This window comes from Telmatherina bonti (genome assembly GCF_933228915.1).
Source record: "Telmatherina bonti genome assembly, chromosome: 10".
NCBI lineage: Eukaryota > Metazoa > Chordata > Actinopteri > Atheriniformes > Telmatherinidae > Telmatherina > Telmatherina bonti.
In genome coordinates, this window is record NC_136628.1 from 30,813,389 (window position 1) to 30,957,567 (window position 144,179).

The 144,179-nt window shown below is 40.2% G+C and overlaps 7 protein-coding genes across 7 annotated transcripts in view; 1 reads left to right on the forward strand and 6 right to left on the reverse strand.

Moving 5' to 3' along the window:
- Nucleotides 1-9,776: 9,776 nt before the first annotated feature.
- cxadr (CXADR Ig-like cell adhesion molecule) lies at nt 9,777-51,790 on the reverse strand. Its single transcript, XM_079248279.1, has 7 exons — nt 51,688-51,790; nt 24,914-25,083; nt 18,797-19,001; nt 13,684-13,839; nt 13,473-13,595; nt 11,211-11,349; nt 9,777-10,181 (listed from the first exon to the last, which is right to left on the reverse strand). Exons 1-7 carry the CDS (start codon nt 51,737-51,739, stop codon nt 9,905-9,907), a joined length of 1,122 nt encoding a protein of 373 aa, XP_079104405.1. The 5' UTR covers nt 51,740-51,790; the 3' UTR covers nt 9,777-9,904.
- Nucleotides 51,791-53,542: 1,752 nt separating this feature from the next.
- On the reverse strand, nt 53,543-57,448 carry btg3 (B-cell translocation gene 3). The gene is made up of 5 exons (XM_079247207.1): nt 57,397-57,448; nt 56,280-56,482; nt 56,010-56,147; nt 55,170-55,362; nt 53,543-55,031 (listed from the first exon to the last, which is right to left on the reverse strand). Exons 2-5 carry the CDS (start codon nt 56,450-56,452, stop codon nt 54,828-54,830), a joined length of 708 nt encoding a protein of 235 aa, XP_079103333.1. The 5' UTR covers nt 56,453-56,482; nt 57,397-57,448; the 3' UTR covers nt 53,543-54,827.
- A 2,788-nt stretch (nt 57,449-60,236) lies between these two features.
- On the reverse strand, nt 60,237-80,042 carry cUnh21orf91 (chromosome Un C21orf91 homolog). The gene is made up of 5 exons (XM_079247263.1): nt 79,958-80,042; nt 77,439-77,572; nt 63,672-64,175; nt 62,601-62,663; nt 60,237-60,711 (listed from the first exon to the last, which is right to left on the reverse strand). The coding sequence occupies exons 2-5, from the start codon at nt 77,563-77,565 to the stop codon at nt 60,539-60,541; spliced, it is 867 nt and encodes a 288-aa protein (XP_079103389.1). The 5' UTR covers nt 77,566-77,572; nt 79,958-80,042; the 3' UTR covers nt 60,237-60,538.
- Nucleotides 80,043-84,932: 4,890 nt separating this feature from the next.
- Nucleotides 84,933-92,816, reverse strand: ripk4 (receptor-interacting serine-threonine kinase 4; the record flags this gene model as incomplete). The annotated part of the gene is made up of 8 exons (XM_079248155.1): nt 84,933-86,182; nt 86,271-86,502; nt 87,147-87,265; nt 87,385-87,543; nt 88,386-88,435; nt 88,715-88,863; nt 90,318-90,609; nt 92,629-92,816. 8 exons carry the CDS (start codon nt 92,814-92,816, stop codon nt 84,933-84,935), a joined length of 2,439 nt encoding a protein of 812 aa, XP_079104281.1.
- A 4,643-nt stretch (nt 92,817-97,459) lies between these two features.
- Nucleotides 97,460-119,111, reverse strand: prdm15 (PR domain containing 15; the record flags this gene model as incomplete). Its single annotated transcript, XM_079247461.1, has 24 exons — nt 97,460-97,996; nt 99,531-99,752; nt 100,077-100,157; nt 100,266-100,441; nt 102,601-102,684; nt 102,853-102,984; nt 103,096-103,215; nt 103,366-103,445; nt 105,154-105,317; nt 105,524-105,664; nt 105,895-106,026; nt 106,152-106,246; nt 110,466-110,633; nt 110,715-110,802; nt 110,889-110,983; nt 111,102-111,308; nt 113,510-113,716; nt 113,865-113,948; nt 114,050-114,158; nt 114,242-114,394; nt 116,577-116,730; nt 116,874-116,967; nt 118,380-118,419; nt 119,013-119,111. The coding sequence occupies 24 exons, from the start codon at nt 119,109-119,111 to the stop codon at nt 97,460-97,462; spliced, it is 3,462 nt and encodes a 1,153-aa protein (XP_079103587.1).
- A 958-nt stretch (nt 119,112-120,069) lies between these two features.
- On the reverse strand, nt 120,070-143,728 carry c2cd2 (C2 calcium dependent domain containing 2). Its single transcript, XM_079248204.1, has 13 exons — nt 142,976-143,728; nt 142,310-142,405; nt 140,674-140,775; nt 137,585-137,686; nt 136,845-136,961; nt 134,802-134,910; nt 131,688-131,796; nt 130,887-130,951; nt 130,667-130,782; nt 130,413-130,575; nt 126,296-126,537; nt 125,768-126,035; nt 120,070-122,428 (listed from the first exon to the last, which is right to left on the reverse strand). The coding sequence occupies exons 1-13, from the start codon at nt 143,255-143,257 to the stop codon at nt 122,208-122,210; spliced, it is 1,992 nt and encodes a 663-aa protein (XP_079104330.1). The 5' UTR covers nt 143,258-143,728; the 3' UTR covers nt 120,070-122,207.
- A 372-nt stretch (nt 143,729-144,100) lies between these two features.
- Nucleotides 144,101-144,179, forward strand: part of atg101 (autophagy related 101) — a 1,294-nt gene continuing 1,215 nt past the window's right edge. Inside the window, exon 1 of the mRNA XM_079247147.1 lies at nt 144,101-144,179. This exon is cut by the window's right edge and continues 424 nt beyond it. The gene's annotated coding sequence lies outside the window, so the exon portion shown is untranslated.

Genomic DNA, 144,179 nt, shown 5'->3' on the forward strand with positions numbered 1-144,179 from the left:
TGCAGCACTAAATACGGCCCCCTTTTAGATAAATGACTGAACTGAAATAATATCTACGACAGCAAACAAAACAGGGCTGTAAGCTGAAGAGGGCCGCACATAAAGGGTGGAGGAGAATTCCTAAAGAGCCAGGAAGAAAAGCAAAACAAGAAACCTTGTGTGCACAAAATGCTTTCACGTCTGCACGAGATAAAAATTTGTTCCCACGTTGGATTTGTTTGCAGATTCTGTTTAATTTGGAACAAAAAGATAAGTGGAGTTACACGGAGTCAGTGCAACAGATGAGGATTTTAACCCTGTAGCAACCAGGTGCTTCTCTTAGCCTTTTCATGCCAGACAAACTTTACTCATGAAGAACGAACAACCGCAACTGTAACAAAGTGATGCACAGACAGAACTAAAAACGAGAAGAAACTAACATAAAAACGAGGAGATAAAAAAACATCAGACGTTTGTATAAAACATGGCATTTCAGCAAGTAAAATTCAGCACCAGTTACAACTGATGAGGTCAAATAAAGATAAAGTCTTGCTGAAGGTAAAAACCAAAGAATAAATATAGCTTTTAAGACAAGCTTTAAACAAACTTCCCTCAAATAACACGGATGTTTAACCCTAAAACAACCACTTGGGAGAGATACTCTTTCAGTCACTATAATGATTTTTATTCAAAATTTGTGGAAATAAAAGTGTTGGAGATATTCTAACACTTTGTCTGGGGTGTGTTCTTCCAAAATAATTATCTTATTACTGCTACTACATATAAACTGTGATCTCAACCATTTGTTAAAGACATACTATGCAACTTTCTGTAGTAACTCCACATTTCTGACTTGTTTGATGGCAGAGAGACATCTATGTACATTTCAGGAGGCTGAGAAAGTTCACTATGAAACATTTTTGTAACACGTTAGTCTTTCTGAATCTGCACAAGGGCTTTTCTAGCAAAGAAATATAAGAAGATGTTGTCAAAGGAAGACAGGAATAGAAAGACAAAAGGCAAGTGTTAAAACAGCGCTGACTTTTACTGGCTGGAGAGAGCTCAGAGTAAAGGTAGGATTCAAAACTGATGCCGAATTAGCCGTCGATGAAAGGCACTGAGGAAATCTCCCAAAGTTCCTGGTGCTTCTTTTAAAGAAAAAAAAAACAAAAAAAAAAAACACTGATTCAAACTGATATTATCTAAAAGAAATAAAATTAAACATTTTTCTCTTGCTATTTTCTTCATGTGAACTGTAAAGGGTGAAGGAATCTTAAAAGTTCTGACTATATGTGGTCATTGTAACGCATTTTGGTTTCAGCCTCTCTCCAATCAGCAGTGGCCTTCCACTTCCACAGAGCAGATTCATAAAGCTTATCATAAAAAATGGAGAGCAGAGCGACACAACATGAGCGTTTTACGGCCATATTTTGTAGCATATTTATAACAGATTACATTTTATCGTTAGCTTCTATTTGATCCATTCCTCACACCAAACAGTGGTGGTCATAAACACTTTTTATATCTTCACAGGGAAGGGAAGAACAAATGGTGTCTAGGATTGTAAAATGACTCGATTCAATCTATTCTTGTAGATGTTATTTTCATTTTAAAAAAATTTCATTTTAAGAAAATCATCCAGGATCTTTTGCCCTTGGAGTCCAGATCCATGAAAACTATGAGACGTGAAAGTGTCACATCCTTCTGGTCCATCCTGAGTCTCAGCCTCGCTCAAACCTGTGACAGCTGGAGCGCTGCATGAAGGGAAGACTTCAGCCTGCGACGGTGGCCTGAGGTACGTGTCCAGCATGGAGAAAAGACATTGTTTAATTGCTTAGCTGGAAATAGCCCAAGGTGGGGCGGGTGCTTGCTGGACTGGCGCAGATAGGGGAAAAGGGATTGCCCTCACTCTTTAAATCACCACCCTGACCTTTGCCCCAACTGTGTCCACTCTGGGTGATGCGACGGACACACTCCCCTCAGAGGAATATACGTATGAACACACACAGACAGACACTGAATGGCACACATGCAATACATCACTGGCATGACTGTGGTAATAACACAGATGACCCCAATCACCAGGAGGGAGAAGAAAAGGGAAACTGGGACCCATCACCTCAACCAAGGATACACTTTATTGTCCGGCTGCTTTGTGGCTCTCGTGATGACATGGCATTGAAGGTTGATCAGCTAGAATAGAGTCCAGCAGAGGTTCAGATTAAAAGTACAAATCACATTGTTAAGGGCTGATCTGTGTAACCTCCATTATGTTCTGTGAGGTTTCAGCCACAGCGCTGCCCTTCTTCCAGCTCCACATGAGGAAGATAACAGATAAGAGCACAAAGCTGGGACAGGAGATCAAATGAAGTGTGATGAGCGAGGCTCCGGTGCTCAACTGAGAGAGGATATTAAACCAGGTGTGCTGCCTCCGAACACATGTGGCTGGAGCCCAGGCCTTCCTGCACCCTCCAGTTTCTGCTCCACTCAGCTCTACATGGAAAACACACCGAGGAACAAGTCGGATGGCATCATTTCCCTTCGTAAGGAGCTAAGTACTGCTTTCCTTCACGTAGACCACATGCAACGCTCTTTCTGCCAATGAGTGAAATGTCAGATCTGCACATCATCTCACTGATCCGTGAAATGTGCCGGGATCTTTAAGAGAAAGAAAGAAAAAAAAAAACATGATGTTGTTGGACTGAATATAATCTCAGCGTGAATCTGCTGCTGCTTCTCGTGGCTCCCCGGAGCGCGGAGAGGAAGGTCATTCATCAAAAGTCATGTATTAGTCATCGAAATGTGAGCAGCGTGGGCGCTCACAGGGACCCGAGATGATGTTGAGATGCGACGGACGTAGAGGTCGACCCTTAACAGATGACTGTGTATCAACTTAAATGGGGAGACAGGAGATGGTGTGCCAGTGTGCACCTCCTCCCAGTCTGGGCAGAGAAAGGAAAACTGACAAATGAGCGCACAGCAGCTGGGTCGGCCTCATGAGAAATCTGGGTTGTCTGCAGACAGACACTGTGGTGGGTGGAGGAGTGGTGGTGGGGGGTTGAATTGGCTCAGGTTGGGACTGGACTCCCTCTCAACAAGCAGGCTGTTCAAGGCGACATACGGTTGAGTGCCATGAATGCTTGCATGGTGACACATTGATGTTATGCCTCCTTTTCCTATTCCCTTTCATTTGACATGGCACAGTGACTGTGCATTTAAAGTTCAGACTGTCAGCTTTAATTTGACAGTATTCTCAGACAGACTGTGCTGTTCGGCACTTCTCAGTTTATTTAGTTTCCCCCGGAGATCCCACATGTGATTATACTATCCAGGTTAAAGCATGGAAACCATTCAGGATCAGAAAGCTGCTGCAGCTTCCAGAGTCTAACTTCAGGCATGTCTAGACTTTGGAGTCTTGATTATGCACCTAAATAGACTCATCAAAATACAGCTGAGACCATTAAAAAAAAAAAAAAAAAAAAAAAAAAAAAAAAGAAAACAAGTGGCACTCTGTCCAAAATTGCTCCGGCTCCTCAGTCATTCATCCGATATGGCTGTAAAAGCTCACATTCATGTAGTAATCTCTGCCATTTTACATCCAGAGAGCCGAGCCAAAATGTTAATGTACTGCTGTGCCGATGGAACCTGATGGAGCTCACTCTTCATACATATGCATATTCTACTACCCAGAATTCCCCCTGCAACGTGCTCCCAACCTGACTGAGGTTTCTAAAAACGGCAGAAAGCTTAGCGCCTGTGACAGCAGACGTCACACTGGAGGAGAGCAACTTTGATGAGACCCATGCTTTTAGAGGCCTCTTTTGTTAGCTGGGAGTGAATCACGCTTTACAAGATAAATCATCCCGCTAGCAGCCCGGCTTAGACTGTGTACAACCAGATAAGGTTGCCAAGGAAACCCTCCTGGAGAACCAATGAGCTCTTTATTTTTTATTTTTTATTTTTTTTGCCATACCAGCCTCCTTGATCTCCGCAAACAATTAATACCTTTCCCAGGCAGAGAGGAGGGAGATGGGGAAGTGGGAGGAAGGCACAAATCCCCAGGTGCTTAGCAAACACCACTCTGTCTCTCATATGTGAATGAGGACAGGAGGCATAAAATTGGAGGTAAAAAAAAAAAAAAAAAAAAAAAATCCTGTCACAAATGGATATTGGGCTGGAGGACACAGAGAGATGATTTATGAGTCATTGTACATTAACTCAATGAGAGAACAGCATTTAGTCCATAAATCTAATCTGTACACGTGCAACGGCACACATCACTAATGTCCTTTTAATGAATGTTTTGAATGCACAGCCATAAAAGTGCCATTATGTCCCTCCACATCCATTTGTGCGGTCGCTGCGATGGCGCTGGTATCGCTGCAGCTGCCTAACAGAACCCCTGAAGAGCAGAGCTGCTTTGGAGCCATGAGACTTCGACAAGTCACAGATCAATGCTCTGGGGCCCTATCTATTACTGACATCCAATTATAGCGATGGACGTCCGCATAGCACTGCTGCTAAGTGCTTTAGTCTTTTTATTGACTATATGTCAGCAGGCTACACATAGTGGAGCTGCTGGCTAATAATCAGGCATTGATCTATCCAGATGTCAAGATCACCAGCATGTTAAGTGTGTACACAGTGAGAAGAAGGTGGCGGTGATCAAAATATACACACAATCACATATTCATATGTCCATAAGTCATTTATCAGGCGTTTTCCATCACTCAGCATCGTTAATGAGAAAGCCAATTTTGTACAAGTCTGATTAGTGCTGGCTCGCAATGAAAGTAATTATCCAACACATTAAGCGTGGAAGGAAGGAAAAAGCCAAGCAAACACTGAAACAAAGGGCCAAGAAGCCAGAGGAAGACCGATGAGTCGATGAGCTCAGTTACAAAACTTCTCCACTTTGCTCTGACGCAAAACAGCAGAAACATAGATTTAATCTCAGACACATTTACCTTGTAAAGCCAGAAGTGTCATGTCTGACATGCAGAGGCGCCATATGGGGGGAAAGTTAGGAAGATTCTATTTTATTTTTATTTTTATTTAAGTTTTATTTCACCAGGAAAGTCCCATTGAGGTTAAGAACCTCTTTCTCAAAGGAGTCCCGACCAAGAGGCAGCAAGAGTTACAGGCAATTTACGTTACCACCCAAACGGAACAAATAATTAAGGGCCCCATGACTAGATAGGGGCCCAAAAAGATGTACAAACTATATAAGAAAATCATTAAACCTTCATTAAAAATAATACTTTTTTTCAAAGGTTGTAATAAAATATAGCAGTAATATAAACTGATAAACCGTTTATATTAAAATAACCTAGATAGATGTATGTACTGGGATTTAACCCTTCACAGGGCACTCAATGAAATACCTTCATATTAGACATTTTAACCTAAAATTGTCCTTCTGTTATGAACCAAGACCTCCATTCTGTTGTTACGTTAACAAAAAAAAAGTATAGAAGAGTTAGAATAGTTTTCATGCTGAATATGAATGGAAACAAAGTGATAAAAAAAAAAAAAGTTACTTGCCCCATAAAGGGTTAAACACAGTCCTAGATCTTTATTATTCCCATGAAAAGCGTTTGTTTTTTTTGTTTGTTTTTTATCAGCTTGAAGCCATTGAAGCAAAAAAAAAAAAAATCTATAATTTGCGATCAAGTGGTGGGGTCTATGTCATTGTCTTTCATAGGGCCCACAGTTACTGGTGATGCCCCTGCTGATACGTACAGTTTCTGTGACATTTTACATGACTTCATGGTGGAAACTTTACTTAAAACTCTGTTGTACACCATTTAATACTGGTGGACTCCAGAAAGCAGAAGATTATGCTAAAAAAAAAACTTTGACCTATCACATGGTAATAAATGGCAAAAAGAACAAAAAAAAAAAAAAAAAAGACGTTAAATTTTTTTCAAATTTCATTAAAGGGCTAAATAAAACTTCAGATTGTAAAAAAAAAATTACTTTTATGCCTAATAGGTTGGTCTTTTAAGACACATGCACATAAAGAGATGGGCGGAGCCTCTGTGACGTCACCCGGAGGTTGCTGAAGAGCTGAATTGAGTTCCTACCGTCGCCATCTTGGCAGAGACACATTATGTAACTTCTGACGTTAAAACTTTGCGTTCTGGACTTGTTCGAGGACATAGTTCCATCCATCATGTGCATTTCTGGAGCCGCTGCTCAGAAATGGGCTCCAGATGACGTAACGTTACCGCAGAATTTCCTTCATGGTACAATAAGGAACTGGCTGTTATGAACATACAACTTTCGCTGATTCAGCAAAGAAACACAAGAAGATTAAAAGAGAGAAAGGGACAAAACAAGAGTCATTCTAAGTTTGTCTTTTGCTGGTTGGAGAGAGCTAACAGGTAAGCTAGGATGCAAGATGGAGGCCAAGTCAGCAATCGGTAGGCGGCACGTGGCGGCCAAAATTCTGTAGAGTGTCTTTAACACTTAATAGGGTACTAAATAAAATACCTTGGAACTAGAAAATTTAACTTGTCCTTCTGAAATGTGCCAAGACCTCGATTATGTTGTTACATTAACAAAGAAAAAATAGTTTCATGCTGAATATGAAAGAAAACAAAGTGAGCAAAAAATAGTCACTTGCCCCACAATGGGTTAATGACGTCTTTTACTGAATACTGACATGTTTTTTTTTTTTTTTTTATAAATTACCAAACTAAAATCATGTCTATGAAAATGTGGCAGCACAGCCAGCAGAACTGGATCTAACTGGAAAAGTTTGCATACCAGTTGGAGAGCTGTGAAGGAGGAACATGGGAAGATTTCTTCCCACGTTGGATTTGTTTGCAGATTTAGTTTAATTTGGAACAAAGAGAAAAGTTAATTTACACACAGTCAGCGCAACAGATGGGGTTTTTAACCCTGTGCAGCTTCAATTTACAAAAACATCTCTCGAAGGATAACAGGTTCAATGTTTACAGCCAGTTTTACCATTTGGTATAACATTTTCAGTGACTTATCAAAATGTATGGAAATAAACCAACCTGAGAAATTTCTACCAATAGGTTTATGTACATAACGCCAAAAGCAAGTGTATTTTTTTTTTAAAGATTACAAATTTTAACCCATAATTTAGACTATTTCACTATTGCTACTATGTTAACCGTTATCTTTTTATTAAATAAACATGATTCTTTATTAATATTGTTAAAAGGGGAAAAAATGCAAAAATCTAATCTGTATGCGACACAGATTAGACCAATGTCTACAGCATGGCAGACATTTAAAGATGGCAGGTGGCTACTGCCCCTGCCCCCCCACTCACCCCACCTGTTATTGATTAATTACCGTCATCAAGTGGCTGGAAAGTCACCTCACCTGGCGTAAGGGCTGGAATTCACCAGCTGATTAAAATTAATCACAGTAAAGAAAAAAAAAAAAAAAAAAAAAAAGCAGCAGGAGGCCAAATCCCAGGGGAACGCTGGAGAGGAGAGAAATTGAGTTTTTGTCGCGCTCAAGACAACAGCAATCACGGCTGGTCCGAGTTCATTTCACAGACTTTTATTATTCAAAAATACAGCACAAAAATACACACAGAAAGAAAAATGTTTTTCACACAGTGTGCACCTTGTCGTATAGTATTAGTACGTTCATTTCAAAGCTGTTAATATTGTTAGTAGTAGCCGACGATGTCTCAAGCATGGAGGGACAGCGGCGCCACAGTCTCCCTCACAGCTCTGTACACTTTGCTGCCAGGTGATGATTAACTACATTTCTACAAGGGCCCCCATCCTGATTAAAAACACGATACACCTGCTCTCTCTCTCTCTCTCTCACACACACACCCACACACATTCAGAGTAGAGTTCAAGAAATGATAGATGTGATTTCTCCGTCTAGGCCAGACTGTGTCTCTTTTTTTTTCCCGGTGTTACCAAAAAACTGACATTAAATCTTAATTACAGGATCCAAGACGTTGTTTAGTTCACTTCCTCTTGCATACACACACACACATCCAGAAATTCCCAATCATACCCGCACCGTCTAGCCCCAACTTTTAGATACAGAATAGCTAAATAATGGCACAGCATCACGTTTACATCCATATAATCATCTTACCATTCAGTTTTATCAGACAGCTACTGTAGCAGTTCATTTCTATGCAGAGGCAGAATCGTTTATTGTCTAAAAGAAAGCACAATTACCAAAATTCATTTTCACGGTAGTAGTTTAAAATCAACAAAAATAGAAAAATGAAAAAAGGTTAGCTCAGGTCTAAGAATCTTACAGGAGGTGGGTTTGGGTAATCCAAGAAAAAGACCCGATTGCAGCAAGAGAAAACAATCAATGGCTTCCCGATGCAATGATAATAGTTCTCAGGACAGGGGTGGGCAATGAAGAATGATGCTACTGCACAGAGCAGACTGGCAACGTGGTCGGCACAACTTAACTGGGGCGACAAGGCACAAAATAAGTCATCAGAATCCAGCTGAGAGGAGGTGAACTGAAGGGAGAAGTGTAAGGCTAAAAATAAGGACAATAAGGCATCAGAGCAACAAAAAAAAGAAAAAAAAAGAAAAAAAAACTGCTTGCCATTCACATACTCACTATTTAACTGGTAAAGGATAGGAATGGGCAGGAAACCAGTCTAAATCCCATCACATTTATAGCACTCTGTGGGAACTTTCTTTATGCACCTGTAATTAACATCCTTCATTAAAATCTCCAATTAATGCTACGAAACCCTCAAAAGGATTTATATTGACCACAGAGACAAGGTTATTGAAGATACAGCCTCCTTGTAGAGCAATAACAAACATGGAGGATTACATTTGCTGAACAGAATAACAAATTAAGATTTGGTGCTTTTTCTGTCCTGCTAATTTGGCGTGTTTTGTGTGATTGGGGTGGTCTGTTCGTCATAGTTGTCATTTATGTTGTGTGTGGGGTGGGGTGAGGGTAGGGGGTGGCTCAGTCAAACACAATCAAAGCTGATTTGCTCAATGAACCTTGCTGTCCAGCTGCTTCTGTTACGAGCCAATATGGGAGAGAGGTTGGATGATGGACAATGGACCCTTTAAACGTTTGGTCAAGAGGCAATAATCCACCAATCACTAGATGTGGTGGGAAGAACCACCACCTTGCTATCAGCCAACCAGACCTAGAGTAGGTCTTTCAAATGGCAGAGTAACGCTTCAACAGAAAACAGATGACCTACATGAAAGCTTTTCGGCTTAATCAGGGATTAAATCACATTTTTCTTCTAATGAGCCACCTAGTTTTTTCTTTTTTTCTTTCACAATATCAAAGAATCCCAAAAATTAGTGAGATTGGGTCACTTGACATCTAATCATATTTGTGCACAGATTAAAAGAAAAATAAGTGAACTACACATCTTCCAAACTTCCATCCACATACACACATACTGCTGCTGTTTTATACATCCGTGCATGCATACAGCTGTACACTGTGCCAGATAGGGGCCTGGATCTGATCCAAACATACAGTACATCTACAGCAAGAGTATGTAAAACAAGACAAAAAGAAAAAACAAAAGAGAAATAAAAAGAACATGCATTCATCTATGTACATTAGAATTTGACCGTTCTGCTTTTAATCCACACAAATTCATATTTCCGTGAGAAAGTCCTGGACATAAAATGCATAAAAGGGTTTTTTTTCTGCATTTGATAAAAAGTTAATGTGCTATGTTGTGATTCCAGTACAACACAAATTCTCCTGTAAGCACACAGCAGAGCCAGGTCTTCATGAGAAGAGTTTACTCCCCATTTGTAAATAATGAAGAGGGGGGAAAAAAAAAAAAAAAAAAAAAAGGTTAGGTGAGTCAACCCTTCTGCTCCATCTTCATTGGCTCGTGTCCATTTGCTTCCCTTCATTCCTCCCCTCGAAGCAGAGTCCCTTCTGGAGAACGGGGGACGTGCTAGACGATCGAGCCGTCCCTGTTCTGGGCAGGGATCATCACAGGAATGGCACCCATGCGGTTGAGGTTCGGCCCGGCCATCCTGGCGGCAGAAGAAGGCGGGGGCAGAGGGGCGTGGCTTGGAGGCCTTTCATACTCCTCTGATGACGGTATCTTGTCGTACTGGGTCTTCATGGCGTGCAAGTTGGAAGGTGACATGGATCCCAGAGAAGAGCGCTGGCTGCTCACGAAACTGTGTGCCGTTGAAACACGACTCTTCGGAGGGGGCACATCCTCCCTGGAGGGGGGGGGGGGGGAAGCAGACACAGCAGGATATTTAGACAAAACACGCCACTTAACTTTACCATTAAGCTTATGTGGTGCAAAACAGTGAGAAGAGCAAACACTCAAGAGTCTACTTGAGTCATTTGAAGAGCGAAACACGAGTTGACTTTATAAAGAAGGACAAATTATTCGACTGGGCCCATCTGATTGGTCAAGAGCTGTCTGCACTGCCAAGTCACACTGACTGCATAATAGCCTGTAGAGATTGAGCAGAGCATCCAAATACAGCTATGCCCTCTATTCCCTCTGCTACCACATTAACAACTAATAAGCAGCAATAATCCAGTTAAATGCTCAATCAAACTGAGCCTCAGGGGTTCCAGCTTGTTGAGTCCATAGCTTCATGCGGTGGTGTGTCTGTGTGTGTACGAGACAGGACCAGTGATCTAATCCTCTTTGTCCTACAGTGTGAGCAGTGTCACATTGTGGTCTTAGACAGATTCAGTCCACAGCAGAGTGATAGTAAGCCCAGTGGTTTGCAGAGCCCATGGGCCGGATGAAGAAGTGGACAAGGGGGGGGGGGGGGGGGGGGGGGGGGGGGGTGAACGGATGGATCTACAGCAGGGGTGGGTGGCAGCCAGAGGCAGACATGACACAGGATCCACAGAGCAAACAAAGCTTTCAAACTGATTACCACAGCTGTTTATTTGAGGAGAGAGAGAAAAAAAAATGCTGATGGAGAAAAACCATTTTCATGGTTGTTAAAAGTGTCGGAGACGTGTGTGTGGCACTATGTGTGTGTGTGTGTGTGTGTGTGTGTGTGTGTGTGTGTGTGCCTAACCAAGATAACCACAGGTCATACTGGATGCAAAGCTGGGAGCAATAATCGCATATACTCCCTGGTTTACTTGTAATCCTGCTTTATACAACAGATTCCTCGTTATCCAGGAAACACCAGGCAGTCATACAAAACATCCATCCATCAGAACTGAGCTTTGTGGATCTGTGAAGCCAAATCTCATTGGTGCTTTAGAGAGTGTACCTTATGTCGTTCTGGATTTCCTTCTCGTACTTCTTCCTGTTACGAGCTCGACAAAAGCAGATCAGGATGATGGCAATAATGATGAGGATCAAAAGAACAGCAATTATGGCTCCAGCGACGATCCCTGCAGTGTTGGGGGCTGCACAACAAAGAGAAGAAAAGAGCTTTAGCTTTGGTTGACGTAATTTAGGTAAATAAAGCCATGGAAGCAATGAAAACCTTTAATAGTCATGTGTTTGAGAGCACATCAAACATCAAGACTAACATGGAGAGTTCTTAGTTTCTGCTGTACATGTGTATATAGTGGCACAATGAAAGGCAGAAATGTGGTTTAAAATATATGGGAAGTGTTGAAGTGTAAAAAAGTCAGGGTATACGAATGATGGCTATTCTGCAACATCCTAACATCAAAGCACACACAGCATATAAAACTGAGTTTGATAAACAGCTCTCCCATGCAACAATAACCGGCTCTTGCATACACGATGACAGCGCTGTCACAGCATGCGGTGCAGGAGCTTCTGGTACAAAAGCGGCCGACAGGATGTCTACATCAAACTTAAACAGCTTTTTTATGCAACAGCATCACCGGAGAAGTATAATAAAAAAAATATCTCTGTTTGCACACATGCTTTGCTTTCCAATGTCCATTAACTTTCTGTGTTTATGTCTTTTCAGAAGACTTCCTCATGATGTCTTGAGGAAATATAAACAAGTCACTGACATAAAACTGTGGCGTTTAGACAACATTATTGTGATACTAGTCGGTAGTAATAGAATTTTTCACTGAATGCATGGAGGAGTGATAGCCATAGACTGTATCTAAAGAGATGGGCGGAGCCTCTGTGACGTCACCCGTAGCTTTCTGAAGAGCTGAATTGAGTTCCTACCGTCGCCATCTTGGCAGAGGCATGCGCGTCGTCTCGCTCGGAAAATACGAAAATGGGCAAAGAGGTGGAGCTGAGAGGGGGGCTGTGAGCGTCATGGTGGATGACTGACATCGAGCGAACTCCGAACTGCCTGTAGCTGAGAGCTAACCAGGCTAACCCCGAGATAACAGGAGCTAACCAGCTAACGGAGGTCAGCGGGCTAAAGCTAAGTCACGTTGTTAAGCGGCTAAAAACCGTTGTTGTTCTACGTTCTTCTTACTTGAAGCGGGAGACTGGGTACCTGTCAATCAAAAGGACACGTCCCTAAATATGCAGAATTTCTATTAAATTACTTTTAAACGGGAGAGTTAGAAAAAACTTCACTCCCCCCACAGTTGTCATGAAGGTAAACCTGACCTATTAAACTGAAAATGGATTTTTGAACCAGGCTGTAAACATGTTTTATTTCTGCCGTGAAGTTGGCCTTTTTAACATGGGAGTCTATGGGGATTTGCTCTGTTTTGGAGCCCCTAGTGGATGAAGGGGGGGAACTGCAGTTTTATGCACCTCTGCAGAGGCTTCACTTTTAACCGTCGGAGGCTCAGTCCATCTTTCATATACGGTCTTTACAAGGAGCTGAGTTAAGCTGCACTAAATTAAACACATTGCTACAGTAAAAATGAAATAAATCTAATGATAATATATCAGTAGAGAAGAGGCTTTTTTTTGTTTTGACATTGTATTAAAATTTAAACTTACTGGGAGGAGGTTAAGGGAGTGATGGAAAAGATTATCTCTAAAGAAATTAAAATGGACCCGCATTTAGTTGTTTTAGAGATTTACTAAAACAGGGTAACTTTGTAAAAAAAAACCAAAAAGATGTTAATGGACATGAGTCTGGTCTGTTAAAAACTGACTGCTTTACTCGATAACACTACAGATTCATCTACTGCAAATGTTAGTATTATGTTTTCCTTTAGAGAAACTAACTAATTAGCTGTTAAGGGGCCTTGGAGCCATTTACAACTGAGATGTATGGACCTGTCAGAGGATGAAGAGGTGTGTTGTTCAATAAGAACTCCACTTGGTAGAAATATGGACAATTTATTTGTTCAACCATAAAATTACTGGATGTGAATTAAGGGATCCCATTTATCTGAGATGATATATTTGTTATTTCTGTTCAGTTTTGTAATTTTGCAAAGAAAACATTTTTTTTTTGCAAAGTTTTCTTCTCCAAGAAAATAAAATTTGCTCCACCTGATATAAGTGCACCATATTCCTGGACCAAACCAACCTTTTGACAACAGCAGACCGAGTCAGCAACAGGTCTATTTGTGAAACAGGCTTTATGCAGTTTCACATGTAAACATGAGGGTAACTGGATACTCACGAGGTGTCACATTGAGCTGGAGCATACACTCCTCTGAGCCAACACGGTTGCTGGCAACACAGCGATAAGTACCAGATGCACTGGCAGATGCATTCCTCACATTAATGGTCCCCGCAACAGGATCTGTTTTGAGGGCAAAAAAGGACTTTATCATAAACCAGCTTCATGGGTGAAACTATATGAGTTTCAGATCAGTAAAAAGATGATTTACCCATTACAGCAGAGGCAGGCAGTAGCTTGCCGTCACTGGTCTTCTCCCAGCTGTATTGCAAAGGTTTGCTTCCCTCACTAGTTAAGCACTTCAGTACAATGTCTTTGCCTTCCTCTGTCGCTCCTTCGGCGTAGCATCTGGGCTTGTTGGGCCGAACTGTGGAGGGAAAAGAAACAGTGTGAAAATGGTTAACATATCCAGGTAGTCACATTCGCCCAGAATATAAATAGTCCCGCTTCCCACAGCTCTGTGTTTCCTCAGTTTTGCACGTCGTGTTCACTGTGACTTGTTCACTTGCTCAACCAGCAGTCATCAGCGAACTGAGAGCAGTAATCAGAGTAATTGATACAACTGCTGTCATTACAGGAGCTGTCATTCAGAGAGAACAAGGGAACCGTGTGCCTTTGGATACAAAAACACGTGTATAAAGTATTCAGTATTAAGGAAGGGAAAACAAGGTTTCTGTCTGGAAAGGAGGGCAAAGAAAATGAGTGCAAACACGCCTCAGTCAGTCGGTGTGTAGGCAGGAGATGGTGGGGGGGGGGATTTTAAAACAAACACATCTCCGAAATTAAAAACAGACCAACTCCCTTGAAGCCAAGACATAGTGAGCCAGGCGAGGAGGTAAATGGGAGTTAAGTAAGAGAAAAAAGGGAATCTGATGGCCAGTGTTTAGATGGAGAAAAATCCGAGGCCAAAGTCTGTGTTCGCTGACAGAAAGCTGACATCATGGTGTGGTAATGGGCTCTGGAACAACAACACACAGGAGTGGGCCCTACAGATTTGAACCGGGTGCCAGGCAGGAGGGGGAAGCTTAGCAGACATAAGCATAAGGATTAACCGTACACGGACAGCGCTGAATGCTCTTACTAATCTAATAAAACACACAGGGTAAGGACTTTGGGGGGGCAGAGAGAGAAATTAAACGAGTGCTGATGGACAGATGGTAGAGTGATGGGAGCCGAAGCTAAACGACTCCACTGGCCTGCTTTCTGCTGCTGGTGTGTTGCACCTCCACGCATCGCACAGTCAACGTCAGAGAGCTGTGACATTTTTAAATGCATCTTTTAAAGGTGAAAGCCAACACGTTCTGAGGGGCTATAGCACGCAGCTCCTCATATTAGGACCTCTGTCTGATCAGATTTATATATTTGAGATATGAGGTCAAAGAAGAAGGTCACGGCGACAGAGGGCAGGGCGATACAGGTCTGCTAGATGAACGAGCTGAAATTTATGAGTTGCACAAGGTTATCTCGTCAATGAGATAAATAAAAGAAATGACTGGATTGTGGAATGCATTACTGCTACGATACGCGCCGTTTCAAAGAGTGATGGCTGATTGTTGAATAGTAAAGTGAAATGCGAGTTGCTAATGGGCGCCAGAGCCAAGCAGACAGAATTAATGAGATTGGCTGTTGAGCTCTGAAGTCGGGCACAGCGGAGCGGCTGGGTGTCAAGAGTACAGGTACTCACAAACAGTTGTAAGAGTTGCTGACATGCAAAGCCGAACTGCAGGTGGATACTCTCCTCCTGTTAACTTCAATGTCTTCCTGCAACCGCAGGAGAATACAGAACAAGGCACCCCACCTCCTGTGTAGTACCTGGTCAATGTGTAGACGTCAAGTGTCAGCATGTGTGCGTACACACGCATACAGCAGCATTTGTGACAAGCCACAGCAACAGCCAATGGACGCGAGGTATGTTTATGTTTGTGTGCACTTATGCATGCACGTCTCCTCTGCTCTTAGGGACCATCTACCTTGTGACAAGATCAACCTCAAGGTAAAATGCAGAGCAGGCAAGTTGTCCCCACCTCTCCTTGTCAGTGTTTCTTCGTTCAGCACGCCCCTGCACCTGAGGTCAACAGCCAGCAGCCTGTCAGCTTCTGTAGCCTCCAGGAATCTTTCCTTCTCATGCATGCACACATTTATCCCTCCACATAACAGGTACGTCCCGATCAAAATGTTGTTTTAGTTTCTTTTTATCCCAGATATCGATTTGCGTCTTTATGACTGTGTATATGTCAATAGTCTCAATCCAGTACCTGCATTTTCCTACAACAGACAGATGCAAACTACCGTATTTTCACAACCATAAGGCGCACATAAAAGTCTTAGATTTTCTTCAAAATGCGCGGCACGCCCTATAGTGCAGTGCGCCCTCTGTGTGCATGTTGTTGTTGTTGTTGTTGTTGTAGTAGTAGTAATCGGACGTATAGAGAACACCATGAGAACGTTAAAGGGTGAAGCGTGGGCGTTGATAGCATATAAAAGAACAGGTATGTGCGTTATGCAGAACACCTTTTTCTAACAACCCTGAAAATGGCAAAAAGACACGCTTATGAAGCACAGTTTAAACTGAAGGCCATCCACTACGCCAAGCAACGTGGAAATCGAGCAGCCGAGAGAGAATTTAAGATTAATGAATCGATGGTTCGCAAGTGGAGGAAGATGGAAAACAAGCTCCGACAGGTAAAGAAAACGCAGCTGAGTTTCCGTGGACATAAAAGGCAAGGTGGCCCGAGTTGGAGGAAAGACGCTTGGGCTAACGTGTCTGCTGGGACTGTTGTCCGCGCTTTCGCAAAAGCCGGCATCATTTTCGAGGAGCCGCACGGCACGGAAAGTGACTCTGACAGTGAAGAAAGTGAACCTCGCATGTTTGCTGGAGATTTAGCGCAGCTGTTCAATTCAGAAACAGAGGATGAGGACTTTGATTGGTTTGACTGATGACAATTACTGGTAAAAAAAATGTGAGTACCAAACTCAGTTTTGGTCCCGGTCTATTTTTAAATACACACACTTGTGTGTTTGTTTTATCCGTGTGTTTTACCATGCCCGCACCTATTGATGATTGATTGATGATTAAAAAATGTTTGTACTTTGTAATCAACACTTAAATAAAGCACAACCAAACTCGGTTTTGCTCCCACTCTATTTTTAAAAAGGCATACTTGTATGCTTGTGTGCATTGAGAATGTTAAAGGGGGAAGTGTGGGCGTGGATTGTACCGGTATATAAAACCCGCACCCTATGGTCAGGTGCGCCTTATGTTTGTGTTAAATACAGAAAGGACGCACATAACAGACTGCGCCTTTTAGTACGGTGCGCCTTATGGTCGTGAAAATACGGTACACACTGAGAGGTAGAGCATTCACCAAACCCTGCAAATGTAACCAGGACAAAGTATATAAAAAATGTTTTAACAGTTCAAAAATAATTCTTTTGAACAATATCTGTAAGCTTACATTGTAAGAAAAGTTTGTATTCATGACAACCACAGTGACACACGTGCAGAAGTTAAACTAAGATGTCTAAAGCAGAATTACCTGAATCAAAACCTTGCAATAAAATGTAAGAGAGACTAATATCGCAGCAATAATAAAGGTAGCAATCTTTGCTGCAATGACACTGAACAGCACAGATTAAGTCTAGTTTACACTACAAGATACTAAGCTTGAGTTTTACAACACAAACAAATTGCCCAGATGTGTGGCAAATAAGTGGCCTGAGAAGTGGTCTTAAGTCATGAAGTGTGAACTTTCAAAAGGGCATAAAGACTCCCCATCACAAGATGAAAAGGTCAAGTTCAAAGAACATCACAACAATTCAACAACACTGAGGATCATGTCTTGTGGGCTTGAAACGCGCCTCACTAAAACATCAATTATTGTCTCAGGTTCATTATCCCTTAATTCAAGGATGGCCATTACTGAGATGTCCGGGGCTTTTGGATTCAGGGAATTTTTGATGTTTTGTACTATAATTTTGTTAAATCACCTTTGCAGTTTTGGAAATTACACCAGATCAAAAGATACACCCAGACATCGAACTTGTTACAACATCCTGCCAGTGCAGTTTTAACCTGCAATCAGATGGAAATAATAGACAAATATTTATTCTTCTTGTATAATAATAATAATAATAATAATAATAATAATAATAATAATAATAATAATAATAAACTACTGCTTCATGCAGAAACTGAAAACAGTCACATCTTGTCAATCATAGCATTAATTTAATTAACTTAGTCTGTTAAATACCTATTAATTCATGGATAATTTTTTTTAAAAATTTGCTTTTGTTATTTTTATGTTGTTTCAAACAAGTTTAAAATATAATAAAGCCAGACAACAACAAAAAAAAATCTGCAGCTGATACAGTTCCACTGAGGAAGAAGGAGGAAAAAAAGCACCATATAAAAGATTTAGCTTTAGCTAATTAAAAAAGTACTTTTTAAGGTTTCATCATTTTTAAATCAGTTTTATGTGTGTTAAGTAAAACTTGTAAATAATTACTGAGAGATACTGTGGTGACATTGATACCTTTCAACGAGGAAATATTTAATCCAACAACACAACCACTGACAAACCTGTTTGTCTGCAATTCTGACACTTATGCACACACAACAGTGTTTAATCAGGAAGTGCAGCTTTATTCTTAGCCTCACGCTATTCATTACAAGAGAAAAGCTGTTCTCATAACAGAGAATCCATAACAACATGCAGCTTACGTCACAGCACTGAACAGCGTTTCACATGTCGGCTGTTTTTCCCATATGCAAATGCCAGGCGAGTTTCGAGAGGCGATTCACTTTCGACATCATTTAGCTGGTTGACTGACCAGCGAGGCCACTGTGTGAGTGTGCGTTTGCCTAAGGAGTGAATCATAGGACTTACACAACTTCAATGTGTCACGCATTTGTTTTCTCTGTGCAAAATAAATAGGAAAACAAATTGAGAACATAGACTTAATTTCCTCCTGGCTGATGGAAAATTATGTTCAATATCATGAATTATACTAGACTACCATGTAATGGCAAAAAAAAAAAAAAAAAGTTATCTAAATGATTATTTTAGACACAAATCACACAACACAGAGCGAACACATAAGCGGATCACAAAGGGGACGATGTTTTACAGCTGCTGGGAAGGTTATGCTCTCTTATTTTTGAGGGGATTACATCAAAACAGCCAATGAGGACACAGGTCGTGTGATTTTTTTTGTGCATTTCAACAGTGTTGGAGAATTTACCCTGTGAGCATAAAAAGACTTCAAGCTCAACATTCAAGTATTCAGTGGTCCGAGTTGTTGTAATGTTTGCTTCCACTCACCCATGACGATTAGCAGCATCTTCTTGCTGCGAATACCAGGAGCCTTCTTCACTTTACACTGAAACGTGCCCGAATCCGACGACTTCAGCCCCGTCAGGTTGATGGAGGCATCACCGGTCTTTGGGTCAGGTGAGTTGAAGTGGACTCGACCCTTCATGGGGGCATAGTAGTCCTCATATGCCCTATCACCTGAGTAGAGAATCACCTGTTTATGGAAAAAGAACATAAGGAAATTTATAAGATGTAGGAAATTTTTTTTATTAAGAAACTACCTATTTTCTAGAAGGACTTAAACATTTAATGCATGAATGGATAAAAAACAATGCAACATTTTTTTCAAATACAGTATTTTACCTCTATAGACATGTGCAAGGATACTTTTTAGGGCTGTGACGATATGCTATTGTCCCAATTTGATTCGATTCGGATTTTTTGGGTGCAGATTCAATCTAAATTGTAACTCTCACAATTTGATATTGCTGACTTTTGTGGATTTAAAAAAAAAAAAAAAAAAAAGTACAAAATTTTATTTTTGCTCCTTATTTTTCATGATTTCAGTCAGGAAAAAACAACACAGGAGCCAAACCATGATTCTGCTGCTATAATGCCCAAATGACACAAATTTATAATGGATTTCTTTTTTTTTTCTTTTTTTTTTTTTATTTAGGGGAAAAAATAGTTGGTTTTTTTTAACCAAAAAAATTTATGTTAATTTTGTTAAGCAAAAAATCCTGATATTTGATTTTTTGCTTCACAATTTTCCAAACCCCTAATACTTTTACTAGTGATATTTAAAGTTTATCATGCTTTCTTATTTATTTTAATGTATTCCATAAAATATTTATAAAATAATAAATAATTACAATTATACTATGTAAACCTTATATAAAATAGAGTTGTATCATTTCCTTTTCCTATTTATCACAAAGGCAAACTTGCATAATTACATTATGTTCAATTATATCATATATTTATTTATTCTCCAGTGAGTATTGGTTGACTCTCTAACATCCACTGAAGTGGTTTATTTACAAAAATACCATCCTCATTCAAAAATATGCGAGAAAAAAGCTTGTATATAGGTGTCCACTATATGGCAACTTGGTATGAAAGGGTAAAAACATGCAGGCCATGAAACAAAGCCTTGCTCACTGAACAACCAAAAGTAAATGAAAAAAGAAAAGTACCCACACTTTTATCCCTGAAATGGCCTTCAACCTGGCAGCTTGTGCTATTTTGGCCTTTTGAACACAAGAAAAATGAAGGTGGAACAAACAAAGACACCACTGTGAAGCTAAATCAACACCTGCTGTGTCAACAAAGCACACACAGAGTTTGGATTTTAAAGGAAATGCCTAGAAATAAAGTCCAGGTGGAGCCAACAAGAAGCCTCACCACTAGCACTGGGTTGATGGCGGAGGAAGAAAACATTGCACAATGATGAGAGAGGGGCTGCGAAAGACGTGCAAAAACAATAATGAAAAGAGTTCTCATTCTCTTTTATAGACATGTTCTGTCACATTTCTCCACATTTCTATGGCGACAGTGATCAGTGAGCTTCTGCGCTGCATTCGACACCAGCACAGCAATACCCCTGAGTGAAAAGCAGGAGAGGAAGAAACTTTACATGTCAGGAGCAGAGGAAGAACAATGAAACCATCAGAGGAGGTAGAACACTCTAAGGAAGCAGGCAACGAGGTTCCAGTACGTCTGCAGAGTCGCTGTGCTCCATTTCCAATTGCAGGGCTGGTTTCCAAAGTTCCAAGAGAAGAGAGCACACAAGGGTCTTCGTCTTGTACACATTAGCCATGTAAACAGGTAAATCTGATAAAATTCCACACCGCTCTCAGGGGAGGGAAACCAACCCATGCAACTCCACCGGGGATTGAAATATCAGCAGTAATAACAGTTATGTGAGATGAGACCACAGACAAAAGGAAATTAAAACGCCCCCAGCTCAGACAAACAAGAACTCTCACTTGGGCTTAGTCACTTCACAGGCAAACAGATGGGGTTGTTTACACACATGCACACCTCAATCTAACGGGAAAAAAAATGCACAATAACCTTGAGAATTATGAGCCAATAGATATAAAAAATAAAAAAAAAATCTCATAAAGAGCCTGGGAAAAGAACATGACAAGGGCAAATGACTGGGCAAGCTAGCGGGGGTGGTGACAGAACAAAAGAGCATGACTGTCTGCGTGCTGCATTTCATAACAGGTAGCACGCTCAGTGATAGGACTGCCACCTGGCCTGGCCTTTGTCAGCGAATACATCACACTGCAAAGGCAACAGACCTCCATTGGTCCATCTTAGTTTGATTGGACACGCGTTAGGATGACATCATTGTCATGTGACGCAGCCGCAGCACTGGGAATTAAGAGGAAGAGTTTCTGCTGATTTGAGAGGCAAAGCAGAGCGCTGCATTACCTGTATACTCCAAACAACCTGCAGAGTTTAGCGAGAGCAGCATTGTGGCTCTGCACCCCCACTGAGGCTTTTAACATGAATGACTGCAACAGCTTGCACGAGAACATTTCTGCTTCACAAGGTTAACAATGAATCTTTCGCTAAAAATGGAATTAGGTCCCTTCAATATTAAACGCTAAAAATGAAAAGTAAGTATGAGCAAACAACCAAGCAATTTTCACCAAGCCTTGTCATGGCTTTACATCCAAATCCTCAATCATTTTGGAATTGCACTTTGCTCCTGAAATGTTGTCAATAAACAAAAAGACTCTGCTGCTGCTATGAAGGACAAAAGAGGTGGTTTGAGCGACATAGGATAAAAGTATGCATTCTAAACAAAGTCGTCCTCTTTCCGCGCATTCAGGATTTGGCCTCTAATTGTTTTTTGCCATAGTTCTCACTCTGGTGGTAAACATTCAGGGCACACCCTCCTTTCAGCTAATCTGTAGCCAAGCAATGAGAGCAAAATGCAAATGACTGTCAGTAAAGGCATGCCTGGCATCTCTCATTCAAATCCAACAAAGCAACATGAATTAGCAATGCTTCACCAACCACAAAAAGACACTGATGACACGTGGGATATGTCAGCCGAAAGGGGACATCATTCTCCTGTAGACACTGGACTGAATGGATAATGTGCCACAGCATTATCTATTATAGATAATGCTGAGGCATGACTTCTGACTGCATCAATGCAAATAATGCATCGCTGCAAAACATGGCATCCAAATATTAACAAAATTCTTTAAGCAAGGGTTATTTGTGCATGTCAGAGTTAGCATATAATCCTCCCATGTAAAAAAAAAAAAAAAAGTGATTAAAGTTCACATTTTGTGAGGGTGGATCCAGTGGAGCAGCTACCACTGCATAAATGCATCCAACAACGGCTGTGCCTTAATGTCCGGTCTGGATTTGCTCATCTCAAGCCATGTGAGCAAAGGTTCACCACGGCTTCTGAGCATCTGGGAGCCTCTGGCTATAAAGTTCAGCTTTCATTCTTCTTTCATTGCCTGGGATGTTAGCTTTGGTCCAAGCAAATTGGCCTAATTCTATTGAACCCTGTCACATTTATCAAAAAACAGCCACTTGGAATTAATACGCCACTAATTGCAAAGAATTTACGCCATGCATGACTACATGTTGGTTAAAGGCTACAAGAATGTGAGCAAGTGATTATAGCAAGCAAAATGTGATAGGTCAAGGAGAACAAATGCGTTCAGAGAGATGTCTGGACTGCTAAAATTCCTTCAAATGTTTGGCAACACAGTGTGTGGACACTGGACCACGCACATAAGAAAATAATCTCAAGCTCCAGATGAAATTTGGAAACATTTGATATATTTTTACAGTTGCAGAAATGAAATGAAAAAGGTCCTCCAAGGTAACAAACACAGAAAGTTCCCTTGTAGCATCATTAAGAAAAATAAGAAAACTTTGAAACGCCAGCAAAGCCTAGCTGTGACCCATTTCTGACATCAAAAGTATAAAAAAATATATAAGAATTATAAAAACACAAAAGCCACAGGACAATGGAGAAAGAAGAGGTGTGGGGGAGTAAGGGATGAAAAGGCTTTGTGACAGGTGGGAGGTGGGGAAGCAGAGTGCTAGGGGAGATGACCACACCACTCAGACGATCCATGGCAAGAAACCGTTTCCATGGCTGTTTAGGTCCAGAGGGTGAGTGGAGATCCTGTAGAGTCTTGCAGTCTCCCCGTTTATGGGTGAGGGCTGTGCTACAAAGTAAAACCTATCCTAGTTAAAAGTAGCGCCTGCTGCTCCAAAAGTATAACATGGCTGTGAGAACAAATAGTCCACAGCAGCTCAGATTACAATTGTCTTGCTTATTGTATGCTTATGTAAGAAGACAACGCCTTACACAAAAAAAGATACCACCTGCCACAGAACCTATGTTATATTTCACAAGGTTAAACATATGATGCAACACATAAAGCTGGGGTAGGTAATGTTGGCGAGCAAGCAAGATCTGAAAGTAGCACCCTGTCTTGGCTCCTCCCCCTCTGGTTTTGCTCCTTATGTGATCCAAGCGTAATTGAAAGATGGACTGAGCCTTCGGTGGTTAAAAGTGAAGCCTATGCAGAAGTGCATAAAACTGCAGTTCCCCCTTCATCCACTAGGGGCTCCAAAACAGAGCAAATCCCCATAGACTCCCATGTTAAAAAGACCATCTTCACAGCAGAAATAAACATGTTTACAGCCTGGTTCAAAAATCCATTTTTGGTTTATAGGTCAGGCTTACCTTCATGATAGCTGCGGGAGGGAGTGAATTTTTTTCCTAACTCGCCCGTTTAAAAGTAATTCTCGAAGTTTGGCATATTTAGGGAGGTCCTTTTGATTGACAAGTAGCCGATCTCCCGCTTCATGTAAGAAGAAAGTAGAACAACCGCAGTTTTTAGCTGGTTAACAATGTGGACTTTGCTTTAGCCCGCTTACCTCCATAAGCTGGTTAGCTCCTGTTATCTCCGGGTTAGCTTGGTTAGCCCTTAGCTACAGAAAGCTTGGAGTTTGCTAGATGTGAATCATCCACCATGACGCACAGCGCCCCTCTCAGCTCCACCTCTTTACCCATATTTGGATTTTCCGGGCAAGACGACATGCATGCCTCTGCCAAGATGGTGATGGTAGGAACCGCCCACTGAGCTTCAATTCAGAACTTCAGAAACCTACGGGTGACGTCACAGAGGCTCCGCCCATCTTTTTATATACAGTCTATGGATCCAAGGCTTTTTTCTTACCTCCACCAAGGAGGTTGCGTTTTTACCTGCGTTTATCTGTTTGTGTTCAAGATAATTATAAAAGTCATCAATTTATTCAATTAAATTTTCAGGAGTTGTTGGAAATGTGAAAAGGAAGAAGTAATTAAATGTTGGTGGTGATCCGGATCACAGTTTGGATCCAGGAACTTTTTAAAGACCGTGCTGGAGGTTTGCGCTTTCTGAGTGATTTTCTAGTTCGCAGCTTTTTCCACCAACGATTTTCTCTTTCTCGGCTGTTTAGCAGGAGGAGGCAAATAAACCGAGCCGGGTCGGGGAAATCCTTCCTGCATTTTCTCATCCATGTTTCCCTTCAGAGTTTCTTCTTCACTACTTTGTATTTTCATCCTAACACGCTGTTTTTATGCAGGGTGTGCGATGCGGGAAGGGGAAGAGGGGAGCCGGGAGAAGAAGCTTACAAAATATCAGAAATGAACAACTCCATTTTGGTCTGAATGTTTTGATTGGTCAGAGTTTTTACAGATTTACAGTAAACTGAGGGGTCGAACTATATTTCTTTTTGATCATGATTACAATATGTACAGACTATTATCAGGACGAAGAGTCCCTAGAGTAACAAAAAAAAAAAGTCTCTGAGCAAGATTACCTACCTGAGCTTTAATATACTTCAGATTAACAAAAACTACAAACAGTATACAATTAATAGTCATTTAAAGTCTTAAAATTTATAAATATAAAGCAATGATTACTGGTTTTGACTTAGTGGTGAGACGTTTGTGAAAGAAGCCACAAAGAGGATTAAGTTGGGGGGGGGAGAAATCCTATTAATTACCAACCACAGGAAGCACTGAAGCTTGACTGTGCCAAGTGAGAGCAAATTAAAAATGAGATGTTTGAGAACGTCAACACATACCACTTTGTCCTCTTTCTGGTTGTCGGATGCCAGCAAGCTCCATTCTATATCCAGTGGCCCAGAATCCTCCGGGGCCAAGGTGAACTGGCAATCCAGCTTTACACTCTGACCGCTGGCCTTTTCGATCGGCGACTGTCCAGAAGACGTGATCTCTAGACCCCACGCCAAGCCTATACACAGAGGAGCAAAGACAATACATAGAAGCTGTAATAAGGCTGTAAAACGCAAAATTATAAAGGTGGCGTTACTTTCAATCAAGATATGTAGAAACAAATATGAATTTCTGCACCAAATTATTCAACCCAAACAACACTGAATACATCACGAAGAGGAAGAAGAGTAACTTTGCTGCTGACTGGAATACAATTAGATTTTCATTTCATGCTCATGCTGTCAGCCAAAGGTTGACCTTCCTGGTGCGTGTAAGATCTGACAAGCCGCAGTTATGGATGGAAACATATTATCAATTATTTTCCTTCCTTGTTTAGTTTGTCTGGTGTTTGTTTACTGAATGGGGAAGTTTATTCTGGAAAGTGTATAATCGGTGCTCAGTCTGCGCAGTTATATGCAAACAGTCAGCAGACTGGTGCAAATCAAAACTTACAGGAAAAATCATCAGGGAAGGAGTCTACTTTAGTTGACAGTGGGCAAGAAGTGGGATACATTCTTTGGATCTTAGTTACTCACATTTTCAGTCACTTTAGATTAAGTTATTCACTAAAGTATTTCTAAAAGAAACAATGCAGAGACACCAAAACATAAAAATAAAAAAAATAAAATGAAAAAAAAAAAACATCGGCAAAGGGGGAGATGCAAACTCTTAAGAGAAAGCCTCAGTGAAGTCGCATTTTGAATAAAAATATGCCATAATTTCAAATTTACTAAAATATTCACTTTAACTGAAAATATCAGACATAAATTTTTCCTATTTTGTTTCATCTCGACACAAATCAGATCTTTTTAGAAATGTCTGCTGCTAAGAGTTCAAACCTCTGATTTGATTATTCGGTTATGATGTCATTTAGCCAGCCGTAAAACACTTCAATTCTGTGAATCTCACTAAATAAATACATCTAGCTGTCTAACAAGACACGGATAACGCAAGTGACATGAAAAGAAAACCCAACAAATGCTTGTAGAAGACAGCTTAACTGAAAGATGTGAAAGAAAGACCCACTGTGGCCAATCACAAAACAGTAAGAGACTCCTTCACATTTATTATTAGGACAATAAAACATATATTCTAGTTACATCAACTAGGTCAAGATTTTGTATTCAGTAAGATATTTAAGCTCTGACAGGAATACAGTCCATGGTGAATGGAGTTGTCACACACCGCTTTAATGTGTTAAAATCCTTCTGACAGCTGCCACCTTCCAACCAACAAGCGGGGGCAGAATATCAAACAAATTAAAAAATAAAAATCATTGCTGCTGAAAAACACTTAAAATAGATAAAACCACTGTTTAAATGGCACACAGAGCTTAGTGAAAATTATCTGCCGCCAACAAAAAGACCCCGTTAACCAAGTGAAACATGGTTAACGGGGTCACGGCATTTGCCTTAGCTACATCTGATTTCTTTCAGGTGATTCAACGTCGACAGATGCCGCTGACTTGAATGTGTGGGAATAACTGGGAAACAGAAGCCAAAACACACAACTGTAAATGCTTTTGTTAACAGAAACGTCAGTCTCCTTTGTTTCATTGAGGGTTTTTTTTCCGTGTGCTGATGAGTTTTCTATAAAGAAACAAATTAAAAGAGCACAAAGATCCATGGAAACACCAGGGAGTATAAGCAAATGTGTAATATCTATGCATGGTACTGTGACTGCAGCCAGCCCCTCCTGCTGTTCCACCGAGAGAAATGATACTTGTTTACGTTATTTATACATCCATCTGATATATTTCAATCAATGTGACAACAGAGCAAGATCTAATGCTAAGTTGGTTGTCATGGTTTTGTAAAAATTCTGACATATTGATTTAAATGACTTTACAGATCAAATTTCTAAGCCTGTCCCTTACAGGAGGTTTAAGTTGCAGGTTGAGGTTCCTGTCAATTTCATGTCAGCCTCGAACTCACTCCGCTTCTGAGCTTTGCTAGATAACCAAATGGGATACACCACAGGGGATCATCCACGCGGAGTGTGTGAATCTCAGTCACATCCACTGGTGTTGAAGCTTAAAGCCTGTAAGCATTTAATATTGTAGCAAAGCACAAGCATGGTTTCATTACCAGCCGCTGGTGCAGCAGCTGGTCGTTTGAGCCCACAGATTCTGACAGACGCCCTTGACGGGAGCGATCCATCGCCTTCAGCAGGAGCAGGAGAAACAGGGAGCAAAATGGAGAAAAGAGAGATATGTGCCTATCACTGTCAAAACAGATATTCAGCTTGTCATCTGTATGAGGGAAAGCTGTGTCAATTCATCACGCGTTTAGTGACGCCTGCGCATTATTCACAGTTGCTTTGAAAGGAGAGAAAATTGTATTCCAAGAGGTAAAGAAAGTATCCAGCTGGAACAGCCAGAGTGATATCTTACAGGTAATAAAGGACACTGTCAGATATATCTGTTAAATCAATGACAGACCTCCAAGACTTCTGGCACCATTTGTTTAAATTACAGTGCAGCTTGACGGCTTTTTAACTCAGCGGTACAAAAATAGGAAAAGGTGCTGCTTCAGGATGTCATCCCATCAATGGACAAACTGATATGCTTGCTTATACAGCTGAGAAGCCGAGTACTTATGTGACAGTAGATCCAAAAACATCACGACGTAACAAATAAGCTACACTGGGGCTGCTATCTAAAGTTGAATTTCAATCAAAAGCATCACGCATTTTCACCTCGGTAATGATATGAATTTATTAAATCTGTAAACTGAAGTAGAGGAAATGCATGGTAAATAATACTGCTTAAGTATTAAACAGTGAATTTAGCATTAAACACTAATTTCCTCTAACTTTATGCCACTGGCTCCTATACAAATCTTTGACTCTTTACCCGTCTTGTTAAAATGAAGTAGGCAGTACTAAACTGGAAAAATGTAATGTGATGCATTTCTGTGCACAAGAATTTAGTAACCGATACAAAATGGGGAAGTTTTTGTGTTATTTTTCATAACATTAAAATCCACACAGCCGCAATGACTTTTGTCTTGATAAAAACTATAATTTTTTTTCCTTTAGCTCCCTTAATGACAGATCCAGACAAATTACATAAAATGAAATCTTTTGAATAAAGACACCAGTCCAGTAAAGTAAATCCACAATCCAAGAGCTAGCCCTCGTAGAGGTGGGCAAGTAAGCTCAAGTAGATCAATGCCTGATGTTTTAAGGGTTAAAACATCTTTAAACGACAACACACATTTAAGTTAATACAGGAAATATTCTCATAAACTTTAAAGGGCAACAACCTAGCAAAGAAACTACGTAACCATATCTAACCAGGGAAAGAATACTGACAGCTTTACAGACCTGTAAACTTATCTCTCTCCACTGTTGATAAAAACAAACAACCTCAATGGTATGCTTGAAAGGAAAAAAAAAAAAAAAGAAAGAAACAGCTCACAGTGATAATCAGTAACTCAGAGCAGTCAGCACATACTGTGTGAACTATGGAGGGTGGAACAGAAATGATCTTACTGCAGCAGTGTGAGAGTGCTGCATGTAATCATTTGCTTCTATAGGGTGAGCAGCAGGCTTTATTTAGAATAATGGCACCAGGGCTAAAGTAAACTGGCCTTCTTTCTTGAAATGAATATAATCGACTGATAAGAAGGACCATCATTACAGTTCAAGGAGAACTATAAAAAAATGACAAATGGCGTGCTAGTAAACGCAGCCATGCATGCACACCAGACACACGTTTATTTTCCTGGAGCTTAGAGCTGAATTAAGATGCATGTCTGTGTGTGTGTGTTTTCTCATATTAATGTTTGTATAGTTGAAGCGGAGCAGTGAGTAAAGGGCACATTGGCTAATTAAAAGTCTATGTTAATAACTATTTATAACTGTCTGAGTCTCTGTGAGCCTCTCGTTTCCTTCACTGTGACACAGCAAACCCAGCATGGTTACTGGGAGACTTGGAATGACTTAAAGGAATTCAGGGTGTCAGCGTGCCCCGCCTAACACCCGACTGCCAGCGTCTCATTCACTCAATCACCACCTCCCATGTCCCTTCCTGCCAGTTCCAGCCCTTCTGTCCATTAACACAGTCACGATTGTGGAGTGCAAGCCCCCCCTGGCCTCCAAGTCTCTGCGGTCCTGCTGATTGTAACCCTGCCACCCATCCCCTCCACCTTTGTTGGCATACAATAGGGAGTGAATCCTGTCTCCTGGCAACCAATCCCTCAGAGAAGGTTGCTGCGGTGCTTAAGAGACGGCAAGACAGAGAGAGAAAGAAAGAGGCAGATAGACGGTGATGGAGGTAAAGAGCATGAGAAAGAGGTTAAGTAGGAGGACACAGAGGGAGGATTTGTGAAAAGGGAAGTTAAAAACTTCTAAAGCCTTCTTCAAAGTCAGCAGGCCCTCAAACTATGTGAACAATGTAAACTCCGGCTCGGTTTGATGAGAAATCATTTCACACTTTCGGCATGTTAAGCTGATAAATCCTCAAACCAATCATAAAATTAATGAGTGATACTTTTTAGTGTATAGACATGCTAACCGTTTGAAAATAAATAAATATAGTCAGGCACAATGATTTCATGTGTTCAATTATTTCCTCCAACTCTGAGCAATCTTCCTAGATTTTCAATGTAAATGAAGCAGATTTATTTATTTATGTAGATTAACGTCAGTAATGTTAACTTGAAAACACTCCCAGTGAGGTTGAGTCTCTGTTAATTGACCATTTTTGTTCATAGACTATAAAACACAGATAGATGTAGCCATTGTTACATCATCTACTGTTTCACAGACTAATCACCACCATATCGATCTTCTGAAACAGGAAATTACCACCCTATGATGGATCTGAACTGTGGAAATGCCACACTTCCACTGGGAAGCAGATCATCACTTTTCTTGGCCTTGCTTGAATGCATTCCTCGCTTTATTTTAATTTACTAAAAGTGAGAACAAAATTTAAGAAGGACCTACTTGCCTGTGTGTCCTTAGATGGCAAACTAGAAGAGGAAGCTATACTTATTGAGAAAAAGTTCACTTGGCTTGATGTGGATAAACTTTAATGTTCCAGAAGGCCAATCGGAGACATAAAATCTATTTAATTTTATTAGCTCAACACCATGTACAAATTATTGTTAGGTATGATCAAAAGATGCATGTTTATGTTGATTTCACTGTATTTTTTCCCATGTATGACTTGTTGTGAACCACATTTTCCACTGACAAAGAAAAATTACTGAAGTAGGTTGGGTTAGAAGAGCCAAGGCAAAAACACTTTAATGTCCAAAGTGTTTTAATCGTATAACTAAGTTAATCTTCCTCACGGCACTAAGAAAAACCATGTTTTTGGCTGTATAGATTGATCCACCACTTTTTTCTCTCTTTTTGGTAGTCAGTACCTCTAGAAAAGCTTGTCTGAGAGTAACATGAGACTCAAACGTCCTCTGGCTCTTTCACTTTTACCTTAGTATGGGGAGGTTGCTGATAAGTTTCATACATGTCTTCGTACTTCAACGCATTTTTACAGCTGTGCCGAATCCAGTGACAACTTTGGCTCAGCAGCATTTGCAGTAAATATTTGTTTGGCACACGTCTGTGCTGGGTGTTTATTTCTGCAAAAGTTTTTCTGTGTCATCACGCTCAATTTAAAAGGTCTAATATACATTTACTTTCTGGATCCATTTTCCCAGCTGAAACACCAGGAATAACAGGTTCCCTCTGCTTCATCAGTGTTTAGCTGCATTGAAAAGACTCCTCCTAAAACATTTCACTGTGCCATGTTCAAAATGTTATTTAGGCTTCAATTTATACCAAAAACTAAAAACTCGTTTCTGATATGAACCAGTAAAAGTTAAACATAGGCTGAAAGTGAAATCGATTGGTTGAAATTGTGCAAATGTGTTTCAGTATGAACAGTGTGGACGGAGTCCGCCAAATGCTTTTCCACCATTTCCATCATTGTCTAAGTAACGTTTAGGTTGCAATGAGTAGCACAATGCCCAAAACATGTAGCGTTATCCTGGTTTAACTGGATGACCTCCAACCTAATTTGGATTTTCTGGAGCACAAATTAATTTTCCTTATCAGTGAATGAAACATGCAGATATGGATATTCAGTAAATAAGCGGTAAAATGTTTGGCATGGATGAGTTATCTGTGTAGCCAGGAAAGATTAGTTTCTCAGTGTACACAAAGATTTCAGGGCATGGATACAGTTTCCACTGAAGTGTTTTGTCAGAGGTCTTTTAGACAGATGCTAGGCTAAGCTGTATGTTACAGGGAGTAGCTTCAACAGACAGCAATAAAACCTTGAAACCAAGAGACAGTTTGACAAGCTAACCTCCTTTGACCCAAGCTCAAGACCCTCAGAGTCTTGGCAGGAACCACAGCAGATCATAAGCTTCTTCTGAACCCTGGAACGCCAAGTCCTACCACGAAGAGATAAAGCCGGCAGCTATTTCAGGCTCAGAAGGAAACAACAGTGACAAAAAAAGCTTGGCTAGGTGAAAGAGGCGAATTACGTTTCACTAGGACTTACTCCTATTTACCCTTCTCCAAGGTTTGCATATCTTTAATCCACTTATGCCACACGTTTCGACGAATGCAAGATTCAGCAGCAGTGACAGCTGAGGGTAAGCATTTTATTCAACTTTTACACATTTCAGCCAAACAACTCAAAACAAATAAAGTATGAGAAAGAAAGCAGTAGATTAAACAATAAAACGGGCAGATATGAATTTCCATTTTCTTTTCATTACACTGCAAATGTAATATTCAATCATATGAGTTATTTGAAAACCAAATAAAACAAGGAGTATGAAATGCAGAAGTATTGCAACAGAAGAAAAGAAAAGCACAAACATTGAGCTTATAAAGAGTATGTAATGATTATATTATACATTATAGATTCATTACATTGACTCTAAAGCCTGTTTAATTTGTTAATTCCTGAGCCCGACCAAGACAATCGGCTAACAATACAAAGAGAAGCGAATCACTGCAACCATACAGAGAAACATAAGTTATTTCAGGGATAACAGAGGATACCATCTTAACTTAGCTGTACTCTAAAAGGAGGCTCTGAATACGTGCCCCAGTGCTCTCGTTGGAACTATTTAATTTGAAGCAATGTGGGTGCTCTGAAAATGAGTCTGGCTGTGGTTTATGTACTGTAGCAGAGGGCTGTGACTGTTGAACCGCCCTGATTGTGTTGTAATGCAGCCAGAAAGCTTCCATTTGCCACAGAGAGCTGTCATTAATCCCAGTGCAGATGACCTACAGGCTGTTTTGACATAAATGAATGTTAAACGATGAAAGGGTGATGAATGACAGACACTTTCAACGGCCGTCTGAGCATTTGACAGCTGTTAAAGAAGCCTGTAAGAGATGCGGATCATACAACATCTGTGAATGTCCAAAGCTTAAACTGATGACAAGTCCCGTAACTTTGATTTTATTGCTTCACTCATAAAAACCTGGGATTATCAATTAGCCTGAGATTTAATAAATGCAAACATTTGAATTAAATATTAATAACACTAATGAATTCGCAATCTTATTATGTTGCTTAAATCTTCAGCAAGAGGAAATCAGGAACTGGTAACAAGGATTACGAAGAGAGGGAAGTGCAGGAAGGACAAATTTTCTCCAATTTATTCCATAATGAACGATTAAGTCTTCATCACAGGGATTCTTCAGTGCTGGCCTTGGAATTAGTATGTCTTTGTAAAAGTGATCGAATTAGCATTTTATAAGCTGCGGTACGCTGGATTTAAACAGCTGCTCCTTGTCTTACATCTCTACCACCATGAATTGTTCTGCAGCTCCACTCAACCCAATAAAAGTGACGTTTTCTAATTACACATCCCTTCCTCCCTCTGCCACCTCCATCCCTGGAAAAGCTGAGCTAATTTATCTGAAGCCCCCTGAAGAGTATGATAACAATGCAAAGCATCTATAGTATCTCAGAGACCTGTGGAAGCGCACACACATAAAAAAGGCCTCTGTCCTTGAGAATTTGTTGAAGCCCAGGGACAGACTGAGCTGGTGACAATGTGGGGGCTGGTTATGCCGTAAAGCAGATAGGCAGGACGCCAGTGCAAGAAGCAGCACACAGATAGCTGATAACATCCTCAGGGGAAACAATAGCTAACATACCAATATTGTTAAGTAGAAAAAAGAATTTAAAAAAGTACTGATAACAAATATAAGGTGCTTTATGGGGACAATAAAATAGCTGTTTTTAAAAAAATGCCTATTTGCTGACAAAGATGTCAGACAGAAAGAGTTTTGTTTAATAGTCAAACATGCCAGCGGGGTAATGAGAGAACCGTGTTGCTCTTATTTTGCAAGCAAAAAAACAAAAAACAAAAACAGTCCTCTGCATGTGATTAGTGAACACATGAAAGTATGCTGCATGACTAAATACAAATACAAACATCCCAGAGTCTCATAAAAGCATGAAATGGTTGTGTGGTTCTGCTGCCAAGCTTTTCAGATCAATCGTTAGTCTTTGGTCAATTAACAAAATGTATGTCCGAGTTAGAAAAGATAAACATGATTTAACATCTTGTTGTTTTTCATTAAATACTTAAACGAGGACTGGGTAAGGCCATTAAAAGAAACAATGTCTATTAAATGCAAGTATTTGCCTTCTAAGCTTACAGCAGCTTACTGTGAACCAGAAGAATGAAAACCACATGTCTCAGTGGGGTATAGCCACGGGGCGTCTCCGTCCTGACACAGGAGTTTCTATGAACAACAGGGAGGTAGCCATGCTAATACCTATCCTATCCACCCCAGCCCCCAAAACAAATAAAGTGTCTGATACAAGGCAGGCTCCTATCGGCACCCCAACCTTTGCCTGGGCCTCAGGGTACAATGCCAGCTGGGATCAACTTTGCTGATCAGACATGGAGACACTAGTGCAGCTACTTTATTCAGACTGAGTGGACTGAATGTCCTGTATGAGTTTTATAAATCTCACGAGTGCAAAAAAGTTTTTCTTGGGGCAATCCTTGTGTCGGTAAGGTGAACACTCAAGCAGCAAGCTTAAATCAGCAAAGTGTGAACCATCACAGAACATTTCTCTTGAAAAAGATAAATTCTTCTGGCAATTTCACAAAAACTCAGAGGCTCCGAAAAGAAAGCAACCTCACGATATAAAATTTGTTGAGCTCTGGAAATTCGATCTCCTTGGTCAAAGGGGGGGCTGAATGTTTAAACAATGTTCGTGGGGATTGAAAATAAAGAGTCTGAATTGTTATTCTTTGTGATAAACTACTTTCTCATACTAACTGAAATAAATCTGTAATACTAATAACTTCACTGTGTTGGCCAAGTCGACTGAGGTGTTGCTTTTATTCAGCTTCAAATGTGCTTAGAAAACACAGCTGCATACATAAAATTTATGTTAAGAAAACACCTATGGAGACATAAAGACTCTCATGAATCACTGCCAACTCACTAAAAGGATTAAGGAGTCCATCCACATGCTGGATAGCTCAGAGGTGAGTAAAATATCAAGAATTCAAACACAAATGGTTCCAAGTGAATTCCTGATTTCCTCCCTTGTTGCTTCAGACAGAGCTCAACATATTTTATAACTTAGTCAAACCACTTTTAAAAACAACCTTTAGACTAACCAAAGTCCTCGTTATTTCTTTCTTTTTCCTCAGATAATCAATGAATAAATAAGTAATTTCATCAGGTATGTTTTCTTATAACCTGATTCTGTCTGAAGTCTGACTAAAGGCATATTCGCATCAGCCTTTTTCATTCGAATCCTACTCTGGTTGCTCAGAAAGTCTACTATTCTTGGGGAAATGTAAATGCACCAAATGATTTTGGATCAAAGAAACTAACTCAGTCCTCCTGCAAACGCAGGTCTCGGTCAAACCCTTTCTTCTTCACGCAGGTCTTGTCCTCTCTTTTGCAGCGCCACCTTTGGTGGGAATGGGGATATATTATATTCTAATGGTTTGGCTAGATTACAGGATGTAAAGTCCCAAACACGCGCCAACTTCAGCCGTGAAATAAGTCACAAACAGTTAATTGTGAAACACAAGGCCTCATTGGTTATTTCAACTGGTTGTCCATGTAATCTCTTGTAAAAAAAATTACAAAAGTAGTTAATAATGAACCAAGTGTTGTGTCAGTGCAGCACTACACAAGATTTGTGCAGAGCGTCCACTGACAAGTGCAGCGACTTGCTCCAGAAACGTTGCTTCTCGCAGTTGGTGTGCTGCTGGCTCTGCTAATATGTTGGCAGGTCTGCGGTGGTGCCATATTTCAGCTTCAAACTAAATGAATCCAATTTATCTTGTTCTCAATTATTCTCTGCAAGAACACTGCAAGTTTGGCAAATTATGGCATCCAGGGAAGATGCAGATTGGCCATGTATGCTTGCACCAACATGGTATCTGACTCCAGCATTTTTGTTCTTACATTTTAGGGACAAGTATTTGTCTTAGTATTGTTTTTATCTCTTTTAAACTGTTTTTACTCACGTTAATGATTAAAAACAAACCAAAAGAATGTGAATACCTGGGCTTGACTTTCTGTCGAATGGATAAGGCCACCATCTATATTCATCACCTCTGCCTATGCTTTATTTACATAGTAACCTATTTTCCATGTTGTGGAGAGGCATGTAAGGCTATTGGCCGTACTGGCCAGGAGGCAGTCCATGAGTCTGCTTTGCTCATGCCATTTCCTCTAGGTTCTAGTCTAAAATTAGGCCTCCTGCCCGAAGGACACAGCATGATGGTAGACTTTTGGACATTAGCTGAAAATACAGCTCTGTATTCCAGGGGGCCATCAATAGGAATGGGTCCAACATGGCACATTTCATTGAAAAAATATATTTGATTGCTTCTGAAATCTGCCTGAGGACGCAAACAAAAGTGGGATGTTGACAAAGTACTTTGTAATAACTGCTGAAACGTCAATTCCTTTTAAATGCATTTAAAACATCTCTTGTTTCTAAACCCTGCTCATCCTGTCCAAAGCACTGAGGGCAGGCAGAATGAGGTCTTTGTGGAAGTGTAAAAACACAGACAGTCCCTTCCTGTCCTCTGTGTGACGGAGACACCGCACCAGGACATTGAGATAAGGCTGCTGTTAAAAGATAACAAGATGGATAACCTTTTTTTTTTTTTTACTCTGCACAGGCAGTGAAACAAAGATATTTCAAGGCTGGAGTTTTGTCTTCACTCTGAGGTTCTTGAAGCCAGGTGTAGTAAACGCACCTGAGTGAAGAGCTCTGTAGGAAGCTGTAGGCAAAAACTGTCAGATGTTGTTACAGCTTGACTAAGACTGCTGGGTTTTATTCATGCCTCCAGCTTGCACTCTCAGCCTCAACATGAAGAGAGAGCTCAAAACGACCGGGCTTGTCGACATAAAACGTTAAGTGACAAGACACGAATGGGAAAGTTAAAAATAACTTTGCAGCACTAGTTGAGTTATCCTGCACAAAAGAAGTCCCGTATTTTGCTCATGACATAGTATGATGCCTTTTAATCTCTGTGTTTTGATCTTTAACTGTGCATAAGATGAAGCTAGGCAAAGTCAAAGAGAAGCGGCGAGTCTGGACACCAGAGATAAATGCTGTAAGCCCATTAAAGTCGCAGAGCTTAGATTTGAGGGATTCAAGATACAAGGCGTTAACTTGCAACAACACACAGCTGAACAGTCTTACTTTGACCCTGATGGGCTCATTAGATCCATTTCAACAACCCAAGAAAGAACTTTAAAGATCCAATTGCTATAAATGCCACAAAAGCTCCTTTACTGAACATTACAGACCTTTCATGTCAACATATAAGTTACTCCAACACTATGCTTAACTCTGGACTATGAAATTGACTCAGATTCAAAGAGTAGTAACTGTGCTACTTTGCACCCAGAGGGGTGAAGTTGTCACATAAGATACAATAAGGTGCATAACTGTGTAAGTTATATGTAAATGTGTACGCCTCTGTTATAATTTATTTCAATTTATGATGAAGATGTGTACAAAGGGCAAATCAACAAGATCTATCAGACAAATGCTGCATAATTTACAACATTGTCGTACATATATAATGGTGAGGTATTTCTCAGTATCTGCAAAAAAAAAAAAAAAAAAAAAGGGGGGGGGGGAACAACAAACTCAGAGCTACATGTCTGAAGATTTCTAACCAACTGCTTTAGGTACAAGTATCATTACCATGGCAACAGCAAGTAAGTGTTTAAAACTACAGGAAGCCTTCTAAACATTTGACTTGTCCAAATTAAAAGAGTAACGGCCTGTGCATGTTTACAATGCATCCAAACAAGATTGGTTTGCTGTAAAATATTTACAAAATCCTATAACCATCCTAAAACCTAGAAAGCTTCAAAGCCTAAAGAGACCTTGTTTTTTCATGACAACACATCTTGCTCCTTGTAGTTGCGCCGCATTAAAGCACCCTCTCTGTTTCGCCTTTGATTGTTTTTAATTGGAAGTGGCACCTCAAATGTTGAGTTTGCTTCAGCAGTAACATAAAACAGCACTTAAAGCAACAGAATGATGACTTCAATGTGACATAATTGCACTTGATTATGTTGCTTCAATGTTTTCCTGGAAATCCTTTGTTCTAAAGCAGACATAGGAATTTTAAAGAGCCTGCTACAATCAGTAAACAAAATGTAGAGAAAAGAAATAGCCAAGTGTGGCTGTGGTATGATCAAAATATTCACTGCTACAACAAAAATGTTCCTGTTGCAAACCTGTATTATATTGCCAAGAAAGGAAATGGACATTTTCTCTCTGGACAAACAGTATCTTTTTAATCGAGCCTGAGGTGAGAAAATAATGTCAACAGAAACCTGGCACCTGGTTGCAAAGATTGTGCAAGGTCAAATGGTTGAGTGTGTCGTCCCTGTCGTCAAGTGCTTTTGCCTGAAACCTGCCATACCAGCCAACTCCCTGATGGCTCTAATGACATCTAAAAAGGTCTAGACAGTCAGCCAAACACTGCTTATAGTACATTTTGGATCAGGCTGACAAGCAGATAATCTCACTGAAAGTGATTTAAGCACCATTCAAAGACTTTTCACCCACTAACATTACTAATGGAGCAACAATGAAACTAGTTTCTAGGAACATACACTCACCATTTTCGTCCTAGGGGTTCAAACAATATCAGGTTTTACTTACTTTCAACTGTGAGGCCCCTATGGAAACATTGAGCTTTGAAATACTCCAGGACTCTAAGCCCTCATCCAATACGTAGAAGTCAACAATGCTAACCCATTATCCAACAATCTGAATTATCTCAAGTGGAAAGCAAATAACAGGCTGACTAACACAGTAATTGCATTACACCTCTGCTGTCTGGGTGGTATAAGGTAGAAAAACACCAGGTGACATTGAAGGCAGACAGAGGATCTTCTTATATGCTCACAGGTCATTTATCTACAGCTCAAGAACTGAGGTCTGTTATAGCTCTAGCTATCGCAGATGAATCATCCTTTTTATTTTTTGTCAGAAAAATGTTTTATCTCTGAGTGATTCAATAAAAAGGCAGTGCTGCTGTACACCTTGTGAGGGAAAACAGTTGCTGTATGCGTCTGTGTGGCGGATTTACTCTTCTTCTAATTATTAGCCTCTCAGAGAAAGCCAGTCACCCAAACAGCTCTGTGCGGGCCCATGAATTATACATGGAGTCCATTAAGACACTTAACAGCTGGTTCCTATGAAACTTACCAGGAAAAAGCTACAGCCTTGCTACCCCTGTGTGCCTACTTATTAAAACAGCAGCACTTGTCATTAAGGTTGTGTGGTAATATGCATTCTGACCATCATAAACCAGCAAGTCACAGAGCTATTTTCAGTTCAATCTCATCTCTCTGGAGGGCAACTGGGCCAGCTGCCGATTTCCTCACATGGCGGCGAGATGCACTACAGTAATTAAATGTCTGTTGTGGCGAGCTGACCTTGCTATGGTTTGGGCCCTGTGCCTGCTCTATACCCAACAGTGGCAGATGTGCTGGTCATCACATCTATATACCTAACAGGAGATCCCAGGAGTAAGACCATCAGAGGTGGAGAAAAGATTATGTTATAAAGGATGGGGTGTTGTCAAACAGTCACAGTTTTGAACACCTGTTTGTAAAGTGCTGCATAAAAACTATTTACGTCACAATGCGCAATACTGCTAAATGATTGTTTTAAAATTGAAATTTAAAGACGTATGACAAGCAAATTGCAAAGGCAAATCTCAGTTAAAGTGGACGTTAGACAGCACCTGATCCAGATTTCAAAGCTTCGGCACAAATCCACTCACTTCAGACATATTTCCTGTTGTCTTTCTTGTGGGATAGTAGGGCCCTCTTAGCGTTGGGAGAAAAATGCAAGGCATAACAAGAAGCACCCAGAGAGAGAGAACTCCGCCAAGCCATTGTCCGTTTTTCTTGCTAATTATTAAGGGCATTATTTTTGAGTTAGAAACTCTAATTCCAAAATTATCCCTTTCTCTTTATAAGTAAGAATCCTTTAAAAACAAAAAAAATCTTGATCACCCCAAAATGTAATCACAAAAGTTTTGTAGTGTGGAATTAACTCAGATTAATCTTTAAAAAAGAAAAGAAATAAAAGACTGAATGAAAAACTAAAAAAAAAAAAAAAAAAACATTGACAAGGTAAAGAAGACTGGTGTGCTGATCACCACAATATAACACAAAAACCATGGAAAAAAAGATGCAACTTACCATTTTATTATTATTATTATAGTAAAACTGTTACAACAAAAGCAGGGATTTATCTGGAAGTAATTTTTTTAAATCAGTTTTATTTAATACTACTTTACAGTTCTTAAAAATATTCAAGCTGTGTTTAACATTTCCCCACACAAAACCTTTCATTTAATTCTAAAAACAATACCATGAATATTAATACATTTTTAAGTAGTTCTGAGCATAATTATTTGCATGTAAATATACATTTTTCAAATAAAACCCGTCTTATCTGGACATTACATACATGACTCTCAACCTAACCAGTATCAAACAGACAGATAAAGGCGAATACAAATATATGAAATAAAGGGAAAAACACAAGAAAGAACAAGGAGCTCAGGATGGGAGATTGAGTTGGACTCAACTCAATCTGTTGGTTTCCTTATATAGGCTATTATGAATTGGCCTTCATTATGTTTTCCCCTCTGTCTGTAAAGCGTCTTGAGATGGCATTGCCGTGATTTGACGCTATATAAATAAAGTTGAATTGAATTGAATTGAATTGAATAAATAATAACACTTTCAACACAACTACTGATTTGTCTTTTTCACCATACCAACTATATGTGATGTATTTCAGTGAGATGAGGTGATAAAAATGGCTCCTTCAACAGATGCTTTACCCCACCCCCTTGTCAAAATTCCCCTCACCGTCTGTTTATAATGCTGGAGGACAAAACTTAATCATCTTCAAACAACTTAGGGTGTGTAAGACAATGCCTGAACAGCAGCAGACGATAATCTAATACACTGTAAAATACAGTGTTTAACTCCAAAAGTCATGCATTTAGTGAAAGTTGGAATTCATCATCATGAAGTCTGTTTTACCTGATAAACCTTTTTTTTAACACCTAGATATCATATCCCTAAATCTATATCACCAAGTAACACACAGTTTATCAAAAGTTCAAGCGTTTTCAGAGATGAGGTGATAATTGCCCAGCCTACATGGAACAACCAACACATCAGCAGCTGATGAAGTACTCTGATTACATGCTTACAAAACTGTTTCCATAACAAGTTTTAACATAAATGAAAATTTATTGCACTTGTACATAAAAAAAAAAAAATGTGATAGCATGTTTCATGTAATAAAAAAAACAACAGTTTTGCAAACTAAAAAAAACCCACAAAAATCTTCTCATACTCAAATATATGACTGAACACCCGGCTTTCTGCAAAAAATATTAACCACAATCCCTCATATCTGTCTTGATGCAGCTGTGAAGAAGCAATATCTTGGGAATCTGTCCATAAGACATGTAGGGTGCTGAGCTTCATCCAGACACATTTATGTCTATGAGCTGCTGTGCAACACAAGAACAAACTGGTAATGTGCAGCGCCAGATCAGTGCAGCTCAAGGTCAAGCATGCTGTAGATTTGCTCTGCTATAAAGTTAAAATAGTTGAAACTTGGAGACAGCACTGAGGGATGACTGAAACAACCAATAGGAGAGCAAATGAGAAATCTCTCTCTCTCTCTCCATTACTTCAGTATTTTATGTCACGATGCGTTTTAGCAGCATGCACGCTGCAATACGTAAACAAACATGGAGGAAGACTGTAGCAGATGCGTTTAAGAGCAGAGTATCGTACTAAAAGATGATCAGCCAACCCAAACAGATGAACTTAAGAGGGGAAAAATCTGTCGCATGGATGTGGATTGGATATAAATAGACTGACGTGGAACAGACAACAGACTAGCTCACAGTCCCAACAACGGACTGTGACAAAACTAACTCATTTTATCACCTGCGCAGGAATCAGGACAAAGAATACAGAGGTCAACAAGCAAAAGCCGCAAAAGCGCTCATACTAAGCGCTGCATCAGGCATTTACCCATGAAACACTATATGGCCATAGTTCCCACAGATGGAAGAACATCAATGCTGCCATTGCGAAGAAGATCTGATAAATAACTGATGACTGACACAAAATTACACAAACTATTTCATATCGTTTTGCATATTGTTATGGGGATATAAGATGAGCTATATTGCGATGTGAGATTTTGGTCATATTGCCCAGCTCTAATATTTACATACGATTATGTTTAAGATACATTAATTTACATTAAAAAAAAAACAAACAAACCTAAAAACAAAGACTTCAGAAAAACTAAATCACATTTTGTTAACCTAGAGCTGCTTTTGAACAATCGTGAATTAAGCACAGGTGTAAAGGATTAATGCATGTGCAGGTAAGCTTTGGTTTACTTATGATTTTCCATGCATTCATCGCGTCACAAAGGACACATCTGTTTAAACGTTCCTTTTGCTTCGTATGAATCTCACCCTGATCATTTCCATGACTCTGTAGAATGGGACCTCAGTAAAGGAATAAATGAAGCCTCCTCCCTGAATTAAAATATTCTTCTAATGTCCCTGGAGTGACATTTTAATCTGGCCATAATGCAATAATTGAATACAACATTTAATAACCAGCTAAAAATATTACTGCAATAGGTGCTCATGAACGCTACTGTAGCTACAGCACAGGGTAGTATTTAGAGCTGGGTGATATGGCCTAAAATTAAATCTCTGTCAATAAAGTCTCTTCCACTGTATAAAACAGCTGCATATCTTAGTGATATACAACATGACAGCATCCATAATCTCTTGCTGTATTATCACACAGGATCCACTGCAAAAATAATTCCTCGGATGCTGGACTTTTTTTTTTCTTCACAGGGCTGAAGCCGCGTTTGGCATTTAGTAGAAAGCAGCATTTCTCACAGTTGTCATAGGCGCAGCTAAATTCCAGCTGGGAGTGATGGTTTATTTAACTGTTTATGTATTTGTTACTGGTTTGGGCTCAGTTTTCAAAATCTGGGTGCTTTTTTTTGGCAAACTAGCCTGGTTTATACCAGCTTAACCAGAATGAGGGCTTTACTCCACAGAACAAAACATAAATAGCTTGAAGATTTCTATGTTCTCAATGTACACTCAAAGATTTTGCAGCTGTAAAATAAACATTTGCAAATGATTTCAGAGTTTTTATTAGGGCTGGGCGATATGACCAAATTCTCATATCCCAATATAGCTCATCTTATATCCCCATAACGATGTACATAATGATAAAAATTTGTTTGTGTAATTTTGTGTCAGTCATCAGTTATTTATCAGATGTACTTGGTAATGACAGCAGTGATCTCCTTCCATCTGCGGAAACTATGGTTGTATGACGTCTAACGGGTAAATGCCTGCTGCAGCGTTTGAGTCTGGAGTTTATTATGAGCGCTTTCGCCACCACTTGACTCTGCCTTTGTGGCTTTTACTCGTTGACCCTTTGTATTCTTTGTCTTGATTCTTGCACAGGTGCTAAAATGAGTTATCGATAGTTGTGTCGGAGTCTGTTGTTGGGACTGTGACCTGGCCTGTTGTAGGTTCCATGTTGGTCTTTTTATATCTAATCCACATCCATGCGACAGAAATTTCCCCTCTTTTATCAGCAAGCTCATCGGTTTTGGTTGGCTGGTCATCTTTAAGTGAATTACCCTGCTCTGAAACGCATCTGCTACAGTCTTTCTCCGTGTTTGTTTATGTATGTATGCATGTATGTATGCAGCGTGCATGCCGTAAAGCGCATCTTGACGTAAAAGACTGCAGTGAAGCACCTTATTGTGCCGTTAAATGATAGAGCATTTTCTATCGTCCAAAGGACATATATTGTTATATTGCCTAGCCCTAGTTTATATCTGTAAATCTAAATTGTACATTTTTTTTGTCATCTTTCAAAAAGAATCAAGTTTGTAAATGTGCAGAAAAGGGTCTGTATTGTTGTTAAAAAAAGAAAAAAAAGGTTTACATTTGTGGAAGTTTGTTTTTCAAACATCCTGTCCAGAAATGCAAAGCACTAAACTGCATCAGAGACTATTAAATTGCAGTTGTGCATTTTGTCCTTTTCTTTATGCCTCCATTTGACTGAATGGTGACTTATCAAACTGTCCAATCAGAGAAAAGATGGCTTTCATTCCTGCAAGCTCTTAAAGGGGAGTAGATATGTTTTAGGACAGATAGGGCTGCAACTGTGTCAAGGTAAATATGAAAAACCGAGCCAGAGTATTGAGCAACAAGTGCTGCGGATTTCCTCTGTAAATCACCATTATTGCCTCCACCCGGCCATCATTTGTTGCCACTTGGTTTGTTTGCCTTGGGATTCCTTGGAGAAGAGTGAATGGATGGAGAAGAAAGTGGCCGGTTGCGGAGTCCGAAGCACCTGCTACTCAACGCTCAGACTAAGTTGCCATTTTCACTTTGCAGGTCCAGAATGTGTTGTTTGTTGCACACAAGCACCATCCTTACAAGTTATACCTCAACGTAAAAATAACTCATCAGGGTGTCCAACCATGGATTTGAACTGAACCACATTGTTTTGTTTGATAATTTAACAAACTCCATCACATTCATTTTGACACAGAGGTTGTCTTACCCAGTGCTATTTAATAATCTACTCTGGTCATACAATAACCCATCTTTTAAATGTACTACTCCCCTTTAAGGGTGCATTCACATCAGGATAGTCCGCTAGACTCTGTAGGATTGGGGACTCGGCTCAGTTGTAGGGGGGGCGTCTCTATGAGATCGTGTTCACGCTGCACCCGCGTGAAGAAGAAAATTCTGGCTCCTCCTCTTGCGAGTAAAACATGGAGACGAAACTATCACTGTTTTGGGTTTTTTATTTTGTCTATGGATGCGATATGAACAACAGACGGGACTAAGGACTCTAAACGCCATCGCTTTGTATTTACCCATAATACAATGCTACATCACATCCAGGAAGTGACTTATTTTGGTAGTGTTCTTCCTGTATTTGGTCTGCTTGAAACGGGCCCAGACCTGCGTTTGTAGGTGGACCAAGTCCGCTTCTTTGGTCTGAATCAGAATTTGTTTGGCACATTCACATTTCCCCAAACAAATCGGACTTTCCAAGCAAACAGACACAGATTTTAATCAAAAAGGCTGATGAATGTATCCTAAGAGCCTGCAGAAGCCATCTGCTCTCTGATTGGACAGTTTGATTTGTCATCAAGCAATCAGATAGGAATATAAAAAGCAGTGTTGTGCAAATCCTTTTCTGTACATTTCCCAACTTGGTTTATTCAGGCAGATTGTTTTTTTCAGGATGACAAACCTTCATTTACAAATAAAAACTTTGCTAAACGTTTTATGACTTTATATTGGTTGGTTGAGTCATCATGCTCCATTATAATCTATAGTTTCTCAAAATTAACATATTCAGACAACCAAGAGAACTTAATGTGCATTGGCTCATCTGAACGCAGTCATTTTTCCCCACTAAGAAGCATTTCTATGGAGGTGCCGAAACAAATCAGTTGTTCTCCCATCTATTGTATCAAAAGCCTTTTAATTAATTCCGCAACATGTCATTATTTGTTTAGAGTCTGACGACGCAGAAAACTAAAGCAGCTCCTAATAACTGATAACACTGTTCCTGTTTAGCAATGCCCTCCTCGAGTGTCTCTGGGAGATGGCTGGGATGAGGGCTGAGCCCGCTATCAACAACAGAAGCCCAAGAATAGCATTTGCAGTGCACATTAAAGACAGAAAAAAAAACGCAGTTTTCATCAAAATAAATTTGATGAATGGTATATTTGAATATATTATTGAATTATTTGCTCAGCCCAAGTAGCATTAAATCATCATACTCACACTGAATAGCAGAAATTTTAAAAACGCTTAATGGTTTTCCTAGTTTTACTACTTCAGGTCTCAATCTTTTGACTTGACACAAAGTCCATTTTGTTTGCCAAAATCTCCGTTGCACCTTCTGGTGTAAGTAGTTAATATTTCATCTTTTCTGCAAAAGCAAAAGAAATAAAATCTATGTGGTGATGTCTGAGAGATGACCAACATGAAAGTGCTTATCACCACAGAGTGGAGCTTATGTGTCACAGAGTCTATTATTCCTCATTAGAAGCAGAGGGTGTTGTGGGTGCTGCAGAGTCGGGCGTGAAGTGGCTAAGTGATGAATGTGCTGAAGGGGGGGGGGGTGTTTATCGCCCTCACATTGCGACACAGTGATGATGACCGATGGACTCATGAGAGCGGGGAAGATCAGCACCGCTGTGACCTTGTTTCAACTGATAGACAGTCCCTCTTCTATGCTTGCGACGCATCTTGCAGCGCAATCTCCTTTCTGCTCATATTTAAACAATTTCTGGTGTTTTGCTTCTCACAGGTGTCATATCAGCACTTCCTGTAATTCTTTAATCGACCTATCAAATCTCTAATAGTTGCAAAAATGCAAGGAGATGTTTTAATGTTAAACAGTCCATGAGGATGGTGGTGTTTATTATACGTCACAACGCAAAGAAGTTAGGATCAAAAATACATTTTTTTTAACCTTATTCAGCAAACATTTAGCATCTGCACACACACACAACTCCACAAGTGTGTTGTAGACAGAAACACCCAGTCTGTAACAAACAACTAATTTCTGCAGATCAATCCTATTTAAAAAGTTTCACAATATTTTTATGTTTAACTCTTTCAAATACATCATCACTGCATTTTATTTTATTATAGTTTAAATGCATCCAGCTGGATAACTGGAACCACAAACTGCTTCTTAAGGTAAAACAGATATTAATCATACCTAAATTAACGGATATTTAGACCAACATGCATTTATTTGGCCATTTTTTTTAACTAAATTACTGAAAATTTTGAGAAATGTTGTGATAGTTGCTTCAGTTTAATGTTTAAAGTTTAAATAATGACCTTTGCCAAAATAGTCATTACTGTCAACATGTCCAGAAATTTAAAAAAAAAATAAAATAAAAAAAAAAGCAATGTGTAGAATGCATCAGAAAGGTTATTTTCCTTGTAAAATATCAAGTATCAGAACCAGACATGCTGGTGCAATAATACCATGAATCAACTGAAAAAAAACAGGGAACTTTTACTAGTTTCAGTTTCTTAAAGTACCTTGCTGTTTCTTTTTATGTACCTGCATTATTGTAAAATTAATAGTTCCAGCCACTCAGATAAAATAAACCCGCTAACAGGAAAAGCCTGCACTCTAGCCACTATAAATCACAACTCCAAGATCCATGGCAAAAACTAACCAAGCAAGACAAGAGACACCATCTAAATAAGGATGCAGGCACGTAAACGTGTTTCTAAAAAGTCTTGAAAGGTTAAAGTATTACATTAAGAAAATTATCCGCCACTAATTTCTGTCATATTTTATTTGTCATGGTTTCTGTAAGGTCAGTGCTGTGGCCGGAGTATTATAGGAGTTTGACAGATGAGACACACAAACCTGAGGTATCTGTCAACGTAACATTGACTTTATGACCATGGGGTTAAAGTAGAACCATGCCAATATATCTTTCCATAAAAATGCTTTGGCAGCAGCCCTAAGATGCTCTTTTACTCCATACCTGTGAAAAAGAAATGAGCCCTGAATACAAAGTGGCTGCACAACCATTAACCGGACTCTGATATAAGCTCTGCTATTAATCATTTCACTGCTGCTCTAGAAGGCAGTAATTTGTTCATTCGGTAATTAAGATATGAAATAGAGGGTGGAGGAGAGGGGAAAGGTAAGGTAATGTGGTGAGGTAAAGGTGGGATCTGCATTTCACACTTCCACGTGGGTGAGCAAGATTTGGCACACAGCTTCGACAGGGCTGGCATGTTAAAATATTAATGTCTGGGGATGTGAATATTCATGGGCGGTTGTCCTCATCATGAGATTGTGGAGGACAGAGCAATGTCCCTAGAGTGTAATCTGATTCTACACGTCCCTGTTTCATTCTCAAGGACAAGGTGCTCTGAGTAAAGAGGGTACTTGGCTGGATGGAGGTGAAGCTGTGGCAGCAACATGTTTCAGCCAACAGGAGGCGAGCGGTGGCATTAGACCGCTGGGTCATGACAAGTAAACGTGACCTCCAGTCATTACCGCCTGCGTGAGGCCAATGACAAAGACCTAGGTGGGGTTGTTTGTGCCTCCACCTAACAGCTGTAGGTAAGATCTTTGTGTGCCATAATGCCTTGGCAAAACACTAAAAACTGCAGGAGGATAAGCAGATGTACCTCTTATAGGAGTTACTGCTTAACTCTGCTAGTTTAGTGATATCCAACAACATATACAATAGGGATTGTGCAAAATAAAAAGGGGATTTTTGTTTGCTGTAAAAGATTACCTAATGCATAGTGAAACAACAAGTGGGAGGGTAGCTTGCTCAAGCAAGTGAAGCACACACAAGCACACTCCCCGTACATATGTGTCTGTTTTCAAATGGTATCCAAGCAACCAGTTCCTTTCCAGGGCCTTTGGTTTTAGGCTTATCAGGTAACTGGGTTTTGTGGCTGCTCATGTCTGAGGTCAAAAAGCTTCCCTCTTGATCTAAACATTACTGGAAAACTGAGCAGACATACCACTGGGTTAGTTTAACCGCTTCAACTTAGAACTGAAATGTTGGGGGTTTATTTTCTCACTTGACATGTTGAAAAAAATGGATTAGGAGATGAGTTTATGGAAAAAAGCTTTGTCAGAAAGATGAGCTTGTCGATCAAAAAGTAATAAAATCACAAGAAACAAAGTGTGTAAGACATTTCCTCCTTAAAATGGTCTTTATTTTCCATTTGGGTCTTCTTTTTTTTTTTTAAACTCACTCACAAACTTTGGCACAGGAGTGTCCAGTCAGTGTTTGAGGCCCACTGTCCTGGACGTTTTGCATCCTTCCTGCTGAGGTTGACTACAAGCTGCTGACAAGAGCCATTTAATTTCAATCTGGTGTGTTAGATCAGGAAAATATCTGAATCCTGCAGGATTGCAGCCCTTGAAGACAAGAGCCAGAAACCCCTGCCTTAGCAGTTTCACCCATCTGAAACTCTGTTACCATGGAAACGAGGGCCAAAACTCAAACCTTGTATATTTTACTGTCAATGTTGCTGCGTAAATGGGCTCTGAGCCCAATGCTGTTGGTTTTTAAAAAAAAAAAAAAAAAAAAAAAAATAAATCAATATTGGCTGTATTTTATACTTGAAGAAAATAATTATTCGGAGTGTGTTAAGATTTGGAAAAATGGGGGAATACATACCAGAAGTAACAAATGTTTTGCTAGAGTATGGTCATCATATCTTTCATGCAATGTAAAATACAAACAAAAGAATATGCAAGTACAACTGAAGAGTGTTGTTTTGCAGTTTTTATACAAATATTTCATCCTGTACTTTTACTTCTCCAGTCACAGCCTATAAGTAATACTTTTATACACTGAAAACCACTTCCAAATTCTTTTTGCAATTTATATTGCAGATGTGTCATATATTATGGAAAGAGGAAGGATCATGATTTTATTGATGTTCTACATGTCTTACCTAAAAATAAAAAAAACTGGACAAATGGGGCAATGAAACTGGAGCAGGTATACCCTTCTTGTTATTTTGCCATAAAAGAAGGTCTGCACATCATTGTGTATTTCTCAGTCAAGTTAAAACAATGTCATGAGTCTGTCAGTAACTGTTGTTGTCTGCTGAAGTGGAACAGCGTTCAAATAACAAAACCTTGTTGCCATTTAGATGGTAATGAGCCCAAACTAGTGTACAACAACATGTATCAGGAAACAAAAGAATGCTAAACAATGCACTATGTAAGCCTTATATTACACTCAATGACATTAACTTGGTACAAAGAGAGATGTGCTCAAAGGTCCTAAACAAAACACTTCTTTCATGCTATCAATCCCAAACTAATCAGAAATCTGCAGGGGCGTTGCCAGTAATTTTGGGCCCTATGAAAGACAATGACATAGACCCCTCCACTTGATTGCAAATTATAGATTTTTGGTTTTGCTTCAATTGCTTCAAGCTGATAAAAAAAAAAAGCTTTTCATGGGAATAATAAAGATCTAGGACTGTGTTTAACCCTTTATGGGGCAAGTAACTTTTTTTTGACACTTTGTTTCCTTTCATATTCAGCATGAAAACTATTCTAACTCTTCTATACTTTTTTTGTTAACGTAACAACAGAATGGAGGTCTTGGTTCATACCAGAAGGACAATTTTAGATTAATATTTCTAATCTGAAGGTATTTCATTGAGTGCCCTATAAAGGGTCAAATCACAGTGCCTACATCTAACTAGGTTATTTTAATATAAACGGTTCATCAGTTTATATTACTGCTATATTTTATTACAATCTTTGAAAAAAGGTTATTTTTAAAAAAAGGTTTAATGATTTTCTTATATAGTTTGTACGTCTTTTTGGGCCCCTAGAATCTTCCTAACTTTTACCCCCCATATGGCACCCCTGGAAATCTGGATCGTCACTAGCATGACCATGGCTCTGTGGCTTCCCATCAAAGGTCTGGAGATATTTCAATAACTTGGAATGAATGCTACTGGTTGAAGCCAAAAGAGAGCCCATAGCTAATGTTTCATACTATTATTCAGAGTGGGAGGAGCTGCTTGTAGTTTCAGTGCAAATTCCAGCAGGGTCAGACACACCCTTCTCATTAAATTACACCATGTATTTACAATTACACAAACAATAGTCCACAGGTTATCATATAAATACATTCATAATGATAACAGATGTTGATAGCACATTTGGTCATAATTACAAATATATTCATCATACTAATGAAGTTCTGCTGTAAGTTTTTAAAGCGGTTTGTTCTAACTAGATTTTAAGATATAACTTGGCTGACATTTGGTTTAATCATTGACTAAAGTATTTTTAATCTAATCAGAGATTTCACAGACAACACTGCTTTAGACAACACCAACAACTAGCAAAAAATCTTGGACAGTAAAGATCACTGGACTTTAATAAAGTCTTCCATTGAACCGTGTAAACGTGTTTAAAAAAAACAACAACAGCAAATCTTGACAAATCTCTCAACACAACCAAGATGCAAAAGCCAGGATTTCAGGCAAGAAAAGAGAGAGAAGGGGGGGGTTTCAAACTGCTGGCAGATGGTAGACAGAAAAAATGGCAGCACTTTGAAGTCCTGGAGCCACAGGTTTAAAAGCGGATCAAGCTATTGTATTAAGCACCAGACTATAAACCAGAAGACATCACACAATGATAGAGATTTCTGGCATTCAGGAGCTCCTCTAAAGATTAATTTGCTACCCTACTTTCCTGTGAACGCCTCAAATATCATTCAATATATCTTCATAACAACTGCTTTCACTAAATCCGGAAAGCCCAAATGAGAAGATCCACACACTGAATCAACTAACTTTATTAGGGTTTGAAATACAAACAAACAAACAAAAAAAAAAACATGACCAAGTTAGTTATACAAAGTAATCCAGGTTAAAAACATTTCTTTTCTCATGCGGCTATACATGACATCTGCACTTTAACTTTTAATCAATTCTGCTTTTAATTATTTTAATAAAATTTATGATTTTATTGTGATTTTGTTATTTTTATATTCTTTTATGCTGTTTTTTTTTTTCCATGTAAAGCACTTTGAATTGTCTTGTACATGAAAGGTGTTATACAAATAAACTCGCCTACTTTTCCAGTTATTATCTCGCTTATGAATAGGCATAAAATCCAATAAATTATAAATAGAAACTTTTAAAGAGTGTAAGCATTTAAACCTGCTGTGTTGGCATGCTTCTTTTGACTGTGCTGCCTAAACTATCCGGACTTTTCCACTATTAAGCTTTAAAGTGCTTTTAAATAATAGCTGCTCGGTATTTATTCATCACAAACTCAAGAGAAATCAAAACGCAGCATTAAAGTTATACGTATTTTAACAAGGAACATAAAGGTGAAACGCTTCGTCAATGGCTGACTTTATTGTACCGTGTCGTGGGACTGGCTTGATGGCGTTTTGGTGGAAAATTTCATGAGAATCAAAGTAGCTCGGCTTCGTGTTTGGAAAACTTACCTGCCAAGAGATCCAACAGTATGAAGCTGAGCCGGGCCGCCGATAACTCCATTTTCCTGTTCGCTATTCCACCACTTCTTTAGACAAACTTGCTCTGAGAACTTGTGCTGAATGCGAGTGAAAAGCAGCAGTCCAGCTCGTCTCCACCGAAGCATCCAAACTCCACTCCCTCCTCTTCCTCCGCTGCTCTCTGTGCAGGTGCACAGCCGGAGCGCGCCGCAGGCTGTCACGTGACATACAGGATCCATGCAAGATGTAAAGGCGCCCTCTGGTGGCGTTACGTGGAACTACTTTTTTTTATTGCCATTGTCTTAAAACAATTCACAGACGAGGAACTTGTTTCGATGATAAGGTGCTGAATAATAAAAATAATAATAAAAGCACCGAATAATTCTACTCTATTCTATTGACTGGACTGGAAATGCAACACTGACTACAGCTACAAGAAAGGTCAGAGCAGACTCTACTTCTTAAGGAAGTTGAGATATGCACCAAGATGTTGCATATCTTCTATAAGTCTGTTGTGGAGAGTGCAGTCAGCTTTGCAGCATTTCCTGGGGTAGTAGCATCAGAACCAGAGACTAGAAGAGAATCAACAAACTGATCAAGAAAGCTGGTCCTGTGCTTGGAGTAACTCTGGAGCCGCTGGAGCTGATTGTCCAAAGAAGAATGCTGCACAGGCTGATGAAGATGATGGAGGATTCTTCACACCCTCTCCACAACACAGTGATGAAACAACAAAGTGTGTTCAGCGAGAGGCTTCTTCAGGTCCGATGCAAGACTGAAAGATACAGAAGATCATTCCTGCCAGCAGCCAAACAGTAGAGGACATTGTAGGAAGGTGGTAGTGGACTGTCCAGATGGATGCAGGTCCTTCTATGAAGTGCTAGACTTTTTTTTGTTGTTGTTGTTTTTGTTTACTCCCTTCCCACCCCATAATATCACTTGTTATAATACAAAGAATTAATACCAAAGAACTGGGCTAAGTTCTCCAACTTTCCAATAAATATAGCTATGCTAAGTGTTGAAGTGCTCCTTGAAGAGCTGAGTCTTCAGCTTGCTCTTAAATAATATAAAAGTAGAAATACAGCTATTTTACAACTATTTTACAAATAAAGTAAGGGCATGCAGAGAAATGAACACATATACATACCTTTTTTTTAGTTAAAAATATATAATAGAAGTAATTTTGTCTGTAGACATGCAGATATGTACAGTAGCATCCGAACAACTGTGCAAATTGGCAGTTCAATAGATGAAGTGATGTGACATGACTTATTTAAGTGACTGGAGTTATAAAGTGTCCAGCTCAGGTATTATGAGTGAGTCTTATAAGGGTTTACTTTCTTGTAAACAATAACTGGTATGTTGCAGGAAAAACCTTTTTTTACAGTTTAGATTATTTGTAAGTCAGGCATAAATTTAGGAAACAAAACATAAATATATGAAGATGGAATAATTCTATATTTCAGATAAAGGCATGCTGTTTTTAGAAGCATTAACCAAGTAAGTTATGGCATTGTTCCCATTAGTGACCATACAAGGCAAAACTATCCAGGAGTACAACTAAATTCTTAGAATGAATGTAAATTTCAGATTTTTCAACACCCAACACATTATTTGTTCATACTAGTAAGTAATTTCACTTCATATGAAATGAGGCGTTATTCTACATTAATACTTCAATGTTACACAAGGGTGACAAACGCAAGGTAAACATGACAAAATTTATTTTATATAAAGTGACATCTATCATTTACCATATTCAATATCCTATATAAGCTAATCTATATGACAAATATTACATTTAAATATTCTTTTCTTGAAAACATGAAAGATATGAAAACATGAGTCTCTGACAAATAAAGTCCATCAGCTCCTTAAGCCTTTTCTAGTACAACTATAAATCATCTGGTGCCCTTAATTGTATAAAAAAACAAACAAAATTACTCGATCTTCTACCCATTTTGCACTTATGAACACAACAAAGATAATACACTGAACTGCAAATGATTACTGTTTAAAAATCAAATATTAACTTCAGCTGGTGCAAATACCATTAACATCTTTGAATGAACTACAAAAAAAAAAACAAAAACAAACAAAAAAAAAGCTAAAAATATAACTTGATATAAAAAGACACACAAACAAAAGTCAGAGAATACCTATTGCTGCTTTACTATATACTGTGTGTATAGCTGTGCTTATTGCAGTTGAGTTTTTTTTTTTTGTTTATTTATCTAGTAAACCCCTCCAAATTACTACACAAGCAGAAATAAAATAAAAACATTTAGCATTAGTTCTAAAATTCAAGCACTTTTCAAACCTTAAAAAATATAAAACTTAATATTTTCATGGATTTCAAAAATCTTTGAAAACAGTCTTTAATAAAACTTCTAGGCTAACAGATCTATAACCTTTAATCCTAACACTGATTACATCTGCAAAACATGCAGAAGGTGCCATCATTTTAGAATAAAATTAGATTCCTGGCAGACTCCTGGATGAGTGAGTGTGTGTGTGACTGATTTAAGCATGAAAACAAGACACATGTTAAATAACTTGGGTGCAGTTACAGATATTGTTATAGAGAAACAGTTTGAACTCTCCCTGGGACTTCCCATCTTCACATCTATTTCAAAACCAGCTCATGTTCAGCTACAAACTAATTCAAACAGTAAAGTAATTTACTATAAAAAAGTAACACAAAATAGTCAGGTCAACCACAATACTTTGGGGACTAAATACCAAAAACGTTAAAAGCATTGCAATGCTTGGAAATGTTTAATAAAACTCCAACTTTAAGCCTATATCTAACAATTCTTCACTGAATAAATAAAACGTTTCATCACAAAGGACATTAAGTGGTGTACATGAAGGTCTCTTGTAGTAAAAATACAATACTTCAAGATTACACGTGCAGTATTCCAATTTCAATAGCTAATTTCTTACAAGTGAGTTACTTAAGCTATAACAAAAAAGATCTAAAGTGCAAAAGGAATTTGTCAAAAGAATAACGATATTTAAGTTATAAAAATTCATGTTAAAAAAAAAAAAGAAAAAGGAAAAAAAAATTGGTCTTTCATTTTAAAGTTTTCTACAGGTTTAATGTCCAGTGTGAACAATTAGCACCATAACTCCTAATTGTAACAGTGTGCTGGATTTTGGTCTGGGTCCCAGTATCCAGACTTTCCTTTATAGACAGGAGGGATCCAAACATTGTGCCTCAAAGAGTGGTGGGCTCTGCTTCGAGGTCTGTAGCCAAAGTGAGGACGTGGGAGGAGGAGACTGTTGCCTGGTACCATCTTTTTGGGATGCCAGGACGGAGCAGCTGGATTCATAGTCTTAAAAAGACAAAATTTAAATGTGAAATTACAAATAAAATGTATATTATTTAATTACTACCAGTAGGGAAAACTAAAACACTTGCTTTTTCACTAACATGACCTAAAAAATAACAAGAAAACTGTGACACACAGTACCTGGTGAGCCCATTGGCGATTTGGGATTGTGAGAGGTGAAGTGAGTGTGCCCTCCTCATCAGAAGAAGAGCCTGAGTGGTAGTCGGACGTCACCCTTTCCAGAGCACTGGTCACCTTCTTTGCAACATCTTTGTCATCCTCATCATCACTAGTGAAAGTAGCGACTGAGAAGCAAGGATTTTGCTCTCCATACCTGATTTGTTAGAAAAAAAAAAGTGGGAGGGAATACTTTAAGATGAAAAACAGAAGGAAATCTTAAATCTTAAACATCAATATGTACTTTAAGATCCCACATTTTTTATATTATATTATATTATATATATATATATATATATATATATATATATATATATATATATATATATATATATATATATATATATATATATATATATATATATTTATTTTTAGGGTGCCGATTTGATTTAAATTTCGATTCTCACAATTATTCAGTATTACTTTTTTTTTTTTTTTGGTTTCAATTAGGAAATAACACAGTAGCCAGATCATCATTCTGCTGCTATAATGCCCAAAAAGACAGGTAAAAAGATCAGTAAAAATTATAAATTTTTTTGTAATGGATTATTTTTTATTTAAAAAAATAATAATAATAATAACTATATTATATGTGTATATATATATATATATATATATATATATATATATATATATATATATAAAAATAAAATAAAAATCAATTTTAAAATTGTGAAGCAAAAAAAATACAGATTTTTCATTTTTCTATTTGACTTTCCCATCATGAACATAGATATACACACACACACACACACTCCACTCTACTCTTTGGGGGGGGGGGGGGGGGGGTAAAATTAGACTTACCTACAACAAACCTCCCCTGGATCTACCCACAATGTGAGTTCACGAGGCAGCCCCAGGTCACTGTACTGCACGCCACTCTCCCAGCAGGCCCGAAGGAGCTCTGGATCCTGCCTATGGAATCGGTTAACTCGTATGCACCTGAAAAGTGATTTTAAAAAAATAATTTAAAAAAAACTATTTTCATCTTAAGCATTTTGGAGAGTCTTATTCCACCCAAACAATCCTTTATAAACAAAGCAAATAAGCCAGTTAAAATATAAAATACAACACCTGTACGCCTGGCCTTTGCTGGGGTTTTCAGGATACCAGTGCCCCTTGAACTTCTCCTGGAGTGCAACGGCCAGCCTCTCAATAAAGAGCTCAATCTTATGAGATTCCAACTTCTCCCCCTTTTTCACAAGCCTTTTCAGGAAAAATACCACTGCTGCAATCTCCCTCCTCATATTTCACGTGTTTCATTACACCAGGCCAGCCTGTGAAAGATCAACAACTTTGCTCAGATAGGATATACTTGAATGACAAACAGCTTATAATTTACACTTATTCAAAAATATACCCATTTCTATTCCTAAATAATTACTTAAGGGATCACAGTATGCTTAAGGTCATTTTATCTTTTAACTTAAAAACAAAAAACAAAAAAAAACCAAACGTAATTTTGATTTTCAATAAAGCTTTTCATAACAAAACTGTTTTAATTTTCACAGAAACTACAAGTCAAAGCACATTTATCAGCTTGTGTATCTTTTTCAAACCAAAAACAGCTCAAAACACAAAGTCAAAAGCCCATCTTCACCCTTGGTAACTTAGATTTATAAACATATACATCAGCGTGCGCGAATGCACGTGGCAGGACCTTGTGTTGACAAGATAATGTGCGTATATAGATTGTGTGAGGTTAACAGGAACAAAAAAAAAAAGAAAGAAAGGTAATTTATAATATTGCGGTTATATTTTGACTTTGTTTGACGGTATGGGGGGGAAACAATCAGAAAGGCGGGCTATGACGCACAACTTCCATTTATTCGCGCACCATAACAAGAGCTACTGTATTTAGCAAGTTAGCTTATAATGCTAACCGAAAGAACAAACACCTAAATACCTTTAAACTTTACCTTAATTGACAAAAATGAGGCTTCACTTCAATCAATCCACAGGTAAACACATAGATTTTTTTTTCCCAATCTTAAATTATTAAAGATTTTAGGAATAGCCGTGCAGTTAACATGCTACATTAAGGCTAACAAGCTCACATTCGTGGCTAACATAACTAAAGAAATACCTCAGATAGGGCCTGTATTTTCAAACCATATAGCTAAACATTGATTCGCAAATCATATTAACGTAATTTAAACGGTAATGAGGTGGTAAACGCAGTTCAACTCACCTTTTCTTAAAATGCCCCTCAGAGCGTGGGCTAAAAATGAACGACGAGCTACTAGAAGTTGGAAACATAGCCTGAGCTCCTCCTAATAACTCCGCCCATTATCCACAAACCCCGCCTCTGCAGCATTTTCATTGGTTTTTGATAACCTCAGTAGTGTATTTATTGGCCAAGTGTATGCCAATCAATGGATGAATCATTAATTACTGCATGACTCATTTTGTTAGGAATGTGTATTTTTTTCAGTGTGATTGCAATGCCAGATGAAATTTCATGATGTAACATAAAAATACAGGATCTAAGTTTAAATTAGCTATGTTAATCGATTTTAAAAAAAAATTAATTTACTGCTCAAATTAAATAACCTCTAAACAATTACAAACCACATTTTAATCACCACACTGGTAAAGTGAATAAAACTGTAGTTAATTATGAGTAAAATACATCAGAATGTGGAATCAATTGTAATACTTTTCGAAAAGGACTTCTCCAGCAATAACATTAAATTCAAATTCAATTTATCTATATATATATGTATATATATATATATATATATATATACATCCATCTATCTATCTATATCTCTATATATATATATTCCACAAGGTGGCACCCTTTATCTATATGTAACAATAACAGCATGGGTGGGTCTAATGCTTGCTCCTATAGATACACCAGTGTGTATGGGGCCAGTGTACCTCTTCCAAAAGGCTACAATATCAGGATTCAAAGATATAATAGCCCTCTGTGCTAGTCATCCGGTACATAACGAAATATGGCTATGCTTTGAAAGCATTATCAGGTCATTCATTCTGAGGGTTGCTTTAATGATGTGCTCAGAGGTAAAGCAGAATCTTACCAACTCATCAACTGTTCTCAGTTATTAAGGCAAAAGACAAAAATCAACACACATCAGAATGTAAAAATAATTTCACTTTATTTAAAAAGGTCACCTAAGCATGTATCACACAACCAGTAAAAGGTCCATCAAGAAACAAAATAAATAGAATGTAAAACAGCAGAAATGCAGCCCTGTTCAAAATCAGAAATGTGGAGTCAAGCCTAAACAGAGGAGTAACCGATGAAAAAAAAAAAAAGATAAGACATCAAATATCAGACAACCAGAACTCTCAGCTTGTTTTCTCTACTAAGCAGAGGAACAGGCCCAAACACGATTCAACAAGTACAAAAGCACGCACCATTCAAGATGAACACAAAATGCAAGATATGAACAACGGAAGGTTTTATGACTGAATAACCTACATACACAAAACACTCAAACACACGGAATACATTTATCCAAAATAAAACCACAGCACGTTTAAAATGGAGCTAAAACCATTAAACCCCCAAAGGGTTAAATACATAAAATCTCTTACAAAGAGAGCAAAATTCAATTACAATGTTGAGTTTTTCTAAATATTAAACCTCTTACAACTTTCAAATATATTAAGTTTCTTCTTTCAGACAAAAGGTGGAAGATGTGTACTTTTACCTTATAAAACTTTGCCTCTCTTGCTTATAATCTTTAATGTCTAATCTCTGAGGAAAACTCAGATTGCCAACACCATTTACTCAATAAGGCTTCTGATTTATTTAGTCTTTGTCTTGCATAGGGTTCCTTAATTAATCCTTTATCTTCCTTTCTTCAGGAATCAGTGACTTTCATAGGCACAGTAGACCAAACTGCCCTGTTTGTATTGCTGTGATATCAAATCAATTAAATCAGCTGTCATGCATCAACACAGGAAAAAAAAGTTAACGCTAATCATGAAACAGAAAAGAAAATTAATCCTAAACCAAATATTGTCCACTTGAAAACAAAATACCTTCAGAGCAAAAAGTGGTAAAGAATAAGCCAGCTTAAAGTTAGTTGGGTATCAGATAATCTTCTGTTAATGTCAAATGCATATGGTTTATATATAAAACACAATAAAATACACACTTTGGTTCAGCAGCTTTCCTCTTCATGCTGCATACTTGTGCTTGATGGGCATACAACATCACAAACAGCTTTTTTTTTGTGTAAAGATCAAGTAAATCCCACCAGTAATAATAGTTAAAAACAGAAAAGCCAAGTTTTAAATAATACCCAGACTTCAAGCCACAGAGGATGTATTAACTCATCTTCTTAAGAGTTGCTTTAAATTAATTACTAAGTTTCCTTATCTGGCTTTTACAAACATCAGATACTTTTGTCTTTGTTGCCATGATGCTTTGGGTTAATTTCAGATAAATTGTAGCTCACAGTTGTGCTTTATCTGTAATGTTATTACTAATTTGTAACATTTTAAGTGTCTTATTTCAAATAAAATAAGCTCTCTAAATGCTAAATGTATTTTTGTTTGCAATTTTCCCATTGCAGTGGATCATTCATTCAATGTGATTAAAAAAAAAAAAAAATCACAAATATTTTAGAGGACCACAGTTTTCACAAACCATCAGGTGCAATCAGAGCAGTTTGGGGGAAACATAATTAATTTCAAGTCATCACACTGTGTGTGTGTGCAGGTACAAGATAAAGCTAAAATAATGTAAAGGACAGCGTTCATGTTACACCGCATTGAAACCCTACTCGTCACTTTTGTCAGAAAAGATCAGATAACATGGAGGAGTGCTGAGAAATGATAAAACCCATTTCTGGATATCTGATATGATAAAGAAAAACAAAGAAATGTATTTTAAAAAATTAAATGCAACAATTAAAAACAAACAGTTGAGAGCAAACAAAATCCCATAAAACAGCAAATAAGAAAAAAAAAAATCCAAGCCATCTGTTTCTTGCCAAAATTAACTTTTTTTTCCTTTACAAAAGGGATCCTCATCAAGCACAGATCCTTGTCCAGCTCCAAGATGTGTGCCAAATGTAATTAATATGCATTCTCAGTCATTGGATGGGTGAAATTCAGGTCAGGTTCAGAGCAGCAATTTATTTGCAAACCTCCATTAATCCTTGCATCATCACCGCAACCATGAAAACAGACCGTCAACCGAGCTCTTAATGCTCAATGTCACTTTAGTGTTATAAAAGTCACTCTAAATAAAAGTTGTTTTTCAGCTCTGCTGCATCCCAAACGATGACATACTGAACTTTCTCCCAGCAGCAGATGTAGAAACTCCACCTTGCAGCCCTTTTTCCAGTATTTCATTCTACAGGGCCGCCGCTGCTGCTGGCCTTCACTCCAGCCCTGCTAATGTGCAGCCAGGGCAGTTTGGCACAGTTCTTGAAGAGTTGCTCAATGGCGATGTGACGTACATGAAGCTCTGACGCCAAGGAGTCCTTCTCCTGTACGACAGCCGTCAGCTCCTCAAAGACCTCTGTGGTAAAAACAACACAATGGAAAAGAGGAGTCAGCTTTTTTACTCACACACAAGGTCAGCTCACTCACAAACTGGGAGAAACAAACATGATAAAGAAAACCAATTGTCGTGATTTCTGAAGGAGCAGTGAGTAAACATTAGATACCCTTATGAACGTGAGACAAAGGGACACATGTACTCAAGCGCAGCATCATGCTGTTGACAAATACTCCATTCAAACTAATGAAAACCAAACATAACATATAATCTAGATCTTATAATTGGAAACATGTGTTCTATCAAAATGTTGAAATAAATAAAATAATAAATTAGTTTGAACCACAAGTGTCTAGTCCTGAAGTGCTTATTAGGGCGTGTAGACCCCATACTTTCTAGCTTTACATTACTTCAGACAAGTTTCATAAAGACTGACAATATCATTTAAGATTAATCACAATGAAAATATATAAAGAAAAATATTAAGAATATTTCATAATGGTTAAGGTGTTCACTGAGTGTGTTACAATATGATAAGTGTTAACATCTGAGGTATCGTACTATGAGCCTAAGACTGTAGAACAGTGGATGGCTGATCGTAATGAGAACGTAACTTCAGATGAGAAGTTTGTTATTAATTCTTGTTTATGTATGAAACGATAAGTTTAACACAGGGGTGTCCAAAGTCAGTCCTCGCAGGCCGATGTCTTGCAGGTTTTCAATGTATCCCTTTTCCAATAAAACTCACATTAAATGGATCTGAAAGCCTATATTAAGTTCTGCACAATGACTGGTTAATTTGAGTCAGGTTTGTTGAAGCAGGGATACATGGAAAACCTGCAGGATTGTGGCCCTCCAGGACTGGAGCTGGACACCCCTGGTCTAACACATGATGAACACCATGAACAGACGTGTCTGGATGAGCTAAGGACACATAATGTTGCTGGTCCAATGTGGGGAGATGATCAGTGACCTGACTACAAGTCTTCCAGTCAGTATTCAATCAATAATCCTTATTCCAGACACATTGATCCATATCAGCAATTAATAATAAAAGAGAAAAAAAGCTAAACAAAACAAAAACACATTCATATATAGATAATAGCAAATATATACACATATATTAATTATAAAAACATTTGTAGAGACAGACATTCTTTCCAGTGCTTCCAAAAACAGGAGAAATACTGTATCATTATTATTATCATTACTGTCAACAACAACAATAATAATAATAATAATAATAATAATAATAATAATAGTAATAATTTAATTAATCCCAACTGAGAAATTTGACTGTATTTGACCTATCCCATCTCCAGGTCTAATAGTGAGCTGTGGGATACCATGATTCAGTGAAGGGCTTTGCTCAAGGGCCTATGCGGACCCATACCCGAGTTCTCCAGACTTAAGCTTATCTCTGTAACCACTATCTACCAGAAACAAAACAAAGCAACACAAGCAGTAACATGCAGATATGGTGTACCTTTGCTTAGTTTAATGTTCAGAAGTTGTGCTGATCTGCCGTTATGTTGCTTTAATGGAAAGTGACAATTTTGTGGGATGTTTTTGATTAATAAATCCTTATGTTTAATACAGTGATTAATTGTGGAATTAAGTAATCCTGACATCCCTTGTCTTCTTTAAATTCTGGATATGTCTAAAAATCCAACTGAGTTCATGCTCTTCTGCACAAATCACTGGTACAGCATCTTCTTTGAGAAACAAAGAAATTTTTGGGCCAACACTTGTTTCTTCTGATCAGATTGGAAGCAGAGAGCTCTAAATGCAAGTGTGAACTAACTAAAGACAAACAGCATCCAGATCAGATCTCTCAGACCACACAGATGGCACAGACACCAAGTGAAACTTCACACATTTCACACAAGAAACAAAAACAAGACACTTACTCTGAATCTGCTTCAGCAGCTGGCCATTCAGCTGATGGAGTTCATCCACACTCATTTTAGTCACTAAAAGAAAAACATTTATTCTTATTAATGTGTGAAAGTACGGGAAGTTTTTAAATAACTGAGCAATTAATTAGCATTTAGTCTAAAAAAAACAAACAGACATATTTTACAGTGCTTTAACATTTGCACAGTAAAAATGAGTGGGATATATTCTGCCTTTCAGTCTGTGCTACCTCATATGTAGCATTTTTAAAGGTTGGAAATGATGTGAAGTGTCATCACGATGCAGGACACTAAAGTCTGTCAGCCATTAGCAAAGCATAGCATTGTTCACTGGCCGAACCCTGATGGGTAATTCTCAAAATACTGGTAGCTGTGAGGCTGAAGCAGAGAAAGTTTTAATGGGGGTCTTGAGAAGTCTCCTTTTCCTGGAGATCCTGTCGTCATTTGTAGCTTCAGTGAACAGTAAACATTAAAAAGCCAATGGCACTGTTTATATTGAGGTTACAGGAAAAGGAAAAACAGAACGAAATCTGTACCAAACTAAAGTATTTGAAAAGACACATAAAGAAGAGTAAATTTATATTTCTGGGGACAATTTGTTTTTACAATATTCTTCCTTTAAAAAAAAAAAAAAAAAAAAGGAAATAAGAAACTAGGGGTGGGAAAATCAAATCGAGATTTTTTTGCTTTGCAATTTCAAAATAGATTTTTTTTTCCAATAAATAAAAATAATCCATTATAAAATTTTTGCAGTTTTTATTGTTTTTATTGATCTTTTTTCTTGTCTTCTTGGGCATTATAGCAGCAGAATGATGGTCTGGCTACTGGTTTGTTTTTTCCTCACTAAAATCAAGAAAAATGACGAGTAAAAAAAAAGTTTTATAAATTTATTTTGTTTTTAATCTACAAAAATCAGCAATATCAAAGAATTGTGAGAAACGCAATTTAAATCGAATCGGCACCCAAAAATCGGAATTGAATCGGGACAAAAGCGTTTTGTCACAGCCCTATGAGAAACCTTTCCCTGATGGGAAAACACGTTTAATGCGATATAAATGCACTCACATTCATCTCTGCTGTGGCCCTGGTGCCCATGCTGTGGCTGTCCTCCTGATGACTGGCTCCTGCTGTGCAGACCTTTCCCGCCATCACTGGTCCAAACGTCAGATTGCGAGTCCTGCAGCAGCCCTAACTCCTCCACTGTCTGACACTCCAGCATCCCCACTGTGTATTCAGGCATTCCTGCTGCTTTGCCCCTGTCCCAGCTGGGAGTATAGCGGGGTACATGGGCGTCGGACTGCGGGACGAGCTTGCGGTCACTCTGCTGATTGTAACAAAGAAGCTTTTGCCCCCGTCTGGTGTAGCCATTGGAGGAGACAGAGTCTTTGTTCTGGGCGAAGTGAATGATGCGGTTCAGCTTCTGGCTGAGGGCCAGCTTCATGCCCTCATAGGCACTTCGGGAGACCTTGGAATGTGACAGCTTCTGGTTGGCAATGAGGTGACATTTTTCAAAGCAGTCTCTGTGGCCACGGAGGGACTTTGAGTGCAACAAGGTAGCAGAGGAGACACCTGCATTCACACAGACATATCAATGAGCAAACGTGGCAGCCATTGCATAAATAAAAACAAACAAAAAAAAAAAAGGTCAGAGTGGAACAATATACTGCAGTTACAGATTGGGGATTTCCAACACATATAATGGCCATGCTTAGAAAATCAAAAACAGTTGGTGAGATATGGAGTACTAACCTACTGAACTTGCTCCTGCAAATAAAAATAAACCGTTGTGAATGCAGGCTAAAGCTAAGAGATTGACCTACTGTGATCTCTCAATGAAAGCTGCTTAGTGTGCAGTGGATTAGCCACCAGAGCTGAGAAGCATGGATGATGGATAAACTCCGCCGGTTTCTATGCAAATATAAAGCATCTTTAGACAAAGTTGAGCAGCAGAGAGGAAAGTGTTCTTACTACATTTAGCATTTCGTTTAATTAGATCTACATATACTCGCATAAGACGCATTACAAAGATAAAAACCCAACTTAAAAAAAAAAACTGCAACAGCGGTTAATGTTTACTTTGTTTTAATATTTCAAGAACTTATCAGTCAAATCCAATCGGAAGATTAATCTCAGACCCAAAACAAACAATCTTATTCTTTTCATTGGAGAGGAAATCCGAACATCCTCAGTAAGAAGTTGATGTTACACAATTCACACTACATTCCCTGGAAGTCGAAAGACACTACGCTTGTTGGATCCACCTCGGTCACACCTTGTCCTCGCTATTAAGTAGAACGGCTTTAAAATAAACTTTGAGCTAAATGGGCCAGACAAACAAAGAGAAGCTGAAGGTGAAGAGCGACAGTGAAAGCTGGTGTGTGTTTTAGACCGCAGATGAGAGTACAGAGTGTGTGCTACATGGGCTTTTGTGTGGTTGCCTTCTTCTCACGGCCTACATTTATCAGCAGACAGGCGAACGTGTTGAAGCATAACATGAGAAGATTAGTCACCACTGCTTATTTAGATTTAGTCACTCACTTCAGCACGTTTACCTTGCAAGCAGCTCTGGAATAAGCACAAACATGTTCTCCTGTTTCAGTGGCACGGCCTGTTAAAGTCACAGAAAAAGTAGCACAACTACCTAAGAAAAGGAGAGTCTATTAAAATGGTGATAAAAAGTGATTACAGCAGAATCATTAAGTTATGGTTAACTCTGGGTTCATCAATCTTTTTGAGTTGCAAATCACGATAAATAGCTTTAAAATAGATACTATACATACAAATGAAATGATCTTCTTCAAAGTCTAACAAAACCTGGTGCCTAAAGTAGAAATTATAAAGTCACTCGCTTATTTCTTCATTTCGAAAAGTTATATGTCCTTCCAGTGTCATTTACTTTTACATCTTTTCAGAGCTTAACTTTAACAGCCTACATAATCACATTATACTGTCATTTAATTTGGTACGGCCACCATTAATGAATCCTTTGTGACTGCACACAGTACGGTTTTATACCATTACACAACTGTGTGTGTGGAAATCTATTTTTAGCTTCTGTACATTTGTGCTTGGACCCAAAGTGCCTTGAAAGACAGATTTTTACAGTGGATTAGCCTCGTGCAAGAACCGCATTACGTAACCAGGCTTGTTTGCATGCACCCTGACTATTAAATAGTCAATGAATTTGTACTAATGGCTACAGGAGCTTTCTATTGGCCAAAGAGTCATGCTATAATCTGATCGTCTAGGCTCTAGACTACTGAAAAAGTGCACTAACTACCACTAACCCAGCAGAAAAATCACTGGCCTGCAATCAGGGCAGTGAACGACCAGCAAAACCCCTCACTCAAGCTAAGCAGCTTAGCACTACTGTGTTTTGTGGATGAAGTGCAAGCATGCACAGACTATTCACTGGAGGTGAATCAACATTGTTCAGTTGGGACAACTGGAGATTATGCCGGCTGATGACCAACAAGCTTTTTTTTTTGTTGTTTCTTTTGTTTTTATCTGCTATTATGTCTGAGAAGATTTAAACTGAAAGACAAAGCGCATGTTTGACAAGATCTGATGAAAAAAATAAATAATGCTATTGATGATTTTTTTCTGGTTCTAATAAATTATTCACTGGAGTTTTATGAGTCATTCCACAGTACTAGACTCAGTCCAGTAATAATGGACATTTTAAGGTTTGTTCAAGTAAATTATAAAATAACTTTTGGGATTCACAAAAACTGTCAAATAGGTTATGTGAAAATTTAATAATTTAAAAGATGCAAAATCGCCAAATTCAATTCAATTCAATTCAATTAAACTTTATTTATATAGCGTCAAATCACGGCAATGCCATCTCAAGGTGCTTTACAGACAGAGAAGAAAACATAATGAAAGCCAATTCATAATAGTTCAAATAATCACAATGTTTTCGTTGTAAAAGTTTTTTAAATAAACGATGTTGGAAACTAGAGGATCAGTATCAAATTAGACACACAAGGCAGAGGTTTTGTCCAGATTTAGCTGAGACACTCTTCAAACCACCACTGAAACAAAACTCTACCCCCAGCTCCAACTGGGTTTGGTCTGCTGATGCAACTTTTGCAAGGCAAAATTCTTCTGGTTCAGTTTTTAACCAAAAATGCAGTAAACAATGTTAGAATACAGTAGTCTTGTGTTTATGTGGAGCAAACGTGTGTAGACATGTTATGTTCTCAACAGACATGTTCGGGAAGGACACTGGATCCTTGACACACCTCAGGGGAGTAGATAGTTGAAAGCTGGTACTGGGACAAGTGGGACAGAGGTTGTCAGTGGTGTCAAGGAAAGCCACATGGCATAGCTCAGAAGAATCTGTCAGCAGCTGCACTGGCCGACTTGGATATGAAAAAGAACGACACGAACTCACTGACACGTGAATCAAACCATCTGTTAATCTCCACAAACCGTCTACAACACTTCCTGCAACTGCAGGAAACCACAACTCCTAACCTGGCCCCTAAGAGCAGCCTTACCATCTGTTTAAGTAATCAAAGAAGATAACTTAACGGTTACTGAAACTTACAGAGGATGCATGCACACAATATCTGTACTAACTCGGTCAGACACGTCTTGAACAGAAGTTATCTATTTATTGCAAATTCCCAACATAAACTATCTTTCATTTTCTTTCACATAATTCCCCCCTCTCATCTGAAAGGCTTCTTCAGTTTCATGAATAAACTGATGGAAATTTTTTGGGATCATGCCCACCTCTTAAATGATTTCCACAAACATAAAAGAAAAATACAATGAAAAAATGTATGCTAAATGACATAATAGAATAATCATGTAAAAAAAACAAAAAAAAAAAACAAACAAACAGATTTGCACTCTTTTTGCCTGCAATGTGAATGAGTGGGAAATCGGTATATAGGCGAATGCTCTGAAGTATTATGTTTATGATGCGATTTATGAAAAGCCATTTTGTAGCATGGAATCACAATTGAGATTTAGAGACAAAGTCTGTAAATGTTTGACTTCTCAACTAAATGTTCACAATTTAATGGTCTCTCGTCTCGTCTTCATGCCGCTTATCTGAGGTCGGGTCGCAGGGGCAGCAGCCTAAGCTGGGAAGCCCAGACTTCCCTCTCCCCAGCCATATTTGCAAACTCTGCGGGGGGGATCCCGAGGCGTTCCCAGGCCAGCTGAGAGATATAATCCCTCCAGCGTGTCCTGGGTCTTCCCCGGAGTCTCCTCTCAGAGGGACGTGCCTGGAACACCTCACCAGGGAGGCTTCCAGGAGGCATCCTGACCAGATGCCCGAGCCACCTCAACTGGTTCCTCTCGATGCGGAGGAGCAGCGGCTCTACTCTGAGCCCCTCCCGGATGACCGAGCCTCTCACCCTGGGCCTCATTTATCAAACTGTGCATAGCAACGCTGACTACAGGTGGCGTACGTATGGAAAACAGGAAATGTGGCGCAAAAAAACTTCCTGATTTACAAAGCAGTGCCCACGCACTTCCCACGCCTGTTTTGCTTCATAAATCAGGATCAACACTAAATGTTGCGCACGTGAGGGAACATCTTGTCACGCCCACATATTGGCCATAAAAGGTCAGGTGAACACCCCTGATAAATATTCACCGAGCTCATTTCCATGACGGTTCAGCAGGAAAAAAGCCAAAAAGAAGAATTTTTTGGAAAATGAGGTAGAAATTCTAATCGATGAGGTTGTAAAAATGTAAAAATATTTTATCTGGTGGAGACGGGATGGACATCACCACCGCCAGAAAGGCAGAGGAGCATCAGCAGAGGACAGATGCTGTCAGTGTGTCTCATCAGAGACCGGACTTATCCAGAAAGTAAAAATAAAGTGGTCAGACAATAAAATGTAGGGAGAGAGCGCATCTTGGTCCACAGGAGGAGGAAGGGGGGCCGCTGCCCACTGCCACAGATTAGAAGCTGGCGGGGAAAATGAACAAGTCCAGAGATACGCTGGAACAAAATACTCCAGATGATGCTGAAAGTGGTTCATTTCTTTGTTTCAGATTATAAACTGAACGTACAAAAATGAGACGTCTCTAACTCCAGTTTATTTACTGGGAACATACTGGTATTCCTGTGTGTCCCAGCTGGGTTGCAGCGCTGCAGATGTGGTCAGAGAGCGGGAGGCCAGTGGTTCCACCTTGTGCCCTAGCTGCGGTGTCCTCGTCGAGGACACAATAACTGGCATCAAGGAGGAGGTGCAGGAGATGGAGAGAAATAAACACCACCCTGACAGAAATGAGACTAAAAGATAAACTTGTGAATAAATCAGAATTCTCCACTTCTGATGTGTTGCATCACTTCTAGACATAAAGCAGCAGCGTTTGGTTCCAACGTGAGAGGATGATTGACAACACAATCATTCAGATTTGATGATCATTCAGGTGAACGCAGGTGAAGCGCTGACGCCATTTAGTACCATGTTATGTAGCGTCTCCACTATCTGCACACATTTTACAGCTGTTTCCTCCTGTGCATGGAGGCACCTCCACCTGCCTCCATCTGCCCCATGGCCGCTACACTATAGTGTGTCTGGTTGTGGTGAGAACATAGTTATGTTCTGCGCTATGGGTTGGAAAAAGGAGTGATCAGCCCCAACCCGTCATATATTTCCCTTTGGAAGGTGCCGGGCTCGACTCCAGAGTCTCCAAGCTCACCCACAGGGACAGATAAACCACTGTGCGCCTTTACGCATTGGGGTGCATTTTATATCCAACTATCACTTCATGTTTTGTACATCTGCAGGTGGGGGAAACACCCTGATCAGCCTGATGATGGGTGACCACATCATTTTAATGCAATTGTTCTCTTATACTTTTCCTTTATTATTATGGCAGCTTCTGTACGACTTAACTGTGTGAAATGGTTTTTATAACATGTAGCACTGCTTTGTTTCAGAACAGATTTTAGTGGTTGATGTTTTCCGTGGTGGAGGAATAATATCAAATGTGCGTTTTTCTTTTTCTTTTCTTTCTTTCTTTTTTTTTTTTTTTTTTGGAAAATGCTGTTAATGTACGGCATTCTGCGTAAAGGTTTATATTGGATTTTGAACAGATGTATCAAATTTCACACCATTTCTTTGGTTTCATTTTCTGCCTTTGGTGTCGCCGTTTCCCGTTTCTCCAGATTTTGTGCGTACGCCAGGGTCAGAGTTGGCGTGGAGGTAGGGAAGTTTTACCGTTTTAAGTCGTGTTTTGATAAATCCCAAATATTGACTATAATTGGCGTACGCCAGGTTTTGTGCGTGCGACAGCTTCGTAAATGAGGCCCCCTATCTCTAAGGGAGAGCCCGGCCACCCTGCGGAGGAAACTCATTTCAGCCCCCTGTATACGAGATCTCATTCTTTCGGTCACAACCCACAGCTCATGACCATAGGTGAGGGTAGGAACGTAGATCGACTGGTAAATCGAGAGATTCGCCTTCTGGCTCAGCTCCTTCTTCACCACGATAGACCGACGCAGAGTCTGCATTACTGCAGACGCTGCACCGATCCGTCTGTCGATCTTGTGCTCCATCCTTCCCTCACTCATGAACAAGACCACAAGATATTGAAACTCCTCCACTTGAGGCAGGACCTCACTCCCGACCCGGAGAGGGCAATCCACCCTATTCTAACTGAGGACCATGGTCTAAGGTTTGGAGGTGCTGATTCTCATCCCAGCCGCTTCACACTCGGCCGCAAATCGCTGAAGTGAGAGCTGGAGATCATGACCAGATAAAGCCAACAGGACCACGTCACCTGCAAAAAGCAGGGACCCAATCCTGAGGCCACCAAGCCGGATCCCCTCAACACCTCGGCTGCACCTAGAAATTCTGTCCACATAAGTTATGAACAGAACCGGTGATAAAGGGCAGCCTTGGCAGAGTCCAACCCTCACTGGAAACGAATTCGACTTAATACCGGCAATGCAGACCAAGCTCTGACACCTGTCGTACAGGGACCAGACAGCTCGCACAAGGGGGTCCGGTACCCCATACTCCTGGAGTACCCCCCACAGGAGCCCCCGGGGGACACGGTCGAACGCCTTCTCCAGAATTTAATGGTAAAAAAGAAAAAAAATTGTCACAGCAGACAAAACACTCAAAGCTGTTACATGCTAATCTATCTATCTTTCATTATATCTAACATTCACCAATTTACATTTACACACACAACCACTCGTATCCAGATAGGCACATCAGAGGGCACATAGGGTTCAGTGTCTTGCCCTAGGACACTTACGTCCCTTTTTCATTAGTATCAGCTTGTCTCAACTTAACTCACCTCAACTCGGTTTGTGGGGTTTTCCACTCGGCTTTTGTACCCGTTTACTGGTCGAGTCGAGTTGTGTGTGACGTCGTCAGACTGCATGCCACTACTTCTCAGGGACTCGACCAATAAGAGGTCAGGGAGTGACATCACTGGAAAACCGACTCCAACTTGCACGTTGTTTACATCATGTGACAAGCAATGGCGCAACAAAAGCCTGTTTGTGGTCCAACACTGAGGTGGACACATTTCTCTGCATGGTTGCTGAGGAAATGAGGGAACCAGATGGAGTGACATGAAATGAAAAAATCTATCAAGAGCTTTCCGACTCAATGGCTACGGGTAGCAAAGGAGTTTTCACCAGTGTCAAGAGAAGCTGAAAAAACTCAAAAGTGACCATCGGCAGGTCAAGGATCACAATGGTCAGAGTGGATCAAACTGGACTGATTCCAACAAATGAATACAATTTATGGTCAGTGACCAGCGAAACACAGACCAAGTAGCAGATTGCCTCTAGGTCCTGTGTTGTTACAGAGCTTGTCGTGCACAACACTGATGCCACAGCGATTTCACACAAACAAAACTTTTTAGACCCGGTACTAAACTGTAATTGAAAAGTAACAGGACCAAGTTGAGACGAGTTGAGGCGAGTTAAATTAAGACAAGCGGACACTAACGGAAAAGAGGCATTATACATGTAATAAGGGGAATTGATCCACCAAACTTCCAGTTGGAAGACAACTGCCCTTCCTTCTGAGCTACAGTCACAAACACACGCTCATTTATAATTTAAATGGAGACAATAATCACTTGTTTAAAGTTGACACCAAACTAACCACAAACACTGGTTGTGGTTATTGATGCAAGGGTTGAATTAAATAAAAAATTAAAAAATTAAAAACTCAATGGGAAATCAGTTTATCAATATTTTCCAGGCTAATTGATTCTAAACGGTTTCATTCGTTTTTAATTGGAGGGCTAAGCAGTATTTACCACGTGACATGTTCTGTAAAACTCTGGTCTTTAACTGTGTTCAATGATACAGCTACCACAGACAGTGACATAATTAGACTCCACTATACACCGCAGGGTGAAGAGTTCACCCACAATAAATGAGTTGTTTATTTGAGCCTACAACAATAGCTCCTGTTGAGCCGTCAGAATGAGCAGCAGCAGTGTTATTCCAGCCTTCAGCTGGAAATTCTCTTTATTAATTCCAAAACAAGTTGGTAATGTTACCAAGAATCAGCAAAAATACCATCTGCATTATGTAAGCATATACAGGAATGTTGCTGAGCTTCAGCTGAACTCTGCTCAGCAGTTGCCTTTGTCTGACAGGCAACCAGAGATGGCTTTAAAAAAAAAAACGGTAAGAAGGAAGCTGTGTTGTGTCGAATTCAACCGACCATCGCAATCTGAACAAAACAAACTGTACCACAATTAAAATTCACATTACTTTACAGCTGGACTTCAAGATGGAAGTCCAATAAAGATATCAGGTATAAACATAGATCTAAATCTGTCGGTTTAATGAAAAGAAAAATTTTATCATAAAAACCTTCAATATAATCATGCATTTTTACAACTAAGGGTAAACTAGTCCTTTAATGTGCCTATAAACGCAGCTAATCAGTGACCACATAAATATACAATCTGCCTGCTCTCATTCATGCAATACCTGCAAAGCAACAACAAGATGCTTTGCAACCTATAATCAATGACATTTCAAAACTACTACTGTTCACTGAAGCTGCTAAACGCGAGATTTTACTCTCTTAGCTACAGAATCATCTAATAATCTTCAGTACGAAAGGCACTTTAAGGTGGGGTTAGTGTTTGTTTACTACAAGCATTATAAAGAAACTAAGATATGTGAACTGCTCTGTCTTCCACTCTTTTAGTTGGAAACGGCTCTAAAAACAAGATGGAAATTAATTGGAGAGCAGCTAGACTTGCTGTTGATGTTTAGTGTTGGACTGAAGTGTTGGACTAATATCTGCTGTTCTGTGTTGACACTAAGGGGTGTATAGCCTTGTTTAGTACACAATTGAGACTGTATGGAAATTTAAAAAAAAAAAGTAAGGAGACAACTTTAACTAAGGAATATTACGTTAAGTCGAGTTTGTACAATACATAAACTGACTATTTTTTACTTTTTGAATAAACTACCAAACAGGCCAAAGGAGTTTCCTCAGGAAATAACTACTTGGAAGAACAATAAAGGCTTCACTTCCTGAACTTTTACCCTACTTCAAAACTGTACACAAAGTTTTTACCACAGAAAGCCTTCATATGTACATCTGCACCTGGTGCTGCTGGGAAACGAAGACTCGTGATGAACTTGACACACAATCATCCTAAACCACCTGCGTCAACAGCTGACATTTCTACAGACACGTCTTAATGTTTCTGTTTCACACAAACGTTCCAACAGGGCGAATGTGTAGCTGTTGGTTGAAATGAACACCTAAGTAAATTCCTCTAACTCACTCCCTGCTATGCGCACACTCATTTTGGTAACAGCTGCTCCAGCTCTCACTTTATGTTTTTATTTGTGGCCTGTAACTTCCACACTGTTATATAAATGTAATTTACTACTAAATATTTAAACTTCTAAAGCACAATTCACACAACTGAGATCTTCAACCCAATTTCTTGTTGCAGTCAAAAATTCAAGGTCACAGATCAATAGCTCAGATGTGACGCAAGTTAGTGGCTCAGTTGGCAATCATCAAACACTGAAAGCAAAAGCTTCAAAGCTGTGATTTGAGATAGCCTTTGACTGGAAGCAGTTGGTGAAAGAGAAGTCCTGAGTAAAGCCAATGAGAGTGAAAGACACTGGGCCAGGTAACATGAGATTTGGGATTAACAGAGTGAACGGAGAAATAAACATAAAACACTATGAAGCAAAGCAAGATAAAGAAACTATGTCCAGCTCAGGAAATGAATCAGAACTTGGTTAAATGTTGGGAAGACTTCCAATGTTTTCATGATGCTTACTGCATGCAACATCTTTATTTGAAGGAAAGCTGCAACTTTCTGCTTAACCAGGACAATCCATCTGAGTCCAATTACTCTCAAACACCGCTCATTTGTGGTATTGTGAATGCATAAACGGACCTTGATTCGGATCAAAGAAGCAGAGTGCCCGCAAACAATTGCGGATCTTGATCCATGTTATAATACATAAAGCAGACAACAATTTCCACTTTCTGTATTTGAATCAATATGGCATTGTGGGTCAAATGCAGGACAATGTGGAAAAATGATACCTAAACACACTCATGTGGAGGACACTAGTCACCAGAAATACTTTATGGACATTGGTCAGATGTAGAACGACGACAAGGTAAAGGCATAGACCGTATATGAAAGATGGACGGAGCCTCCGGTGGTTGAAAGTGAAGCCTATGCAGAAGTGCATAAAACTGCAGTTCCCCTTCATCCACTAGGGGCTCCAAGACAGAGCGAATCTCCATAGACTCCCATGTTAAAAAGACCAACTTCACAGCAGAAATAAACATGTTTACAGCCTGGTTCAAAAATCCATTTTCAGTTTAATAGGTCAGGTTTACCTTCATGACAACTGTGAGGGGAGTGAATTTCTATCTAACTCGCCCATTTAAAAGTAATTTAATCTCAAAATTTGGCATATTTGGGGGCATGTCCTTTTGACTGACAGGTACCCGATCTCCCAATTCAAGTTAGAAGAACATAGAACAACCGCGCTTCTTAGCCGCTTAACAACGTGAATTAACTTTAACTCGCTTACCTCGGTTAGCTGGTTAGCTCCTGTTATCTCCGGGTTAGCTCGGTTAGCTTAGCTACAGGCAGCTCGGAGTTCGCTTGATGTCAATCATCCACCAAGACGCTCACAGCCCCCCTCCCAGCTCCACCTCTTTGCCCATATTTGTGTTTTCCAGGCAAGACGACACGCATGCTCCTGCCAAGATGGCGATGGTAGGAACCGCCCATCGAGCTTCAACTCAGCTCTTCAGAAACCTATGTGTGACGTCACGGAAACTCCGTCTATCTTTTTATATACAGTCTATGGGTAAAAGCCTTGACAGATATATAGTCACAGGAAAACGCATTTTAGTGCCACTTCTGGTCAGAATGGGAACTCATTCAAAATGGTGTATTGTAAAAATGGTGTATTGCGTTGTTGGTGCTGTGCGATTAAACAGCTGTCAAACTTGACCCATTGCTGATACATCTTCGAATACCAAAGGGAGGCAGTAAAAAAAACAACAAAAAAAAACAAGCTTGCCTAGTGTGTGCCAACACACACTAGGCAAGCCTGTTTAGCAGAACTTGTCACTTTAACTCACATGTTCTCGTTACACGAATGATTCTCTGACCCTTGCATGATGTTGGGTAAATTGGCTGTCTCTGTCTGCCATGTGTGAATAACAAGGAGGAACTCTAATGGGTTAAAAAGACATCTTTTTTTTTTTTTTTACACCTATAAGGCACAGCTGGTATCTGAGGAGGCCACTGAGCTGTTGTTGGCATCTACATGGTGACTCCACTTGTTTGTTTCTGTGTTTTAACCATTTATTCCTTCTCAGCTAACACCATGCGATAGTGAGCAATATTTTCATCAGGCTACTATTGTGACTGGCATGGGGCAATATGAAGATACTAACATTTACAAAGTTTACAATTCACCAAATAAATGCAGCAGTAACAAAGAAAAATCCCAATCATTAACTACTTTACTTCACAACTCTTTTCAAACTCTGGAAATGTAGAAAGTATTTCAAGCAAATGGTCATTGTATGCACAGCAAACTTGATTTGCAAGTTATATTATGCAATCCCAGTTTAGTTTTAAAAGAAGAGGAAAAAAAACAAGCAATATTTTGACTATTTCTGCTCCCTACAAATATTTAAAATCAGCATAGAGCAGAAAGCCATGAATATTCACTGGCAACAATTGACCCTTGACATAAACATGATAAGGTTTTTGACAGAAAGGATTTGGGACGGTGTGTTGTGTAAAACAAGAATAAAAAAAAACTGTTGCTCATGAAAAAGTTCCCCGGCTATTAAGTCTACATGAGCAGTCAGCAGGCACATGGCATGGTCCTAGTTTCCGAATCACTCATGCCAAAGGTAGCCACATAAAGCAAGGCATGCTCTCCTCCCAACAATGAAACGCTCAGCTGCACCAGAAACACGTGTTTGTCTGCAAACGTCAACTCATCTCCCACTAGACCAAAAAGTTGTATAACAGCCACTTTACTGCCACAAAAGAACTGTAGCCCAAAAATTACAACATGGTACAAGCAGTACCAGCACATCCACAGTTTAAAAACAAAACAGGGAAATCTTTGGAGATAAAATTACATAAGTGCTGCACCAGCTGGCTTGATGCTATATAAATAAGCATTTACACATGTAGCAAAAATAGTAAACGGGGCATGTAAATTTGTCAACTTTAAATATTTCCCAAAGGATATGCAGTGATCAATCAGAGGGAAACTGAACAGAAAATAAGAAACATAAAACAAACTCTGAAGCCAGTCTTCATGTTTCAAGCATGAGTCCAAAGCAGATAGTTGCGAACACAGTAATGTGTAAACATGCAGAAGGTACACTGCATAGTTAATACTGATCCTGCCTTATAATTAATTACATTTTTAGGTTTCTGACATTTTCATTGGAACACAATTTTTCAATGTCCTATTTATGGTTAAAGATTGTTTTTCTGCTAAATTATGATAAATGAGCTTGTGAGTCATTACTGACAGATCTACACCACATAAAAAAACACAGCAATTTATCAATACCCACACACATTGTTCCATTAGACTTTAACATGGAAGATGCATAAATATGTCGTGCAGAATACCTTACGAGGAGCACTGCCAGCTCCTGAATTGGTATATTGCCATTTTATGAAGCACACACAGTCACAAAGAAACACACACTTCATCGCTGCAGAATAGAGCTTTTGTGCATCTCTGAGATGAGTGCCAAATAAGAGGCATACCCAACCCCTACTGATTCCCTCATTCTTCTTCAAATAGGCCGCTCATTAATTACGAGATGAAAAAAAAAACTTCAAACACATGCTCTTAAGTTGGAGTGGCACATCAAACAAGAAAATCACTGCAGCCTGCTAACGTTAAAGCTTTGGTCCTACAGGTCCATTATGCTCCACAGAAAGCTCATACATCGTTCCTGGTGAGAATAAAAGAACGGTCTACAGAAGGCATCCTATAATGCATAAAACTGATGACAAATGAAATTCTCGAAGGCTAAGCCTAACGCAGAAAGAATCTGGTTATTTTGCCTCATCCAAACAATCGAGTCTAACAGCAGCAAAAACCACAGATGACATTTCGACATGAGACTGTTTCTAGGTGAAGCTAGCCAATGAAGCTGTTGGAAATGAAGGCAGATTGTAATTCAGCATCTTACCTCACAGACATCATGAATTGTGCATGTGCATTTTGTGAGCTCTGTTTTCTGCAAATACCTTCATTTGTAATTTATAATCAGGCAATTATTTTACTCTTCACAAACAAGCAAAAGCAGCCCCAAACCTGTTTCTTACCTTCGATACTGAGTTCAAAGCACAAATGGCAGAAAGATAATGTGCCTGTCTCAGTCTCCAGCTTGCAGACGCTGCAGATATTGTCATCATTCAGATCAATATTCACAAACTGCTCCTCTTCACCCATAGTGCTTCTGCAGGGAGACAAACAATGAAAGACAACGTGGTTTAGTCCATCCAGACGTAAGATGTCATGTAAAAACAGCCTTTGAAAAGCTGAGGATTTTCTGGAAAACTTAAAGCTGTCCACTAAAAAGTATAATTTCTAATCACTGAAAAAGTACAAGTGAGAAATTAAAAGCATTGGAGTAATTAAAGCATCAGCTTTATGTAAGTAAGTAAGTCTGTTCCTTTCTTCACAGCTACTTTTAATTATTAGAAGGGTTGGTGTGTTGAAAATGCTGATCTGAGCCATAATTGGTTAATAACAATAACTTTCAAGAGCATAAAGCTATTATTTGTCCTACCCATGCCAAACTTTCAAATTAACTGTGCATTATTTATCATAAAGAAAGCAACAAAATAAGCAGCATTTCTTCACACTGATCTAAAATAGTTATATTAGCAAAAAATAAATAAATAAAAGAAAGAAAACCAGACCTCCGCTAAGCAGCTCATTTCCACCCATATTCCAATTTCCACAATGTTCCAGTCATTCATTTTACATTGACACATTATTAGTTTCCTAGATTCATTGATCATTAGTCCATGGTATCTTGCCTATATTATGATGTTTGTTGCCTGTTTATATCTTAATTTGTTCTCTGGCAGTGAGGAAAATTCCCAAAGATCCCGTTTTTTTCTGTCCTAGGTCATAGTATCCAGAATTTTGCAGGGATCCAGATCTATCTTTGCTATGTTGTGAAACCAGTTGAGAACGACCCACCATGTATTTTTTTTGCCAAGCATCCTGACCATTTATTGTGGAGTTATATGCATATAGTGAAATCGGCCCTATGTCGCAGTAATAACTATGAATCATTTCATGGATCCAAATGGTGATCCGGATCACAACCATAAATTAAATGAACATAAGGTAGACTCAGACCAATTCTCAAATAATTTTTTTTAAAAAAAATCATAAAAATACATCCAGTAAAGCGCAAAGTTGAAAACAAGCAAATAAACACTGTCAAGAAATATGACCTCTGCCATTTAACTAGACAACTACATATCTGTAATGAATCTGAAGGATGCTTCCATTCAATCCTCTTTGCTTGGGAGTATTTTTTTCTGAAAGATATTATTGTTCAATTGACTAAATAAATCTTATTTCAATTCCAGCTTCCAGCAAAGGGAGAAAAGATACGTGATAAACACTACAACTGAGTTCCTTTCAGCTTGTAATGATATTCTTGCTTTGTCTTGGGCTTTAAACCCAGCGTACCCCTGTCCTTCACAGCAGTGAAAACACACTCAACACTACAGGCATGTTTACTTCAGTCTAAATCAAGGTTAAAGAAACAAAACCAGCAGGTGAGATAAAACAAATTCAGCTTCTTAAATATTCTTATATATTTTCAAAATGTATTCATTTTTCCTCGATGACAAAACTGCTTATTCAAAGTTTAATCATCTAGTCGGGCATTTCACTTAAAAACTAGCAGTGAAAAAGAACAAATACAACAAAAAGCTTTCTTTTTTTTTTATCTCTCAATTTCTTCTTTGAGGACTGAACTCTAAGAAGCAAACTAGTATCAGAGATTAAATGAAAAATAAACATATGCTTAGCTGTTGCTTCTCTCACACTTTGCTTGATTACATGGTTGTCAGCATTATCAGTGTTATTCATTTGCTGAACACCTAAACACAAACAAGCACAGATGAAGAGTTTACATTTGAGAGGTTTTCTTGCTCTCTAACAAATGGAATTGTGGGTTGCTGACAACCTTGGACCATTTCGTCTTTTATGACTGTGAAAGAGGGAAGGCTTTCTGCAAAATCAAACGAAAAAAAAAAACAGACTGGTTGGTTGTATAACCAAGCAATGCATATTTTTTCTCCTTTTCAGCTTGTCTTCAGAGGTGCTACAAATAATGTCAAGGATGCTAAGTGGGTTCAGAAAAAGGGTAGTCATACTGAGGGCTTTGCTTCATAACATGAAGCCAACAAATAACACACAAAATTATCTAATTGCTCACATAAATTACAGATAAAACCATATTTCACTGGTAGACATCTAGTCAAATATACTGGAGCTATATAGTTTCCCTGTGAACTTTCAACTTTGATAGACCCACATACAGTATTTCCATAACCTTCAGTTGTTCTTATTGTCAACAGTTAAAAATAAACTAAAATAACGGATTGTCCTCTCAGCAACAATATTTTTTTTCTACTACTTCACAGTCCAAAACAGTAATCCGCATCGAGTTAAACAAATGACTGCTAACAAGAAGTTAAGCTAGCAGCAGACTGGCATCCTCAGCCTGATCCGTTATGTTGTTACCAAACTGCAAAGGTATTAAATACAAAAATGGTTACACAAATGTTTTAAGCCACCACTTTCAGAAACTCACCTTTATGCTGACGGGTATGTTCGAGCAGCTGTTTGTTTTTCGTGGACAGCTCGGCTCAGCTTTAGCCACAGTGGTCTCCTAGAAATGAAACAAGTGTGCGCGTCACGGCAAATCCACAGCTCTTCTCGCCCCTCAGCGGAACGAACCACTGCTCCATTTTAGGGGTGATACTACTTACGAATGGTTTAAATATTAACTATTTAGAGATCAGTAAAAAATAAAATAAAATAAAATAAATAAATAACGACACTTCAAATATTCACATATATAAAATTTGCTGGCACAAACTGGATTTATTCGTGGGACAGTTCGCCAGGTGCGACCTCGCACGTCACCCCTACACCTAAAACAAGTGGAGTCTTCCTTCCAACCGTCACCAAAACATTCGCGTAAGTGGAAGAGTTTTTTTTAACCAAACAAGTAAAAACTGCTTAGAAAAAATAGCAAAACATTATTTCACAACAAGATGCACAACTTTAAGGGTTCAGATTTAGATATAAGGGAGACAACTCTTTCCTGTCGGTATTTTCTGTTTACATAAAGAGACGCGTGGGGAATTCCCGCGAAAGATCGAGAGAAACGGTCTTGTTATTGCCTACATTTATTTTATTTAATTAATTTTTTTGTTATTGCTTATATTTAAAGTGGCATGTCCAACATGGTGTCACGACTTCGCACTTTACCCATTGTCTAAAGGAGAAACAACGTTTGAAAGACAAAGACAAAACAAGGACACATCATTTTCAAGGCATTATGATCAGGGCCGGAGTAAAAGTGCACTGGCCCCGGGGCCGAGTGTTCCAGGGGGCCCCCTCCCCACCACAACAGTGTGAAAATTGCGAATAGTACACTGTAAAACAACATTCCTAACATCTTCGAGCCAATGCTACCAATAGCAATACACTAGACACTAAGGGTGGTAAAATTGAATAAAAAATCTGGATTATTTTTTTGGTTCACAATTTTAAAATGGATTTCTTTTGTTAAAAAAATCTTCTTTTTTTTTTTTTTTTAAAATAAATAAAAAATCCATTATAAAATTGTTGTAATTTTTATTGTTTTTATTGATCTTTTTCTTTGCCTTCTTGGGTATTATAGCAGCAGAATGATGGTCTGGCTACTGTGTTGTTTTTTCCTCATTGAAATCAAGAAAAATGACACGCAAAAGAAAAAGTCTTATACATTTATTTTGTTTTAATCTACAAAAATCAGTAATATTGTAGAATTGTGAGAATCGCAATTTAAATCGAATCGGCACCCAAAAAATCGGAATCGAATCGAATAGGGACAAAAGCATATCGTCACAGCCATACACTGTGGTGTAACCATCTGGCTTTTATGTACATTTTGTTTAATGTCCAGACTACTACTGTTTGCCCTATGTGGTCCCCTGGGCCTGTGCCTATGCCTATAATGCCCAATGGATAATCCGGCCTTGATTATAATAAGTAAATATAGTAATGACCATCTGAATATCAGTTACAGTAGCTGACAGTATTGGCTTTACTATGAGGATCAGTTTGTGCCTTAATATGTAACTAATCATATTGATATTATGTATAATCACAGAATGTACTAATATCACATCCTGTGATGTCAGGTTATATGCCTGGTTTTATTAAACAGCTTGGATCTCTCAGTTGTATAAATATAAAGCTCTGAATACCAAGTTGCTATAGGATACATCTATATGAATATGTCAGTGGTATTTGTTTAGTTTGCACTGCATGCATATGTGCTGTGCATGAGCAAAGTGTCTGCAGAACCTCCAACAGATGGTACTGTCAAAATGTCTTTCTTCAGCTTCGGGTAGGGTACTACATTTTGCTCTGTGCACACTACAGCTGTGCTAATTTATGTGTAAGAACAGCAGTGGCTCATGTGGATGATTTTACTCTATAAAATCCGTGAAAAATAAAATGTTGCTGACTGATAATAGAAGTTATAAACATTTATATCAATAAATTAGAATACAAACATCTGAACTTTTCTGGAAACGAAACCTGTTATTAATGGGGAAAAAGCGCCATCGTCTGGCCATAGATGATATTACAATTGATCAGAGAGGAAAGACAACAAAAGAAGCTGCTGAACTCTGCGTTCACCTTCAGGTGTTAACCTTCTGTCAGGTTAGTTGTTTTGTTTCACACCACATGTATTCTGTGCATGTCCCAGAACACACAGTATGCACATATTTAATAGGCAGGATCAGTATTGTACCATGAAGAGCCCACAGTGTGGTAGCTCTCATCCCCCCAAAAATCATCCTCTGTGTAGAAATCAGTTTTACACACAGATATTTGCAGGTGTATGTGATTAAATGTCCCTTTAGTTCTTTGCAAACCTAAAGTCAAACCTGCAAAGACTGATGTCATACCCTGACAAATCCTGACTTGTCCCCATGTTGCTTCATTAACAAACAAGAGGGACACCAACTGCACTACTTTGATGACTTTATCATGATATAAGTACATTTTAAGCTACACTGATGCTTTTCAGAGAGTGTGGACATAGACGTCACCATAATCAGTAATCATGACCAAAGTCTGTCCTGGAAACTATTTATCCTTATACATATGATGATTTAACTGCTAAAGCTAATCTACTTTAGAAAGTGGTTTCTTTTACTTGACCGAAAACAGTCAAGTAAGATTATTTTCCATAAACTTTAAATGGTGTATCCACTTTTAACCATAACTCATAATTCATAAATGTGGAGTGCACACGTTACAGCTTGCCTCGGTGTTGAGACATGTGTTTTCTAATCTTGTTCAGCGAGTTCTGTGAGGTTAAAATAAGCAGAGAAGAAAAAAAAAGAGTTGAGCAAAAGAAAAATCAGCACAAAGCACACAAGTAAGCAATTGTGGAACAGTTGTGGATACTAGTCCTGCTTTTAGATAATCTGCTACGGAATTTTATATGCTGATTTATATGTTTGTTCCATTAATCTCACCTTTATGTTTTCATAAAGACCTTATATTACTCGAGTAGATCTGTGATTTATGAGGGCTTTGCTGTTTGTCTGTCAGTGACGAGGTGTGACTCACTGAAACAAAAAAAAGTCCCATTCATTGTTAAAGGAGCAGCCAGATGCCTTATGTGACAACAAGCACGCTATGCAACCATAGAGGCTGACTATACATGCATGTAGGCATGTCCAGAAAGTCGTTCACAAAACCATGATGTGCAGCTACAAAAAAGTGAAGGAGAATCCACAAAGTAGGCATTTACTTTATGTCAAAGGACTCCATCCGTAGTGTTGTGTAACTTTGAATCTCTTAAAGTGGAGTTTGCCTTGAGGAAAACTCTTCTCTTTGTGGTCATTAAACTATGAGGCTTGAACTTAATGTGGCTGCCACCTTGGAGAGCAGGTTGTGCCTTATTCTGTCTGTAAAAATACAAAACTCTTGCAAGTCATGGCCTCTTTTCTGAGGATAAACCATGCTGTTCCTAACTATAATGAAATTTGAGCCCTAAAGTGGTTTCCTTTACTCAGAGCATGACTAATGTCATGGCAAGGACTGATTTCATCCATCATTCATGAAGGTGTAAAGTAGCAGAACTTGACCGTAGTGTGAGTTAAAGACAGTTGGCGAAAAAAGACGGAGTCGTGTGGATGTGATTAAAGTTTTAAAAAAAAGTAGGATATTTACTGCAATTTCAACCCACAGTACTATAAGCTGCTGAAACACTGATGTAATTTATTTGTCTGGTCACCTCAGCAGGGGATGGGAAAGCTGAAATTTGACAAGAAGATCACATTACTCTTCCCCCAGTTTGAAATGAGACAGATCGCCAGGCAGAACAGGGTGAAAGGTACACAAAACAGAGGCCTCAGATTACACACTTTCACAGAGTCATTTCGTGTGTCTCTGCAAACACAACCTAGAAAAACAACACAATTACAAGCACCAGCCACCCGCACAAAGCCTCTCAAGTTATGAAAAGCCCAGCCCTTTAGGCGTCAGGGTAGTGGAGGGGGGAAAGGGGGGCATGTTGGTTTTAGTGAGTGATGAAAAGTTAGTGGTCGTAGGAATTAGCCAACAGGCTGGAATTGCAGGTAAGTACAGTACATCAGCGTCCCTTCTCACCCATCCATCATCTTCCAGCCTGTGATCCCCCTCAGGGCCGGTTCCCATGGCCTGTGCCAACCTGAGCGTGCTCCTGAGTAGAAGCAGAAAGATAACACTCCAGGTGGGGCTGCAGATGTCGACATGCCAATTCTAGCCAACATCAAGGCTGATCGTTCCTGCACACACGCAGCTGAGGTAGCAGGAAGCAGACTCTGAAAAAAAAAAATGAAAAAAAAAAGAATTTCTCCGGCAAGCTGAGAGTTGAAAGTTTTTCAAAATGCTCATTTAAAAAAGCAACATGACTTTAGAGGAGCAAGTAAAGTAAAGAACTGATATTTTGTGTAGAGAAAAACAAGTGTTTGTCATTCTCAGTGTTTCATGAATGATTAAACTCATCCGGGAAAGATTAAAAACATTAAGCAACACAAACGTTTTAAACCATTTTAATGAATGATAACAGCGTTGCTCTGCAAGAAGCACAAAACAGAGATTTTTCTGGACACAGTGGCTCTGATGATGTACAGTATAAAGATGGAGGCAACAGCTTCTCTTTTGTCAGTGGCAGGCTGAGTGGGGCCAAAAAAAGGATCCACATTGGGGCTTTGCTAACCAGTCAGCAAACTCTATACACAGCATATGCTTGCCAAGTAAAAATTGTGCTTGTTAACTAAAAACTAAAAGAAAAAAATACAGGTATTTATAATTTCTATTTACAGCGTATCTATTTACATCAGAGCTTTCACATCTTTTTACGAAGCACTTGCAGCGCTCCATGAGTCCAAAAAGTCACTTAAGTCTGGAATGATAATCCCCTCCCAAAGTGTGAGGCAGCGAAGGAGTTTAGGGGGGAAAAATGCCATGAAAGACAGTTCTGTACATATTAGAGAGTGACTTCACTCTTGTTAGCATGGTGCTGAAGCGCAGAGTGAGCTGGGGGGTTCTGGGCTATCTTTGTCCCTGTGCTCAGTCAGTTTGAGGATGACAACTTTCCTCTGGAGCTGGTTTGCCTGCAGTGGTGTGGGTTCCTCAGGCGCCGGCTGCACTGCGCTGTCTGTAACTAAGTCCTGGCAGACCTGCGGCAGCAGCATCTTAATGACGTTAGAGTGTCCTCCCTGCACCGCCAGGTGTAAGGGACTGAGTCCCTGCTCGTCTGACAGGGCGCCACCGTCTGGACAGTGGAGCAGCAGCTCTTTTAGAACTTCACAGTGTCCACTCTCTGCTGCCAGGTGACAGGGGGTCCGCAGTGCTTGGTTGGATGTGTAGGGGTCTGCCCCCTCTGCTATCAGCATCTTTACTGTGGCCAGGTGGCCTTTCTGCGAAGCCAGGTGGAGAGGTGTGAGTCCATGAGTGTTTTGGGCGTGCAGATCCGCCTGGTGTTTGATCAAGAGACGCGAGGTGCTGGTGTGGCCCGTTTCGGCCGCCACATGTAGCGGTGTGTCTAACCCAGCCGATGTCATTTGCACATCTGCTCCCAGTTCAATCAGGATCCGCGCCACTCGATACTGCCCTCTCTGGGATGCCAGATGCAGCGGTGTGCGTCCGTCTGACGTTTGGCCGTTGACGTCAGCACCGGCCTGCTTGACCAGCAGCTTGACGATGCCCAGGTGTCCCTGCCAGGCAGCGAAGTGGAGCGCCGTCCAGTTGTCCTTGCCCATGATTTTAACATCAGCGCCACGGCTCAGCAGCACTCGGATTACGTTCTCCTGGCCGTGCTGGCAAGCCACGTGAGCCGGCGTGCGGCCCTGGCCATCTGTCTCATTGATGGCAGCCCCTCGGTCCAGCAGAAGACGAGTGATGGCCTCATCTCCATTCTGAGCTGCCCAGTGCAAAGCAGTGTACTGGTCCTCGTCTTTTGCGTTCACATTAGTGCTGCGCCGGCCGAGCAGAACCTCTGCCAGCGGCTTCATGTGCTTCTCTGTGGCCAGGTGAAGGGGCGTGGAGCCACGGGCATTGGCAAGGTTCGGATTGGCATTGTTCATGAGGAGGAACTTGACAGCCTCCTCATTAGCGACGGTGATGGCATGATGGAGCAGGCTTCCTCCTCCATCGAGGAGAAGGTCAACATCCTGAGGCTGGAGGATCTTCATTAGCTTAGCTGTATCTTTAACCCTAATGGCTTCACACAGCTTCCTCTTCTGGATTTCAGCAGAATCTGAGCAGTAAAAAGGAGAAAGATTGTAATCATTTGCTGTTTTCAGGTCTAAACAGTGTAAAGTTTTAGACCTTTAACTAGCTCTTACCAACTGTGCTTTCCCTTTCAAACGACAGCGTGATGGAGTCTTGGGAGGAGAAAGCCGAATCAGCAGAGGAGATGCCGGATAGTCTCTTGCAAGTGTTCTCCTTGCTGTCCTCCTTCACTCGATCGAAGCTCGTGGAGATCGCAGAATCCACCTGGCTCAGCAGCTCTGATAAGCTGTAATCTTTCTCCGGCAACATAGCCGACTTTGGACGAACCGGTTTGTTGTTGTTACCCTGTGGTGGAAAAACACAGGTTAGTACATAGTATATGGACAGCTCTCCCACATCCTCTACATTCTGCTTTATTTACCCTTCATGTATAAAATTCCACTTTCACTTCAACTAATAAATATAACAACCAATGATTTGTGGACTCAAACTGAACACAGCGTATCTTCTCCCTCTATAGACAGCCACTGCCGTGTAACAGCTGTCTTTTCCCAGAAGCAGGATGTTTGCTTATAAGAAGTACACCACAATCCGACAGTGCAGAAATGACAGCAGCAGCACACAGGTGAACAGTCCCATCAGTCAGCATTCCTGCTCTGTGATGCAACGAGTGTTCGAGACCTAACATGACTTATAAAGTCGTAATACCGTCTGGAGCACTTGAAAGATAAGTTGCTTGTTGTACAAGCAGATAGTTACACATTAATGACGGAAGCATTCAACCGGTCAGTTAAATGTGTTAAAGTCGGGATAGGTATGAGGAAAAGTAGTACCACGTCATAACCGGGGCATTTCTGTTCAATCTTTTTAGCTTTACTAAAAGATATTGGGTTGGTCCTATATTCCAGTTCCTGACCCTCTACTGTGGAAACCAGTTTAAGATTTATTTGTCCTCTAATAGCAATAAATGTGGTGCCACTATGTCTTACCGGCTCACTGGTGAGTGGATTAGGGGATGTGGGTTCTGGCTCAGATGATGATGACAAAGTTGGGGTCTTTGGCTCTTCTTGAGGTTTAGAGCAGAGCTCCTCGACTTCAGATGTAATTTCTGCACAAAGAAGAGGAAAAAGGGGTGTTTATGTCATTGAAAAGAGAATAAATAGGGAAATTTGTGTTTTAATCAGGTTAGGAGACATTAAAAGCCCTTTGGTACAGAATGCAACCCACCCTGGAAGCTGGGTCTGGCATCTGGTTTTGTGGCCCAACAGCGCTGCATGAGGCTCAGGAAACCTGCACAAGTGGAAGGTCGGCTTCGTGGCACTGCTTCCAGGTCTGGACGGACACCTTTTACCACTTTCACCATGATCTGCAAGATATTGCTTTCTCCTGAGGGGTTGAAAAGGATAGAGAAATGGCTTGTTAGTAAAAAAAAAAACTTCAATTCAAAGTCTAAATGGGGTTGCTTCAGCTTTGTGGTACGTACAGTCCAGCTCTGACAACAGATAAGTTGCAACATACTGGATTACACCATAACCTGGGGTTGGGGTTAGGCGCCAGTGCCAATATGAACAGTAAACTGTGCTCAGCTTTATCACCATCTTTCTTCAACTGAGGCGCACATGCTGCTGTTTCCCATGACAGCAAATATGGCCCAACCTCCTTCTATCTGACTTTGGGATCAGCCGAGTTGGTGATTCACAGCAAACAGGCAGAAGCTTACAGCCACTTCACCTCCTATTGTACCCATAATACCCTTCATAAATGGAGAAGGAAGGCGGACAGGAGTGGTAACCCGGCCATTTCTCACTTTTTAATTATGTCTGGATCAACGTAGGCAGTGCCAACCCCTGGCTACCTCAGACACGGCTTTTCAGAAGGCTACCCGATACGCCTGGGAAAATGAAAAACAAACACCCTGTTGCCAGTCTGGCCCTGTCTATCTACCTGCTCAGGAATTTAGAAAGCAAATGTGTACATTAAAGCTGCTGTGTACACACATTGAAAGGTTAAAAATAGATGGAAAGTTTGCTGCGGCAGATAAATAATAATGAAAAGGGAAAAATCCAGAAGTTGGTTGAATGAGGAATGAATAAAGAAATCTTAGCTATCAAGTAAATGTTTCATTAAAAACATCAATATACCTTATAATCTTAATACAGACCTAGTTACCATAACAACTTGGGAATAAAGGAATAAACTTTTCTGCCTTTTGTGACAACAATGCTTACCTTGGTAGGGCTTTTTCTGTGTGAGAATCCCCCAGATTACGATGGAAAAGCTACAAAAGAGGCAAAAAAAAGGAGAAAAAAATGGTTATTTACAGAAATTAATCAAGCAATATCCCTTTACCAAACATAAAACACTTGTCCTTAACCCTCACAGTATGAATCTGAGCAGTCAGATGATCAATAACACTTGATCAGTGCAGCAAGCGACTGGGAATTTATCAGACTGAACATCCCAAATCAAGTCAATCTACAAAAAGACTGAACATGCAAAGAAAAGATCCTAATCTGGATTTACACAATATTGCCTGCAAAGCTCAAAGAACACCAACCTGTACACGTCATGCTTGGTGTCCGACACCCTGTCCTTCTCTATGATGCGCTCCGGTGGCAGGTAGGCGATGGTGCCGCAGAACCCATCTCTGCTGATGTCATCGGCCCGTGACAAGCCATTCCACCGGGCCAGGCCAAAATCTGATATCTGAACCAAAAAGAGATCAGATAAATCTCCAACATAGCAACCACGCTGTCTTTCTCATGAAACACTGCAGCACTGATGACTAATTTTGCCCGCTGAGTATGACAGGCAGCTAAGCTCTTATTATGTGCACAGCGGTATGATGGGTTCAACACAGCCATGTCCCGACCTGTCGGATAGGAGAGCACACACCTACCCATGCAAACACACATCTTCTCAGAGGGAGGTTTAATGGGAGCTAAATTAAGCCTGTCGGGACAGGCCCAGGTGAGGTGTTTACATCCAGGTAGAAGTCTCATTTGCACCCGCTCCTTTCTCTAAAGTTGAGCAGTTTAAAGGTTGCACGGAGACACGTGTCTGTCCACAGAATGTGAGGGACACCATTTTAAAAATGGTTAAACTGGAATGGCACATGGCTAAATTTGCTCCTGGAGGCCTAAAGCCGAGACTCACAACACCAGCAGCAATGAAAACATCCGATCATTAAAGTTTGGTTGCCGGTTTGGTTGCTGCAAATAATATAAAGTATTTTAATCTGAAGGAATAATGCACTTCTTAACCAGACCTTATACAGATGTCGTTGTGTAAGTCTGCAAACTGTCTGTTCGGTACAGAAAGGAGGTAAATCCAGCTGAGTACGATCAGCGGTGGCTGACTTGGTCTGAACTTGACGTTTACTCATCCTAAGATGAATAAATAGGATGGAGTAGGATCAAAATGATATAAGTGTACCATCCCTATTATTCTTAATCCTTTTATATACTAGACAGCCATTTAACAATATATTTGACATTTTTCTTTACAATATCTTAAAGAGAAAGTAATCTTTTCCATTTCACAAATATCTTTTACAATGGCAGACTGTTCAACAGCCAGCAGGTCATGGTCCAGGCATCTTTTAGTTATGTGTTTTTTTCTGCCACCGGTAATATTTTAAGATGGTATTTATCTTTCAACTGTTTGTGTTTTTCTAATCTAAAAACCCATTACTTTTTAAATTTTAGCAAATATCTCTCTGGAAGTGGTGTTTGTCTTATGTATATTGAACCAACCTTTATAGGTAAGTGTGACAGCTGCTTCTTTCTCCTACTTGTGTGGAAAGCTTCCTGCATGACTGTAAATTGGCTTTTTTATGTACCTTTCCCTTGATTTACACAGACCAGTTGTCAAAGGTGCCCATCTTCCAAAAATCTACCGTGATATTTGTGTGACAGAATTATAATTCAAGTTATATATTTCAGTCAAAGGACATGGTGACATGCAAAGCATTTTTTCTTTTGGTGCATAATTGTAAGTTAGAGTTTGGTTTTTGTGTGTAATGGATTTGTAAATACACACAGTATTGGCTGAATTGTTCGAGGCGAGCCATCAGTTTGGGGAGGCTTGAGTCTGGATTGGACAAGGTTCAAACATGGATGTAATCTGCATAGAAGCATATGTGAGAAAAAGCTTTCTACCTTAACATGATAGTGGGCGTCCAGAAGGATGTTGGCAGGCTTCAGGTCCAGGTGGAGAAGTGGTGGGTTCATACAGTGGAGGAAGTTCATGCCCACCGCAGTCTCGTGGATGATCCGGAAACGGAGCTCCCAGGGCAGTGGCTCATCGGCCAGCAGTTTCTCCAGGGAGCCGGTCTCCATGTACTCCATGACAAGGCCCTGGGGGTCGTCGCAGATCCCATAAACAGGGAGGATGTATCGGAACTTGGCCGCCTCCATCTTTTTTGCCTCTTCAAGCAGTTCTGAGCGCTCCCTTTGTCAAAGAAACGATTAATTAGTAAATAACATATTAATAAGCTCTGATAACATGACAGAAGACAATCCGCAGGTGATGTTTTTTTCTTTTTGAGTCATTTAGATCTTTTTTTTTCTAATTTTATTTTCAAATCAAAAGCAGTTCCACATCTCTCGGCTCGGTTATTATTCAACCCGCCTGCTGGTTAGACATTAACCTTCCCACTTTGCTTTGCTCACTGAATTGTAATATTTGGAATAACTTTTGTCCCAGCCTAAATTCCTGCACACTGTGCATCATCCTCTCTGAGCTCTTAGCAATGCAAAGTGTTTATCTACATGAAGGTGGGAGGGCGGCACCTTACTGGGCATCTGTAATTCTTTCACCAGTGTTCATCCCAAATATGTGAATCATGTCCTTAAGCAACCAGTGGCCTGAGGACATTCCAGTCCAGCCTGGAAAGCATCACCAGAGTTCAAAGGGCTTAAACGCAGCTCTTGTTATTTGCTGCTCAACCGGTGCCCTGCAGCTTTATCAGCTCGCTGACCCTGCTGACATACCTCAAACAAAACTGCACGGGTCATTCGTGACCTCAGCCCACACATCTCAGACACAAACCGCTTTTAAAATGCAGCTTCTTAATGAGGACAGCTCTGAAAAGGCAAAATCCTCCTAACTGCATCTCACAGAAATGTATTTCCAAAGGCAAAAAGCAGAAGAAATGGATTCAGAAATCTGTTTTTTTTTGGGGTTTTTTTTTTAATAATCATAAGTTTAAATAAATGATTAACATAAAGAACTGTTTAGATCTTGAAATGATGCTTGGTGTATCAGGTTACTTATAGAGCCATCAGGGGAAGCCTGGCTATAGCTTTCTTTTATGGTGGTTACAAGTGAAGGAGGCACATGCAACAGATCTCCTATGCTGGTACCATCAAATATGAGATGGGTGACTGGGTACTTCCTTTGTGTAATCCTCCGTTTAATCCAAAGGGCTCCTGAGCAGTTCTTCAGTACCAAACAATGTCCCCGTTTTAAAAGAAAGACCCAGTAAGACCGGTTCTTCTACTTTTTACATTGTCTGTGCCACTGGCAGCCAGTGAAGCAGGCAGACAATGAGGGCTTTCAGTCCTCTTGCTGGATGTTCTGTGTGTGTGTGTGTGTGTGTGAATGAGGGCTGCAGTCAAATGAATGTTTATGTACCTTTGGAGGTGATAACATATTTGGCCTTGGTCGACAGATGATTTAGTTGCACTGCTGGTTTGGAGGAAGTCCTTAAAAGTTGGAAATGTTTTGCTGACAGAATGAATGATCTTTATCTGATATGCCTGGGAGGTTTGCTCAAAACAGTCAAGAAAACACACATTTTTCTTATTGTCTGACTCAAAAGACTCAATGATGTAAAATGTGAGTGCAGGCACAATAGAAAGATATGTGGGTCATGTTTAAAATAAATAGGATTGGTGTAAAATAAGATTTATAGTCATTCAAAGTTTAATAGGTTGTGTAATCTCAAGCAGTGCTTCAGGGGAAAAAGACCCATTCTGCAACTCCTCCTGAAGAAGGTTTTTATTTTAATGAGCTCCTTCTTGAGGTCAGAGCATGATAACATCTGCCCGTATGGGGGGGGGGGGGGGGGGGGGGACAGCTGTGGACCTTTCATGTTGGGATCTAACATGATAAGAAGCAGATATGACCCTGGGCAGAGTGGACTCACTGTTCGCTCTTAGAATGAATCAGCATGTCAGCGCTCCTTCAGCACACCTCTGCTGTGTCCAAATACCCAAAAACCAGCACCACACAGGCTCCTTAACAGCTGACTGGCAGAGTCACTTGTTACCTTGTCAGAACACCTATCTGTTCAATTTCTGCCCATAAACCTGAGAGACTATAACCAGAGACGGACATATTTGGGAATTTGGTTCTTTAAAGGACAAAAGACATAAATAAAGACACCTAATCTGTTCCTGAGATGAGCAAATGGAGCTGAATTCCTTTCCACCTGGCAACAGATACAAGCAAACAGCTGTAACTTACTTGTCATCCGCATGAAGACAGGGGGGGCACTTGATAGCCAGCCATGTTTTCCACTGTACATGCCGGACTTTGTATACTTGTCCAAATCCACCTGAGCCTATTTTCTCCCAGCTGCCAAACTCAGAGGAATCAAAGGTCCTTAACAGCCCCATGTTCCCATGCGGAGAGTCCGGGACATCCATATCCATGTTGAGAGACCCACCAACAGGGTAAATTCCTTTTTTCTTCGTCTCCAAAGCACAAAGTGGGGAAGAGATCACACACCAACACCGAACTGCCAGGTTATGAGCTCTTCCTTGTTTTTTCTTTCTCTTGCTCAATGGGGCCCCTCCTTCTCTTCAGGTGAACAGAAGGGGCGGGGCTTTAGCTGCGACATCACAGTCTGGTGTTGAAACACAGGAAAGACATGGAAAAGTTTACTAGACACACATCACAAGCAGAGATGCCACTAAAGGCTTTTAAACAGCTGAGTTTCCTTAGATATATCTACTCAGAAAAGATGGGGGAACTGTCCCTCTAGCACATTTGATTAGTGTCATTTCATAAACACACGTTTGTCCCACTGTAGCCTGTTACAAAACCAACCCTGCCCCCGAGGTAAAGAGGGAATATTTTCTAACAAAAGCTGTGTGTGATATGGACAGTGTGTCCATGTCACACAGTGTGTTGACAGTGTGTCACATCTGACACCTGTGATCACATGACCACTGAAGTGACAGTGTTGTGTAACTAAACTTCCTCATTTATCAGCACAGTTGCTTTCATTTAGGATGATCGTAACGTAGCACAAGACAGCTTCATTAGAATAATCCAGTTTTTGTGTTCATGGAGTAGATTGTTCCCTTTTAGAAAAGTGGATCCACTGGAGCTTCCACTTAAATATTAAATGATCATTTTATAACCAGGTTTACGTCCAACCCTTCTGTTGCCACTGCTCTCTGCTTCCATTCCCTGATAACAACACTTACTAGTTATTATTGATTAGCTCCTCTATATCAGTGTTTTTCAACCACTGTGCCGTGAGAGATTATTAGGTGTGCCCTAAAAAATTACCCAATTTCACTTAATTGGTCTAAAAAGCAGCTCTGTGTTCATCCAAACAGGTCCCAGTGAAAGACAATAAAATTCCTTCTTGTGTTTATCTGATTTCTATTAGTGTCTTTGACGAGATGGACTTTATATTAAGATATGGACTTTAGAAAAGAAAAAAAAAACATTTCGGTTTGTGGTGTGCCTTGTGATTTTTAAGTGAAAAAAAGTTTGCCTTGGCTCAAAAAAGGTTGAAAAACACTGCTGTATATAAATATTCCTTGGTTTCTTTTGTTCATCACCAGGTTCTTGCCATGTTGCCCATTTTGTTATTGTTTCTCATGAGACAGTGGTATTCACTCCGGTTCTAAAATCCATGATGAATCAAAGTAAATGGATCTAACAGTCAATCAGGTTCTGCACAATGACTGATCAATTTGAGTCAGCTGTGTTGGAGCAAAGATACACGGAAAACCTGCTGGATTGCAGCGATCGGAGCGAATTGCATCCTTAGATTTTATTTCTCTGTTGTGCTTCAGTTCCACTTCCTCTCTTGCATAACAAGCATGTTTGGTAGTATAAAATCTTTGGGGCCCAACACTGAGCCCTGTGGAACCACAAGATAGACCGGCAACCATGATGATTTCTGGTGTGCAAATTTTTAGCATATTGTGTGTATTTATATACTTAGTTCACATAATTATGTGTTGGTAACGTTGAAAGGTTTACACCAGTGTTATCACAAGAACACTTAAGTGTCAGATTATTGTAGAGTCTGCATGGACGACTGATACACATGACCTATGCATCTTGAAGCGTTCTACTTGCGTTGCATGTGGGTGCTGCTGTTTGGAGTTGAGACAAAGTCCTACAGAGAGGCAGCAAACCTTAGTGACAATTAAAAAAGAAATCTACCGAATGATCCCTTTCTGATATGATGGCAGATGGATGGAAGTCAGAGAAGTTACTGTGTTGCAGGTGTTTATCCACACAATCTAGATTCAGGCAAAGGAAATAGCTGCAGGATGCATGTTTCTTGTTGTTTTAGATTCATGAGCAAGACTGATTTAATTGCAGAATGCAACATTTTTCATTTATTTTGCTGAAGTGTGTATATATCATCAAAGCAAAGTGAACTAATAACAGTTATTTGCTGCATCACATTAACTTCTTTTGATGTTTTTCTTTTACAGACATGATGTCAACAGACTCACATCCTGGTCACCGGCCTGAATGAGCTAACTGGAAGGACTGGGTGTATAAACTTAAGAAGTAATGTGCCATTGGTGAGGCTGCTGAGGCAATAACCTGTGCTGATGAGTGAGGAGACACTTAAATTCAGATGACTGGCACTTGTTATTGTTGCAGTGATCAGTGTCTCATCCCTCCTCTCGAGACAGGAGCTCTGCAAGGCACTGACAAGAACAATTAAAAGTCAAAGTGTAAAAGGATCCTGGGAGTTGTTACTCCGCCCGCCATGTATCATGCAAATGTCTGGTTTCTTTCAACATCTTTTAATCTCTGTGTTTTGTTTTGTTTTTTTACAGACAAGCTTTTATTGAAATGCTAAATAGGCTCTTTATTTTACTTCACCCGTCTGGCTAATCTAATAACAAATCAGGTCTTTCTACTTTTCCTCACCTTGTGATCAAACATCTTTTGTTTCAAACATTGATGAGCTTGATTAGTGATACATAAGAGCTTATGATCTATTAAAGAAATGCTAATTTAATTTGAAAAAAACAAAGTAACAAGTCTGGTGCTCATGCCGTTTCTGCAGAACTTTCTCTTGCTTGGTGACATCTTCACTTTTCCTTCTAACATAAACATGTTGAAACACGCTGAACTTCACACATTTACCAACGGCAGCGCTGAGATCTGCACACTGGCTGCCTGTCCGTCTGCGGCTCATTCAAGACTGAATGGTTTAGAGCTAAAATACATCAGTGATCTCCGTAACCCAGTATGAACCTGGATATAATGACCCTGCAGGTCATCTGGGTCCAGTCTTATATCAGTTCCCAGTTAGACATGGAGAAGCTGCATTCAGCTTCTAGACTCCACATGTCTGGAACCAACTTCCAGAAAGTCTCAGCTCAGCTGAAACACTCAGGTTTTCAATGTATTCCTGTTACAAATATCTGACCTAACTTAAATCGATCCAACAATCGATGAAGTTCTGCAGAACAAATCATTAATTTGAATCAGGTGTGTTTTTGCAGGGATGTGTTGAAAATCTGCAGGTCTGGTGGGACCAAGTTGAATGGCCCTGGTTTATTTAATCCAGGTTATAAACCCACATGTTCTCAGCTGCATCTGAATAGCTTTTATTTAAAAGTCCAAATATGCACAGTTTCCTTTTAAGCTTTAATTTTTATTTTTACTTGATCCTGTTTTTTCTTTATCCTTCGTCTTTTGCTTTTTACTTTCTCTATAAATTTTCTCTATCTCTGTAAAACACTAAATAATCCTGTTGTTTAACTGTGCTTTACAAATAAACATGCCTTGCCTCCAAACCAAATACCATCCTAATTCAGAAGCCGGGTCACCCAAAGGACAAAACGCGCAAACACAAGTTAATCAGCATGTAAATGCAGAGCAGTGAAGACCTTTCCATAGGAGAGACCAAACAACAGCTTCATTAATGCATGGCACACCAGTGGCGGATCTATAGGCGAAGATTTAGCAATCCTTTTTTAGAGGACAGTGCCATACAAATTTTAGAGAAAAGAAAATGGTCTACAAGGATCCTCAATCCTGGTCCTTGTGGGCCGGTCCTGCAGATTTTCCAGCTGTACTTGCTGGAACACACCTCTACTCATGTCTGCTAAATCAATCAGGTGTTTTACAGCAGGGATGCTTGGAAAACCTGTTGGACACCAGCCATCAAGGACCAGGATTGAGGATCCATGGTACACAGAGATGTCAAGGAAATCACCACCTTCCTCGCACCTGCAATGCAGCCTCCTTCCCCAAAGGTTTCACTACCGTTCACACATCGAGCTTTAAAAGGCTTTGGCCAAGCAGGTAAGCAGTTGACATGTGACAATGAGTGACATCATGTGACTTTAAAAACCCTTAATGTGTGAATTTCCTTTAAGGCTTTATAGGCAATCGACTTGTTCGAACACCTGCTGAAGAGGAAAAACATCTTTTATCACCAAATCCAGTTGACTATCCAAGCGTTTATGATGACCGAGAATCTACATGTACATACAGGAAAACTTCGTCTCTTCTCATCTTATACTTCAAAAACTGGCAGACGTGGAGAATTTTAGATTTGTGACAATCTCTCCTTTTTAATTTTTAAATAAACAACCCATTTTTCCCCCCAAAACACAGACAAATAGAGAAAAAACAGAGGCATTTTGTTGGAAAATAACAGTAAAAAAAAAAAAAAAAAAAAAAAAGGATGTTCCTTATTTCAGATAAACAATAAATACAGCTTAAATGATTTAAAGTAACATTTCATCAGTGCACAAAGTTCACCTTCAGGTTGGCACATTTCTGTCTTTACAGATTACAGATTTAACTTTAAAAAAAACACACATGCTGTAAAGGCTGGTAAGGCATTGGATTATTTGATGTGTTGCTTTGGTTTGGACTGTCGGTGGTATGTCAGAAATTTAAATAAAAGTTTTAGCAGCCATTTTTTCTTGTTCAGTATAAAAGAAAGGAAAGAAGAATTGGCTTCCGTGGGACAGGAGAGGCATCTGGGTGATGATGATCGTAACTTTGTACAGTCTGATAAAAATCTACTCTACTATGTTACAACGTCTGAGTGCGAGGTGACCTGCACCCCTCAGTAGCTGAACATCTGCTGTGCTGAGCTGCTCTGCTGCTGTGGTGTGGGTGGCTGGCTCTGGCTGCTCCGCCCTGGCTCCGGACCCTGGCTCTGAGCCTCCTGACCCTCCCCCTGAGCGCCTTCCACCACTGCGGTGACCTGGTTGCTGTCAGCAGCTGGTAGGGGCCTCCACGCCAGAGTCGGGGTCTCCAGCTGGTGGCTCATGGGGTTGACTAGAGTGGTGAGGTTGATGAAATGGGCGACAGACTGGGGTGCTGTGCCACTGGTAGGACCCACTGTTTCAGGGACGAGTTCTGGGGGTCGGTTGTGGAGCAGAGCAGAGCCACTGACCGTGTCGAAAGTGACGGTGAGGATGGAGTTGTCTAGAGTGAGGGGCCGCTCGCTGGTCGTCAAGTGGCCCACAGCTACAGGTTGCAGGCTTGTGAACTGGGTGGGGGCGTGGCTGTTGATTGGCGTCATGGTGATGTTGGTCAGCCCCACCGAGCTGTTCGGGGAGGGGGCTGTGGGATTGCTGGGGTCCGTCAGAACCACCACCTGAAACCGCAGCAGCAGACAAATCAATTACATTTGACTCCACACAGTTCGTTGGCATCTAGGAGCTGCAGCATTTGGTTCCAACATGACAGGATGATTTACAACACAATCATTCAGGTCGGATGACTGAACGTCAGCGCTTCACCAGCGTTCACCTGCAGCAGCGCTTGTCGCAGGTGAATGTGACACGTTATGTAACGTCTCCACTGTCTGTACAACAGGTTTCATCCTGTGCATCGAGGCACCTCCAGCTGCACCTCATCAGCCTGATGGCCGCTACACCACGGCGTGTCTGGTTGTAGCGCACATGGTTCTGTTCTGAGCTCTGGGTTGGGAAAAGAAGTGAGCTCTTCAGTCGCTTCCCTTTGGAAGGTGCCGGCTCGACTCCAGAGTCTTAATGCGCCATGTTCACCAACAGGGACAGATAAGCCACTGCCTTTACACATTTTATATCCAACTATCACTTCATGTTTTGTACATCTGCAGGTCGGGGAAACACCCTGATCAGCCTAATGATGGGCGACCACGTCATTTAAATGCAATTATTCATTTGGACCTTTATGGCAGCTTCTGTACGACTTATTAACTGTGTGAAATGACTTTTTTAACACATAGAACTGCTTTGTTTCAGAAAGCATTTTAGTGGTAAACGTTTTACGTGGTGGAGGAACAATATCAAAATGCATTTTCTTTTTTCTTTTTTTTTTGGCAGATGCTGTTAATGTACAACATTCTGCATATTTGTCTTAAATTTCACACTATTTCTTTAGTTTTGTTTTCTGCCTTTGGTGTCACTGTTTCCCGTTTCTCCAGCCAGGGTCAGAGTTGGCTTGGAGGTAGGGACATTTTACCGCCAAGTGGTGTTTTTTTCAATCCCAAAAGTTGACTATAATTGCCGTATGCCGGGTTTTGTGTGTGCGACAGCTTCATAAATGAGGCCCCAGATCCCAATCCAACAAAGCAGCTTTGGGATGTGGACCGGGAGATGCTCATCGTGGATCTGCAGAAACTGTGTGATGCTTCATGTCAATAAGGATAAAAATCTCTGAGGAATGTTTACAATACCTTGATGAATGTAAACAAAGAACTAAAGAACTTCAGTCATACATTCATCACCCTAACCGCTTAGTCCAATGAAGGTTTGCGGGGAAGCTGGAGCCTATCCCAGCAGTCAGAACGGCAGGATACACCCTGGATAGCTCGCTAGTCCGTCGCAGGATAAGAACTAAGGAACTTCTGAAAGCAAAAAGGAGTCCAACCTGCTACTAGGTGTGCCTAAAGAGTGACTCTATAATGCCATCTTATATTTGTCTTCTTTTGTTCTACATGCCATTTGCCAGCTGCTGGGGGGTATTTGGTTCCCCAGAAAGCACAGCGTTAGCTGAAGTTCACTTAAATAAAAAAAACAAAAAAAGACAACCTACTATTAATAAATCATTTCATATATGCTTTTCTTGTTTTTTTTTTTTTGTTTTAAGGAGATGAGACATTTTACCAAACAGTGCATGATGTGTTGTGAAAGCTGTGTATGTACCTGCTGGATGCTCTGCACAGCAGAACTCGTCTCCATCTCATCACCAACAACAACAGTGTTGTATTCAGGCAAGGGTTCGTGCCTTGGTTCAGTGAAATCGGCGTAGTCTTCAGACTCTGAGAGCTCTGGCTCAGCTGGAACCCTCTGCTTCTTCTTGGACTGCCGGGAAGGCCGTGCGGGCCGGTCCTGCGACATGCCGTCTTTTTCCAGGGTCAGGGTTGGCTGTTGGCATAAAGACACTGTAAATTTGAAGTCTGGCCCATATATTTATAAAAATCTGGAGCCAGCAGAGCCTCTAATCTGCTTAAGAGAAACCCAATACGTGGGTGGCATTGTGGAGAGCACTCAGCTAAGATGACTCCTGTTTAAGGCAGCATTTAGAAACTAGACTTGACTTGATATTAAAATATTGGTTTGCAGAAAAAACAAGTCAAAACTTTGATCTGTGCTGAAAAACAACCTCCATTTTGCTGAATTGTTGCAAATAAAACCAACTTAAAATGAGCTGTAGCATGAATCCTTCAAAATGAAGAAGGTTCGTTTTACCTGCACAATACTGATAGACGAATTATTGATTGTCGAATTTTCCTGAAGATCATCAAACTCATCAATCCTCACAGACACCACCTACAGGATAAAAGGGGGAATTACGTCAGCAGGTCCTGGATGGAGGACAGAATAACAGGTCGGACCAGAGTGGTGTAATCGCTTCCCTGCAGGCCGGTCCAGACTCACCTCGGGGTGTTTGCGTCGCAGGTGTCGGTTCATGGAGGCGCGGGTGGACACTTTGGTCCCGCAGAGGTGACACGACTGCGCTTCCACCTTCTCGTGTGTCAGGTGCACGTGCTTTTGCAGCATGTATTCTGTCAGGTACTTCTTGTCACACGTCAAACACGTCCACGTCTTCCCCACTGCAGCAAAGAAGAACTGTGCTGAACATTTAGGTGAAAAATTGCTTTTTACAAAAAGATGCAAAGCATAAAACACAGCTCAGAGGCTTGTTTTAAGTCGACTTGACACACAGAAGTATGTCTTTCCTGTCCTCTCCATCCCAACTGGTGGAGGCAGATGGCTGACGTCCCTGAACTGGGTTATACTGGAGGTTTTTCCTTCTTGTTAAAAGAAGTTTCCACTGCCGCAGGCCACAGTGTGCATGCTCATGTCAAGATTCAGTTCAGGAGGTTATGTTTTATCCAACTTTTGTCTGTTTGTTTGTGATTAAGATAACTCAAAAAGTTGAGCACAGATTTTCATTAAACTTTCAGGAGTTGTTGGAAATGTGAAAAGGAAGTACTGATTTAAATGTGGTGGTGATCCGGATCACTGTTTGGATTCAGGAGCTTTTTAAAGGCCTTGGCAGAGATTTGCGCTCCTTCAGTGCTTTTCTAGTTGTTTATCAGTTGGCTTGTATGAATACTGATCTGATAACAAAGGATTGGCTCAAATGGATTTGTCTATAAAATGCCCTAAGAGGTCTTTTTTATTTTGAACTTTTAAGCTACAGTGTTTTAGTCATGGGGATCCTCTGTGTCAGGGGCTACACCAGGTTGGTCTGCGGGGTCGAGGTTGCTGGTTGGGGTTGTGCACTGCAGCCTTGTGACTGTGGGGTGGGTCCTGGCTTGCCCCGGACATTTCCTGTGACTATATCTCTTGTGTTTAATCTTGGGGCGGCTCCTGATGTGGATGGATCTGCTACATATAACCTCCTTGCAGCAGTGTCAAGCCAGATACAGAGACAGAAACCTGAAGGTAGTTTTATATTTTGTTGTACAGGGTTAGGGGAAAGGGTGGGGTTGTGTGTTTCGGCTGCGTGTGTGTGTGTGTGTGTCTAACGGTGTGCTCAGACCAAACGCGTTTTGAGCGTCAAGAGCGGCAGGTTTCACTGTAAAGTCTAAAGGGAGGCGGGGTAAGGGGGCGTCGAGCTTTCTCGCGACGCGTTTTGGACGTCAGCGAACGCGCCGAAAATTGAAGAAGTTTTTTAAGCTCGACGCGCGTTCCGCGCGGAACGTGCGTCAAGAGCCAGAGATGGACAAAGCTGAACTTTGGCCGCTCGACGCGGGGAGTCAACCAATCAGAGCGATCAGCTCGCAGCTCCTGGAGGATTCCTGTGGTGAGCCCAGACACGGGACTGAGATGCGATTACTCCGTGCAATATTTAGGATAACCATTCCTTGCTAAAAAAAAACCTGAATGTTACAGATTTGGTAACGTAGCAGGATACGTTGCCTAGCAACGCTTTGTTTGGGGGCGGCGGCGGCTCTCTGCTGAGTGCGGCTCTTGTTGCATTAACACTGACTAACTGCCCGATGACAACGTCCTCTAGCTTTATTTATTAAATATAACCATGCCATATCTCTACTGAATCCGCCATCATTAAAACTGACCGGAAGGAAAGCGCCGCCTCCCTCCTCTCTTTTCTGCCGCTCGCTCCAGACACAGCGGCAGACGCGGCAGGAGCGTTGGGAGCGTTTTGGGCAGTTTAGTGACCACTATCGAGCGTCAAAAACGCTCAAAACGCGTTTGATCTGAACACACCTAAAGTATAAAATTGAAACCCATCTATACGAAAATGCTCTATGAATAAAGTTTGACTTGATGTGATTTAAATGACATTGTTGTGGTGCAAATCAAATAAAGCCTAAAAATGTGAAGTTGGCATCTAATCTAATGGTAACTGTAGTAAATAGTGAGATCCTATAGAAGTTATATCTGTAAGTCTGTTTACTTGCTAGCAAAAGCTTTTCCAACATTTAGCAAATCAGACTGATTTGCTCCATTGTAGCTTTAATAAAAGTATTTTTTGTTAAATAACTGTTGGTTGATAAACCTTACTATTTATGTTAGGAATGTAATGCAAAGATGGGGTTATAGAGTTTATAGACAGCTTGGATTAAACCTACAATATGGAGCAACATTAGCTTGGTTTCAATTAAATATATCTTCAATTAATAAATAATTGCTCAAACTATAGAGAAGCAGTGAAAATAGGCTTGTACCATCATTATAAATGAAGTACTCTGCACCAACCTGCTGTGGTGATGACTTAATATTACTTAGTATTAATATTCACCTGTGTGTATAAGTTTGTGCGTCTCTAGCGTCGTCCTCTCACTGAAGGTTTTTCCACACAGTTCACACATGAAGTCCTTTATACCTGCAGGCACGATGAGAACAAAGAGGAAGATTTACAAACAGCTGCATAAATTAATGTCGACCTCTTCTTAAATAAAAGTGTATGACCAGAAAACAAATAAATAACCTCTAAGATTTACTAGCAGAACACTTGAAGTGCACGACCTCGCCTCTTTTGTGAATAACTCACCCGTATGTCTCTTGTAATGTTTCAACATGTTGACTTTCTGGGCAAACTTGCGATTGCATTCTTTACACTCGTACTCTTTGATGCCTTTGTGCAGCTTCATGTGGTGCCTCAGAGCGTGTTTGGTCTTCATGCCTGCAGAGGAAACCATCAGTAACAACGCTTTAAAAGCCACCTCCTTCAGCTTTCACTGAGCCAGTTAAACTGTGAGATAAAAAAAGATGGATGCTGCAAGAGGAACCAGACCTTTCCCGCACTCTGCACACAGGTAGTCCCGGTTGTCATCATGAACCCTGAGGTGCTCCTTCAGCATGTCCTTCCTTGCAAATGATTTGCCACATTTATCACAGCCGTGGCTCTTCACGCCTGGATGATTACAGGTGAGGCAGCATTGTTAAGTTTTCATCAGTCATAATAAAAGATGGGTGACATTTGGAGTTTTTCCTTCATTTTGTTGAAGTTTTGTGCTTTTTTAAAAGCAAGTTCACACCTACTTCAGTGTTTCAGTGTGCTCACCAGTGTGGATGATCTTGTGTCTTTCCAGGTTCCCGATACTGTTGAAGATTCGGCCACAGATTTCACATGGATGGATGTACCTTCAGCACAGAACAGGAGAGAACTAATGTTTCTGTTCAGATGAGACCATTTACATTTTTGTTTGTCATATATTGTCTGTTCAACTGTTTTTTATTCAGGATATTAATGTTGATTTATTTTATTAACCTGTACAGCACTTTGGATACCTTGTGGTTTATGAAAGTGCTTTATAAATCAAGTTTTGATTGATTTTGATTGAAGTAGCATTTAACCTTCTTGATGATTTTTCTGTCTGTCTGAAATGCAATATCCAACATAATGACATACGTGCACATTAATGAGCAGTGATCTCTTTTTAGGCATGCGTTTTATTTATCTATTCATTTTTTAAATGGGAACTATTGTCAAATATCTGGATTTTGTACTTTTTAGTGGTAATTATATGTTACTTACACACTGCCTGCAGTTTGTACTATTATTTTAAATATATTTACTAAAAGCGTGGTATTGTTTTTGTTTCATTTGTCGGCTTTTGCCTTTTTTAGATTAGTGCTCCTTTTTGCTTCTTGGACCACATTTAATCTTATTGTTATTAATGTGTTCTTACTTTAAAGATTCTACTCATGAAATAAAAATAATAAAAACAAAAAGAAAGTGAACAGTTTTACAAATGCTGTAAGAAGACAATATGCAGATTACTATCTCAGCATCCCAATGACTCATCTTGATGGTCAGAATGGGGAGAATTGAGGGACAGGCACCAAACTCACCAGAAATACCATAAGGATGCAAAAAGAAGTAAACACCAACATCGTACACAACATGAAGAGGAAGTACTTCTGCTTGAAGCAGTGAGATGAGCGGAAGCTGTTTGTTTTGTTTGATTATCAGCGCTTGGTGGAGTCTTTTAGCAGTTTCTCCCTGTGACTTTGGCATACTACATGTTGGAAGTGGTGCTTCCTACGACGTGCAACCTGTGCTGCACGTACCTCATGACACAGAGCTTAAAGGGGTGCTATTCTGTTATTTAAAGTTTTCTAAGCTTTCTACAGTGTTGAATCCTCATCAGACATTTGAACGGCACTGTTTTTTATCACCTAAACACATGTTTGAGTTTGAGTTCCAGCACTCGCGCCGTTCGGTTTCCATGGCGTCGAAAAACGCGACGTTTTAGAGAGTTTTTTCTACTTGGAAATCCTTGTGACGTCCCGGGGGATAAGGTTCGGTGATTGGTTACCTTCTACTGGTTAACAAGGGCATGTACAAATACATCAGGCGGGTGGAAAACGTGGGATAAAGTTATTTCCAACGATGGCTGGTGAGTTTACCAAAGAGACACATCCTGCTGCATTCGTTGCTGTGGGTTGCTGTTTTCCACTTCGTTTTCAGGGTCTGATTCAGGTTCCAACATGTAGGGCTGTATGCTATGTGTTGACATTGTATTTTGTTTTTTTTATTGAGTTCATATTAGCCTAATCCTTCTGTTTATGAGACGTTACAATGACGGCGAAAGCAGTTATGGTGCGCGCTCCCGATGTAGTGCAGTGGCGGGAGGCGGGGCTTAATGCGGAAGAGTCTCATTCCACTCGTTTTGCCCGCAGGCTGATCTGACAGCCTACGGAGAGGGTCGGTCTGAAGTAAATAAAGTGATTTGTGACAATAACTCCATCAATCCCAGCCCTTCTGGTCTCAGAAATAAAAATAAATTAGCCTGGAATGAACATAATAGTTCCACTTTAAAGGCAGCCACACCGCATGCTGTCTTACTTCTGCACGGCGGGGTCGGGCAGCTGCTCTCTGTGGATGACCAGGTGAGCGTTGTAAGTGGCCTTCAGCGCAAAGCGTCGGTTGCAGATGCCGCAGCCGTAGCCTTTCTCCTTGTGTTGCTCCATGATGTGCTTCAGATACTCTTTGCCCTTTGCAAATGACAACTTGAAAAAAAGGGAAATCTTTTTAAAGGGCTGTTCTAGAGTAAATGTATAATATTTATCACATCAAAAAGTGGTTCATATCTGCCTTGAACGCATTTCCTGCCTATTTTTCTCAGTTCTTTTTTTCCAGACAAGTGAACAACAAAGTATCTTATCAACTAGGATTAAATGTGTGCATTCTCCCTGGCTGTCAGCACAACGCTTACTTGACACTTCTTGCAGTTGAATTTGTGGTGCTCGGGATCGTCCTCCTCTTCGTCTTCATCCGTTTCATCGCTTTCTTCTGCTGAGATGCCGATTTTCTTAATGAAGCCCTCTCTCTCCTGCTCATCCATTAAGGCGATGTCCTGGAACCAAAAGAGCCAAATGAGGCTGATAAAACTGATGACGGAGGTCTCCGGAGGATGCCAAACATTTTTTTTTTTTTTACTTGACGCTGTGGTGGCATTGATGATAGAGTTACATGTGTCTGTGTGCTGCAGTTTCCCTGCCTTTAAGTCCTGGACTTTGTTGTCCTCACAATGACTGAACAGCAAATATCTCAACAGACAAACATGGAGAAACGTTGCAGCTTCACCTTGAAATGGACGTGAATGTGATCTCTAAGAACGTCCACACGGAAGAACTTCCGGCCGCAGATCTCGCAGGTGTACTTCTTGTCACCGTGAGTCAACAGATGCTTGTTCATGTTACTCCTGCAGGAGAACACCTGCACACACACACACACACACACACACACGTCCACATCGCAGATAAAGTGCTTGCAGACGCCCACTTGGATTTACGAGGAGGTTTCTGACCTGCTGCCACCAGCATCAGGGATCAAGAGCTTACCTTGCCACAGATGGGACAGGGTGATGGCTCCTTCCTGTATTTAGTCCCTTCCTCTCCGTTGGCCTCCAGCTCCTCTTTCTTCAAGTGTTTTGGTCCTGAACAAAAAGAGTTGACGTGTAATTAAATGTCTACCCATCACCTATTTGATAATCGGATTTCTGCATTCATGCCCTTATCAAGATTATAAATAACTAAAGAGTCCAAAACTCATCAGCTCTTCTGTGTTTTATTGATGCCTCAAAAGCTTTCGCTCCTGTCAATCACAGAGTCATGAAAATAAATGATAAGATTTCTGTTAATCAGATCATACAGATAAAACAGTGTAGTTATGTTTTTAATTTTTATTCCTATTTCTCTTTTACTTAAATATCGATGATCTTTCCAGTCAGGTGAGGCAGCTCAAACTGGGTGCATTGTTGGTAATTTGCTGGTAAGTCATGTAATGTCTGCGTGTGATATTGTGATGTTCAGTCCGAGTAGTGCTGCCATCTATTTGTACTGCATATGGAGAAGAACAAGACATTAAATATATTGTTAGGAAGTGTCATGATTTGTAGAAACAAGGAAGACAAATGTATAAAATCCATTTTAGGTTGTGAGGACTGATCTCCACATCCCATTCAGCTCTGCAGAGGCCTGGTAACGGGATGTTTATCTGATTTAAGTGCGTAGGAGGAGAAGGGTTGCATCTAAAAGTTGCAGGACAATAGATCTGAAGGACTGGACTTGGACACTCCTGGTATTAGGGCTGCGGCGATACGCCTTTGTCCCGATTCGATTCTGATTTTTTTGGGTCCCAATTCAATCTAAATTACGATTCTCACAATTGTTTGATATTGCTGATTTTTGCAGAATAAAAACAAACAAAAAAAAGAACAAAACTGTTTTTCTTCAAAAATTTTTCTTAATTTCAATTAGTTAAAAACAACACAGTGGCCAGACCATCATTCTGCTGCTGCTGACACGGGACAAACTTAACATTTAATAATGTAGCCATGCATCACAAAGACCCTGACTACTGTTACTGGTGATGATCAGTGGGACCTTTTCTTTGTGTGTCAACATAAACAACCCCCCACCAGGTGCCTTGGACAAATATGGAGAAGACAGTGCCCACTAATTTCCCTTAAAGCAGTGTTTTCTCGTGTTTCTGCAGGACCCCCTCCCCTGCATGTTTTAGAGGCAACCCTAATTTAAAACACCAGATTCAGATTAATGAACTTCCTCATCAAGTTCTTTGCAGCCTGTTTACGAGCCATTTATTTCATTCAGACCGGAACTGAGAAACATTAGCTTAAAGTGTCACTTTGTTCACTGAGATGAGATATATTTCTTACTGATGTGTGGATGAAGTCACAACGTCTATCTACTGTGAAAAAGAAACATTTGCAATCAGAAGAATTTACTTGTTGTAGCTTGTTGAGTGTGTTTTGTAAATTAAAAAAAAAAATTGTTTAGAAACTATTAAAATGCTGTGATGTGAATTTAATAGATTTCTTATTTTATGACATGATGTGAGTGTGGAATTAACACTCTGCTGGGAGTCTCTCTTTGAGACGTGGCTTGAAACAGTCAGCCTGGCCCAGCGCTGGCCTGCTCACCAGCACTAGTTACCATGGTTACTCAGCTGGGATCCAGCTCTCACTCTGATTAAACAAATTTAGAACTGGCTAAGGAACACAACATTTTAACCAGAACATCTTCGCTGCTGTGAAAGGGGTCAAACTCCAGCAGTACTGTTTATATGCCTGATAATTGTGAGTAATGTTAGACTTTGAGTTACTGAATTGAATGGGCCACTTTCCAATGTGCTCCTTCCCTCCTTAAGTGTCCATTTTTGACTTATTTATCTGTGAATTAATCTTAGCTGAGCTGGGCAATCTTGAATTGTGCATAATGTACTTGTTTTCCACCTGCTTTGAAACATGCTGAGAAAATGCACAAACTGCACTGAGTTAGCATGCTCTCTCTCTGCTTGTGCTGATGTGGAGTCATCAGATGTAGTCTGCCTACATCAAGAATAATTTCAGCTATAAGCTGCAATTAATTCAAATCATGCAAAAAAGATGCATGAATATATTAAATGTTTTGTCTCTGTCACACCTCTATCAGTTGGGATCTGCTTCTCACAACGGTGGGTCTTTTGAAATCATTCAGTGCTTTATTTGCTCGTCGTTTTATCTTTGCAGTTGCTGTGGCGCCGACATGTTTGTCTGCGTTTGCTCTGACGGAGACTAATAACTGAAATGCACATAAAATGTGCTGCAATATGTTTTATTCCCTGGTACAGATTGTCCCTGAGTTACCATCTAAAGTAGTTGAGTTTCTTTGTGTTCCAGCTTCCTACCTGCAGTCCAATGTTTGGTTCATCAATGACTCTAAATCAGCTTGTGGTGTAAACCTAAATGGTCATCTGTGTCTGTTGCAGCAGACTGATAACCCGTCTACTCAATACCCACTTCTTTTGCATCATATACATAGGTGCTAAGGTCCCTAATGACCCTTATAATATGAGTGGGCAGATTACAGGTTTTACATCTTGTTTATATACCAAACTGGATTGACATAAAAAATCCCTAGTTGACTGTTTCCTTTGTGTTGTTCGTTTGGCCACTTACACATAATTGTTGTAGCCATTTTAAGGTTTGTATGGTTCTGTGTTGCAGCAGAAATGAAAATCTCATGACTAGTGATTGATGACACATGGAGATTGTTGAATTTTGATTGACCAAAACCACTAGATGTGAAGATCAGAAACCGCTGGACCTCGGAGCAACAGTGTTTTGTCCCACACTGCATTTTAGTTTGTTTTCATCAAAAAGTCTAGATTTCAGTCTTTTTTTTTTTTTTTTTCGTCTAAATTTAGCTTTTTATTTTTACAATGCAGCAAATGAAAATTGGTGTCCAGAATGTGAATGTGTGTGTTGAGTGGAATGATTCCCTGGTGTCCAAAGCTAGTGGGTCAGCCTAGGGCTGGGCGATGAGACCTTTTAGTAATATCCCAATATTTTTATGGCATGTCACGATATACGATATATATCTCAATATTTACCTTAACCTTAAATTAATGCTTTGGTGCATACAATCACATCAGCAAGATGATTTTGTTACTACATTAAAACATAATTGTTCATACTGCATTAAGATATGCTGATTTTAAACATTCATGCCAAAAGGATGAAATTGTAACGAAGCAAACTGATCAAAACCGTATTTATTGAACAGTTAAAGCCGTGGCAGAAACATGTCATTTTAAAACAAAATAAAGTGACTTTGCATGATGTAATAAATGCAACGTATGAAAATACGTGCTCTAGGGGGGACTTTTCAAATGATGAACTATTATAAGGCTTTGCTTTATGGATACGTCTTTGAGTTGTCGTGTATTTTTTTTTAATCGCAGAGTTTAGCATAGAAATCAGACTTATATTACAGGCAGAATGTCCTCGTATCGTCTCCAATAAACGGCTTCAGACAGCTTTTAATTCAGGGTTTGATTCCCACTCCTTTCTGTACTTTCTAGAGACATGACGAGCTAGATAAATATTTAGCACACACACACAGTGGATGAGGTGAGTAAGTGACAGAGGCTGTGAATGTAATCAAATAGAATTAATTATTTTTGCGTGACGTGATAAACTTTGCAATTAACATCCCACTCTGTAATCCAGAGCGGGATCAGTGGCGGATTTGGCTGTTCATTGTGACTGTAGGTGCAGTCGTGCAGGTGTCCTCTCTGCTCCTCTGACTGGCTGCAGCTGCAGCCGGAGCGACTGAGTGCTTTAGGACGGGGAGAGACTCTCGTTCTGACAATAACTTTAAAATCAGTCGCCAAAACACCAGGAAAGTCTCCAATAACTCCAGTAAAAGTCGCTAGATTTGTTGCTAGTCGCTTTTCACAAAGAAAGTTGCCAGATTTAGCGAGAGAGTCGCCAAGTTGGCAACAGTGGCTACACGCTGCCTCTTATGACGTAGCACGTAGCTCACGTTATGTACGTAACTAGATGCGCTTGCTTTAACTCTCTCGAGGAGAGGAGGAGTGAGAAAACCCCGCCCACAGCTAAAAACAACAGGATACTCGAATATGACGAATATAGGCATTTTCTATATCGCACAGGGGACTAGCCACAATATCTCGAGTATATTCGATATATCGCCCAGCCCTAGGTCCAACACCCTATGAAGTTCAACAAAACGATTGATTAATCTATCAGGTGTGTTGGAGCAGGGACACATGGAGAACCTGCAGGATTACAGCCCTCGAGGACTGGATCTAAACAAAGCCTCCTGCCCTCATAGGTCTCCCTCACTCACCCACACTGTGCCTCCTGTGGTGCTCCTGCATCACGTCTTTGCGGTAGAACATTTTATTGCAGATTTCACAGGAGTACAGCTTCTCGCCGTGCTTCTTCTTATGCTTGGAGAGGTTGCTGTTGGTGGAGAAGAATCGCGAGCAGATGTCGCACTGGAACGTCTTGTCGTCTGGAGACGGAAGGAATAAAGACAAAAGGGATCAGATGTGGCGAAAATGTGGAAAAAAACAAACAGAAAAGAGGAGCGCACCTGTCCGGCAATTGTGGAACTTTAAGGCATTTTCCAGGCGAAAGGATTTCTCGCAGGTGTTGCATTTATATTTGTACTCTTGGTCAGGCTGTTGGGAGCACATGAGAATCACAGAAACATTAACAAGCTGAAAGTAAAAGAAACTTTGAAGCAACAGTGTTGAGTGCGACTTACCACATTCTTGCTGTGTTTGTAAGAGATGTGCTGCTTTAGGCTTTCCTTGCGACTGAATAACTTGTCACATTCATCACACTTGAACAGCTTATCCCCTGGAAGGATACATGAGGGGTTCTTAAATATCACACATACTCGTCTTTAACTTTTTAAAGCTCTATTTGATCTGACGGAGACCGCTTGGAAAGCCGAAAGTCCCTTTTCTTCACATACCGTGCGATCGGATGTGTCTGTTGAGGTTGCTGCTGTTCTGGAAGACCTTGTTGCAGAGGGAACAGCGGTAAACCCTCTTGTGCTCGCGCGGTTTGTGCCTCTTCGGGATGGTTGAGCTCTCCGGGATGCTCATCAGACTGCTGCTTTCTGTTGGTACTGCTGCTGCTGAGGTCACCGGCTGCGAGGTCTCCGCCAGGGACTTCACATCTGTATGCATCAAGAATCCAGTCAAACAGAAATCTACGTAAATTCAGCAACAAGAAACAAAATTCGGAGCCCATGCTGATCTTTAAAAAAAAAACAAAAAAAAACTCTTCCTGCCTCTTTGTTATTGCTGCGAATACTGCCATCTGCTACGTTACTGGTGTCCATTTCGAGTGTCTCTGGCATTGCAGCGCTGTGCTGTAAACTCCTCCCTTTGGTTTCATTCAGTCACTGTTGCCAACTTGGAGACTTTCTCGCTAAATATGGCGGCTTTTTTTGTTAAAGCAACATGGAGTTATTACAGACTTTTCTGGTGTTTTGGCGACTGACTTGAAGGCACATATTGTTCTGCAGTTACTGTCAGGAAGGAGCAGCGGGAGCCTCTCCCGTCCTAAAGCACTCCCAGGCGGACAGTCTCAGTCGGCTCCGGCTGCAGGTCAATGTAGAATAACTGCAGTAGGTTGTGGAAGTTCACCTAAACATAGTTTATACCATTGTCAGTGACAATTGGCTGCATTATTTTCGTATAAACGCACACGTAATTCAGTTAGTCAAATCACTGTAATATCCCTCCGTTACGGGGCGTTACCATAGCAACGCGTTGATCAGCTGGTTCAGATCAGCTGTCTTAACAGGTGAATGAAAAAGACGCGCTGCAGCCTGACAGCGGTTGTTTGGCATAAAACGTACATTGAGTCCAACATAAAATAGTTCCTATATAAATGGTAAAAGCGGATTAAACGACTCGGAAACGTGCATTAAATGGTTATAATGCACGACACTGAGTCAAGAACACCACAACGTGCAGCGGTGTTTAAAAATACTGGATAATCGTGTTAAACAATCGAGATCTCAGTTTCGTCAAAAAAAATCGTAATTATAACTTTTGTCATAATTGAGCCGCCCTATTTCATTCCCGCAGGTTGCTGCGCTGGTAGCAAATCATTTATAAAATGACAACTGGTAAAAACCTGCTGTATCTTAATGAAAATTTCCAGCTGCAACTGGATGTTATGTTCCAGGGCAGTGGAGTCCCAGAACATAACATAAGTGGTGTCGGAGATTTCCCACATTTGAAACCGACAGAAACATACATCATATTCTGGAGCAATGCCGCATTCAGTGGGTCACACAGGTGACGTCACTGCAGGAATGCGACATCATCCGGCCATTTAACCATAGGAAAACTATGACATCTGTGTGGCACTACCCCCCAGCTAACATGGCAGATATTATGGTACGTTCCCCTCCTGTAACTGTATCTCAGTAACAAAACTATTACGTGTGCATCCCCAACAATTCTGGCACCGACAGGTGATTTGCCTGGCAGACAAATGTGGGAATAGAACAGTCTGCGACTGCTTCAGGTAGGTGGGTGTCGGCCTGAGCGTCTGTGACAAGGTAGCTTTGTCCCAAACCATTATGAATAATAGTGTCTGAACGGTGTACCTGCTTCTTATTTAGTCTTGTTTTGTTGAAAGTAACAGATATCTAGTGTGAGTGCGGCCATGTCTTCAGTAACAACAGGGCTCTCCTGATATCCTGATGTCAAGCTCTGCACATTAGCTTGATTTGAGTTGGTGTGTTGGAGCAGGGAGACACTGAAAACCTGCAGGACATTGGCCTTCAAGGACCAGGATCAAGGATCCCCTAAAAAAAATATAACTAAATAAATACATCTTTAACATTTTAACATCATAAATAAGTAGATTTTTTTGTGACTGATTTTGGATTTATGGTTTAAATGATGGTGCGTTTTGGGGCTGATTCTTGTGTGCACGTCTACAGGTTAACAGATTAAAATGACAATAAAACAGGATACAGTTTTATAAATTGTATTATTGGTTATTTATCACAATTTTCAGTTTTTGTGTAAAGTACATAAACAGAGTTTTTTAGGTTAAATTTGACATTTTTTTCTTTGCCATCATCATGTCAACACACACACACACACACACACACACACACACACACACACACACACACACACACACACACAAGACCTTCAGATTATATAAAGTAAAAGTCTATGAATCTTAACACCATTAAACATGGTGAAAATAGCATGTTTAGGATACACTCACCTTCAAGGAGACGCCTGCTAGATGCAACAACACATATCCAAGAACCAAAATAATCTATGTGTACCTCTTCTACGTGTTGGTGTGTGTTGTGTTTCTCTGTTGGGATTTTTGTTTTCTCACCTTTATTTTTGCTTATGGCAAGTGTAGCTCCGAGCCTGCGCCCCCTGGCTCTCCTCCCTCGACTCTGACTCCTCTTAAGGCCGGGCTGAGCTGCAGGGAGGCGCCTCTCCTCAACATCAGGTCCAACCAGGACCCCTGGAGGCAGAAGCTGGTCGATGGGAAGCTCAGCTACAGTCTTCACCTCACTGAGGTGACTCAGCATGTTGCCTGTGATCAACAGAGATATGATAGATGATCAGAGCACGAGAAAAAAAAAAGAAAAGAAAACAGAAATTACATTTACTTAGCGCATTAATGAGTTGATAATATCCAGGCTACACAAACTGGATGTAATGGAGGAATTGTACTGTGTTACCTGTACTGTCGTCTTCAGCCACTGGGGGTATGAAAGGTCTACTAATCTCTGAAGTCTCAATTTTTGTACATAAAGATGCTGCATCTGAATAAAAGACAAAAAAAACAAACAAAAAGAGCAGAATTACAACTGCTGTCATGGCGCTCCCCCACTGCATCTGTGCAGTTATGTCTCAGTAAATCCACCTGGTGGATGCAGTGTTTGTTGGAGAGGAGGCTTCAGAACAGGTTTTTCCATCTTCTTGGCATAGAAAGCTCCATACCAGACTCTCAGCTCGGTTCCCGGCAGCAAATCCTTGGAAACACACAAAAGCAGAAGAATGTTATGCTAAAAATAAACGAGGCTAGCCCTGACATGTTTAAGGTGGATGAAGGAACCTGTGAGGTGTTGAAGTAAACATCATCATCCTGCTGATACGCCGTCAGATTCTGGTGTTTGTGGTCGGTGGCAGGCCGGACCAGCATCATCCAGTTGCAATCCTCCTCACTGCTGCAGTCAAAACACACCACGATGCCGTCTTTCTGGAAGATCTGCCCGTCAGATATAGATGGATCAACGCAGGAGAAAGGTGGAAGTTATTGATGACATCGCCATCCATCTATCCATTCTCCGCCACTTATCCGCGGTCGGGTCGCGGGGGCAGCAGTCTAAGCAGGGAAGCCCAGACTTCCCTCTCCCCAGCCACATTTGCCAACTCTGCGGGGGGGATCCCAAGGTGTTCCCAGGCCAGCCGAGAGATATAATCCCTCCAGCATGTCCTGGGTCTCCCCCGGGGTCTCCTCCCAGAGGGACGTGCCTGGAACACCTCACCAGGGAGGCGTCCAGGAGGCATCCTGACCAGATGCCCGAGCCACCTCAACTGGTTCCTCTCGATGCGGAGGAGCAGCGGCTCTACTCTGAACCCCTCCCGGATGACCGAGCTCCTCACCCTATCTCTAAGGGAGAGCCCAGCCACCCTGCGGAGGAAACTTATTTCAGCCCCCTGTATACGAGATCTCGTTCTTTCGGTCACGACCCACAGCTCATGACCATAGGTGAGGGTAGAAATGTAGATTGACTGGTAAATCGAGAGCTTCGCCTTCTGGCTCAGCTCCTTCTTCACCACGACAGACTGGCGCAGAGTCTGCATTACTGCAGACGCTGCACCGATCCGTCTGTCGATCTCACGCTCCATCCTTCCCTCACTCATGAACAAGACCACAAGATATTGAAACTCCTCCACTTGAGGCAGGACCTCACTCCCAACCCGGAGAGGGCAATCCACCCTATTGTGGCTGAGGACCATGGTCTCAGATTTTGAGGTGCTGATTCTCATCCCAGCCACTTCACACTCGGCAGCGAATCACTCAAGTGAGAGCTGGAGATCACGACCAGATGAAGCCAACAGGACCACGTCATCTACAAAAAGCAGGGACCCAATCCTGAGGCCACCAAGCCGAATCCCCTCAACACCTCGGCTGCACCTAGAAATTCTGTCCATATAAGCTATGAACAGAATCGGTGATAAAGGGCAGCCTTGGCAGAGTCCAACCCTCACCGGAAACGAATTCGACTTAATACCGGCAATGCGGACCAAGCTCTGACACCTGTCGTACAGGGACCGGACAGCTCGTACAAGGGGGTCCGGTACCCCATACTCCCGGAGTACCCCCCACAGGAACCCCCGGGGGACACGGTCGAACGCCTTCTCCAGGTCCACAAAGCACATGTAGACTGGTTGGGCAAACTCCCATGCCCCTTCCAGGACCCAAAAGAGGGTATAGAGCTGGCCAACTCTTCCGCGACCAGGACGGAAACCACACTGCTCCTCTTCAACCAGAGACTTGACTATCCGGCGGACCCTCCTCTCCAGGACCCCTGAATAGACCTTCCCAGGGAGGCTGAGTGTGATTCCCCTGTAATTGGAACACACCCTCCGGTCCCCCTTCTTAAAAAGGGGGACCACCACCCAAGTCTGCCAATCCAGCGGCACTGCCCCCGATGTCCACACGAGGCTGCAGAGGCATGTCAGCCAGGACAGCCCCACAGCATCCAGAGCCTTAAGGAACACCGGGCGGATCTCATCCACCCCTGGGGCCTTGCCGCCAAGTAGCTTTTTGACCACCTCAGCAACTTCAACCCCAGAGATAGGAGAGTCCACCCCTGAGTCCCCCAGCTCTGCTTCCTCATCGGAAAAGGGGTTGGTAGGATTGACGAGGTCTTCGAAGTATTCCCTCTACCGACCCCCAACATCCCGAGTTGAGGTCAGCAGCTCCCCATCTCCACTGTACACAGTGTTGATGGAGCACTGCTTCCCCTTCCTGAGCCGCCGGATGATGGACCAGAATTGCCACAAAGCTGTTCGGAAGTCTTTCTCCATCGCCTCACCGAACTCCTCCCATGCCCGAGTTTTTGCCTTGGCGACAGCCGAAGCCGCAAGCCGTTTAGCCTGTCGGTACCCATCAGCTGCCTCCGGAGTCCTACAGGCCAATAAGGCCCAATAGGACTCCTTCTTCAGCTTGACGGCATCCCGCACTGCTGGTGTCCAACAAGTTCTGGGATTGTCCCCATGACATGCACAAACAACCTCACGGCCACAGCTCCAGCTGGCCGCCTCAACAATAGAGGCAAGGAACACAGCCCACTCGGACTCAATGTCCCCCGCCTCTGATGACATAGTTTCAGATTAAAAACAAAGCACCGCATGCACCGTGTTCTGTCATCAATCTACACCTTCAGAGGGAACGCTCCTTCCTTCTCCAGCATGGAGACCCTTTTAGCCTCAAAGGGTCCAAACCGGGTCCTCTTGACAAGCCGACGCAGGACAAACACCCCCTCTTCCCCATTGGCCGCCTCTCTGATTTCCAGGCTGTTCGGTAGAGATGACCTGATGCAGGTCGAAGCAACATACAGTAGCGCATGTTAAAAAAAAAAGAAAGAAAAAAAAAAAAAGAATTTTTATCCATATTGTTTTGTACGGGTTGGATTTTCTGTAAACTAGTGGATGAATGACAAACATCTGACACTCACCGAGCTCGGCTGAGGACAAAGGAGTCCTGGACGGTCACCAGAGGCCCCAGTTCAGGGCACTCAGAGTCATGGTACTGACCACAGTCCTCACACCCTGTGAAACGCAACACATATGTTTAATCTTTTTTTGCTCACACTGAGTAAACTCAACACCAAAGGTAAGGAATTTTGCACTAGGTTTATTATCTTTAATAATACCAATTGGTACCACCTGATTAGTCCCCTTTACAAGGAAATGTAACTTGTAAGGATCATGTTTCTGTGGAGTGGACAACAGAGCTAAATGTGTGAATAGTTCCCACCAATAACCCAGCAAAATACCCTGCAATTTTCTTGTACTGTTGACTTGTTTTGAATTGCTTGGTGGATTGGATGATTTCATTCTCCCACAGCAATAAAAGAAAAAAGAAGCACAAAGAGAGAATGCACACAAATATCAATGCTTTTTTTTTTTTCCATTTTTCACTGTAAAGGACATCAGTAGCATGTGGAAAAGTTACACAGTCACTACAAACGGATTGCTAATTCTGGTTCTCGAGGGCTGGTGTCCTGCAGGTATAAGATGTTTCCCTGCAGCAACACGCCAGATTCAAATCAATGGGTCATTAAGAGACTTGTACATATTACAAGTTGTTGGAGAGCCATTTTATTTGAATCAGGTGTGCTGTAGGAGGGAAATATTCAATACCAGCATGACATCGCCCCCTCAAGAACTGAAGTAGATGATCCCTGGTCTAGCAGCACCTCCTCAAAGTGGTCATATTTTGCTGCAGGATGACATCCCCTTCCTCAACCAGAACTTGTTCATAGCCAACTAGCAAGGTTGTGTTGGTCACTCTGCAACATTTAGTGTGTCCAAGAAGATCCTACAAAAGTTCAGTTCAGTCCACCCTGTCCTGGAGAATAGAGTTAAGGCTTCACTTCTGTAGATATCTGATCACCAATGGCTGCAGAATGTTAATACAGTAGATCTATCAATGAGGAAGCAATCAGGTGCCAGGCATACAAGCTTATTTATACCGCATAATTGAACAACAGGGCAATTTAAAGTGCTTTACAGAGACAATAAAACATTAGAAAATAAGAAGCATAATTTAAAATCAATACAAGAAAACAAAGAAAAGGCAATAACTTTAGAGAAAAACTATCAAGATGACAGCACAGATCTAGCTGTGCTTAAGGGTTAGGTGCATTTACCTGTTGCTCATTCCACAAATACATAATCCTTACTAGTAATATTTTGTTGTAAAGTTGACTAATCATGCTTTCTGTTAACTTATGATACACATTTGGTATTATTGAAATCAAGAAACAGTAAACCAAACACAAATGTCCTTACTTTCTATGTTTAGTATAGAATTACAAAAAAGAAAAAAAGTACAATTAATAACCCTGAACATACCAATGAGTGTTGTACAAATAAACACAATATATCTTTAAATCTTTGTCATCAGTCCTGTCTCACACACTGACTTACAGCACAGGAATGTCTGGATTCATACTTACAGATGAACTCATCTGGCATCTCTTCAGCCATTATTAAAACCTAGAAAAGCAAAAGAGTATTTAGTGTCAGCCGTATATGAGGAAACATGACGGCAGATTCATGTCAAGCTGATTTTTCACGTTATTTTCTAATAAAGGAACAACTTGTAAGAATGTATTAGAATGTAACTGAACTTGGGAGCCTCCTTACAGAATTAATGTGATGTTCTACAGATGTACGTGAATGCATCAGCTTTGCTTTCTGGACAACACACAAGTGTGTTGTGACAGTAATAGTTGCTTCTGCTTTCTGTAGTGCGACTGAAACAGCTGGAGCGTACATATTCACGACTGAAGACCGGGTAAGAAATGGGATCCAGGATTTGAGTCGTTCCCAAACTGTAGCCGGGTTTTAACTCCGATCTGAGCGGCTCCTCTTTACGATATAATGTAACAAAGAACAGTCGGCATGGCGGATGGACCGGAGAAGCAAACCCCTAAACCGGAGTCGATGCTTTTTAACGCCAGCTAGGGAGCAGTGGAGGCGGCCCGGGAAAAGCCGGAGTGTGGCGATAAAACAGTATGCACATTTACTACGAAACTGCGTCAGCATTTAATGAAAAACTCAACGACATTTATGAAGATTCGCGTTACCTTTTCTGCAAAACACCCTTCATTTATCGAGTCCTGACTCCGGGTTCCAATCCGCTCCAGAAACGGCGCAGGACCGGAAGCGCGCCGCGCCAAGTGCATTATGGGAATTGCAGTCCTTGTAGAATAGCCATCAAGCAAAGGAACGAAATTATTCTGTCATAGACGAACGAATCCTAAAATATTTGTGGAAATAAGTACTGAATCACCACAAACTCCATTTTATATTTTAAAAAAACCTTATTGTACTTATAAATAGCTTATATTATTATTCTGATCACATGGGTTTAGGAGTATTTATGTACATAAAATGATCAAACCTAGTGAAAACATTTCAATAAAAGTAGAATTCCTACACACATTTTGCAGAAATACACAAACATAAAAAGTGGAATTAGTCTCTTTTTTCCTCTCTCTCTCTGAGGTATTTTCTCTTTCCCTCTGTCTTGCGGTCGCTCCTATCTTCTCCAGTCTGGTCCAGCAGTATAAACTCTATTACAATTATACAAAATAAATAAAGATATAAAATAAGAGTCCAGAAAATCAAGGGGTCATCATACTAGTAATGCTCCCCTTGGCAAAGTAAATTTGCTCAGCAGAACACAGAATCCAGACCATTCTGCTTGCTTAAATGCTGGACAAGACATAAAAAACAAAAAAAATTAGTTTTTTTTCCCCACTATTCTTTTAAAAATAATTATTGATAGATTTGTATAGGTAGCAGTGTTAAACAAGTCTAAGTATTTTTTGGAATGCTATCAGAAAAATTCTTTACAAAGATGCTTCTTTTTTGTAATTGAAATACAGAAAATATTTTTTTCAGGGCACTGAAAAAAAATACAGCTTTCCAACTTTAAAATTATTTTTTCAAAACATAAAAAAGACAATCACCCCAAATTCTTTTCAGTCAGGTGTTTAAAATATTACAACACCTGTAAAACAGCCTTATCAACAAGTTATGTAAGCGATGTTAGGAATAGTCACCACCATCCGTTATTCACACAGTATTTATTGCTAAAATGAAACAACTCCATTTTTACTTTAGTTACAGTCCCTGCAGGAAAATGACCGACATTCAGCAGCAGCAGCAGCACTTAAGGTCAGCCAGTTTCTGTGCACAGAGCAGACGGCATTAAAAAGAACATAAAACAAAATAAAAAAGGAAGCAGTTTATTAAATCACATGTGGCTCTAATGCTTACTGAATGCACAACAGCCTCTGATGCTTGCAGGCTGCAACAGGAGAGGGCTCTGAAGCTGAGGGTAATGAAAACAACCCAGTTTCCCTGCATCTCCTTGCAGTTTGAATATCTTCCTGTCTGCCTTCTGTTTTTCTTTAAAATCAGAATGCAAACAGTGATGGCAGAGGAGTTGCAATGTTACCATGTATGTACCAAGAGACAAAGACACCTGCACTCTTCTGCATACGAGTGTTGCCATACAAAGGTGAGTGTTAAGCATCCTGACTTCTAATAATGTAAACAACCCATAAACAGATATGTGCATAGGTTTCTTGAACATAGATATTGGTAAATGTTACAGATGATGCCATTTTTGTCTCTTCTGAAATCTTCAGGCCTGCATGTTAACGGATGCAACCTCGGCACCAAGTTTAGAGCAACAGCAACTGTAAGGCGAAATATCAGATCCGACACTTTGCTGCATCGGTTCTGTGAGCAGAATAACTTATTTTTAAACAGTAGTTAAAAAGAAACAAGCTGCACAATAAACAAAAGAAAAAAAAATTACAATCATTAGCTGGATATTAAAAAAAAAAAAAAAAAAAAAGCAGCCACACTGTTTGGTTGCTCCAAAAAGGTGTGCACACCGTCTTTTGTTCAAGCTGTTTTGAAACTAACAAAACATTGGAAGAGAGCAAAGTTTCCTCCATTCAGATGTAATGGAGCACTGCAATGTGGGCTAAACAAGTTTCATTAATGTGACAAGTATGATGAGTATGTGTCGCATCACAGTCTCTGGATAAAGGTTCATTCAGTTCCCTTTCGACACATTAACAACCCTGCTGACAGCAGTAGTGTAAAGGAAGACAACAAAGTCCTGCATCGCCTAAAAACAATGGAGAAAGCTCAAAGCGCCCGGCTTCTTCATTACAAACTTATCTTACTTAAACATCTGGTGGTGCATAATCTCAGAACATGCCAGCAACTAGTTTGCACCAACTTATTTTGCCATCTTTTCATACAACAGACGTGCTTTTACAAATTTAATGCCATGCATTCAGAAAGTATTCAGATCCCTCTTTAGTTAAGTAGCCTCCTTGTGTTTTACACTTCATTAATACCAAACAAAATTAAAAAGATCAAAAGTGGGTAATTTTGTTTTTCATTTCATTTTTAAAGTTCTTTTTGTAGCCATTTCGTTTTGGGCTTTTGAGTGTTTCTTGATAAAGGGTTAAAGGCTGCATTGTAAACTAACAAAAGCAAAGGCGTCTGGACTGAATACACAAGTAAATGAAAAAATTTAAAGTTTGTCAAATTATTAAATAAAATTAGTGTCAAAGTAGTCATATTATTGTCCCACTTGAGCTGGTTGTACAGCGAAAAGATTATCTCCCTTTATGAACGTTTCAACATGAAGAACAAAAGAAAAAGAACAGTTTCTGACAAGAGCAGCTCATCATTGCACGTTAAATATAAAAAGGTACTCAAGTTGTGCAAATCATACAAACACCACTCTGCTCTTCGTCTCTGATGCCGTTGATCCACCGTAGGGGTTTTACGGTGTTACAGACAGGAGCTGTCTGATCGCCCTCAACATCAGTGAGGTAAGGAAAGATAACCCACATTAGTCTCCTCTGACAGTAACAAGGTCAAAAAAGCACTTAAGATGCCAAAATGTTGCATAAAATCAAATAAAAGAAACATGCACAATAATATCCTCTTGAATGCCACTAATCAGGACAGGATACCTTCATTCACAGATGCACACACTTGCTTTGGTGGAATTGCAGCTTCTTATGTGAAGCGCTTCAAAAGGGACACAGCAATAAGAGGAGGATTTTCCCATCTGCACAGCCTTCATGTTCACAGTGCTGGGAGCCTCAGTGTGCAGGTCGGGCATGAAGGGTGGAGCAGGTTAGGCAGGTTGTTTGCCAGTGCAACTTGTGAGGTGATGATGGTGGCTGAAGGAGGGAATGAAAGTGAAGGGCTGTGAGCAGAGGGGGAAATGGGAGGGTGGGTCACACATGTGGCTCCGCCACGGAGGTAGAGCCATTCGCTTTGCTCTTATTCTTATTCTTGCGGCTAAGCATGCGGCTAAGCGTGGCGGTTCGGCTGGCCCGCTCCACTGCGGCTGGAGACTCCAGGTAAACCAGGTCATTGTGCGACTGGCTCATCCCCGGGTCTTTGCGCTGGTGACGCCGCCGGAAGAAGAGCTTGGCACTCTTCTGAAGGAAGCTGCCTGTGGAGAAGAGGAGAAAAGGAAGAGACTGTCACCATAACTCCAGTCAAGGCTAAATGTAGAGTTAACAATAATCAGGCATATCTGCTATTTCTTTAATGTATCTGAAAAAGCAAGACAAAGACGCAAACAAGTGAAGCCGCACTGGCACAGAATCTGTGTTAGTTGGAAACTCATGGTGGTGAAAAATCTTGCGTGGATTGATTAGATGAGAAAAAGGAAGTGATGTTCTATTAATTTCCTTAAAGTTGTGATTTAATCACCAGCTAACACAATGAAACCGTACCAGAACCTGGCTGCAAGCATCATTCTTCTATTTCCGCATGTAATCTGGATATCCTCTAGACGTATGGATTAGATCTGCCACAGAGCTCTCCAATGCGACCAGTTTGATCGCAAATGCGGCCAAAAAAAAATTGTTGAGTGCGACTAACTTTTGTTCTTAGTCGCACCGGTGCACCTGGCATTTCTCAGGTCAGGGTGAAGGACTGTAAATATGCACATTCCAAGTTTCCTCCTTACCCGAGCCGTCGTCTTGATAAAAAAGAAAAAAAAAAAAAGCCCTGAAAAGAGGTAGGTCTTCACCTCTGACTGGCTCTGATTCTGATAGTTGTGCACTGTGTCGGGTTTTGGTTTGAAATTAAAAAAACGGGCGCACATTAGACCGTCCGCTACGGTGAAAAACGACACAGAAGAGAATTAGAACTGGAATAAGCTGGAATTTATCTAGCATATGATTGTTACTGATTACCATTACTAGTCTAAGAGTGAAGTGAACGAGAGTTGAACGTGTTTGCAGCAGCTTGTCTGTGCGACGCCACCTGCACTGAGGAGAATTAAGTCTTCTCAGAAGTTAAGCGGTGGCGTGGCTCTTAAAACAAATGAAGAAATCCAACACGACGCAGCTCCAGAAAGATCTGCATCTGTTTTTGGTGAAGAATCAGAGTGAGAATATCCAGGCTGATAAACATCACCAGATAATCAGAGCAGCCTCCATCACACTTACACTGTGGTCCTGTCCACACGTAGCCGGGTTTTTCTAAAACCGAATCTCTGACCCCCCGCGGTGAATCTCTGACCCCCTCTGGCCAGTAGAACAAAAGAGTCCACACAACCTCATATTTAAAAAGCAAATCCATCCACACATATCTGCACAACCCCGTTGTCAAGCACATCCATAAGCAAATCAAACCTTTAGGCAGCAACAGCGCCCCTAATCCTATCCAATCAGAAGAACCTTCTGTCTCGTGACGTCACTTCCATAAAATACAAAACATGGCTTTTACGTGATATGCCTCAATTGTCCTTAATGTCACCCTTCACCATTGGTCATTAATGTTGAGCGGTATTTCAGCTGAATTGAAGCTCGGTGGGCGGTTCCTATAATCGCCATCTTGGCAGAGGCATGCATGTCGTCTTGTCCAGAAAATACAAAAATGGGCAAAGAGGCGGAGCTGAGAGGCGGGCTGTGAGTGTCATGGTGGATGATTGACATCAAGCGAACTCTGAGCTGCTTGTAACAAAGAGCTAACCGAGCTAACCCGTAGATAAGAGGAGCTAACCAGCTAACGGAGGTAAGCGAGCTAAAGCTAAGTTATGTTATTAACAGGCTAAAAACCACGGTTGTTCTACGTTCTTCTTACTTGAAGCGTAAGATTGGTACCTGTCAATCAAAAGGACACGCCTCTAAATATGCCAAATTTCAAGATTAAATTACTTTTTAATGGGCGAGTTAGAAAAAAAAATTCACTCCCCCCACAGTTGTCATGAAGGTAAACCCAACCTATTAAACCAAAAATGGATTTTTGAACCAGGCTGTAAACATGTTTATTTCTGCTGTGAAGTTGGTCTTTTTAACATGGGAGTCTATGGGGATTTGCTCTGTTTAGCAGCCCCTAGTGGGTGAAGGGGGAACTGCAGTTTTATGCACTTCTTCATAGGCTTCACTTTTAACTGCTGAAGGTTGCCGCTTGACCCTAACAGTTTCAAGGACATCCAAGCTGTTGTAAACAAAGGTCGCACATGTGACATCATGGCATTTTCTGTTTCAGACAGTCACGTCTAAAAAACCATGGTGATACATGTCCACATGCAGACGTGCAAACGCAGTATTCAGACATCGTCACTTTGGTCGGAGGTTTTTAAAAGAATCGTTTTTGTGTGGCTGATCGGCCAAATCTGAGAAAAATATCTTTGTTTTGTGAGATACTTGGTAAGTGTGGACAAGGCCTGAGCTTTAGCTGCAGCTGGAGGAGTCCTGGAGAAGGTCCGTAGAAAATAAATAGGACTACTGATGATCAAAACAGGATCCTTTAAATTTATTCAAATAAACTGTGATAAAATTTGCCAGAAATTGTTCTGCACCCAATATTGTTGCTGGCGAACCCAATTTAATACATTACACAAGTGCAACCAGTGCTAAAAGTTAGTATGGAGCCCTGTGCCAATTTAAAGCTAAATAAATACATCTATGTAAACAATTGGAATTAAATAAAAAAATTTACAACAAACAGTTAATTAAAATGATAAATGAAGAAATTATCAATAGCATTTAAAGTGTAACATTCCAACTAAACAGGCTGAACAATATACTGGACAGCGAGCATATTTTAGTTGTGTTTCAGTGGGATTTCAGATCTTCAATGTGTGAAAAAGGACTAAGAAGGGATGTTCATGTGCATGTGCATATTTCTAGATATTCACATTATATTAACTATATTGGTCAGCCCTGTTACACTCATAAGTTCTAAAATAAATTCTTACATTAAAGGGGTTTTACAAGAATCAAAGGATGAATCTGACATTAGGGAAACTAAGGTTATCTATTCTAGTGCCAGCAAAGACTACACCAGGGATCCTCAATCCAGGTCCTACAGGACCAGTGTCCTGCAGGTTTTCCAAGCGTCCCTGCTGCAAACACACCTGATTGATTTAGCAGAGATCCGCAGAGCTTGTCCGAGTTTGAGTCAGGTGTGTTTCAGTGGGAAAACCAGCAGGACACCGCCCCTCAAGGACCAGGATTGAGGATCCCTGGACTACATATACCAAAGTACCAAGGATGCTACAAGTAGTTCATGAGGTAACTTACGCATCAGGACAAAATGTGTGCTTAGCACTGCTCTCCTCTAAGATGGCAGTGATGATATTAAAAAAGAAAAAAAAAAAAAGGACCGGTTCATACAGTAGGAAAGAAAAAGAGAGAGAAAAGAACACAAAAACAGACTGTGTCACTGAAAACTGACCACAGACAACTTTCTGAGCAAGAGTCATCTGAATGAACTATTCCAAACAGGTCGGATGCATGTGGCTCTGCAGGTCGGGTTACTGAGACATTCTTACCTCTGCTTTTCTTGCAGCTGGCCTCAGATACACACATGGAAAGTGAAGTGTGGTCTAGCTCCTCTCCTGTTTGGCTCTCCCAGTCCTCCGGAGGCCGGCCCACTCCAGTGGGGCCTTCCTGTGTTTCGGACGCCTCTGGAAGACTGCTGGTCCCTGATGCAATCGCTGTGGTCACATCCTGAGTAGAGCTGCTCTCTGACATTGAGGCGTCCATTGCTGCAGCGTAACCCGCCATCAGAGCCAGCTCATCATCCTGAGACAGAGGTGTCTGGGGAATAAAACATCATCCAGTTTCATAAACCAGTTTCTGCTAAAAACACACTCCCACTAATTTATATATTTAAAAAAAAAACTGGTTTTAATGGTTTTTCAGTCGTTTTTGTGAATGTTCCAGTTGCTGCCATAAGTCTTGCACATCTGTGTGACCAAAGCTCGGCTTCTCTGAGCTTCCTCCTTTATTACACCTCATCAAATGACAAATACCAACATGATGCAAAGCTGTGGAGACCCTCATCCGCTCATTCTTACTTTGGCGATGCCCGAGATGATGATGGTGCTCTTTTTCACTGGGGACTTGAGTTTCTGCTTGGCCGACTGGTGGAGTTGTCTGATTGCGGCTTCGGCCACCGGATCCGTTCCATTGAGCATCAGCAGCTCGGTGTCAGAGGACGACAGGGCTTTGCTCACCGTGCCTCCCAACATAGACACCTGCTCTGAAACTCGACGCTCACTGAGCTTGGGTTTGTTGACCACCAGATTATGGGCAGGATCTGAGGAGGCACAAAATGGTTCCTTAATACCAGTCAGAGGGACATCACTGGCATCCTAGTAGGTATTTACGCGTGGTGACATGTCTGGTCAGGAGTTTAGTTTAGTTTAGTTTATTTAGGATCCCCATTAGCTGTAGCAAGCTCCTGCTATTCTTCCTGGGGTCTGGCACAATTCTAACATAAAAAAACAAAAACTTGTAAAAGTTACACAGCACATCAGCACTTTTGTTCAATCCTGGAATACAAGCTATTTACATATTCAAATCCATCTCTTTACATCCATTTTTACCTACTAAATGCATGCATGTCATGTCCATTATTTTATATCCAGTATAATACATCATATTATAAACAGTTTACAGTAATGTAACAGGAGTAATCTACTATTACTATTTTATTTTGGTATAGAGGGTCGGGGGAAGGATGGGGTTGTGTGTTTGGGCTGTGTGTGTGTTAGAAAAGTCAAACCTGAGTCAACACACCGGTTAATAATATGTTTATGTGATCTCATGCATGTTAACACACTGCATGTGAATATTACATAATCCATCCCAAATCAGGTCTTCAATTTTGTATCAATCTAAAGTGTCTTTGCTACACACTAAATCAGAAAATTAACATGGTTTCATCTCCAGAATGGACTCGCATACATTCATTGGTCACTTTTCTAGGTAAACCTGTTCAATTGCTTGTAAAAGCTACAAGACAACGTGCCTATAATGCTTCTCCAAGGAAGAATAAAAACTCTCCCTCTCCTACCCCCCCTAGTCTCTGCATCTGCTGAGTCCAGACTGCAAGGATGACCACACATATGACTGATCACAGGAGAAGCTGGGGCCCAGCATGGCTGCAGTTTTCTCAATTCATGTGTTGATTAAAAACAGGAAAAGATTGGGACACTCCAATCAAGCGTTGCATAAATTGGCTTATGAAATAAATGCATTCCAACTTAGTATCAATTACCTTTCAGGCACATGATACCGAAAGTCATGTTACAGAAAGTATTCTATTTTATTCTGTTCTAATTTGGCAGACGCTCCTATCCAAAGCAACTTACATATGAGAGTGAGAACAACACAAGCATAAAATCAAACTGTAAAGGACATCATAGATAGGTGCTAGTCAGACTGCTGCCAGCCCAGTTGGACGTAGGTGTTGCCAGGTAGTGCTACAGGCAGAGATTTTTTGAGTTCCCTTCCTGTCCCACAATATTTGTTAAAATACAGAAACAATAAATCCCACAATATTTGTTGCAAAGAACTGGGCCAACTTTTCCAACTCCTCTAACGATTAAGTGTGGAAGTGCTCCTTGAAGAGCTGAGTCTTAAGCTTAGATGAGGACTCTGCAGATCGAACAGAGTTTAGCAGGTTGTTCCACCAACGGGGAACAACAGAGGGAAAGCGTCTAACTAGTGATTTAGCTACATGTAGTGCTGGTAACGCCAGGCATCTTTCACTCGTAGGGCGTGACTTTAAAAAGGTCCATGATACTTTTCCACCTATCCATCCATTTCCCTGACTGCTTGTTCCAATTAAGGGTTGCAGAGAAGCTGGAGCCTTTCCCAGAAAACACTGGGCAACAACACCATACTTGTACCACTTTTAATTTAGCTTTGTTTTATTCCAGGTTACTAGCAAGTAAATAATTTCTTATCAGTTTTATTAGCTTGATTTTATGGACACATATACATCAACTTTTTTATTTGAATCCTAGTCTGTTAGCTTGGAAAGTCTGCTTTGTTTAGGGGTAAAGTGAATGTGCAAACAAATTCTGATTCAGATCAAAGAATCGGACTCTGTCTGCCTGCAAATGGAGGTCTTGGTCCGTTTTAAGGGGACCAAATGCAGGAAGTGGACGACAAAACAAAATGCTTTGTGGGTTCAGCCCACGGCATCACAGGTAAACAATCAAAACATACATGGGTGTGGGATTGGGACAGCTTGGGATGGGAAAGAAGAGCTCACAGGGAAGACATGGAAGAATTTGGTCAAAGTTTTGATAGAAATCTGATCAACCAGAAAGCTGCAATCTGATGCAGCTTCATATTTTCTTGCCTCTAATGGAGAGGGAAGCATGTTTTTAAAACCATCTGATTCTTTGAGAAGTGCAGTGTGAAGCAGTTAGTAACCACACATAAAGTCCAGGACCTGGGCTGTGTTGGCACGACCCCAAATTCACCATCATCCATAAAACTTAGCAGTCATCCAAGTCGTCATCCTGCTCACTTGTTATTTTCCCCAACATTATTCTTTAAAAGGGTTCTCAGCTGGGTCTCTGACCTTCTGCAAACTGCAGTGATCACCCACTGCTGTAAAAGAGCAATTTGGACACGTCGTTAATAAACAACAGGCTCATCCCTTACATCCCACCTTAAAGAAAAATGTTCGAAAATGCTGCTTTTTAACAGCTTTAAAAAATTTCTTGTCAGCAAATCGTTTTGATGACATTTAGTCTTAATTTTAACCACAACATAACACTGAAACTGCCCTCAAAGTCTTAAGCAACATCCATCCATCTGATTTTATTAGATCTCAAAGCTGCTTTTGACTCAGTCAACCATAACGTCCTGTAAGAATGACAGGAAAACTGGGTGGGAATCTCTGCTCCGGTTCTGAATTGATTTTAATCTTACTGGAAAGACGAGTACTTAGAATCAACTCCCAACTAGAAGCACTCAGAGAGAGCAGACCTCCACGAAGCTTTTCATTTAGCAGTGCATGTGGAGAATATATTTTTTTTACTTAAAAGCTATGATGACAGCTTTATCTCTCTCTCCTCATCGTAGAGAATTCTTGAAAAATATTCCTGGATCCAGGCCGTGACACGATTAACATCAAAATCGAATCAAATTTGTTCCTTATTGGTTATTGTTCTCAGATCTTCAGCGGCTTCATGTGACTCAAAAAAAATGACCGGCAGCTAAAAATGCATTTCTTGTCTCTCTGAATGGTTCTGGTCCAAAATACAGGCTTGATCTGAAGACAACATATGAGCCAAGACTTCTAAGATTATCTGGGTAATGTTTCAAATCGGGTCTTAAAACTCTAATTTGCCACTTCTTTTAATTAGCATAGACAGTTTTCTTTTCCTTTTGAATATATTTCCTAGAATATGTACATTGACAGTGATGTCCTGTGGACGTCTATTTGTATCATGTGGAATCCATTGTATAATTTTTGTTGTCTGTTTTTCTCTTTAGCTTGTTCTGTTCCTATTTAAATTATTTTATTCTCTTTAGTTTGATATAACTCTCCTATTTAATGTTTCTTTTGCACGTTTTTTTTTTTTTTTTTTTAACAATATTAATGTCAGCACTTTGAGTTGTCTTGTACATGAAAGGCACTATACAAATAAACTTGCCTGGCTTATACATGCACACATGTTCAAGATGACTCACTGAAGTTTAAACTGAGCATCAGAGTGAGGAAGAAAGAGGATTAAAGTGACTTTGAACAGGACATATCATCATGGTACCAGACAGGTTGGCTTGAGTAGATCTGAAACTGCTCATCTACTGGAATTTTTCCACACAAACATTTGCAGAGTTTGCAGAAAATGGTCTGAAAAAGGATTACCAATTGAACATAATTTAAAACACTACAGCCTTCATGAGTATTGTTACTCACTTTGTTCACTCCTTTATGACCTCAGTGTATCTATTTTCCAAGCAGGACAATACAAAATGCCACAAAGCTCAAATTCACCAATGGTCTCCACAGTAACCCGATCTCAATGCAATGGAGCACCTTTTGGATGTGGTGGAAACTAAATGAGGGTCCAACCCAGTACCAGCAAGGTGGAAAAAATGTCCAAGAGTACAAAATCTTTCCTTGAGTATAAGAGATCCACAATATCAGAGTCTCTAGTGTTTTACCTGTGTTTAGTGGAAGAGGTCGCCCTGGCTTGCTCTTCACAGCAGTAACGGTGGTGACCACGGTGCCACAGGGCATGACTGTACGGTCCATCTCTACCCTCTTATTGCATGCTGGAGTGGGAGGCTGCCAGGACCTCACCTCACTGGGCTCCAGGTAGGTAAACTTAAAGGATAAAATTCAGGTTAATATTCGCTGTAAATAAGAACCAGACACATTAAATTCAGTAGGATTAAAGGCAGATCAATGAGCTTACATCAGTAGTAAGTGATCCAGTCACTCTGTCTTTGGTCATGAGTGCATATGTTTGCTGTCCTTTGGGCTGCTTCTTTACGAGATCAAAAGGCACAGACACCTGACCTAGTAAGGAATCTGAAAAGGAACACAATATATGAAGATTTTAGCACCAGAACATGTAAAAGAACAAACTTTCAGTGATTAAAACCTAACAAGAACAGCTCCTTAGTTTTCCTTACTCTCTTGAGGTTTTCCATCGTTCATCACCTGAACTATGAGCTCTTTTGATCGTCCATTCAACTCACTACAGAAAAACAAATTAATTACTGAACATATTTGCACACATTGTGTATAAAACAGACTGTAAAAAGATGGACGGAGCCTCTGTGACGTCACCCGTAGGCTTCTGAAGAGCTGAATTGAAGCTCATTGGGTGGTTCCGACCACCGCCATTTTGTGTCGTCTCTACAAGAAAATACAAAAATGGGCAAAGAGGTGAAGCTGAGAGGGGGGCTGTGAGCATCATGGTGGATGATTGAGCGGACCTGGAGCTAATCAGCTAACAGAGTAAGTGGGCTAAAGCCAAGCCATGTTGTAAAGCGGCTAGAAAAACCACGGTTGTTCTACGTTCCTCCTTCTTGAAGCAGGAGATCGGGTACCTGTCAATTAAAAGGACACGCCCCTAAATATGCCAAACTTCGAGATTAAAGTACTTCTAAATGGACGAGTTAGAAAAAAATTCACTCCCCCCACAGTTGTCATGAAGGTAAACCTGACCTATTAAACTGAAAATGGATTTTTGTGCCAGTCTGTAAACATGTTTATTTCTGCCGTGAAGTTGGCCTTTTTAACATGGGAGTCTATTGGGATTTGCCCTGTTTTGGAGCCCCTAGTGGATAAGGAGGGAATTGCAATTTTTTGCACTTCTTCATAGGCTTCACTTTTTCCACGGGAGGCTCCGTCCATCTTTCATGTACTGTCTATGGTATAAAAATAACACTTTTTGCAAACACAGTGATGGCAGCTGTGGCTAAACATACAAAATAAATGGCTGGTCCCAGGCAGGATTTGTTGTGTTCTTCAAAACTGAAGTGTTAAACCTTTGTGGGGGGTCATCTAACTGCAGTACACACAGAGGATTCATGCTGCCTGTAAACACAGAAGAAAATTTTTCAGTTTTACAGGAAAAAGATAAAAATACAAGCTCAAACAATATGCCACAGTGGAGTGGATAGCTTCGTTTGAGAGGAAGAAACCTTGCAGACAGATCATCTCAAGTAAAACTAAGCAGGGAGAGTGTTTTTTACTGGAAGATAGGAAAATGTAGTCTGATTAGATTTGAATGCTGTGTCATGTCTCTGCTGTAGAGGATTAAGTTCTGGGCCAAACGCTGAAGATGATGTCTGAAGTCCTGTGAATGGCTGACTCACTGTGACAGAGTGACTCATCACAAGATCTACCAAACAAACTTGTGGAAACAGATGCTAAAAGGCAAAAATCTGACTACAAGAATATATTAACAACAACGAATTAACTGCAAATAACAATCATTAGCCTTCCTCTGAAGACCCAGGTGTGTTGGTTTCCTCCTGATCACAGGAGAGTCATATGTTTGTGCTACTCCAGTGGGTGTGTTGCTACTAATGTGGGTGTATTATTACTGCGACATAATGTCAACATTGTTTAGTCTTGCTCAGCTGATTACAAAGGAATATCTGCTCTCACCTCTGGAGAGTCTGAACAATTGTAACATTAGTCAAGTTTAAAGAACACAGCTTCATTCTGGTCAACCAAACTTCATTTAACATGTTTGTTTCTGTCTTTGGTTGGCAAAACAAGTAAAAAGAGGGCAGGTAAACATTCTGGGGAACCTGTCATCAGCTGAGAGTTAATGTGGAGATCAAAACAATAACAATGCCTAAAAAGCCAAACTATTTCTAAGTTTGGAGAGACTTCTTGTTCCTGTTGGAAACAGCCAATGGAAACAACAAACAGGAACCTGAATGCACCCACTGGCCACTTTATTAGATCCACCTCTAACTGCTTGATCAGCCAATCAAATGGCAGGAACTCGGTACATTTAGATATGTAGACATGAAGACTTGCTGACTTTTTTTAAATGTTCTCTTTTAACAAAACAAACAAAGATGAACTTACCAAAAAAAAAACTGACGGAAATAAAAAAAAAAAAATTTACATTGCATTCAGGTCTAAATATTAACACTAAGTCTTACATTGTCTTGAGAACATTCTTAAAATCATGCTGTATGACACTGCCATATTTTTGAAAGTTTGGAGGATCTGCCTTTATTCTTATAATAAATCTTGTCAAGTGTAAAATAGCTTGATAGCTCATTCCACCAGTGAACTAATACTAGGGGTTTAGGTTTTGTCCAGTATGTAAGCAAGCAGACTGATGTTCTGGATGCTGTGTTCTGCTGAGCAAATTTATTTTGCCAAGGGGAGCTTTTGTAGATATAATGATCCCCATGTATTTCTGGATTCTTATTTTATTTTTCTATTTGTTTTATTACAGAGTTTATGCTCCTGGACCAGACCAGAGAGGACAGAAAGAGAACAGAAAATAAAACAGAGAAAACAAGATGGGTTTTTAGGTTCTTTCCACATCGAAGTCATACATTTCCTAGCTGCCAACATTGCAAGGTCTATATATCTACGTTGATATTTATTCCAGTTATCAGACACACTAGTTCCCAAAAAGACATAAACGTGGTCACAAAGAGACATTAACACCTAAACATTGAGATAGCAACGTAGTAATAGAATTCCAAAATTGGTGTAATGTATCACATGATGAAAACATATGAAAATTGTCCCTTTTTGTTTCTTACAACGCCATCTCACTGTCCATTTGATGTAATTTCTCTGGTGTGTAATAAATCCTGTGAATCATGTTAAATAAAGCTAGTTCATGGCTTAAATTATAAGAACATTTATGAACTTGCCTACCAATGTAAAACCAATCCTCTCTCTGTATGTCCACCTGAAGATCTTGTTCCCACCTACCTCTTAAATAATCAGTATCTATAACAGAACAGTCAACAAAAAGGTTGTAAATCTTAGAAGTAACTTTCTCTTTAATCTGTTCCTTAATCTTTAATGTTGTATCAATTTTTGATGGCATAGGTTATTAAAGGAAACCATTTTTGGTGGTAAATTGCTTGCTGATTTAAATGAATGAGGAGTAAAAGAGTGCCAGACGGACTGGTGCGAGTTTTTCAGAATCTGGTGTTCTACTGTGGTTTTCATGCACAACAATCTTTGTGGTTTACAAGTTAAAGTCCTCACATCAATATATAAAGATGTATTTCCTCAGTCACATCACCATCCTGCTCCCATCTGCTCCCCCCCCTACTGCCATAAACAAGTTGAAACTTGTGTATTATTCGTTCTATAGTAGTATACAGTACGTTGAGCAACCAAGTTAGCCGTAACTGTGTCTTAAAAATAAACTTGAAACTTCCATGGAAGACAAAACTCCACAGAACAGTGTCACCAGAACAGCCGCGCAAGTCCGCACACAGCAGCGTCTCATTTATAAGATCAGAAACTGCTCTGCAAAATGTGCTTTAATCTTACTGTATTTTCAGTCTGTGAAGGAGTGTTCATCATGTAATTTACATTTTTGGTTACTTCTACAGTGCCATGAGGGTAGAGCCTTTTCTGCCATGGCTTTTAGTATTTTTTTTCTATTTAATAGAAGCTTTTCATTCTTACTGTGGACCAAAAACACCATTTATTAAACTGTAATAGTTTATAAATCTTTTATCTGCCTTCTGGAGTTTTCCTACATAATAAATCCAATTAAAATGGCAACAACATGCAAAACAGGATCACAGACTGATTCTTTAACTCGGGCTGGTTGCACTGTATGCAACTATATGTGGGACACCGATTCAAACGCGGCTCCAAAAGTGTTGCTTGGAAGGTTATTTTAACCTTTACACTTAAATGCTTTGTTGAGCAGAAGATGAAAACTTAATAGTCTTAATATTATTCCCAACTTTAAACAGATGGTTGCTATGTAAAGTAAAAATTCAGATTTAACTCAATTTGTATGCCATTCAGCCCGATTTAAAATAATAAAGCATGAATTTTGGTCCATATTGTTGTTTCAGATGGCTGAAACTAACCTGCAGCATCCTCCTCCTGACTGAGGGTGGCCCGGATGTTTTTCACAAGCAGCTTCCACTCGTGGGCACGGGGAGGCTTCGGGGGTGAGAGGGCTTTGTTGTGCATTTCCTATTAGAAAAACCACAGTGCAGAATTTAATAATGGAACAATATTCCTCTACTAACAGTAATACCTGCAATGCAGTTAACTCTTCTTTTTCTTAACCATTTTTCATATAAAAATAACAGGATTGTGTAACTATTACATTTTAGAAACGGTTTTTCTGTAGCAATTAATGTGTATTCCTATAAAAAGATTTTTATTGTGGTTTGAACAGGATTTGAAAACTCTGTGTGAAAAAGAAAAGATGTTGACAGAACTTCCTCTTGTCACTGATTTGCATTTAACCTGTTGAAACTGAAAGTCTGGCATATAAGTGGTAATGCAAAAACCTTTTTGACATTTGCATCACAAATCACCGATAGCTCAAACACCAAGTGGCTAGATTTAAAATCTGAACAGATGTGTGCTTCTTATCACCTGTAAGCTTGAAGAACCTTTACTAACAAGCAGGTTTAGATCAAAATAGTAAATATAGAATATAAAAGCAAATATATAATATTAAAATATAGCAAATATAAAATCAGTGCAGTTTCAGAAGATGTACAGCTTGGATCAGTGCTTGCTCACTTTTAAACTTTCATAAAAGTTTAATGGTTTATTACAGTAACATATGATTAATGGTGCATTATTTATCAAAAAGCTGTGACGGGAGGAAAAACTATTTTTGGGTTTTTTCACAGCTTGATGACTTTTGTCATCAATATAAGACATTTTCTGGATTTTGACCCTGCTCCAACACACCTGGCTTCCATTAAATGGATTTAACAGCCCATGAAGTTGTCCACAATTACTGATTTGTTTGAGTCAGATGTGTTGGAGCAGGAATACATGGGAAGCTTGTAGGATTGTGGTCCTCAAGAACCGGAGTGGGACATGCTCAGGCTGCTCTCTGGTAGGGCTGGGCGATTAATCGGATTTTAATCTCAATTACAATCTGGGTTTTCAACCATCATAAAAATAAAAGGGTGGGATTATTTTTCTCTTTGCAGTTTCCTCTCCTGCTGTCTTCAGCTGCTAATCGAGCGTCTCTGGCATTGCAGCGCTGTGCTGTAAACTCCTCCCACAGCTGCTTTGGTTTCATTCAGTCACTGTTGCCAACTTGGAGACTTTCTCGCTAAATCTGGGGGCTTTTTTTGTTAAAAGCGACATGGAGTTATTAGAGACGTTTCTGGTGTTTTGGCGACTGACTTGAAGGCACATATTGTTCTGCAGGTACTGTAAGGAAGGAGCAGCGGGAGCCTCTCCCGTCCTAAAGCACTCCCAGGCGGACAGTCTCAGTCGGCTCCGGCTGCAGGTCCATGTAGAATACCTGCAGTAGGTTGTGGAAGTTCACCTAAACATAGTTTATACCACTGTCAGTGACAACTGGCTGCATTATTTTCGTATAAACGCACACGTAATTCAGTTAGTTAAATCACTGTAATATCCCTCTGTTGCGGGGCGTTACCATAGCAACGTGTTGATCAGCTGGTTCAGATCAGCTGTCTTTTAACAGGTGAATGAGAAAGACGCGCTGCAGCCTGACAGCGGTTGTTTGGCATAAAATGTACATTGAGTCCAACATAAAATAGTTCCTATATAAGCAGTAAAAGTGGATTAAACAACTCAGAACCGTGCATTAGACGGTTATATTGCACGACACGGAGTCGAGAACACCACGACGTTGTTTAAAAATACTGGATAATTGTGTTAAATAATCAAGATCTCAATTTCAGTCAAAATAATCGTGATTATAATTCTTCTCATTATCGAGCAGCCCTACTCTCTGGTTAAAGCGTAATAGTCACTGCAAACCTACAACAATCACCAGGAGAAACAGAAGCTCCACTTAGAAACCAACCAACATGACGGATCAGAAATGCTGCTTAGTCAGGCTGCAGCACACTGCAGACATTGAGTGGGATTGACGGTGTTGCATCAAACATGAGTCTTCCACTGACCTTGACCTCTGAGGCCTGAGCAGGCCTGGAGCTCAGCAGCAAGGAGGGGTGAGCGGCACATAGCACCCCTCTCAGCTGCTCCTTAATGGCTGCGGCGCTGCAAGCGGAGGTGATGTCCTGATAGACAGAACACAAAAAGACGGAAAAATTACACTGATTTTCTCTTTGCTTCCTGGTGATGGCTTTCCAGAACTCTAATGAAGACATTTTTATCTTATGGAAGTTTAAAAAAATTAATTTAATCACTGAGAGAACAAAATTGTTATTTTAAAATGGCGATCTAGGTTTTTTTGTTATCGAGAAAACATTAACTCATTTTGGTGAAACAATGGCATCAAATAACACAGAGTGTGGCTGATCTCAGCTTTTCTACTAAAAGTTGAATAAAAAAGTAAAGTTGAAGCTAAAATATTTAATGAAATTACACTTCATTATTATAACTTAACAACATATCAGTAACCTCTTTATTCTCTCAGGGCCTCTGATTGGTCAGTAGTTGCTTGGTAAGTGTTGCGGTTAGAGAATAACCTAAAAATAAATTACAAAACACTTTTTTTATTCAGCAGATTTTAACTGAATTTATTTGATTTAATTAGCAGACTGTTCTGGTTTTCTCAGAATATGTCACAGATGCACATTTAAGTCATTACACAAATTAACCTGTGGCATTTTTGTTGGTTATACGTGACAACATTTCACCCGACGATCAGCAACTATTTTACAAGCAACTTTCAAATTACCTGAACAAAAGTGGGCGTCACGTGGAGATCCTCTGTGTTCAGATGAGAAACTCCCCAGCTCACCTCGACTTCATCTTTAGCTTCTCGCAGATGTAGATGAAGCTGAAAAAGACACGACAGAATATGTATTCTGGTGCCGTACACAGCGCTTCTTCGTTTCACTGATGGAATGTCACAGATTAAATAAATCTTGACCTCTGAATATGAAGCCACATATCAAACAGGTCTAACTGCTGAGTGGGTGAGGGGCAAAAAACCCCAACAGGTTGTTGTGGACATTTGGTCCCTAATCAACACATTAATCTAGACTTTTACAATTAGATGAGGTAAAGTTGTAGAATATTATGATTATTAAAGTCCAGTTATTTTTACCAACAACTAACTTTTTTGACTGAATGGATTTTAAAACTATTTTTATGTGATAATTTACATCACTACTACAGACAAAATGTTGAAGAAAACAGAGAGAGAGAGTTAAATGAAAAAAATGGGGGTTTGGTAGTGGTGGAGGTGGGGGGACGACTCTTGGCCATCCTGCCCCAACATGTCTGGATTCCAGTGTAGGACTGAACAGCCGCTTATGTAATGTCAAACAAAGGCCTCATCAGACAGTAACAGGAATGCTTAGATGGATCCAGAACAACATCACATCTAATGGTTAAAGGTCTGGATATCCTTCCATAAATAACTTCTCATAATAATATGAGTGACAGCTCTGGTATTTTTAAAGCTAGGTCCCATTTTCCCACAATGTAAACAACTACGGCAAGAGACGCAAATCAAAAGGAAACTGTCTGCGTCAAAGCATAAGTGTTGTTTTTCCCAACGATGGGCTCAGATGGTTATTTAAAGGGCCTGACATCAGTTTCTTGCAGAAACTATGTAGGAGGAAAGCTGTTAAAGGACACTTACAGTGTAAATGTGAAAGTACTACTTCCTTTTTGTTATTCACAAAACAAAAAAAATTATGTAAAAATAAATAAAATGTTAATTCTAGGTAATAATAGTTATAATTCAGTCCTATAGCCTGATAGGAAACGACTGCTAATCTCTGAGTTGAAACATATTCCATGTCCATACTCCAGCCTCCTCTTCTGACCTCTTGTTTCAGATGTAAACATGAGATTCTGGTCAGTAAAAAGTCAAGTTCAGTGAATTAGGATGTTTTCAGAACAGATTACAACTTACTGACTGGATAAAGAGGATTTTTATGAGTGATTGTAAGTACAAAACAAAACAAAACAAAACAAAAGAGCATAAACAATTGTTGCATTTCTCGAGACCAGTGACAGCACTCATTCACTCTCCTGTTGCATGCCATAAAGCCCCCTTAGTGACCACAATTAACACAGATTTTATCTATCTAAATATATATCTATATCTATATATATATCTATCTATATCTATACACACACACACACACACATATATATTATATATATTTATCTATATATCTATATCTATATTTTTTTTTCTTCTATCACATACAGTGGTTTGATAGTTTTTTTTTATATAAATATGTGTTTAGCAAGTGATTGCATGAACCATCTATCCCAGTTTAAAAACAAATCTTCCAACAAAACAAGAGACTTCAGTGCTGGTCTGTGACCTTTTTAATTCTGCCGTAAAGCATCTAAGAAACATTTTACAAAAGGCACCACAGAGGCAAATCACACCACAAACCACTTGCTGCTCTCAAAGAATTTACGTTAGCCAAGACACAGCTTGGGGGTCTAATTCTGTGATTTTTCCCATGAATGTGAGGACACAAATCTCATGAAAAAAAATATGAAACTATCATGCAAAATAAGGACTGACTTAAACTAAAACCATAACAATTTAACTATTTGCAGCTGCTAGTTACAGTATGCTCAATGCTGGACAGGTTAGATGGAAAATATGACCCAATGGAATTACCTTTTAAAACATAATAATGCAACTTGTAAACCTACTGATTATATGGCTGTTAAGTGATAAATAGTTCAGGGTGAGAAGAGCCCGCTGAAGTCAGACCAGATACATAAATGCTGTTAACACTTCATAGATGAACATTAAGGATGCATGTGACTTGTTGTTGCTCATCACATGCTGCAGGCCATGTGATGCTGCAGCATGTGTGTTAGAAAACAAGGCAATTACACCCTCAGCACACTTTACCTTGCAGGCTGTGTTACTGTATTCATATGTTGTACACACCGCGGGTTTCTGTCCTGCATATCCCAGCACTCATTACACGACAAGCCAGGAGTTTTCTGGCTTGGATCTCGGTCAAACAAACGCTCCAGTAGGTGGATGGAAACGTTTCAAAGGGCTCTGGGACTTTTCCAGGCCAATCCAAAACAGTGAAAGTGAAAAAAGAAACAATAGGCTTCCTTTATGGTCCTGTGACAACAATGAATCCACGATCAAAACAAACTAGAAAAAAAAAAGAAAGAAAGAAAGAAAAACCCTAACACTGTTTCTGATTTAGCCTCCAAGCTTTTAAATGAGCCTTTATTTAAAGCACAATGAACTCTGGATGGTGACAAGCACCTTATTGGCTTATAAATAGCCTTAATACAATTGGTTTAGCTACTTTAGTCATTACTGTTACACATAAGTGAAGATTTAACACTGGTGCTATGAACAGGATAAGCTTAATGTCAAACATCAACATCATTGATTCCAATTCATTTCATCCCCACAGCAAGTTTAAATATTGGAAAAAGCTAACAGAGATCCATGGAAATGAGCATAGTCAGCATGATAAATGACATAAGTTGCTGTCGTTTCCAGTTCGGAACAAGCTCTTTAAAGTTATTTTTGCTAATCAGTCCTGTATAGATCCCCAACAAATGGGCTGACATGGATAAAAAAGAGCACTTTGGGACATTTGCCAAACACACAGAGAGATACTCTGACCATTAAATCTAATGATGCTGCCTGCAGTGAGCCAACACAGAACAGCGCATCACGTTCAATAAACTCTCCCATTAAACTCAACCACAATGACTTTCAAAAGGAAGTAACTCTTACTTTCAAAAAGCTTACTGTTAAAGGGATATCGCACAAAAAGAAACCACAAAATCACAAATGTATTGGCTATTTACCTGTAGCTCCAGTGGGGCTATACAAACGGTGTATCTACAAGCTGTTGATGCTGCGCTGACAGAAAACTGCAACTTCTCGCCGACCACACTGCAGCAAGCGGCCTGTTGGAAGACAAGGTGAGGCATTAGTGTAATGTAAATCCACTGAGAATGCAAGATGCGAGGTAGTGACAGTATTTACATACATCTCATGAGTAGTAATAGTGTGGACACGTGTAGGCAATGCAAACAGGTTGGATAACCAGTCACTGAATTGTGGCTAAATAGTATAAAAGTATGCAAAAAAACACAAGAAAATAATATGGATTTTGTCCCAAGCAGAATGGACTTAAAAGGAGCTGACATATCCACTAGTCAGTCGTTGCACACCTTTTTATTTTATTTTTTTAAATCATGCTGGAATAATGCCAGGGCTGATGGAGGTAGAGAGGAAATTTGAGCCACTGGTCTGGTTGAGGCTGACCTAAGCAGATTAAACATATCACTCACGTCATTCTGTGGATGTGTCTCATCAGCAACAATATAAAGCTATCGTTACGAGCTGCCTATGCGACTGACGCCTGTGAGAATCGCCAACTTCTACCTGTACTTCGGTAAACATATTTTATTCTGCATCAAACTGTTGGGAGAAGGTTTCCGACTGCATGTGTTAAAAAAAAAAAAGTGTCATTATGACAAAACACAACACATTATTATTATTGCGTGCAGTCTTACACACATTAATTATAATAATTATCATAATGATCTCAAAGTAAGATACTTTCTGACTTCTGAAAAATGATATTTATGTATATTAACTTCCAAATAAGGCCGCTTTTACCACTGTTGGGGAAAAAAAACATTCCCTTTCCGGTAGGAAACAAGTTTACTCAGTGTCCTCATCCTGATAGGAGTGCAGGGTGAGTGACTTTAAGGCCGTTTTCAGTATGCTACCACAGATAAGAAAAACTTAAACATAAACATAGGTGCCTGTGCATTCCAGTCTGTCTGGTTCTCCTTAGTGCTGAGCTTCCCAGCTATATAAGCTTCTTAACCACACACAAACACACGCGCAATACACACAGCATGCGGGTAGAAATAAGCCTCTGTTCATTAAACTCGGCACATTCAACAACAGAGCACCTGCTCTCTATCATGACAATTACAAAGAAAAGGCTGAGTTAGCACTGGGAGCGCCGCAAAGCCGACCATGCCAGGAAACACAACGTGCATTTTGGCCCTCTGTGACCCCTCTGACAAATAAATGCTCTCTGGAGGCAGTTTGGTTTCCAAACATTCAGAACCAGGTTGGCACATAGTTTCTATCGCTGATGAAAGAAGGATACAACCTTTTTCTTCATTATATTAAGTACACGGGGTCTTTAAAATACTGTTAAGGCAATTTATTTGGCATATCAAACACAATGGGGGACAATCCTTCAACAAAGCTGGTAAGATGATGAGTCAGTGTTTGTCTGCAGTAGCTGTTGAGCAGCTCCCTCAGTGAATGAGAAAAGGGGAGCCTGAATAAGGATACAGCCCATTACAAGAATCTTCTGCTTTAATGCAGCTGACTAGTGATGCTAGGATGGACAATGCTTAGTCTTTAGGTGGCACAACACGGCTTTGAACATCATATACTTTAGCACTGGTGTACCTTGTTCTTGGCAGACTTCTGAAAGCTGGACACTTTGCTGACCATCAGCTCTGAAGCCTCAAGACCATCCTCTTCAAATGTTAACAGAACAGCATCCTGATGAGTGAGAAAGCAGAATAATCGAAATAACACAACACACAATGCAGAAGATACAGATCTTAAAATATGTCGTATTAGACATAATCTATGCCGTACTGTGTCACTGTTGCAAGCTCAATGTGTTCTGACTTGATCTTTTCAAGAAATTTAACAAGAAATGGTGACACATCAGATGTGTAAATTTCATCAAATCGAAACTGCTGTGCAAATATGTCCAATGTGGATTTATGGAATAATTCCACATTGGACAGTGTGCATGCTCAGGATGGGAGATTGAGTTGGACTTTTCCAACTCTATTTGGTTTCCTTAAGTAGGCTATTATGAATTGGCTTTCATTATGTTTTCTTTTTTCTGTCTGTAAAGCGTCTTGAGATGGCATTGCCATGATTTGACGCTATATAAATAAAGTTGAATTGAATAAATGAAGTATGCATCTTTTGTTTTACAGCATATATGAGCTTTTGCAGCCCTGTCATATGCAACAAGCAAAACTTTTTTTTTTTTTTTTTTAATGGAAGTCACCTGCTACACAGTACAGAGGCTGTCCTGGTGATCATGAGACTTACCCCACGCTTCTTCAACTCGTCATTCAAAGCTCTGCACCAAGCTCCCCTCCACTGACTTCTCCAGCTTTTCAGTGACAGCGCCCATCCTAGAAAAGCAGCCGCTTCCTCCTCCGCCGCATTGTCCTTTGCTGCTTTCTGTTTATTCCCTGCAATCCAATGCTGCAAGTACTGTGCAAAATACACTGCAAGAGTAACCACGGATGCAATAAAGAGTGTGACCATGCATAGCCACTGCGGGTCCTCTAAACCTAAATAGAAACTATAACTTTCCAAGTCGAACATTATTTGGAAATGAAAGCAGTGGCCACAGCTTAACACACCTCGTTTGGGAAATTTTCTGACATGATCAGAGTAATTATTTAGTTAAGGAACAGATCAAATATAAAGATGGTCAAGCCTTTTTAGTTGTATTGGAAATATCAACTCCCACATGCAAATTTCTGCTTATCGTTGCCCATCCTGCACTTTACAGGAGCTTTTAAACGCCAATAAAATATCTAAATCTACGCGACCTGCATGTGAAAACCTGGAGCATTGTCAAAGAGCCAAATGCAGGGTGGGATTCAAACAACACATCAAAATAACAAACTCTCCTCATTGAACACCGTTAGCTTAGTTGGCTAATCTTCTGGACGTTTCTCCTAACTAGCTATTCCTTATTAGCTAAGGAGCCGCCAAAGTTTCCCAATACGGTCTTAGTTCCAAAGTCTGTTTTTATCCTCCACCAAACGATGTCCAGATAGGAAATAAAACTCCCAGTAAAACATCCCGAAGGTGAGGAGCTGAGTCCTTCCCGCTGGATTTGGTTTGTGTCTCAGTCTGACTGTACAAAGTTGCTTTATGGAAACGGATATGTAGCACAAACTACAACTCCCAGAATGCAACGCGAGAACTACAAATTGTTGAGTTATTTCCGCGAAGCAAGTTATATTTCCCAACTACAGCAAAATGCCTTCAAGGGGGTTAGTTTTTTTTAGTTTAATGTTAGCTTTAGTACTATTTTACATTAATTCAGCGAAATCTAAATTCGAATTTAAGAGAGAAAAACAATTACGTGTGTCTTGGACTACGCGACATTCCGTAGATTGCCCCACTGTCATCATTACACACATCCTGGTGTCCCAATGGTAGCAAATGTTCAGCTAGCTGTTTTCTACTAAAATGTATGTCCTCTATATACTCCATTTTTTAACTTGAAGGTCGG

Coding starts and splice junctions, on each gene's coding strand:
- c2cd2 (XM_079248204.1), bottom strand. CDS start 143,257: ATGTTCGACTTGGAAAGTTATAGTTTCTATTTAGGTTTAGAGGACCCG. Junction 137,687..140,673: donor TAGCCCCACTGGAGCTACAG/GTAAATAGCCAA, acceptor TGTCTTTTTCAG/CTTCATCTACATCTGCGAGA. Junction 122,429..125,767: donor CAGCTGCAAGAAAAGCAGAG/GTAAGAATGTCT, acceptor TCTTCTCCACAG/GCAGCTTCCTTCAGAAGAGT.
- cUnh21orf91 (XM_079247263.1), bottom strand. CDS start 77,565: ATGGGTGAAGAGGAGCAGTTTGTGAATATTGATCTGAATGATGACAAT. Junction 64,176..77,438: donor CTTTGAACTCAGTATCGAAG/GTAAGAAACAGG, acceptor GTGTGAATGCAG/GTGTCTCCTCTGCTACCTTG. Junction 60,712..62,600: donor GCTGCTGAAGCAGATTCAGA/GTAAGTGTCTTG, acceptor TTTTTACCACAG/AGGTCTTTGAGGAGCTGACG.
- btg3 (XM_079247207.1), bottom strand. CDS start 56,452: ATGAGGAGGGAGATTGCAGCAGTGGTATTTTTCCTGAAAAGGCTTGTG. Junction 55,363..56,009: donor CCAGGGGAGGTTTGTTGTAG/GTAAGTCTAATT, acceptor CTAACAAATCAG/GTATGGAGAGCAAAATCCTT. Junction 55,032..55,169: donor ATCGCCAATGGGCTCACCAG/GTACTGTGTGTC, acceptor TGTCTTTTTAAG/ACTATGAATCCAGCTGCTCC.
- cxadr (XM_079248279.1), bottom strand. CDS start 51,739: ATGGAGTTATCGGCGGCCCGGCTCAGCTTCATACTGTTGGATCTCTTG. Junction 25,084..51,687: donor ACTGTTGGATCTCTTGGCAG/GTAAGTTTTCCA, acceptor CTCTGTGTATAG/GCTTGGCGTGGGGTCTAGAG. Junction 10,182..11,210: donor GAAATCCAGAACGACATAAG/GTACACTCTCTA, acceptor CCCCCCCTCCAG/GGAGGATGTGCCCCCTCCGA.